This window comes from Panthera tigris, chromosome C1, assembly GCF_018350195.1.
Source record: "Panthera tigris isolate Pti1 chromosome C1, P.tigris_Pti1_mat1.1, whole genome shotgun sequence".
Classification (NCBI taxonomy): domain Eukaryota; kingdom Metazoa; phylum Chordata; class Mammalia; order Carnivora; family Felidae; genus Panthera; species Panthera tigris.
Window position 1 is genome coordinate 83996986 of NC_056667.1, and position 144179 is coordinate 84141164.

The 144179-nt window shown below is 36.4% G+C and overlaps 1 protein-coding gene across 1 annotated transcript; it reads left to right on the forward strand.

Moving 5' to 3' along the window:
- Positions 1-30185: 30185 nt before the first annotated feature.
- Positions 30186-70151, forward strand: PLPPR4 (phospholipid phosphatase related 4). Its single transcript, XM_042997980.1, has 7 exons — positions 30186-31042; positions 53155-53350; positions 60731-60850; positions 62944-63139; positions 64771-64828; positions 65585-65758; positions 68787-70151. Exons 1-7 carry the CDS (start codon positions 30821-30823, stop codon positions 70110-70112), a joined length of 2292 nt encoding a protein of 763 aa, XP_042853914.1. The 5' UTR covers positions 30186-30820; the 3' UTR covers positions 70113-70151.
- The last annotated feature ends 74028 nt before the right edge of the window (positions 70152-144179 follow it).

Genomic DNA, 144179 nt, shown 5'->3' on the forward strand with positions numbered 1-144179 from the left:
ACTGGGACAGAGAGCAGAAATGGGCTAATGCAGGTAGCTCTTCCATCAAAATAGTCAGGGAAGACTTGCCACAAATTGGCTATGCCCGCTCCAGTTGAACCAGTGCTCTTCTGTAAATAAAGAGCAAAGGGCTATAGATTTAGCCCCAATAGAATCTCAAGAACTGAGACAATACTTCAGTTAGGAAACAGGAAAAGCAAAGATTTAAAAATGAAATAAAGGGGAGGTACCTGAATGTTCTGAATTACTCTGAGTGAAGTCCTCTTTACTTTGGCTATTGTTGGAAAGCCTGGCCTCTTTACCTGTTTCCAGTTCCAACAATCTGTATTCCTTTCTGCCTCCAAAATCTTCTCTCTTATCAGAACTCTGAGTAAGCCCTCTCATTTAAGGAAAATGACATTTGAGTATTTGAGTATCTGGACCAAATCAACAGACTTCCTTATTACCAAGGAAGAAGCATTTGAAAAAAAATCTATAGATGAAAGAAAAAGATAAAGATAAACAGAAAAATTGACCTTAGATGTAGCAGATTATGCAAGGTAAAAAAAGAATACATATTATATATAAACATCTTCAGAAAAAAGTGAGGATATAGCATTCACAAAATAAAAAGGGGCATTGATGGTAAATGGGAAATTTGAGAAAAACAATTAACAGCTTAGGGATTAAAAATGTCATTGATGAAATTTAAAAAACTCAATAGAACTGTTAAATTATAAAAAAAAGGACATGGTTGATGGCTAAGTTAGGATTGTGAGTATTAATACAGTTAAGGAACTCTCCCAGAATATTGAGCAAACACGGAAATGTAAAACATGGGGGAAAAAGATTCAGGTCACCTTCTGTGTAATAGGAATTTCATAAAAAGAATAAAAACAAGAGAACGAAAGACATCATCAAACAGCCTGTAGAAGTAAAAGTGCCCAGATTTGAAAGCTTTTTTTTTCAGATGGAAAGAGTTGGGGAGATGAAAAGATATATTATATAAATATAATTGTGAGAAAGGGAGCCAAGATGGCCAAACAGCATGGAAGTTTTTTGTGTGTCTCATGTCCATGAAATACAGCCAGACCAACACTAAACCATCCTACACACCTAGAAAACTGATTGGAGGATTAACACAACAATCTGCGCAACCTGAACCACAAAATTCAGCAGGTACGTGGCACGGAGAGGTGAACTTGGGGAGAGAGAAGCCAGCGGCAGGCAGGGGGCCGCCTTTGCAGGTGGAGAGAGGACGGAGACTACAGCAGGGGAGAATACAGGAAAAGCACCTTTCCCCAAAAGCAGCTGAAGAGAAAGTGGAAAATTGGAAACAGCCGCAGGGACTAAACTACGAAGGGAGAAAGGAGAGGGTTTACATTCCAATAAGACTGTAAACAAGGGGAGCGCAAAGGCTGCAACTCCGCAGCTCCATACCTGGTGGTGCTCTGGTGGAAAGGGCGAATCCCCAGGAACAGAGTGGGGTCCGGGAGGTTCTCAGGCCACACAGGGAAAAGCGGTTCCACTGCCGGAAGGACATTTGGTAGAGACTATCGAAACCACCTGGTCCCAGCAGACCCCAGAAAACAGCCACATTCGCTGGTGCTGGAACAAGGTCCTTAAGGGTGAAGCCTGGTGCCCGATGTGTGTTGTGATTTTCCATAGTCCCTGAAATGCTGCTGCTACACTATCTCGCGAACTTTTTCTGGGGCAGGCTGGCACCTGGCCACAGTCTCGGGGCACCGGCAGCAGCAGGGTCCAGCAAGCGTTCCTGGGTGCGGCTGACATTCGGCCATTGCTGGGTGAGATCCTCCCACAGAGGGGCGGAACAGGTCAAAGCCGCAGTCCTTCCGAAGTAAGGGGCCGGGGAAAACGGCCGCATCTGAGACAAAACTTGGGAGAGAGGTACTGCCCGGGGCTTGGTCACGGACAGTGAAGAAGCAGGGAGTGGACGAAAGCTGAAGACACAGACTGGGTGTGTGATTGCTGATGAGGGAGAACAGAATTCTATTAGAGACCTGGTACCTGAGTGACGCCATTTTCACCACTACCGCGCATGCGCATACGCACCTACGAGCGCTGCAACACTCCACCCCCAGTAGGCTAACAGCGCCATCTAGTGGAGAACAGAGACGTTACACTGAGTCCCGCTCAACTGGGCCAACAGTGCTCTTCAAAAACACAAATCTCACCGCCGGCTTAGTTTATGGACTATAAAGCGCTACATAGACTGACTTCTAGGGGGAAATGAAGTAATTTCAGTCCTAATTCAATCTCTTAGGTCCACCTATTCAATTTTCTTTCTTTCTATTTTTTTTCTCGTTTATACTACTTTTATTTTTCTTGAACACAGAAAGAGAAAAATTCATTTTTATTTTCAATTTTTATTAAAAATATTTTTCTTTAAATTGTTTTACTGTATTTTTTACTTTTGTGTAAATTTTTTCAAATTCTATCTTACTTCCATCATTTTATTTTAGTCTACTTCAGTGTATTCACCTTTTCAAATTTTCAAACGATTTCCTTATTTTCTTTCTTCTTATTCTTTTTTCTCTTTTTCATTTCTTTTTTTTTCTTGAATGCAGAAAGGGGAAAACTTCATTTTTACTTTCGATTTCTATTAAAAATATTTTCCTTTAATTTTTTTACCATATTTTTTGCTTGCATGAAAAATTTTTCAAATTCTATTTTACTTCCATCATTTTATTTTAGTCTACTACAATGTATTCACTTTTTCAAATTTTCAAACGATTTCTTTTTTCTCTTTTTTCTCTATTTCGTTTCTTTTCTTTTTCTTGAACACAGAAAGAGAAAAAATTCATTTTTATTTTTAATTTTTATTAAAAATATTTTTCTTTAATTTTTTCTACTATATTCTTTACTTTTGTGTAATTTTTTCAAATTCTATTTTACTCCCATCATCTCATTTAAGTCTACTTCAGTGTATTCAGTTTTTCAAATTCTCAAACGATTTTCCTTTTTTTCCCCCTTTTTTTTCTCTAATCTGTCAAACCACTTTCAACACCCAGACCAAAACACACCTAGGATCTAGCATCATTTATTAGATTTTGTGTGTGTTTAATTTTTTAATTTTAATATTTTTTTAATTTTAATTTTTTTAATTTTAATTTTTCTACCTCATTGATTCCTTTTCTCCCTTCAAAATGACAAAACAAAGGAATTTGCCCCAAAAGAAAGAGCACGAAGAAATGACAGCCAGGGATTTAACCATCACAGATACAAGCAAGATGTCTGAACCAGAATTTAGAATCACAATAATAAGAATACTAGCTGGAGTTGAAAATAGATTAGAATCCCTTTCTGCAGAGATAAAAGAAGTAAAAAATAGCCAGAATGAAATTAAAAATGCTATAACTGAGCAGTAATCATGGATGGATAGAGTGGCGGCAAGGATGGATGAGGCAGAACAGACAATCAGCGATATAGAGGACAAACTTATAGAGAATAACGAAGCAGAAAAAAAAAGGGGGAGATTAAGGCAAAAGAGCGCGATTTAAGAATTAGAGAAATCAGTGACTCATTAGAAAGGAACAACATCAGAATCCTAGAGGTCCCAGAAGAGGAAGAGACAGAAGTAAGGGTAGAAGGGTTATGTGAGCAAGTCATAGTGGAAAACTTCCTAACCTGGGGAAAGACACAGACATCATAATACAGGAAGCACAGAGGACCCTCATTAGATTAAAAAAAAACCCTGACTATCAACAAGGAGTATCATAGTCAAATTCACAAAACACTCAGGCAAGGAGAGAATCATGAAAGCAGCAAGGGAAAAAAAAGTCCCTAACCTACAAGGGAAGGTTTGCAGCAGACCTATACACAGAAACTTGGTGGGCCAGAAAGGAGTAGCAGGATATATCCACTGTGCTGAATCAGAAAAATATGCAGCCAGGAATTCTTTAGCCAGCAAGGCTGTCATTGTCAAAATAGAAGGAGAGATAAAAAGTTTCCCAGATAAACAAAAATTAAAGGAGTTTGTGACCACTAAACCAGCCCTGCAAGAAATTTTAAGGGGGACTCTCTAAGGGGAGAAAAGATGAAAAGCAGCAAAGATTAGAAAGGACCAGAGAACACCACCAGAAACTCCAACTCTACAAGCATCATAATGGCAATAAATTCATATCTTTCAGTACTCACTCTAAACATCAATGGACTCAATGCTCCAATCAAAAGACATATGGTAACAGAATGGATAAAAACACAAGATCCATATATATGCTGTTTATAAGAGACCCACTTTAGACCTAAATACACCTTCTTATTGAAAATAAGGGGATGGAGAACCATCTATCATGCTAATGGTCAACAAAAGAAAGCCGGAGTAGCCGTACTTATATCAGACAATCTAGACTTTAAAAGAAAGACTGTATCAAGAGATGCAGAAGGGCATTATATCATAATCAAGGGGTCTATAGACCAAGAAGACCTACCAATTGTAAACATTTATGCACCAAATGTAGGAACACTCAAATATATATATCAATTAATCACAAACATAAGGAAACTCATCAATAGTAATATCATAATAGTAGGAGACTTCAACACCCCACTCACAGCAATGGACAGATCATCTAATCAAAAAATCAACAAGGAAACAATGGCTTTGAATGACTTAACAGATGGACTTAACAGATATTCAGAACATTTCATCCTAAAGCAGCGGAATATATATTCTTCTCCGGTGCACATGGAACATTCTCCATAATAGACCATATACTGGGACACAAATCAGCCCTAAGTAAGTACAAAAAGATTGAGATCATACCGTGCATATTTTCAGACCACAACGCTATGAAACTCGAAATCAACCATAAGAAAAACTTTGGAAAGGTAACAAATACTTGGAGACTGAAGAACATTCTACTAAAGGATGAATAGGCTAACCGAGCAGTTAAAGAGGAAATTTAAAAGTATATGGAAGGCAATGAAAATGATAACACCACAACCCAAAACCTCTGGGACACAGCAAAGGCAGTCATAAGAGGAAAGTATATAGCAACCCAGGCCTTCCTAAAGAAGCAAGAAAGATCTCAGATACACAACGTAACCTTACGCCTTAAGGATCTGGAAAAAGAACAGCAAATAAAACCCAAACCAGCAGAATACAGGAAATAATAAAGATTAGAGCAGAAATTAATGCTATCAAAAAAAAAAAAAAAAAAACAAAAAAAAAACAAAAACAGTAGAACAGATCAATGAAACCAGATGCTGGTTCTTTGACAGAATTAACAAAATTGGTAAACCATTAGAGAGTTTGATCAAAAAGAAAAAGGAAAGGACCCAAATAAATAAAATAAAGAATGAAAGAGGAGAGATCACAACCAACATAGCAGAAATAAAAACAATAATAAGAGAATATTATGAGCAATTATATGCCAATAAAATGGGCAATCTGGAAGAAATGGACAAATTCCTAGAAACATATACACTACCAAAACTGAAACAGGAAGAAATAGAAAATTTGAACAGACCCATTACCAGTAAAGAAATCAAATTAGTAATCAAAAATCTGCCAAAAAACAGGAGTCCAGGGCCAGATGGCTATACAGGGGAATTCTACCAAACATTTAAGGAAGAGTTAACACCTATTCTCTTGAAGCTGTTCCAAAAAATAGAAATGGAAGGAAAACTTCCAAACTCTTTCTATGAAGCCCACATATCCTTGATTCCAAAACCAGACAGAGACCCCACTAAAAAGGAGAACTATAGACCAATTTCCCTGAAGAACATGGATGCAAAATTCTCAACAAGATATTAGCCAACCGGATCCAACAATACATTAAAAAAATTATTCACCACGGCCAAGTGGGATTTATACCTGGGATGCAGGGCTGGTTCAATATCTGCAAAACAATTAACATGATTCATCACATCAATAAAAGAAAGGACAAGAACCATATGATCCTCTCAATTGATGCAGAGAAAGCATTTGACAAAATACAGCATCCTTTCTTGATAAAAATCCTCAAGAAACAAGGGGTAGAAGGAGCATACCTCGAGATAATAAAAGCCACATATGAACGACCCAATGCTAATATCATCCTTAATGGGGAAAAACTGAGGGCTTTCCCCAAAGGTCAGGAACAAGACAGGGATGTCCACTCTTGCCACTGTTGTTCAACATAGTATTGGAAGTCTTAGCCTCTGCAATCAGACAACACAAAGAAATAAAAGGCATCCAAATAGGCCAGAGGAGGTCAAACTTTCACTCTTTGCAGATGACATGATACTGTATATGGAAAATCCTAAAGATTCTGCCAAAAAACTTCTAGAATTGATTCATGAATTCAGCAAAGTTGCAGTATATAAAATCAATGCATAGAAATTGGTTGCATTCCTATACACCTACAATGAAGCAGCAGAAAGAGAAAGCAAGGAATCAATCCCATTTACAGTTGCACCAAAAACCATGACATACCTAAGAATAAATCTAACCAAAGAGGTGAAAAATCTATACACTGAAAACTATAGAAAGCTTATGAAAGAAACTGAAGAAGACACCAAAAAATTGAAAAAGATTCCATGCTCCTGGATAGGAAGAACAAATATTGTTAAAATGTCGATACTACCCAAAGCAATGTACACATTCAATGCAATCCCAATCAAAGTAACTTCTTCACAGAGCTAGAACAAATAATCCTAAAATTTGTATGGAACCAGAAAAGACCCCAAATAGTCAAAGCAATCTTGAAAAAGAAAACCAAAGCAGGAGGCATCACAACCCCAGACTTCAAGCTATACTACAAAGCTGTAATCATCAAGACACTATGGTACCAGCACAGGAACAGACACTCAGATCAATGGAACAGACTAGGGAACCCAGAAATGGACCCACAAACGTATGGCCAACTAATCTTTGACAAAGCAGGAAAGAATATCCAATGGAATAAAGACAGTCTCTTCAGCAAGTGGTGCTGGGAAACCTGGACAGAGACAGGCAGAAAAATGAACCTGGACCACTTTCTTACACCATACACAAAAATAAACTCAAAATGGATGAAAGACCTAAATGTAAGATAGGAAGCCATCAAAATCCTCGAGGAGAAAGAAGGCAAAAACCTCTTTGATCTTGGCCACAGCAACTTCTTACTCAACACGTCTCCAGAGGCAAGAGAAACAAAAGCAAAAATGAACTACTGGGACCTCATCAAAATAAAAATCTTCCGCACAGCGAAGGAAACAATCAGCAAAACTAAAAGGTAACTGAAAGAACGGGAGAAGATATTTGCAAATGACATATCAGATAAAGGGTTAGTATCCAAAATCTATAAAGAATTCATCAAACTCAACACCCAAAAAACAAAGAATCCAGTGAAGAAATAGGCAAAAGACATGAATAGACACTTCTCCAAAGAAGACATCCAGATAGCCAACCAACACATGAAAAAATGCTCAATATCACTCATCATCAGGGAAATACAAATCAAAACCACAATGAGATACCACCTCACACCTGTCAGAATGGCTAACATTAACAACTCAAGCAACAACAGATATTGGCGAGGATGCAGAGAAAGAGGATCTCTTTTGCATTGTTGGTGGGTATGCAAGCTGGTGCAGCCACTCTGGAAAACAGCATGGAGATTACTCAAAAAACTAAAAATAGAACTACCCTATGACCCAGCAATTGCACTACCAGGCATTTATCCACAGGATACAGGTGTGTTGTTTCAAAGAGATACATGCACCCCCATGTTTATAGAAGCACTATCAATAATAGCCAAAGTATGGAAAGAGCCCAAATGTCCATCGATGGATGAATGGATAAAGAAGATGAGGTACATATATATAATGGAGCATTACGCGGCAACCAAAAAGAGTGAAATCTTGCCATTCGCAACTATGTGGATGGAACTGGAGGGTATTATGCTAAGCAAAATTAGTCAGAGAAAGACAAAAATCATATGACTTCACTCCTATGAGGACTTTAAGAGACAAAATAGATGAACATAATGGAAGGGAAACAAAAATAATATAAAAACAGGGAGGGGTACAAAACATAAGAGACTCTTAAATATGGAGAACAAACTGAGGGTTACAGGAGGGATTCTGGGAGGGGGGATGGGCTAAATGGGTAAGGGGCACTAAGGAATCTACTCCTGAAATCGTTGTTGCACTATATGCTAACTAATTTGGATGTAAATTTTAAAAGAAATAAAAAATAAAACAAGTTAATATAAAAAAAATACCATGGCACATAACAGGTGCTCAATAAATATTTTTCTGACATAAAAAAAACCATACTGTTGCAAAAATTGAAAATGCTAAGGAAAAAATTACCTATATTAGTCAGCTCAGACAGCCATAACAAAATACCTCAGACTGAGTGGCTTAAACAAAGGACATTTATTTTCTCATAGTTCAGGAATCTAGAAATTCAAGATCAAAGGTCCATCAGTTTTGATTTCTGGCAAAGTCTCTCTTCGTGTCTTGTACACACCATCTTCTCTCTGTGTCCTCACATAGCCTGTTCTCTGAGTGTACAAGAAGGAGAGATCTGTGGTGTCTGTCGCTCTTCTTATAAAGATATCAGTCATATGAGATTAGGGTTCCAACCTTATGACTTACTTTTACCTTAATTATCTCCCTAAAGTTCCTATCTCCCAATATAGTCACACTGAGCTTTAGAGGTTCAACATATGAATATTGGAGGGATGTGACCCTGTTCACAACATCAACAAAAGAACCAGAACTATCATTGGTCATAAGCAACACTGCATGGAGCAGTGATTCCAAAGTTCCAATAAAACACCATTTCCACACTTCCAAAGGAAAATGGTTTTAAAACAATATACATTGAATTATAAATCAAATATTTTAAAAAATTCATTGAAAAAGTTTAGACAGAAGGTTTATCTCAGAACTCTTTTTGGGAAAAAAAATTACTTTGGGATATATTCCAACAAAATAAGAACTATATTTAAGAAAATGCAGGATGTGTGCTATAAGAAACAATGTAATTAACTAAAAATGTGAGGAAAAGAAATTCCAGAAATGGTGCCGAATCCAGCCTAGAAATTAGCTTAAATTAAAAGAGAAAGTCAGAAAACCCTCAGAATGACTTAAAGAAAAAAGTGGATTTGAATAGCAAATTGTACGTTCAATTAAGAATCTGAAAGTATCTTAATGATAGGACAAAGGTGTATTTTTATTTAACATACTAAATAAATCTTGTCAGCTAATAAAATATGAAATTTAAAAAAATTCTGAGAAATATGACAACTGTTAAATAACTATTATTCAAAAACATAAACCAAAATAAAGATTTTGAACAAAATTTTGAATAAATAAATAATAGGGAGTGAGAAAAGATAATTTATATGAAATTGTTCTTCAGAATATTCTCCTTTGATTAGCAAAAATAAAATGGTATAACATAATGTTTTCTTCTTTATAAACACAATCATATTATTGATTCTTCAGTGAATAATTATTTATGTGGTGAGAATATTTAACAGTCTGTTTATTGCATCTCAACTTTTAAAATTAACCAATGAGCAAGTATTAACATTTCAATGTGGCAGAATAAAATATAAAAGTAGTGGCAGAATAAAATTTAAAAGCAAATATAAATATCTGTCTATATAATCTATATCTTAACAAAGAATCCATCTGTATCCTTCTGGAGGAAGGCATCAGGAATTTATTGGAATGGATCAGCTTCAATCCTCATAAACCCACTTCCTAAATACAAAAATTCTGTGTCCTTCTGGGAAAATGGAATGGATTTCAGAAAATCTAATTGGGTGAAAAATTAACAAGGTTAGTTCCAAAGGCATGCTACAATTATTATGAAAATTCACTCACTGTTTTATTCCCCACGTAATATGTTGCTCTGCCATGTTTTCCACCACAGGGAGATGATTGCTCAATCATTCTTATCCCTGATTCTATCCTTGTAGTTTTGAGGTTGTGCCTCCCAATAATTTCCTGTATCTGATTCCTCCTGAGAGTCATTTGCTTTCCAACATGTTGCCTTGATTCTCTTAGGTTATGTCACACTTGGCTTTAGCCATCCTTTCTGATTTATTAATGAATATAATCTCCTCTTTTTTGAAATGTCATCTTTGGGAGCTATTTGATTTGGGTTTATCTTCTTTTCTCTTTCATTACTTATAACTTTGTCACTTCCAAAATTCTAACCTGGTCATTAAAATTTTTAACCCTTTCAGAAAGGAAACTACTTTATTGTTCGTTTTTTCACCCACTTCCATCCTTGCTTTAATTTCCAATTTGTACTTTTTTTCCCCAAAGCAATCTGGTTTCCCCTGGAAAATCTAAGCAAACTTGATTCCTAGAGACACTGCCCAAATTACAGCCTGTTTATATTCCTTTTCAGTCTATCAGGTATTATAATAATTGTATCGACTTCATTCTGTCTCTGAATCTAAAAAATATCTCTTTGGTCCCCCTTTTATGATGTTGTTAAATCCTGTTGTGATAGAACCCAAATTCTACAGACTGAATTGTGTCTCCCCAAAATTTACATATTGAAGCCCTAACTCATAATGTGACTATTTTGGAATAGGAGGTAATTTGGATTTTGTGGGTTTTTTAAAGTTAATTTATTTATTTTGAGAGAGAGAGAGAGAGAGAGAGAACAGGAGAGGGACAGAGAGAGAGAGGAAAAGAGAGAATCCCAAGCAGGCTCCTCACTGTCAGCAAGAGCCCCATGCAGGGCTCAAACTCACAAGCCCTGAGGTCATGACCTGAGCCAAAATCAGGACTCAGCCACTTAACCAACTGAGCCATCCAGGTGACCAAGGAAGTAATTTGGAATAAGGAAGTAATTAGGGTTAAATGAAGTCATAAGGGCAAGTTCCTGATCTTATGGGATTAATGCCTTATAAGAAGAGACATCAGAGAGTTTTCTCTCTCTCTCTCATTCTCTCTCTCTCCCCTTCCCCCTCTCTCTCCACCATGAGAGGGCACAGAAATAGGTAGCCTGTCCATATCTCAAACAGAGGGCTCTCACCAGATTTGAGTCTGCTGGACATTAATCTTGGACTTCTAAACTTCTGAACTATGAGAAAATTAATTTCTTCTGTTTAAACCAGCCACTCTATGTTATTTTGCTATTGCAGCCCAAGCTTACTAAAACATTAAACTTTGGGTCCCTGATATACAAAACAGAAATAGAACATATGAAATTAAAAACCAACCCATAGCCAGCATGAGCCCACTACTGATGAAGTTAAGAGACTCAGAACAAGACCTTAAGGGTTTAGCCCTTCTGCAAAAAGGGTCCCTTCTTGACCCCGAATGAAGTTCAAAACAGGGTAAAAAAGAATAGAATTTGGGTTTGCAATCCAAGTTGCAACTACTTATGCCTGGCCTTCCACATTTAAGTTAGAATCTCATGCAGCAGGGCTCTGAGAGCTATGTGACTCTTATCTGTCTTTATATTATAAAGTTTTGGCCTGAAGTTCTAGATAAGAATCAAATAAAGAGAGCAAATTTGATTCCACCTACCAGTACCAAAAAGATAATTAAAAAGCCCTTCATAATGATATAATTCCTGATGTTCAAACCCATCTCCACTGGCCTTGCCTGCTATGCCCATTGTATCATTTTTGGTACAATAGAATGAATGGACTGTACTTGCTGAGATCCACTGGGCTTTGTCTTGTTAAAGCCAAAAGCTTGTTACAGCCACTGCCTTACAGACTCCGGTCACCACAGTGACTTTAGGAGGCTGGATAACTTCATATGGTATTTGTTCATCCAAAATTGTGAGCACATCAAACTTTCTAAGAACCATGTACTGTGTTTTCAATCTACTAGATAATCAAACCCCTCCTTATTCCTATAATTAATTCTAAAGAAATAATTGCAAAAATAGTGTTTATGATAAAGAACATTTGATAACTCAAATATCTAACAAAGTATAAAGAGTATATATACTAATATGTTAATAATTGTAATATAGTGCACTGTTCTGTGTTTTCCTAGATTTGTTAAATTTTACGTACTAAATACTTATTAATTGAGCATATGTTTTTTGAATAAAGAATATAAGATGCCTAGAAAAGGAACCATTAAAATTTTTGGTGCATTTTTTTTTTTTTTTTTTTTTTTTGCCTCATACCTCTTGTTGCCAAAACTGAATTCAAACACTCTACTTCCAATGGTTTTAACAAACAACTTGAAAAGCTCTTTAGTTGGCCTTGGGAAAACAATGGACCGTCTGTGTCTGGCCAGATGTATGGTTTTACAATTACAATGTCATCTTCTTTTAAAAGAATGGCTACTTAACTCAGATGAAAGGCCATTCACAAGCATGCTTTAAATAAGTGGACACAACTGTTTTGAAGCTGTTTTGGCCATTGATGCTTAATTATATTCTGTCAAATGTTTTAGACTCAGAAATATGTGGACCAAAAAAAAAAAAAAAAAGGAAATAAGGCTTAACTAAATTTTATATTTATTGAGTAACTTATCAATGATTTATCTAAGACCGAGGAATGACCGAGGATGACTAATAGTCTATGCATGTCCTCAAGTAACCTTCGACCTAATGAGAAGTCCCAATATGCATATAAACAATTATACCACAGGTGCTAGAATGGATCATGAAAATAAATACCAAGTGCTACGGGGAAGAGAAGTGAGAGAGTGACAAATTGTAAATGTAGGACAAATTGTGTATGGCTTTTTCTGTCTTTGTTGTGTCATTGCATAATAATGCAGTGGGCAGAGAGCCGTCTTGCTGCACACTTCTGGTCAGGACATAGAATACACTATGAATAGTGTTCCCTGCGGTTATGCAGCATGGAAGCCCTACAAAAGGAAAACATTAGTGCCTTCAGAGGTTTACAAAGACCCGCAGGTGGTGGCTTTGAATACACCACTTCCTAGCCCTATCATTTAGCAGTGCTTTGGGTTGCAAAAACTTAAGTTTATGATTTATGAAACAAAAACATCATTATCTCAGATTCCAAAAACTGAAGACAGACGTTCTCCATTTCTTCTTGAGAAACCTATTATCAGTGCTCTGATTCTTCTTTGTGTACAGATGATCTGCTTTCTCATCCTGAGAGCTAAAGACGCGGAGGGAGAAAACATGCAGGTAATTTAGAGAAGAAGAAAATGCCAGGTAGAGAGGGAATTGGCAAGTGCAAAGTGCTCTGGCTTCCTCTCAGCATACAAACTAACCTGGGCCACTGGGTGTCTTCCTGTAAACTGCCTACTCAAATGTACTTTCTCAATTCACCTTCCCTGGTACCCATATGTAAACGACTCCTCATTCAGCCCTGCCTTTCTTCTAGCATCTCTTTACTTTTTACTCCATCACCTTCAATACATGCTATATTTATTTTCGTATTTGTCCTTATCCCTCCATTAGAATGTAGCTTCTTGAAGGGCAAGGACTTAGTCTTTTTGTTTACAGCTGTATTCCCTATGCCTAGTCTGTTCTTGCTTGTGATAGATGTTCAGTAAATATTTGCTCAATGAATGAAGGAAGGGAGGACTAGTATAAGTGCATGGCTACTATACTGCTGTCATTGTGCAGGAGCTGTCTGATTCTCTCCCATAATAAGGTAATCAAATCCAGGAAAAAACTGCAGTCCTCAGCATACACTTTTATCTAGGCTTTTTCAACTTCCTGTTTCTGCTCACAGTATTTTACTTTGGGGAATTGGTTTCCTAGGACACAGTGCACCATTGCAAATCTCTCCCTGTTGCATTTTGGGAGTTGTAGTCTCCTAAGGAATATAAGACTATGGGGACAGTTATATAAAAAGTAGCAATTTCAAAGAAATGGTATAGCCTCTCAGTTTCCTGGTTTGTAAAAACAAGACAAAACAAAAAAACCCAAAAACTATTGCTTTAGCCAGGAGCCTTGCAATTAAAGAAGAATTTAGTTTCTTTCCATCTTTCAAATGGGAAGAATTACTTGATTTCCTGAGACAAAGCAATACAGTGTAAGTAAAGTACTAATAACTTTTCTCCGTTAATGGTAATTTCACCCTGGTTCTAATGAAAACTTTCTAACATTTCCAATGTTATGTGTTTTCACGATTTCACCATTTATTTTTTGGTTCTCACAGGTATGTTTTCTTAAAAATATGCTAAGCTATGTTATAAGTCATTACCCAGATGCTTTTCTAGCCCTAATGTTAGAAATTATAAAGTAGAGGCTAGTAAACATGTCAGAATGCTAAAGAAAAAAAATCCTGCATCCAGTTCCTAGATTGAATTAGGTAACATTTAATTTTTCTTCCAATTTTATATCCTGTTGGCAGTAAATACATCTGATATTGATTCAAAGAAAGCATATTTTACAAATATAAAAACTTTGTCTTACATTTATTTCTTGCTTAGAGTTCACAAATTGCCTGCACACTTGACAGAAACTGCTAATTGCTTACCCAAATATCAGAATTGTGATTTTGTTGGGAAATGCAATGTGCCCACCTTAAAACTACATTACCCAGCCCCCCACACAGTTAGAGCTTTTGCCCTCCTTTTGGATAGAGAAGCCATGCTGGTTATGGCTGGGCTGTCCCTTGTATAAGAAGAACATGAGGCCTCTGGAGACCTGCTTGCTCTTCTGCCATGTCTGAGCTGTCCTGGACAAATGAAAGCCATTGATTCCTCCTGCAATTCATAGACTGAGAAACGGCAGTTTTATGCCTTCCCTGATACACAAGTTTACCCTTGTGCTTCAGTAACATGAGGGATTGGCAATTTCTGGGTGACTGTATGAGACTGTCGGACTCATTTCTTTAGACCCATCTTATGCACACTTTTACTGCTCCTGGGTTGACTATTGAAATGCTGAAATTTTAATACCCCTCTGAGCTTTGCAGGTAAAGTCTGCTCCCAGATTGCCAACCCATGTGAGTTTTTATTAACCTATAACCTCGTAAGTGTCAGTCTAGGTGCAAGGGGTCAGAGCTCAGCCTCTTCATTGAGATCCACCAATAAATAAGCTCACTTTGCTCCATTTCTAATTTTTTTTCTTTCTCCAAGACCATAGAATCTTTCTCTGGGCTTGGTAGGAGTGCCAAGCAGGATAGAGAAGTCAGGGGAAATGAGACACTTTTTCTTACTCATTCTAAATTTCTTTTCTATACCAAGAACCTCCTTTTTGTTTCACTGCAATATATTATATCTGTTCTCCAAATAAGTTAGGATATAATAGATTAGCTATTCTGAATAAAAGAATGGGTCATGAGATTATATAAACTACTGGAAATGAAAAAATGCACTAGAATATCAAAAGCCTATCTTATTCCACGTGTATTAGTCAGAGTTCTTAGGTGCAAGCAACAGAGACCCTTCCTAGCTAATTTAAGCAGAAAGGAACTTATTTAAAAAGCTGCAAGCAGACTTGAGAAAGAAGAAAGATTTTGTATACAGAATCCCAGGCAAAATCATTCCAACTGAAATAGCTTTTGCTGTAAAATGAATCATTCCAAAATTTAGTGGCAACCATTTGTTTTGCTTACAATTTTGCGGTTTGACAATTTGAATTGGGTTCTCTCGTGGGTCTGTGATCAGATGCCAATGACCTGGGTGGCTCTGTGTCTGTTTGGCTAGGGACTGACTGACTGACACAAGAGGTCTATGTGATTCTCGTCAACCAGTACATTAAGCCAAGCTCATCTACATAGCTGCTCAACATAGTTCCAGAGAATGAGAAGTGTACCATTCTTTCAACCTTACAAAAGACAGATATAATTTTCACCCAACTTGACTCTTGTATCAGATCCCACGATACAATCTAGAATTTAATATGATGAATCTAAACAGTTGGCTTCGATTAGTTAGGATCATTTTAACTTCATGGGGTGATGTGCTGTTCAAATTCATAACTGTAAATGTAATCACTTTTAACCATTAAAAACTATTAATCCATTTGTGTGTAATAATTCTCATGTCCATTTCTCTGTTCATTTGTTTTATATTTTAAATACTCTGAGTGGCATTGAAAATTGATTTGGCACAAACATATAAGTTTTTACTTGAAGTTAATGGGCAAACTCTAAAAATAAATAATTTCTAATTTAATAGAATTCCTTTTACTGTACTATATTATTTAAAATTCACTTGATAAGGACACCTGGGTGGCTCAGTTAGTTAAGCCTCTGACTCTTGATTTCGGCTCAGGTCATGATTTCAAGGTTTGTGAGCTCGAGCCCCGCATCATGTTCTGTGCTGACAGTGCAGAGCCTGCTTGGGATCCACTCTCTACCTCTCTCTCTCTGACCCTCCCCTGTTGTCTCACTCTCCCTCTCTCAAAATAAATAAACTTAAAAAAATTTTTTTAAATAAAAAATAAAATTGTTTTGATAGACAAAGTGCTTCTAATTAAATGAATAAGTTATAGTTTGGTAATTTGCTATGTCTTGATAATCATATTTTGATAAACTCATAAGAAATTGAGAAAACAAATAACTTTAATGTCTAGTTAACAAATCATTTTCAAGATAGGCAAAATTCTTTTCATATAAATTGTAGAATCAAATTGTCAAGTTCCTCTAAGAAATATTTTGGAATTGTTATTGGGACTGCCTTAAGTTTATAAGCAGCTTCAGAGAGAAGTGATAATTTTGTAATATTGAGTGTCCTGCTCCATAAACATTGCATAGCTCTCCATTTATTTAGGACTTTAATTTCTCTCATTAAAGCATTTTAGCTTTTAATGTAGAGATCTTGAAAACCTCTAGCTTAATTCCTATAAAAACTTGATAACTTTTTATTCTATTGTAAATTAATACAGCTGTGTCAGTTTCTTTGGGCAAGTTTTTATATGGTGTTCTCTTTCTTGTCTTTACCTTTTCAAATTTTCAAAATCTTCTGTAAATAGGACATAATTAATTTTTAAATCCGATGTACCAGTCCTCATATTTAAAATAAATAACAGTCAACTTGAAAGCCTTCAATTATGTATAAATAATTATGTAATATATACATTACACATTGTATGTTATGTACTTTTATCTTCCATTTTCATATGTTGTTTTTATTTGTTCTACCTCGTATACTTTTCTTCACCTGATACATTGTTCTTTCCTCTTTTTACCCTCCTTCAATACAATGAAAGAACTTTAGAACATGAGAGACATATTTGATGTTTTCTTGACTTTCATGCTATTTTAATCATGTTTCTTTTTCCATCCTTATACTTTCATAAGGGTCTAATCTGCTGTTAAACCTATCTGTATAATTTTTCAATTATATAACTTTCAGATAGTTCCTCTTCAAATCTGCACACTTAAATCCCTTGAAGAAAATTTAAGTTTGACTTTTATCTCCATAAGCAGAATAAGTGTCTTTACCCAAGGATGTGTCTGAGAAATCCAGTATTTGGAGTTTTTTGGGGTCTATCTATTGCTTCTGATGATTCTGGCTCATGCAAACTTATTATATGTATTGACATTTCAAATTATTTGATGGTCAATTTTATTGGAAAAAAAACATCTTTTAGACAAAGTTTGCCACTTTGTGTGATATCTTCTTCAGAAAGGATTTTATCTCCTTCTTCAATTACCTATGGACACTTGAAATACAGGATCAATGTTTGAGGAATCTCTATGCTGTCTCTGGGGTCCCTAGAGCAATCTTTACATCCTGCTTCCAGAATTCAGCTCTCTGAGGTGTTTGCTCATAACAGGGATAGGTTATTGCCAACTTTTGCAGTTGCTGAGCTCATGCTCAATTTCCCATCTTTGAAAATCTGCCCCAAATCACAGCTTGCCTCCCAGATGTGTTATTGGGTGTTCCCACCCAGTCACCCTAGTCCTCTTCACTGAAGGCTGAGTTGCCTCCTCTCCGTGAGCAAATGCCCCCAGTGTCAACAACTCTAGTTCACCTTTCTGTGGCGTTCACCTTCACTAGTCCAAGATTGGTCATTTTTCACTAATTTCTTGCATACTCAATGCTATTAGGAGGATATTTTCTGTATTTTGTCTAGCTCTTTTGCTTATTCTCAGCAAGTGTTAGTCAAGTCACCTAAGTAACCATTACTGAAACCATCTTTTTTTCACTTATATTATAAATGAATGATGGTAGATATCAAATCACAATGGCATTTAGATTCCACTGGACACATGTTCTAACAGATTTATCTAATACTATCAATATTTACAACATGCCAAAGTTTTATCATTTGTACTAATTTAAACATACCTTAAATTTTAAGATACTAATATAAAATGGACAACGAAAAGCTTTTTTTCATATTATTTTAAGAAGCATGTGAGAAAAAAATCGTGTAGAGTAGTGTCTGTTTTCTAAGTATTTGATTTCACATAACTTCCCTTAGTATAGTGTAAACTTGTTTAGAACAAAACTGTGCTAATTTATCTCTATCCCTTCAGTACCTGGTACAGTACCATATATAGAATAGCCCTTCAATAAGTATTTCTTCAATTGTTACATTTAAATTTTTTCCCAAATTTTAAAATTGAGTTGTGTATGATGTCAATGAGCAGCTGATCAGCAATAGAAAAAAACATTATTTTCATTAAATCTAGTAATTTTCCTTTCTAATCAATACAACAGTTGGTTTCAGTATTCAAATAGCATTAAGACCAAGGTTCCATCTGCTTTTTCTGAAATATTGGTTAATTTACTCTAATTTGCATGCCATTTTAAATAACCTTGAAAGAACTCAGCACAGATTGAACAAATTAAAGATATTTGTATAATGTGGCTTTTGCCATTTTATGACATTTGAAGGTTTAAAATTTCCTCTGAATAGTATTTACAAAGGCAAATGGATGTCTAAAATTTAAATATTACATTAAAATTCTCTCTACAGTATTTTATGGCATATTAAGGAATATTTTTAATTTCTGTCAAATCTTTTGTGAAAAATAAACCATACATTGTTCTGTCTGCATTATTCCTGTGTATATGAAGTCATGTCACAAATTCACTGTGCTCTGTGAATTCACATCCACAGATATGACATTAAAGAGTCAAGACAGATATTTCAGTGGGATAGAGGGTTGTTTAAGAACTCTGCCATGAGAGCGATTGGTGAGAAATGGTATATGCCGGAAAATGTCACTGTTTATTCTGGAGACAGTAAGATGAACCACGTGGGTTCAGAGTAAAGTCAAACTAAAATTTAGAATTAGTGAGAATTAGGATAGATGGGGTAAAGGGAAATTCTGAAAGCTGTTGAATATCAGGGGTCAGCACTGCATTCCATTAAGAACCCAAGAGAATATTTTACATTTTGTGAGCTACATAATCTTGTGTCACAGCTACTCAACTCTGCCACTGCAATATCAAAACAGGCATAGACAACACAGAAAGGCTGTGTGTGGTTGTGTTTCAGTAACACTATTTATATTATTTTTTTAAGTTTATTTATTTACTTATTTAGAGACAGCATGAGTTGGGGAAGGGCAGAGAGACAAGGAGAGAGAATCCCAAGCAGGCTCCACACTGTCAGCACAGAGCCTGATATGGACCTCCAACCCACGAATCAAGTAACACTATTTACAAAACCAGGCTGGATTTGGCCTGTGAGATGGTGGCTCACCAACTCCTGCTGAAGAGGGTTCCAGGACCCCAGAAGCTAACTTGTTGTTTGAAGGAACAATGCTGGAAGACAGAGAACCAAAAGCCTTACCTTTCTCTGTGGCATCCTGGCTCCGTTTGCTGCCAGATCTTGGTCCTCCACAATCCCATGCAAGTTAGCCCCAGGCTGCTGAGATTCTCATGGTGACTTGGAATCCTGCACAGTCTGCAGCATTGCCCACTTGGAGACTAAGCAAGAGTTTTCTCATTTCACAATCCTACACACATCCACTGTTCTCAAAGCACAGCACCATGCCAGGGCCAAGTCCAGAGGGACTTCCAAACTTAGTTACATATCCCTCCAGAACTAGCTGTTCCTTAACAATTCTTGGGTCCTATCATTCTAGATTCGGGTCATGAAACCAGAAATACTTTTCCTTCTGGCGAGTTCCTCTTGAGAGTCTTTATGTCTCCTCCTGCCAGAAGATCTCTTGTTTAGGGACACCATAGGTCACCTTGAGAGTTGCCCTTAATTTTGATTTTTTTTCACCCTTAATTGTTAAATTGGGGTCAGGGTCTGGGTCTTTTCTTCCACAAAGACCCTAGCTTTTCATAAAACTGATTCATCTGTCAACATATCAAAGAAAACAGAAAAGTAGTCCCCTGGCAACAAAAGTATGATACCCTTCTCTAAGGATAGTGAGTCCTATTCAATTTACATTTCCCCATGCCAACCCTTTTCAAAGCAGAGATCTGCTCCAAGGTGACTTCTTTCTTCTCCTATAGAATAAATATTCAGTTTCGCTTTACAAAAGGAAAATTTAGCCCTGTTTAAAAGAAGCTCTTATTCAGGTGTGAGATCATTTTCTTGGGATGCAAGAAGCTTTTCCTGGAAGAGCTAGACTTTCTAAATTGAATGGAAGCTAAGTTATCTAAAATGCAAATTAGACCAATACTGCATATCTCGATTCTTTTAAATTGTCAGTACCCCATACTTTATTCTATCATCATCTCACATGTGCTGGTCCATCACATGATCTGAAGTTCGCGAATCAATATTTGTCAATCCCAGTTAACCCCAGTGAGTCGTGTACAAAGACAAGATGTGCATAGTTGCAAGTAGTGAAGCTCCACAATCACTGTATATGAGGGGTTCATGGACACCTTTGTCATCACTTCTTCCTGAAAATTGTGGGTGGCAGCAAATTATGCAGTGGTAAACAACTTGTGTTGAGGTTTAATTTGTAGTATATTAGGATACATTTCAGGATGATGGCATGGTAGGATTATGGCTGGAAATCAGTTAGACACTGACTAGTAACACCTCATACTTTATTCCCAGAGAAATGCTCTTACAATATCATTAGTATCAATCTTATAGAGTGTGTATTACACAGAAACTTTGGGTTATAAGTGACAGGAACTCAAAGAAAAGCAACAGGCACAAGTGGCTTGGAAAGGAGGTGATTATCAACTCACATAGCTGAATCTCAGAGAAGCTTGTGTTGCGGCTGTCTTTGTGGCCATTGAATTCAAGAACTCAAAACTCTCAGGAATCTGTATCTTTTGTACCTTCTTCTCCCTTCATGTCAACTTTATTCTCTTCTACTACTAGGAGACTTTCTTCATTTGGCAGAAGGAACGGGACCATGGGCAGCTTGGGACTTACACTGTCACAGCCTTGCTACCAAAAAGGGGTGAAAGGGAACATTTCCCTCTGACTCTAGTTAGAAAGCCCCTGGGAGGGTACTCTGATAGGCTCCTATTGGTTTTATGACCATCTCTGGGCAAATATCCACTGGCAGACCATAGGGTATCATACATGATAGGACTCACTTCAGTCATGTGCTCACTCCATAACCAATATGTGGTGAATTCTGTGACAGTAAATGCCTCCATGCCTCAGGACAACATATTGGCTTGTATTTGGAGAAGAGGTCCTACCTCAGAGGAAGGGATGGATGTAAACCAAAGAACCAGATTTTTCCAATGCCTGAGATCTACAAAAGACAAACAATTGATGAAATAATAGTTTACTCAATTACAAATCAGTAACTTATATAATTCAATCTAAAGGGTGAACCAATGAATCTAAGGATTCTAGAGTTTATGAGAACCATCTCCACATTTGCAAAGACCTGTCACTTGTGACTCCATACCTGTGTGAAATCAACTTTGCATTAATTTTGTACACCAGAACAAAGTCCAGAATTAATATACCTATTTTCCAATTACTAATGAACAAATTTTTATCAAAGATGTAATTAACTAAAGGGGTAAAAATTATTTTAAGTATATAATTTTCATGTAGTTTATATATTACTTTGAAATTAAACTGTAATTCTATTTGTTTTAGTTTAAAGTTATGCAACATCTTAATTTTAAGAACTCTATTGCTCTAGCTCTTTTCATAAGTGTTCGAGAGCACACTATAAGGATAAAAGGGGTGTGAGTGGCAGCAAAAGTTAAGAACCACTGCTTTACATCATCTTACATTGGTTCCCATGTCTTTTAATAATTTTTTCTAAAATCTTTTGAACTCCTGTCCTAATTTTTCTTATAATTGTTTATAAAACATAAGTGTGGTGACTGTAGTTAATAATACTGGATGGAATATTTGAAATATTGCATATTTGAAAGTTGCTAAGGAGTAGATTTTAAGATTCTTCATCAAGAAAAAAATTAATTATGTATAGGGATGGATGTTAATTAGAATTATTGCAGTGATTGCTTTGGAACGCATATGAATATCGAATCATTACATTGTATACCTGAAACTAATCTAATGTTATATGTCAATCACACCTCAATAAAAAAAAACATAATGATTATATCATGACATTCAAATTAAGAGGGAACAGAGAAAACTTTTAGTTTTTTATGACAAATAAAATGAAATTCCCAGTCTACAGAGGAGTTGAATAGCCAAGGAAACCAAGATAGATGGAAAGATACATTCAAGAGGCACTTAAGTGCACAGGTGCTCAGAGAAAAAAAAAGACCACTAACATTTGGATTCTAGAAAATTTTTGGAGCTCCTAAAGCCTAGAGACAAGGCTAGAAAACTTCACAGGGAAAGTGAGTCTTCAGTAGAATCTAGGAGAATTTCAGATGCAGTATTTACAAGAGCGCATGGTTGGCTACACACTGGGAAGAAATCAGAGGATGCAGATCTGCTTGATTGGAGCACATTTCTCCGTAGCTCCAGAGGGAGGCTCAAAATTCTCATGTTGGACTAATTATTATAAAAAATGTATGCAATCAAAGGGTAATTACAGAAGGATTGAGAAAACAGGAGTCATTCTGGACTAATTAAAATAGATTCTTATTTGTGTGTCAGACACTTTTCACACTTCTTGTGAAAATTGCCAATGTGCTGAAAGTGTTGAGAGAGAAGAGAAAGGAGAGAGAGTGTGTGCTTATCCCAGCAGGATCATAAATCATAAAAGCCTAAATTAATGAAAGCACTTACTCAGAATCTTTATTGTTCCAGGGTTATACCAATCACTGTAGGGGAGAATAAAAATTATGGAATTCACTTATTCAAAAAGTATTCACTAAAGTCTTGAAATGTACAAAACACTATACCAAGGATTGTATGTTGGGTCTACACAGGGGACAGTGGAGGCTTAGACAGAAAGATTGGTGGAGGCCAGACCAAAGAAGCCCTTAAATGCCAGCCAAGAGACTGGAGAACATTGCAGCGTTTTTAAGCAAATAAGTGACATGATCAAAATTGTACTTTGGGAGAAATAAAATTAAAATCAAAATTAAAGAGTTGATTATAGGGGCTCCTGGGTGGCTTAGCCAGTTAAGCATCCAACTCTTGGTTTCGGTTCAGATCATAATCTCACGGATCGTGGGTTCAAGTCTGGTATTGGGCTCAATGCTGACAGTGCAAAGCCTGCTTGGGATTCACCCTCTCCCTCTGCCTCGGCACCCTCCCTGCTTGTTCTCTATCTCTATCTCTATCTCTCTCTCAAAATAAATAAATAAACATTTTATTAATTTAAAAAAATGAATAGTTGATTATAAAATGAAGATATAAAAAAAGCCAGGGAAATTGACCCAGAAGCTATTATAACATCATAGAAATAATTCTTCATTAAGAATTGAACAAAATAGTGAGAGCAGAAATGTAATGGAGAGGATGGATAGAAGAAATATGACATATGTCATTCCCCCAATTCACTCCTACAGGTGGGAATACAATATTAGATTAAAATATATCAAATAAAATAATCAAGGTCATAATCAAGTGCTACATTGTGCAGTACAAAATAAGGTCCACTGTTGTTCAGACAGAGGTCTAGAAGAGCATGTGAGATGTATGTGTATTCCAGGAGATGGGAACAGCATGTGAGAGGGTTCAGAGGAAGAGTGAACATGGTCCAAGTATGGCTCAAACAAGTTCATCAGAAGAGAGGACACAGTCTGCAGAGGGGGAAATGAGGCCGTTCAACAAAGATAAAGAGTGTCTGGTAGATCATTTATTTAGAGGGGTGTTGTATGGCAAAAAGAGCTTGAGGGGCAGAGCAAACTTTTGCAGGAAACCAGGCATTAATTGATGCCAATGGAAATAGGGAAGACACAAATATGAAAGAACAAAATTTCACTGGAAATTCAAAAGGATTCGGAGACTAAATGTAAGGGATGAAAGGCATGAATAAATCCAAGATGATGGCAAGATTTTTATATTGAGTTGTTGGCTCTATCTTATACTTTAATTAGTTGTTGCTTGTTACTTACCAGTAAGATAGTAGAAAACCTTTTACCCAGTGTGACACTGAAAGAAAAGGAATAGTCAATTTATGTTCATGTATTTCTCAAACTTTTCATACATAAAACAATGTATTAATACAGCACAGTATGGTAAAGTAAAAGAAAATTAAGGGCAGCTACAGAAAACTTAGTGGGAAAAATTAATTATATTTTTATGGTGTGTAATCATGAAGACAAATCAAATTTTAGGGGAATACATTAAATATAAAACTTCCAAATAAAATCTCTTCAATTTTTTTAATGAGAAACTTGAGCTTACTTCCAAAAATATGATTTTTGTAACAAGGAATGGATACATACATTTTCTGATCAAAATTTTTAATTTTGATCTCTCTAACTTTGTGATAGTTACCACTGAAGAAAATCTTTGCACAAGTAGCTGTTACAAATCTAAAATCATTGCTTTATAAGCATTGAAAATATAACAACATTTGAAATTAGATTGGACAAATCCAACAACTCTGCTTTCATTGACCAAAGTAACGTGTAAACTACTTGTGGTCACTTTTTTAAAGCTTATTTATTTATTTTTGAGAGACAGCGTGAACACAAGTGGCAGAGAAAGGGGGAGAGATAGAATCCTAAGCAGGCTCTGTGCTGTCAGCACTGAGTCTGAAGAGGGGCTTGATCTCACGAACCATGAGATCACAACCTGAGCTGAAATCAAGGGTAGGGTGCTTAACTAACGGAGCCACCCAGGCACCCTTCTTGTGATCGCTTGGATATTTTAAATCCAATTAAAATTTTTATATCAAATATGTCAAAACAAAAATGGTGCTCTTATTTCCAAAATGTGTATGTGTGTGTTTAGGGAATTTTCACCCATGAAAGTTACGTTGGGGTGAGAAAGTCTGTGGCTCACATGCTCTGCCACTGACTGTCTGGATGGCACGTCCAGTTGGTTTCCAGTTCTTGGCCATGTTCAGTGCATTGGGGTGGAACATCGATTTCTGATGGCTTGCAGCTCTCTGGGCATGCTGTTATATGATGCTCCACCCTAACCAGAATGCTTACAAACAGAAGCAACGTGCACTGAAGGACTTGCACAGACCCTGCCATACCCCTAAAATATAAGTATTTTGGGGGATAGTTGTAACCCATTCTCAACACATCAGTATGTCAATGCACACCCATAGCAAAGCTCCACAATGCAACTTTTTGTTTGGTTCCTGCTGTCACCACTATGGGATATCTTGGGATTACCACTACTCTCAGAGCAAATGTATATTCCTGTGGAATGGGACTCACTAGAACTGGGTAAGTCACCTTTTATCATGCCCTGGTAGGGAACCACAAGGGACCATGGTGGGCAAAAGTCATTGATAGTAGAAAATGTAAAACCCAATTACAAATTATCTCCTGCCAGAGAATACTGTTAGGTGTTATTTTTTAAGTTCTTAAGTTAATCCTTAAGTTAATAAGTGTCTTGTGATCCCTTTGTATTATTTAGGGGTTTTTGGTTACAGCCACAGACGTGGACTCTGGCTAAATTTATGAAAGAAAGAGAGAGGGGATGAGGGAGAGAGACAGAGGCAAGAATTTATTTTAAAGGATATGGGAAATTTTCAAAGAAACAGAAGAAAGAAGAAAGTCATACTTCTCAAAGGAAAAGAACATGTCACTTCTGAGAATTGAAAGACCAAAAGAAATTGCTGTTCTCTCTGCAGCTGCCATGAATCAACATCAAGAGTTTTCCATCTTGCAATCACTCCCTTCAAAATTCCAATTCTTGGGGAATTTATTCCATTTGTTTTCACTTGGCGCCCCATCCCCACTCCCCTAGTTGACCTGGAGAGGACTGAACACCTAAATTACAGCTTTGACTGCAGGAGTGGACAGTTCTTCATGAAAATTCAAGATACTATCACAAGAAGGAACAATGGGTCTTGGACAAATAAGATGTTTGTTAGATGTTCATTTTACCATTCTGACTCTCTTTTTAGGTGAGGAAACCAAGTCCCTGAGGTAAGATGTTCTCTTCAATCAATGATGAGGCCAGAATTAGAACATCACTTTCCTATCTGTCAGAACTTTCCTCATTTTGCTTATTTTTCTCCTTCATACATTCAGTTCTTTTAACCTTCTCTCTTTTAGAAAAATGAAATAATATCTTACATTGTCTCCTGAAAATGCTATGAAGTGGGCTGGTGTCTGAGAAATACATTACTAAATAAAATATACTTTTTTTCAACCTTAAAGATAAATGTCAGACAAATATCCCAAGGATGAATACTTGCCAAAGAGCTGAAAAAGAGTTTGTATTTGGCTGTGAGCACCCAAAACCAACACATAGGAAAACTACTTCTTTCTTATCTCAGGAGTCTGACAGTTTTAATAATCATGTCAAATGCATTTTCAGGCATATTTTTTTCCAGGTTATTTGTGCCGTGAAGTACTCTGTCTTGTGAAATGTCAGAGCGCTGCATGTTCAATGGGTGCCGTTTTTCATCTGAATGCACTGAAATAGGATTTCCAATGAAAAATATTCAAGTTCTGTGAGGCATGTTAAATTGTTTTTAATGCCGCCATTATCATGAAGACTTACAACTAGCAACATTCAACACACAAGTTCTGCACTTGGCCCAAATACGGACATACATGGTGAATGTGGAATACAGCATTCTTTAGTTCAGGATTGTCCTCTAGTAGCTGGAGGTCCGACCACCTCTAGTAGCCTCAATGCTGGAAGTGGCTCCAAGGTCCACTCTTCCCAAAGCCTTCCTTGGCCACCACACTTAAGAAGTTTCTCCATAGTAATTACAACCACACCCTAAATGTTTCTTCAGTAGTGTACATCACAAGAGGTAATTATATGCTTGTTACCAGAGGCAGAGTGTGTGGCCCTTAAGATCACAGAGCTTGGGGCAATCTCCTGGGTTCAAAAACTCAGCTAATTTCAGTCATTGCCCTTAAATATAATAGCTAACCTCTCTGAGTCTCAGGTCTTATAACCGAAAAATATGACACAATGGTATCCAGTTCTTAAAGATGTTGTAAGCTTTAAATGAGGTAAAAGGTGCAAAGCATTTTTAACAGTGACTTGTCTGTAGTGAGCATCATGTAAGTGCTTTCTATTGTTATGGCGAATTTGTTATCCTGTGTCTTCTCCCTTTTCACGTGCATTAGACTCTGGTTTCTGTGAGGGCAGGAACCGTATTCTATTATTTTATCCAGTGGGTATCCAGCAAGAAAAGTGCCTCTTGCATAGTGGTGGGGAGGGGTCAATCAATATTTGTAGGTTGAATGGATGGACAGATGAATGGATGGACCAGTTTGATAACATCCCAAGTGCTCTCACATATATTGTCACATTTGAGCTCCCAAGTGCTGCTGTCAGGTGGCACCAACACATCTCTCATTTTATGTATTAGGAAACTGAAACTTGGAGTGACTTGCTTGAGAGCAGACTTCAACTATAAATCCTGGACTTGAGCTCAGGTCTCTGACTCCAAATCTCATTTTCTTCTGGTTCGACCTTTTACTACTTAATGTTTTCCATCTCTGAATCCTCTCTACAAGAGTATTCTATAAAAGAATTTGCCTTGTTCATTGCATTGTTTTCAACATCAAAAGTTAAAGTACGTAAAAGACATTTTAAAAAAATACATCACACTCTTACTTCAATGTAAAATTACTATTGTGTTTAGTATTTGAGGGATTGTATGAGGTAGCTGGATTGTTTTGTGAAATGATTTTAGAGGGGAAAGAAAATATTTTAAAAGAAGTGGGATAGAAGAAAAGAGCATCTGGTCAAGGGAGGGATAAAAGATTTACAACAGGAATTGGCTTTGAATTCTGAAGCATTTCCTGATCCTATACCATGTGGTCAGATCAAGCTGGTCTGACCACCTAGAGGAGAAGGAAAGTACCTTCCTAATGTTTCAATAATTTATTGAATTATTGAGGTGTGGTCAGCATGCATCTCTGATATTTTCTCACACGCTTTCAGTTCTTGGCTAATAAAAATAGGGGCTATCGTTTTAGCCTTCTGTTTCACCTCCTCTTTATATAGAAGAGCTGAGTTTCCAGGATGATAAATTAAAAAATCTTCCAACTTATTTTTTACCGCCACCACAAATTGCAAATTCTGTTGAGGTACTAAGAAAGTTGAAAACAGAAAACACACGCGGGAGAATTTTGGTAGTAATGAGAAGTATAGTCACTGATTAATAGCAAGATGACTGGTAAACAGGATCAACTAACAATTATTGAACATTTAGTATGTGGATGAAACCATGTTAGATGGTTTTATATGCATTGTTTATTTCTTTTCACCAAACCCCCACTCACCTCCATCATTTAATTTAATTGGTTCATGCATTCCTTCAACAAATATTTACTGAACAGTTATTTGCCAGGCACAATTCCAGTTACCAGACAGGACATATTAATCTTTTAGAGCTTACACTCTAGTGGGAGATAAAGTCAATAAAAATTGACGAATAAATACTTGCTAAACTATCAGATAGTGGTAAGTCCTATGAAGAAAAACAACATAATGAGTAAGGATAAAGAGTAATGGAGGCCTGAGGTGATTAGTGCTATATAGGTGGAGTGAGTAGTCCTAAGGAGTTTAAATTTGGGCAAAGGTATGAATTAAGTAAGACGTTAAGCCACACAGTGTTGACAGAAGAGCATTCCTGGATGAAGAAACAGGAAGTGCAAAGTCCCTGAGGGAGTACAAAGCTAGACTGGGACTGTCAGACCATTAAGGCATAAAGCAACATCAGTAAGGTCCATGAATCAGGCAGGGCCCCTGGATAGGGCTTTAAGAAAAATGTGAGGAATTTAGATTTTTCTCCTGGGTGTGATGGAGAGTTCTTAGAGGGTTTAGGCAGAAGAATGACACAATTGGATTTACTTTTCAAAAGATCATTCCAGCTCCTGTAAAGGAAACGATTTGTAGGACATAGGGCTAGCAAGAGTAGAAGCTGGTAGAACAGTTAAGAGGCTGTTGTGCCAGTCCAGGAAAAAGATGGTTGTAGTTGTGGAGAGTGAGGGATGGGGCAATTCATCAGCTTCGGAAGATAACACAGCTGTCTTCTGATTACTTCTGCTTTCTGAGTGAAATGAGTTAAGTTGTGAGCTGAGAATGACAAGATTTGAATAAAGAGTAAAAGGTGTGAGTTGTTCCTCGGAGAGTAGAAAGTGAACAGACTATGGAAAAATACTAGGATTGTGGGATATTAGGGCCTGTTTGAAGTTTGTGGTCATCAGTCTAATGTGAGACAAGACCACATGGCTGTGTGTTCTTCTCTACCCACCTTTGGTTGTTCCGGTGAGGGCAGGTAATTGGGTTTAGTTTGGGCTGGGATTCTGCGAGTGAAGTGTGGTGCATAGGGAGGTGGAAATGGAGTTTTGTACAGTGGGGCTCTGGAACCCAAGCCCGACAGAAGAAAATGAAAAAAAGAAAAAGAAAATCAGACTGTCTCCACACTGTCAAAGATCTATTGGAGTGTGCTATAGACTGAATATCTGTGTCCCCTCGAAATTCCTATGCTGAAACCCTACCCCCCCACCCCCAATGTGATGGTATTTGGAGGGGACATTTGAGAAGTAACTGTTCAGATGAGGTCATGAGATAATAGGAATTGGACTGAGAATGTTGGCATTGGTGGTCAGATGCTTCAAATAGAGACTTATAAGATATTGGAAATGACCAGAGGCACATCATCATGGAAGTGAGCTATCTTTCTTATTACATAATACAGTGTTTTTTATTTGCTGTGTGTTTCCCCCCTCTGTATTACTTGACCCTTCTAAGTTGTCAAAATCATCACAAAATTGAGACCAGCCAGGCACACTGCCAACAAGGTGAAGGACTTATTTTAGATTGTTGATGTCTGAAGAGGTGCCTCTGTGATGCTGGCTTTGTTGGGGACGTGTGATGCTGAGGTCAGAACATGTCCTGGCCTCTGGGCTCAATGGGTATGCCCACACATCTGCCCCATCGTTGCAGGGAACCCTCACCATCCCCAGACAGGTGATGGTGTTCATCAGCAGGAAGAGTCGCTGTTGCAGGGAGCCAGGGAATCTCCTAAGCAGAGAGTCCTCAAAAGGGGCCGTGCCGTCCTTCCTTGAGAGCAGCCAGCCTTCAATAAGTTTCCACCACGGCCTACTTTTCAGTATGGGATCCAAGTTTTAATTTCACGCAGGTAGAGGTCTGTGTTGATGCCGTGGGCCAGTGCGCAGGAGCTGGGCTTCTGCTCTCCAGCAATCCTTAACTAAGCGTTCCTCGAGTGGCCCAGGGGGCTTTCCAGGCGGGTGTGGGTGTCTGAGCTCCTCAGCCTCTCTGCTGCAATATCCAGGGGTGCGTCCCCCCTTTTCCGATTCTTGACGTCAAGCTCTGACAGCGCGAAGCCTCGCAAGGGCGGTGGAGAGCAGAGGGAGGGTGGCAGGGAGGGGAAGCCATTGCAGCAACAGCTTGTGGGAGGGAGCTGGACGTCTCTAGGTGGAGAAAACCCGGGAGCGAGGGCCAGAGTAGGGGAGGAAGGAGACCTGCCGGTTTAGGGAGCCTCTTGCTGCAAAGAGGGGCGGGGAGAGGCGGGGGCGCTGCATGCAACGCGCTGGCTCCAGCGGTACCCGCGGGGAATGTGACATCAGCGGCGCCGGGCGCTTGCGGCTGGAGAAGGCAGTTCGCCTCGGCTGCGCGGTGCACACCTCGCCCGGGGGAGGACGCGGACCCCGGCAGGCGGCCGGGATGTCGGCGAAGGAGAGGCCAAAGGGCAAAGTGATCAAGGACAGCGTGACCCTCTTGCCCTGCTTCTATTTCGTGGAGGTGAGTTGGTGCATCGCCTTGGCGTAATGCAGATCTCGCTGGCAGCTCCGGAGCGAATTCGGGTCCTGGACGGTGCTGGAGGCGCGGACACTGTGCCGGGGTGCGCGCCGCTGCCCTAAAATGCCCGACCCTCCCCCTTCCCCTAGGTTTCTCCGGAGCTCCCCCGAGTGTCCCTGTGAGTGTCTGCCAGCCAGGGGTGATTATCACTAGCGGTGTCGCTGCTACGTGGCCTGCAGGGAAGAGATACCTGTGTGAGTGAATGTGGGGCTAGTTCCCTGGCCCTCCTGTAGCGCCTGTGTGCATAGCGTCCGCGGCCCACAGGGGCCATGATGCCGATATTTTGGGATGTGTGTTTTGCGTCTGCAAGTACGTATCTAGAACTCTGTGAGCTTTTGCTAAGAATGCAAATGCACACAGCCATGCTCAGAATGTATGAGGTCTGGGGATGTTTATAGAGCATTAGAATCACTGATTGCTTTATTAAAAAACAAACAAACAAACAAACAAACGTTCCCCTGTTATGATTTCTATGGTGCTCACATCTGCTTCTAAAATTGGGTCTGCATCCCTAGGCATCAACCTATTGGCCCTTTTCCATGGTTAACAAAAATTACACATATACGTGTATATATGTATTATGTATGTACATATGTGTGTATATATCTGTAGTATTTTTAAAATCATCATCTGGTTTTGCATGATTTGTACATGTCCACTTTTTCTGTGCTGAGCAGTATTACAGATAAGCAACTGACATGGAGCTGTAGTGATAATGAACCTCTAACTTACCCAAATGCAGTATTTAAGAAAGAAACAATTTATGGGAGGGTTATAAAGATTGACAGGTACAGTGATTCCATGCACGATGGTCCATTGCATTAGGAAGACATTTTTTAAACAAGAGGTTTATTAAGTCATAGGTAAAAAAAGAGATGCATTGGGTAGGTTTAGGGAAATTAGATGGTTTTAGGCACAAATGTATGTTCTGTAATTGAAGTCTGATTGCATAGAGAATTATAAGACTGTTGCTGAATTAAAAAAATCCTTCATTGGCTGTCTTTTCAGCCAAATATGGAGGTTTAGCACTTCCAAGTACAGACAGTAGACTCTGTATTTGATGATTGTGAGTCTTATCTATATTGAGGGACAGCCACAGCCTTGAAACTTGGGGGAAGGGACACTGTCAGATTGTTTCTTGTACAGAACAGTATATTTGCAAATTTGTCTTGGGTGTCCTAAATTTTAAAAACGGTTTCAGTTATCAGAAAGATGTATGTGACTTGCATAAGTGTCAGAAAAATGATGGGTGACTCCTTCATCCATGATCCATAGGGGGGAAAAAAGATATCTTGTTTATTTAAAGTAATTAGTTGAGTCATTTATTTTTGCCCTTTCTCTTTCACAAGGGATTTTGAGGCCATGGTTTAGACAATTTTGTTGAAATACAACAGAGAGTTTTCTCAAGAAAAACGTGGGCAGCAGAGGATTCCATGATGAAAAGGGAAAATAAATAGAAAATGGGATAACTGACTTTAAGCTAAATCATGTCAGGCCACTTGTCGCATTGCTAATCCACTGTGGTTTAAAGCACTTTCATTCACGTCTGGACCCCTTATGTGTTCTAGGAGAAATCAGTTCATTTCTGGGTTCTACCTCCAGGATGGAGCACACCTGAGGTCAGCTACAAGCTGACTACATACGGATTGCGGCTGTATGGCTTCAAGGAAAATACTTCTTTGAAAGAGGATGCAAACCAGAGAATTAAGAATATGCCTTTAAAGAGTCTGTGTGTGCACTAATGCATTTGAAATGTGTCTATTGGGACAGCTGGCTGGCTCAGTTGGTAGAGATCACTCTTGATCTCAGGGTCCTGAGTTCAGGCCCCACATTAGGTGTGAAGCCTACTAAAAAACAAACAAACAAAAAACCAAAACCTGAAAATGAAGTTTGTCTCTAGGAACAAACATCTCACAATTGTTACTTTTTTTCTATGAATGGAAATAGCCCCCAAATCATTACATTCCCTTTGACCTATTCAGATACCCTCTACAAATTCCTTAGCAAGGCAAGCTATAAAACAATTACTTGAAGACTGCTCATGGAGTTTGACTGAGCATTAATGACATTACATCTTGGGGGTAACAGATTTCAAAGGGAGAGCCACAAAATTGGATTGCACATTATCTCCCTGAAACTTCAATGCATGATGAACCACTAAAGAGCCTCTAGAAAATGGGAGAAGACATTAGTACACCAATTATTTAAGGGGTTGACAGGATGCCCTACCAGGCTTCTTTGGAATGACTCATTTTGAAACCAGTGAGAATGAGCTTTATATCTCCTTTGGAGGATGAATAAATAGCACAAATTAATATGTCAGTAAAATGCTCTAGAATAATGACACTTTGTTTTACAACATAGTTTCCCAGGACCTTAGTAATTAAAATAGAAAAGTGAAACATGAGTGAATCTTCCATCACAGATCAGCCCAAAGCACTTATTTCAAGCCTTTCTCTGTTACTTCAGACAAAAATTTAAGCCACCTCTTTGCCAATTTCCAGAGCTGGTTTGGATTCCAGAGCATTCCTGAAATTGACCTGTCTGAATGGAGAGAGTAACTAACTGAGTGCTATTTACAGTTTGTACAAGGATGATGGCAACCATTTACGAAGCACTTAATAGATACTAAGAATAAAGAAAGCTAAATGCTTTACGTGCACCATCTCATTCAATTTTTAAAGGTTCTCATTAAGAAAGATGCCGTTATTATGTCTGTTTCAGAGAAGAAGAAACAGAAACTCAGGACATTCAACAACTTGCCAGGGTTTAAAAGCAAGGTCAAAGGTAGAGCTGAGTGTTGATTCAAAACACGTGCTCCTAACCACTGCACCACCTGTCTCTCTCAACATGTTGAAAGAATATTCACATAGGTAAAGTTACGGCCTATGGTCTCCCACTAGTAAACATCGGAACATGTAGTTTAAAGTAACGGCATGTTGATAAAGATGACAGTTTTTCCTGATAACAGACCAACTTTCCCAGCTCAGGCTGCCTCTAGGTGCAAAGGGTTGATGGACGGTGTATACTCCCCACACTGACTCACTAATTAGTGGCTAGTGTCCCCACAACAGGGAAAAGGGTGGAGACCCTGGCAGACTATGTGCAGAGTGTCAGAGCATGGAGATTCTATCCCGTGGGTGCTGGCTTGAGGTGTTCAACCTCTAACATCACCACCAAACTCAATGTTAAGCAAACATTAAATTACTGGAGAGCATTAATTTTTTGTACACCTTTGGTTTATACTGCCAACTGTCTGCTGATAAAGGAGTTTATGGTTGACGGTAACTAAATACATGAATATTACATGATGACTTTAAAAACACATGATGATTTCCAGCAGGATACCTCACTTTATGAACAAGTTTGTTTCTTCGGTTTGGCATTGTTCAACTTGAAAGGAACTCTCAAACAAGCACATCCAAAGCCTTATCAGGTTCAACAGAAAAGCAGGTTAAAAGAGAATGTTCCACTGAAGAAAAGGTTTCCTTTACCTTTAAAGTTCCAAAGCACTCTCCAACTGGTGGTTGTATCACTTACGATGACAATTGCAGCCACAGCATACCTAGAATTAGTGAAAGGTCTTTCAGGCTTCATCACCCAGTAGTACATGTGATAAATCTGAGTGTGTGCCTAATGCATTTTCTTTATGTAAGCCATCATAATGGCTGTACCTATGCTCAGACTCACCATTTTGTTCTCATTAGTCATCCTATTTAAAGAAATGGGTTCACATCCATTCAGCATGTAATGGCAACAAATGACAAATACTTCTAAGCCCACAAGGTATATTTCTTAATAAGTAAATGGGAAAGAGATTCTTTTCATTTAAATGTTCTGTTTTATGACATACATTTTTATGATTAATCTAATGTTTATTTTGTGGAGATAGAAGAGCTGTGTTTAACCAACATGCAAAGATATTTTTATAGGGCTACAGATACACATAGTTTCAAATTCTTGTTCTTTGTACACACACACACACACACACACACACCTACACACATAGTCATGTACAAACATAGGTGGAGTGAAAATATCATCTCTCTCCATTAAGCATAAAGTAATAGTATCTGAAGCCTTACATATTCGAATATTTTAAACATTGCAAACTTGAAATTGTATGGATAGTTTTCACTAGTTTGAATGTTGTACTTAACAATGGGTATGTTTCAGGATTTTGTTAATGCAGGCTAATTACTATAGGGCTGGTAACCAGACAATGTGTTCAGGAGTAAAAGCCATTGTTTCTCAGTGGCTGTCCTACCTGGAGAAGTTCCAAAAGCCTTTGTTTGAGCACAGATACCCTGTATCAGTCAGAACACCATGGTCAGTCTGAACACCATGTGCAGATATTCTCGTGCCCTGACAAAACATTAATCTGATTTTTTTTTCCTGCCCACTGGAGAGTGTCCACAGATTCTTAGTTGTAGCAAACCTTAATTCACAAGATTTCTGTTCTAGCTCATGATCTATGTGAAAATTATATAACTCATTTGATCCCCTTGCTGAGAAATATAGCTAGCTTATTTTCTTCTACATAACTTTGGCATCCGTAAGAAGTACAAAATCACATTTGTGCATTGCACATACCAAAATAGTAGCTGTAGGTTTCTCCCTTTTCTAGATGGCATGGAGAGAGAGTCTGCTCAAAAAAGTACTGCAAACATTGCCAACAGAGATGAGCTGACAAATCGTTCCTCCTCTTTTAGAGTCACAACATGCAAAGTCTTTTGATGAGAAACAAGAAGGAAATGGAGAACATAATAGATTCCTAAGTTTTAGAGAGATTAAATGAGGACATTCCCACAAATACCAAGTATTTGGAAATAGGCAGAACCTGCTATTAGGAAAATCTGTGCTATTCCTAAGCACCAACGCCATCCTACTGTGTCTCCATGGCCAAGTCACTCATAATGTTCTTTGCCCTACTTTTCTCTAACAAGAAAAAAAAATATTTGGCTTCTACAGACCTCAAAGGAGATTGAAAATAATGATAATAATAATAGTAATAAAACAGAATAATCAACTTCAAACCTCCTTTATGTGACAGACCCTGTCCATATGATACCTTTAATACTGACAACTACCCTAGGGGTTCCTGGGTGGCTCAGTCGGTTAAGTGTTCGACTTTGGCTCAGGTCATGATCTCATGGTTCCTGGGTTCAGGCCCTGCGTCGGACTGTGTGCTGACAGCTCAGAGCCTAGAGCCTGTTTCTGATTCTGTGTCTCGCTCTCTCTCTGTCCCTCCCCCACTTGTGCTCTCTCTCTCAAAAATAAATAAACATTTAAAAAAATACTGAGAAGTACCCTAGAAGGTAGTATTAATATTGTATTAAGGTAGTACCAAGAAAGTATTATTATCCCTATTTTTAATTTTTTTAAAGTTTATTTATTTGGACAGAGAAAGAAAGAGCGAGTTGGGGAGGGGCAGAAAGAGAGAGAGAGAGGAAGAGAGACAACCCCAAAAAGGCTGTGTTGTTAGCATAGAGCACAGCACGGGTCTCGAACTCATGAACAGTGAGATCATGACCTGAGCCAAAATCAAGAGTCAGACACCTAACCGACTGAGCCACCCAGGCACCCCTGTTATCCCTATTTTTCAAATCAGCAAACTGTAGCTCAGAGAGCTAAATATTTCTGGAGACACACAGCAGTGAAGTGAAGCAGCCAGGATTTGAGTGCTGGTCCATCTCACTCTCACATTGCCATCATACCGCCCTCTCTCACACCTGCTCTCATGAGAAGGCTAAATGTGAAAATGCAATGGGATGGGGATACTGGGCTCTGTGATGCCTGGGCTAGCTTCATGGTGTCTGAAGGCAGGTACTTGGAAGATGTCTGGTTGGGGTTCCCTTTGAGTTGTAGAATAAAGTTGTTCTCTTTATTCATCTGCTACACTTGGCTCCGTTAGTGCTATCTCCTTCTCATAGTAAGTTATTTCATCCAGACATGGAGGTGTAGATGACACAGTATCTGTCCACCTATAAAGGTGCTTCCTTTGGGAAGGCACAGAGGACATCCATGAGTCTCCTGTGGAGACCGTACAAGCAGCTGTGGATGGAGTGACAGGGAGGAGTTGGAACTGAAATAAAGCTTAGAAAAGGAGAGTATGCAGTTCTTTGGAAGAAGGGATCCCTAAAAGAGAACAGAAACAGAGAGAGGCCAGGCCAAGGGGGATTAGGAGAAAATATAGACGGTAGGAGTGAAGTGCACGTGAGGGTAATGGAGATCCAATCTGTGAGCAAATCATGGAGACTCCTTTAGGCATTTGGGTTGTCTAAACTGGCTTGTTAATAAAAAGCATTTAAGGCATAGTTGTTACTATTTATGTTGGGAATGTATTACAAATATTATGCACAGCACAGGCTTTTTTTCAGGCAACCTCTCTTTAAAAAACAAAGTTAAAGCAATGTTGTATTACAGAATTAAGTCTAATAATCATGCACTCCAAGAACATCTGGTTTGATTCCTCTATCACAGAGGAGAAAATTGCAGCTTGAAAAGGTTAACTGAGTTACCTAAAGACACGCTTCGGTTAATGTAAGGTCAGGAATAGAACGTGAGTCTCCTGACTCCTGTTCTAGTGCTCAGTCCTAATTATTACTATTTCTAGAATTCCTCATATTAGAAAATTTCCCCCTGGATTATAAGACTTAAAATACAGGTCATTCTAATTCTGCATGTGAGCAAATTGTGCTAGCTGTTTGAAAGTTGTACCTAAATACCTAGGGCACACATTTCATGATACTGCATTGCAATAATCAATATGTTAAAGCCATTATGGATGATGGATCTTCTGCTTTTTCAAATTGTTAGCCTCTTTGAGAAGCACGTTTATAGCTAGAGGCATCTGGGTGGCTCAGTTGGTTAAACATCCAACTCTTGGTTTTAGCTCAGGTGATGATCTCACAGTCCACAGGATCAAGCCCAGAATTGGGTTCAGTGCTGATGGTGTGGAGCCTGCTTGGGAGTCTCTCTCTTCCTCTTTCTCTCTTTCTGTCCCTCCTCCACTTATGCTGTCTGTCTCTCTCAAAACAAATAAATAAAACTTAAAAGAAAAGAATACGGACATTTAAGAAAAATAAAAGTATGGTTACAGCTATAGATCATAAGATTGGAAGTGATATTTTTCCTTCTCATTGCCTAACTCCCCACTGATAATTTCACAATTACTTGCTTTACATGAGGTCTCTGACAGACAGAAAAGGAAAGAGGATACATTGAAGAGTAAGAATATAATCTATATCATCAATAACAAAGCAACTTTGAATTTTCTATTATAGCGTAATGTAATTTTTCACATATATTGTCTCATTTGATCCTTTAAATCCAATTGAGGAATAGATATTAACTCTGTTCTACAAATTAAGTAACTGAGACGCAAGAAGGTCCAAGAATGTGCCTGAAACCCAAGTAGTCCTATTCTCCTACGCTGGCCACAAGAAAAGAAAAGAAAGTTTGTATTTAAAGTGTGAAATGTCTGGGGTGCCTGGGTGGCTCAGTCGGTTACATGTCTGACTTCAGATCAGGTCACAATATCACGGTTCATGAGTTTGAGTCCTGCCTCGGACTGTGTGCTGACAACTCAGAGCCTGGAGCCTGCTTGAGATTCTGTGTCTCCCTCTCTCTGTCCCTTACCTGCTCATGCTGTCTCTCTCTCTCTCTCTCTCTCTCAAAAATAAACAATAAACATTGGAAAAAATAAAGTGTGAAATGTCTAATTATGAGCATCTTAGCTTTCTATGGTTTCTTCTAGAATTAACTAGCCGAGAAATGTACTTCCAGGTAACTATGCAATGGAATAATCTCCTCATGGTCATGGGTTTTGGAATGTGGAAGCCAAGGATAAAGATGCTAATTCTGACACAGTTAAGATGGAGGTGTTTTTCCTGATCAGTAATTAGATACTGAATCAATTGCCCTATAGGTCCATTACTCTTTCGTTGTTTTTAAATCACAAAGAATTTATGTTAATTAACATAAAGGGGAATAATTGCTTTCTTATTTGCTGTAACAAGATGGCTTCTGTACATTTTTCTAGAACTGACATTAGACCCCTTAGGTATAGAATAAAGCGAAGAAGAAATCTAGGTAATTAAAATCAGTGTATTTTAAGGAAAAGGTAAATGAGGTATCAGTTTATTTAATAGACTATTGTTTGGGAGTGGGAATAACAGAACTATGTGTGAATATGTTGTCTATGATATAATGTCCTCACCAAAAACCTGGGCTGTTCAATTGCCTTAGCAGTAAAACTGCCATTTTATAAAGTCTTAATCATGCTTCAGAAACCAGGTCCACATACACAGAATCCAAAGAGACCGATCTTAGAACAACTACTCTCCAAAAAGGGGAGCTACAATGAAATACCAGGGTGTAATCTGTTTGTACCTTCATGACATTTATTCATTTAATAAATATTTATTGATTGCTTGTTATGTGCCTTTTAGTTAAATTAGGGGAAATAATATGGAACCATTATTGGCATACTTCCTAGGCCATAGTAGAATTTCAATAAATTTTCACTGAATAGATGGAATAAAACAGCATTAATATGAACATAAATTCATCTTTAACTTTCTCTTTCCAGCTAGGGGAGACATTTTTATTTGTAAAGTAAGTGCTGATGAATGTCGCATCAAATATGTTGCCCTGTCTCATGGATTATTGAACAGGGAAGGATTAAATCAGTCTCCAAGGTCTATGAGTCCTCATCTCTTAATTATACTCATTTTGTGATCTAAGGCATACCTATGGATTTTTTAAGATTTGAGACTTCAAGGAGAGGTGATATTTAAACAAAGAATTCATTGTTTTAATTTTCAGAGAAAACACTTTTAGTTACATAAGGTACCCATGCTAGCAAAGATTGGGCCAGTAATTCACTTCCTCCAAGCCTCAGTTTCCACCTTTGTAAAATGGTGAAAATACTGTGGACATGTTAGTTTTTGTGACTGTTTGGTTATGTACAAATTATATAATATGGCTAACAATTTCTAATGGAAATGGAATGCTTAGTAAATGAGCTTTCTCTTTCCCATTTGCCAACACCTATCGACTCATCATCTTATCTAAAGTAAACTTTCTATGTAGCTTCAGACATTACTAGATTCCTTGGAAGGAGTTTATTTTTCTGATTTTTCATACCACATATTTTGGTGTATTTTATAATGTGCATACAGTAATAATTTGTTTCAATGCATAAATACATAAAACATGTGCTTATTGGATTGCACACTCATTTTTATTGATAGAGGCACACACACACACACACACACACACACAACACATACACACACAAAATGGAAAGCATTTGCTTTGATTACCCTTACTTAACCTTGTCAGTGGAAGAAAATCCACATTTATTGAACAACTTCTATATACTAGTTTAACACTCTATTGCAAGTCCTTTCTCTAAGGATGTTGGTCAGTCCACACTCTCTGAGACCCTGCCATTCTTGACTTTTCAGAATTCTATGGTACCATATATGAACTCAGCAGCAGCTATCAGGTGCAAATTATACATCTTCCCATGTTTCAATTAGGCCATCTATGAAATTTAAAAAAAATCATGTCCTACAAGAAAAGATGAATCAAAGGATAATCCAATCTTTGGAAATAAGTGACCTCATTTAGACTATTAGGGTGAAATTCATTGGAATTTTTATTGAGACAGTTGGGTATGCCTTAAAGTATTAATAAGTGTTTTGCCTCCTGTACAATGATCTAGAGACACTTGTATTGTAGCAACTGAGATTTGCATGCTTCAAATATAAAAAGCTTCCAACTGTAAAGATTTGGGGTTCTCAGGAAAACATAGAAAGATAAGTAGTTACCTACTGGGTAATGTATACTAGAGAGACAAACATTTGAAGCTTTTCCACCCTAGGTTCTCATTAGGTGTCTAGCCTTCAGTTGAATTTCATACATGTAGGAAAAAAATTTATTCACTGATGCTAGATTCAATGATGTTTAAGTCTCATGGACAATATTGGTTCTAGTGACACTTTAGATAGTTAAACCAGGAGATAATTAAGATAATGTTTTTCATTTTTTTTAACTCCACCATCTAGAGCAATAGAAATAGCAAGAAGCAGATAATAGGCTCTTAATAAATTTGTGCTGTATTAATGTTACATTGGTCAAGAAGTCTGTCAACTTAATTAATGGAGATAGAGAAATAGAGACTTGTACGGAGCCTCAGCTTTGATCTTAGCCTTGGCCTCAGGCTTCTCTGGCTGATTTGGAAGGCTAATGGTCCTTTAGGTCTAGTTTGAAACAGGGAAGAAATTGCTAAGACTTTATTGCTCAAATATGTGTTCCAACATGTCTAAGAAGGACGCAGGGCAGCACCTCCCAGAAGATGCCCGCTCTGTGGGGCTATAAGACTACAGAGTACTCATTCCAAAACCCCCAGCCCACCTGACTCAACAGGCTGTGTCCCTTTCTCCACCACCACCCTTTCACTTTAAGATTGCAGAGGTCAACACAGCAGAGGAGAGGAAAGATGGGTAATAGGAGATGACCCCAACAAGCACAAATACCTTAGCGAGCTGTGCTGCAGTCTCACATTCTTTTCTGTGTTCTTTCTTCATTTTCCAGGCCACATGAAAAATCATAGTAAGGACAGCAATTTCTAATCTAAGCAGAGGCTGTTAAGCATAACAGAGGGGCAGAGACTGAGTTTGGGCAGTGAGGCAACAGCATGATAGGGCTGCTTAGCTACACATCCCAGATGGCTGGGTTGCCATAATCAGAGGCTGCTCAAATCTTGGCATATGAGTAGGGTTAAACAAATCTCTAATGGATGGCTACTTCTCAAAATGGGTGGGGAGGTTGCTTAAAAATGTCATTAGCCACAACACTGCTTCAAGATCCCTCCAGCTCAGAGACATTTCCATCCTCCTGGGCCACCTTCAAAAGATCTGTGCATGGTTATCAGGTGAAACTCTATAAGTCTGCAAAAGGGCACACAAACCTGTACACACACACACACACACACACACACACAAATGATCTCATTTGCTTTTTGACTTTTGGTGCAAACCACTTACCTTCCTAGGTTTTCGTGTTGGTCAAGCAATCAGCAGTAATTAGATTAATTCATTTCCAAGTTTAGTAATAAAATGTGCCTCTTTGTCAGATGTACTTGTGTCCCATGTTACAGTGTATTTGACTTTCGATGCATCTAAAAAGAAGCACATGATACAATTACATTTAATTTAATCACAGCCTTAGAATGTTGGGAGATAAAACTTATCAGTGTTCTGTCTCACATTAACAAAACACCTCAGTATTTCTTTTATATTCATTGGTGTCTTTCACAGGTACATTAAATAAAATCTTTAGCAGCTTTGGAAAATCTTTAATCTTGAAGGTTGACTCATAATGTGCAACTAAGTATGCATCTAAGTATGTAAGAGACAAGCTTGAAGGAGAGAGAGTCTCATGAGACATTGTTAAGTTCGAATCTAAAAAAATAGATTGGAAATCCCTTTGCTGGATAATTGATACATCAAATAAAACATATCAAGCACATAGTATACACTCAATAAATGTTTGTTAAATAGATCAAATAATTATTACATAATAGAAAATATAAACTTTTATAGTGCTTAAATAAAATGGTTTAATGATAAATTGATACCTCAATTAGTAAGCAACTAAAAATTTTTTTCAAAATACTGATATCTCTAATTCAATAATGTCTATGTATATAACATAAAATTGTATGTCAGTAAAATTGTATGTCAATTTAGATCTCAAAATCAGAATTTTGGTTTTATTATTCCATATCTCAAGTGTGTCATTTTTAGTTACATTTCATTTCCCTGACATTATTGCATGACAATATTTATATATTTTTCTTTTACCCTGTGTTGTTTCATATTAGGAAGTATTTATTGGACCCTAAATGTACTATGTACTTCCTTTGTAAGACTGTTCAGGTGAAAATAGGTATGCTTTTCTATATGAATAAAATAAGTAAGTAATAGTGAAAATGTCATTTAATGTAAGTATATTAAGATTTTAATTTTTCAAGGAGACATCAAAAAATACATGCACAATTCCCAGCAGAAATTGTAAGGTGGCATCCATAGTATATAAAGATAAGATGTACTTTATATTAATGTATTTTTTTTAATTTCTAAACATCTTTGTGAAGGCAAAGGTCAGAGGTGGTAGTTTTAGCAAAAGGCAGTGGGTATAACTCGGTTGCAAACATGAACTAAGGTGCTATGTTTCTTGAGTTTATAATCTACCTAACAGCTGTATAATCTTGCACAAGTCTTGTAATCTGTGCCTCAGTTCTCTCATCTGTATGGTGGGGTCAGTAATAGTGCCTAACAGGTTTTGTGAAGATTGCATGAGTTCAGAAATTTAAACTACTTTAAATGGTACCTGGAAAATATTAGTAGCATTAAATTGCTACTTGTTTCCATATTTCTAAAAGTCAGGTATATGTTCTAAGGGAAAAGAAATTACAACTGTAGAAAGATTTAAAAGCAATTACTTTTAACAATTGAAATACAGGTCTCCAGCCTCAGGTCTTAGTCTAATTTGGTTTGAAAGACAAAATGCTTTCCAAGACAATGCACATACTTCACTGTCTAATTATGTAAGGGGAACAAATCTTCCAAACCTAAGGTTAAAATCGGTGATTACAAAGCTTACTGCCCCAAGCCTAATGCTGAATCAATATTCAGGTAATGAAACAGACATGTATTATTATTTTAAACTTTACTAATTGATCACTGAATGATTGTAATTAGTGCTTTTAGAGCTATAAAGATGTAATTTATATTTGGATGTAAAGACATAAGACAGAGTTTTCCCATTAAACCTAACATATATATGGGGTCTGGTTGCTCTTCCCTATTAACTGTGGTTGCTAGTTGAAGGACTTAGTTTAATTTTCTTGTGCTCTTTAATGTTTAAAAAAATCATTAGAATGCTAGAAATTTGCAGTAGGAGCATGTTCTGTGGTAGAGGTAGGCAAGGATCTTTTAACATGGGGATTTTTCTTTTATTGTATTAGCCACATGACAAGATCTATGTAAACACTAACATCTCTTTCAAACCACCCATACATGTATGTATTTATTCTACATTGAGGCTACTGAATATGTCCTTTGCTATGCTAGGCCCTGGGGATAAAGAAGTGAATAAGAACACTTCTCTGTTCTCAAGGGTCTTATCATTGAATAAAAGAGAAAAGTGAAGGAAAAACTGCTATCCCATAAGATAATCACTGTGAAAGAAGCAGTTAGCAAAAGAGATCCAAAGGAAACATTAAAGACAGGAAAGCATCTGGAGCTTTAAAGGTGCCCAATTCCTGGAATTTTATACTAGAAGTTACTTACAAGGGAAAACAAAAGTGAAGATAAAAGCAGGCAACATCCAAGATACAATTAAAGGTTCTTAAGATACTGCCAAAAAAAAATTAAAATTATATCAGAGAAACTGCACAGGGAAGAACATTTAAGACCCTGGAATATCATATGATTAAGAGCGTGATTTGAAAAGTGCCTCCCACCTTTCACTCTTGATGCCATTTAAACCCCTTGTACACATGGCCACTCTGGCCTCTGTCCTTAAGTGGCATTTCCACTGAAGCCTGGGGCTATTCTTTCCTGAAAAGCACTAGACTAATGCCAGATGGTGACATGTGCCAGGATGGCAGCAGGGTGTAGTGGGGCATGTGCATCTAGGAATTTAACAGATTAGGTTCCCCACTCTGGCTTTGTACTTAGAAGCCAGGCATGCTGTTTAGCTTATCTAGGGCGGGGTCTTTTCTTAAAACTTATCTTAAAATTCTCAAAGAGGTTATGAGTATTAAATTAGATAATTTATGGGGAATTGCCTAAATAAAAACCCAAGAAATGTTCTTGTCTTCTTAGATATGTGTTGCTACTCCATAAATTCTATTTTTAGTAACTGAAAGCGAACTGAGTTCTAGAAAGGATGAGTAGTAGATTTGAGCATAAGAGGCAATTTTCGTGTTTGAGTGGTAAAGAAACTGGTAGAGAAACTGTTTAAGAGGTAAGGGTTAAGAACTGGGTGACTTTTTTTTCAAAAGGCACCTGTTTCCTGCAACACCCTCCTCCCGTTTGCCAATTGCAGCCATTGTACCAATGTTGAGCGGGAAAGCAATTTGTGACGCATTAGCAAAGAAGTTGTATATATAGCATGTTTCCTGGACTTAGGCACCTGGGAAGGAATGTGGGTACTCCCATTACCAGCTTTGTGACCCCTGGACAGTTTATGTAACCTACTCTGTCTCAGTTTTCTCATCTGTAAATTAGGAATACCAATAGATACTTTACAAGGTGTGGACTGAATGGAGCAATCTATAAAAGAACTTAGCACAATATCTGGCACCTACATCCTCAACATATATGCTATGTGATTGTTAATAAATTGGCCATGCTTTGTGTTTATTTAATACTAATGTCCTGATTTCTTTTGATTAAATTCAGCGAACATTTCCTGGACACCTAAAACACTGAAAGCACTGTGTGAATACAGAGATCTCACTTTTAAGTACCTAATCTTAAAATTAGGGCTGGTAATATACAAGCATTGTAATTCAAGGCAGACACACAGGTCCTAAAATGAACTAGATATGGAGTACATAAGTAGAGTCTTCAGTTCTGAATGAAGAGCATGGAGATGTTTATGAGGAAGGTCATCTCGACCTTTATGAGGAAAATTTTTATGGGACACAAATGTGAAATGTAAGATAAAGCAGAGACCAGAACATGTCCTTTGAGATAAAAGTGCAATGGAAACAAAGGTTTTTCGTGGGTTGGGAGAGTGAAGAGTAGGTATGGAGCAAAATTAAACAAGAAAGCAGATTAGGCTATAAGATAAAAGGTCATAAGTGCCATTCTAAAAAAAATTTTGCACTTTATTCTATTATTAGTGGGACACTCTTAAAGGCATGATCAGACATGAACTCTAGAAAATCAGCCTAGAAGCATTGTGCAGGATGAAATGAATCATGCAGGATGAAGTGAATCGTGCAGAGACCAGAGGCAGAAGACATAATACTTTATAGAGGGTAGTGACCATGTAAAAGAAATGGTTGGAATGTTTCTGAAATCATGCCAGGATGTAGAGAATTCTAGAACTAGATGGCAATGTAAACAGACCCTCACTTCACTGAGAACAGAAGAGATCCAGAGAGGTTAAGTGACTTGCCCCAAATCCCAGAAGCTAGTGGAATAAATGAGGAGAGGTTGGCTTCTCCTGGTGGTGAGACTGGCCTTGGTTTCCCTCTGTCACGCTACCCTGTTTGAATTTGTACCTATGCATGCCATTTAAGCCACAGCCATTCTATCTGTGAAAACTAGCTTAGATACCTAGACCTTGAATGGCACTGTAGACTCATTCTTGACCTATTCCTTCCTTTAACAACACTATGTGTTAGTGTGTTTTCTCATAATTCATGTTTTGGAGATTCATTGTAGTTCATCTGAATATGCTACAATTAAGATAGTTTTATAAACTATGAAGTCCTATACTATATTATAGTATATATTATTAGTTATTATTATTGTCAGTATTTGAAGGAGACATTTATCTGTATTACCTACAAGGCAAAAATTACTAAGGAATATCATTATACATATATATATATACATATACATTTGTATACATATACTGTTGGAAGTGAAAAATTCTACTATCACCATGTTGACCTATGACAACCTCCTTTGTGGCACAAGCTTTAGTAAACTTCCTTTGATCTGCTAGTATTTCTTCAGTTTTAACTTGATTTCAATATATTTATAAATGTTTTAATTTTCACATTTTATATGATTTTGAGATACTTTACCAGAATTGGTTCCCAGCCTCCCACTTAAAATTTGTTATTCACACAATAAAATGTTTCTTTTCTTGTGGATTATGTCCTGCATAGGAGTGGTAGGAATATACACAATACATTCTTTGACTTCTTGTGCCATCGTTCATATTAAAACCAAAGTAATTTAGCGCTGAAATTTCTTGTGCAAGTGTTCAAAAGTGAGTGTGATGTTTAAAGCATCCTGTATCAATGACATGCACCTTTCTACCTGCAGCCTTGGTCTAGATTGGCATCTTATTCTTTTCTGACAGCTACATTTTGATAACTAAGAGAGATCTCAACTCTCATATTCCCCAAACAGAACTTTATCTTTCTCCTACTTAAGCTTCTTCCACCTTTCCCTCTTCTAGTAAATGATGCTACTGACCTAATTGCTCAAGCCTTGAATCCTTGAAATCAGCCTTTATTGTTTTTTCTTCAGTGACCAGATCATCAACAAGTCTTGTGTGTCTCCAGAATCACATCCAGATCTGGCAACTTCTGAGTATCTCCACCACTACACCTGAGTAAATGTGCCATCGTTTCTTGCCTGGGTTACTGCAAGTGCCATGCATCCACTAGCATATGGAAGCTTCATGAGTGCAGGGAGTTTTCTGTTTTGTTGACTGCTATTTTCCTTACATTCAGAGCAGTGTCTAGCATGTACTAGGTATTCAATAAGTATTTGCTGAGTTTTGGTGAGCCTTCTAAATTTTCACCCTGCTTCTACTTTTGACCCACCTCAATCCATCCTCAACCCAATAGCCAGAGTGATGTTCGTAAAATAATATTTTAAGTCATATTACACCTTTGCTTAAATTCTCTAAAGCATTTCCAAATGTACTTTGGATAAAGTAAGTATTAACTCTACCCACAGCCTTCAATTCTCTGCAAAGTGTGGCCCCAAATGCACCTCTCTGACTTCTTATATCACTTTTCCCTGTTGACTCTGCTTTTACCTGGTTTTTATACGATTACTTCTTTCTTGCCCCGTCAAGCCTCTGCTTAAATGGCACCTACGTAGGCAGATCTTCTCTGATCTAAAATAGCAATCCAGGCACTGAGTTACCACAGCCTTCTCTTTTATCTTCTTTATAGTATATGTTCTTTCTCATATTGTAATTTTTAAATTCTTACCTGCCTTCCTCAGCTACAATGAAATCTCCATCAGAACAAGGACTTTGGGGGTGCCTGGGTGGCTCTGTCGTTAAGTGTCAGATTTTGGCTCAGGTCATGATCTCGCAATTCGTGAGTTCAAGCCCTGTGTCCAGCTCTGTGCTGACAGCTCAGAGCCTGGAGCCTGCTACAGATTCTGTGTCTCCCTCTCTCTCTGCCCCTCCCTCACTCGCACTCTGTCTCTCTCTCTCTCTCAAAAATAAATAAACATTAAAAAAAAAAAAGAAAAAAAAAACCAAGGACTTTGTTTCATTCCATCCATATTCCAGAACACAGGACAAGGCCTAAGCGCTAGGAGGCTCTCAGTAGCTATTTGTTGAATAAATAAATAAATAAATAAACATATTTAAAATATAAATAAAATAAATAAACATACAATAACATATTGTATGTTAATTGTCCCTTTGTGACTATAATTCCACTAGTTTAAGAGGATCTCTTGAGACTCTGCACTCACAATGGCCATGAAAAAAGGAAAAGAATGGAACTGACCTGTATTACTCTAGGCCAAGAGCAAAGTAAATTTTCTCAAATAAGAAGGAAAGTTGTTGGTTCTTATGATTAACATGCTAAAAGCAAGTAAGTTATCTGACCTAGATAAAATGTCATGATATATTCCATAAAGTGTTTTGCTAAAATTGATAGACTGTCAATTTGTATTTTTTAAATTGACCCGAAAAAATCAATATTATCTAGCAACTGTAATCTTTTGAAACACAGTTCTTTTGTTTGTCTTGTCTTCTAAAACTGTTATAATTTACTCTTAAAAATTGCTTCTATTATTTTTACTGAAAGTTCCTTAGCAGATGGCAATTGTAAGAATGAATCTCTTATTTTTTAAAAACCATTTTGCTAATCGTCAGGTAATTTCCCTTCTCTGTATTGCTGCATAAAAATAGCAAGTTCATGCTTTTTTTTTTCTTTGCTACAAAATAACTAGTGAATAAAATTCCTAATGCCTGCTTATACAGATCTTTTAAAATATCTTTTTAAATCTCATTTTAAATGCAATCAGAAGATGCCTATGCTTTTATATATCAATTCTGCATCTATGCCCAAATTAGTACATACCATCTGCTAAAGTTCTTCCATTCAAAAAGAAGTTTTGTTGATGAGTATTTCAAGAAATGAAGGATACCTCTGAAGACAAGTATTTAAAAGTGAGCATTATAAAAAAAGAAGTAATGATTTTAATTTAATTCATTACATTGTCTGGCAGTAAAATACCATATGAGACAACAATGCATAAAATTACTATTTCCTCAAATACAAATATTTTGTTCAAATCACTCTTTCTTAAAAACAAATTTGAAGTAGAATACAAAGAATAAATAAAATACAAAGAATACAAAATCGAAGTAGAATACAAAGAGAAAGAAACACCCAAAAGAAGAAAAATATGACTATCAATATTTTGAAAACAGATGAGGGTCTTGAAACATGTTTCTATAGAACTGTAAACAATATTAATACATGGGGAGAAAAATGGTGTCACTGGAAAAATTGGTAGTTTCAAGAAGGCTAATGTCTGAAATGACTAAGGTACATAACATTACTGAAGGAAATTATTTTCATTCAAAAAATGAATTTATTATATTCATATATATACATATATAATTGGAACTCACTCTGATATATATTATTAGTGGAAATACAGAGGTGAGTAAGATTAGACACCCACTTTAAGATTTTCATTTGGGGGGCACCTGGGTGGCTTGGTCAGTTAAGCGTCTGACTTCAGCTCAGGTCATGATCTGACAGTTCGTGGGCCCCACGTCAGGCTCTGTGCTGACAGCTCAGAGCCTGGAGCCTGCTTCAGATTCTGTCTCCCTCTCTCTCTGCCCCTCCCCCACGCATGCTCTGTCTCTCTCTGTCTCTCAAAAATAAATAAATGTTAAAAAAATTTAAAAACAAAAAGCTTTTCATTGGGGAAGCAGAGCAAAGGCTCCAATTAACCTATAGCAGATAACTGTAATAAAGATGAACACATACAAATTTCCTAAAAAGAAGTACTAGGGAATTAAGAATGAGGAAATTACTCTCAAAAATATTACCATGTAAGGCATTATGGAAAAGGTGACATTTGATAAGTATAACAACAACAACAACAATAATAATAATACTAACATTTATAAAATATTCTTCATTCCATATATTATTGAAAATTACTTTCAATACTTCATTTAATTGTTACAACTTCCTGTGATGATGGCTACTATCAGTGTACCTATTTCATAGAAAAAAATACTGAGATTTAAGAAAAACATTTCCAAGGTCCTATTGGTAGTAATGAGTGGAAGAATGGATATTAGAACCTCCTAGGTGCCTTGAAAACCATATGACCCCATTGGGTTTGACCACAGTATGTTGAATTCAGAGTGTCCACACTATTTACACACACACGGGTACACACACAGACACACACACACTATAGGAACAGTACTTTCATTTCATGGTTATGTCTTCACTGGTACAGTTAAACAGACTCTAAAGTAATCATCCAAAAAATTCAATGGCAAATAATATCTGTAGTAGAGAAGATTTACTTAATTTTCAGATTGGACATGTTAAGTTTTGTTCACCTTTCTGCAGAAGACATCAAACTCACTTTACTGGGGCATTAGTATATTAAACTGAGAAGATCAAATGTTATTTAGGTAAGTGTCAAAGGTTTCAGACCTGATTCCCATTTACAAAATATCTGTATGAGACCTAAAATTTCATTATCCTAAAACTTTATTACCATTTTTGGGAAAAAAAGCATAGAATACTGGTTAAGAAATAAGACCAGAGCTATGATTCCTGGGCTCAGAATCAACCTTTGCCACTTACCAAAGGAGACTGGACTTCTTCACCTGAAAAACAAAGATAATAATAGCACCCATGTTATATCATAATAAAAAGTCTTAAGTTAAATGAGTTAAAATTAATAAAATTACTTAAGATTTCTAAAACAAAAAAGTGACTGGCACATAGTAAGCACTATATGAAATATTGTTGTTAAAACTAAAATATATTTAAGTGGATTTAAGTGGAAAATCTCAATCACACATATGCACATGAAGCACTGCTTTATTGGTCAAGACTGAAGCTACCATTCATGCATTATGGGAGAGGGGAGTGGTGAGGAGAAATGATCACATATTTGGAGTGATCAAATGATCATGTGTTCTAATGCAAGAAATAGAAGTGATTTGATGTACTTTTTGTTCTCTCTACTGAAAAGCATCAATCTGAAAAACAGGAGGACAATGCCAGATAAATCTCTATACATAATTAGTTGTTCCAATAAACCTAATTCTCACCTCATTACAAAAAGACCCTTGGGAAAAGAAGGCATAATGCTGTTTTCTACACTTATATTTTTAACTGGACAACCAGAAATAATGGATGATCAATAATGTCTTCATCAAAAATCTGCCCTGTTTCGTCAAATAAATATTGTGTCTTCTACAAGTAACAAAGCCTTAAGCTAAACAGTTCTTTTTCAAAAATGTTTATTTATTTTTGAGAGAGAGAGAGAGGCAGGGTGGGGGGCGGTGTGGGAGACAAAGGATCCAAAGCAGGGCTCAAATTCACGAACTGGGAGATGATGACCTGAGCTGAAGTGGATGCTTACCCGACTGAGCCACCCGTGTGCTCTAAACAGTTCTTAATAATAATGTGACATAAACTGAATTTTCAGATTCTGAAAGTCCTAGCATCAATATACATGCAGTATTTTCTCTTAATCTTTGATCCTTGCTGGCCAAGCCCATGTCCTGTTCACCATATTGTAGTTAGCATCGACATAGTACTTGGCATATTGTAGGTTGAGTGAATTAATAGTTGAATCCCTAACACAAAGTCTAGAAAGTAAATTGTGTGTAATTTAGGTTTACCAGACAAGCTAAAGGGTATCCAGTGAAATTAGAATTTCAGGTAAACAACAATTTTTAGTATAAGTATCTTCCAAATATTGCATGGGACATACTTATACTAAAAATCGCTCAATGATTATCTGAAATTATAATCTCACTGGGTGACCTGTAATTTCATTTGCCAAATCTGGTAACTCTAGTCTAGTTATTATAATAAATTAAGATTTATTAATTTATTCAATTAGTCATTCATCAACAAGTATTTATTGCTATATTAAATTATTAAATGATGTACTACAGGCCCACCCCGTGCTAGGAACAATTCTGTGCCCTGACTCAGCAATAAATAAATAATACTGGCAGACTCTCACTTCATGGAGCGTGTATTTCAGCACAAATGGAGGGAGGGATGATGAAAAATACATAAGTGAAGTATTAAATTGACAAGGTAATTTCAGTTAATGATTGGTGCCATGAAGAAAATCAAGCAAGATGATAAGGGTCAAGAGAGAAGGATGGATCAAGGGCTACCTTAGTAAGAAAGTACAGGAAGTCATCATTAAATGATGAGAAGAGGCCAGTTGTACAAAGAGCCAGAGGAAGAGCAAATGTAAAGGACCCTAAGTAGAAATGAATTGGACTGTTTCAGGAAAAGTGTGAAAACCAATTAGACTGTGGTGGGCAGGGGCTTGGGGAGTTGTATAAACATTGTACAAGAAGATGTAAGAAACTGAAGCAAGAGCCAGTTCATGCAGAAATTTATATTCCATGATGTGACATTCAGATGGTATTTGAGTAGAATGGAAAGCACCAGAGTGGTTGAAATAGGGAGTGATATGATCAAAAGTATTTTCAAAAGACCTGTTGGTGTGCTGGGTGGAAAATGGATAGATAGGGTGTGGAGGGGAAGAGTGAGAGTACAAGACCAGAAGGCAGTCCAAGAGCAAAAGTGAGGGACAACACAGGCTCATAGGCTGGTGACAGAGGTAGGTGAATTGGAGATATGTTTTGAAGGAGGAAGCAAGAACACTCATGAAGGCTTTGACTCTGAGACCGGAAAAGAGTGGTGAGAGAAGACAGCCATTTGTTTCCACTTAAAGATGCACTGATCCTATGTATGACCCATACACAATAATAAACTACTCTTCTATATCCTTCTTTCTCAGTTGCCTATATTGGCATCATCGGTGGTTAGCCTGTATTTCCTTGAACTCACAGATGTCTTCAAACCTGTGCACTCTGGATTTAGCTGCTATGATCGGAGTCTTAGCATGCCATATATTGAACCAACCCAAGAGGCAATTCCATTCCTCATGTTGCTTAGCTTGGCTTTCGCCGGACCTGCAATTACGGTAAGAATTGCCCCCAAATTATGTTTGTCAGTCCCCAAAACTAAGAATGGCCACATTTGTGTAAGAAATGTGTTAAAAATAAACAAAAGGTGAACTCTAAATCTTGGAACAGAGAGATCATGTCTTTGAGATATTTTGAAAATATCATGGGACTTTATAGTTGAAAATTACTGGCATTCAAAGTTATAGAAGATTATATGATTGCAAAATTGATGGGTCTCTAATGTTTAATTTTATAAATGATTCTAAAAATGTTAATAACTGTATAATTCCTCTTGAATGGCTAATATGATGTTTCTGATATACTTCCTAATTAATGTGTTCTTTTGGTATCTGAAGTCTGGAAAACTGGAGGGGAAAACCAAATAATTATACAGCCAAGAGACTTTCTTCTCAAAATTCATGTAGATATTGCTTACAGTTCCATGTTTACTGGGTTAGCACTTTCTATTGATTAGGAGCATTGAGCACTAGCAATTGTAAAGTAAAAAGGTCACAACTCACACTTCTGGCATACTGGCTTATGCACACATGCACACACACACATGCATACACAGAGACAAATAAAATACTTTAGATTCAAAACAGGCATTTGCATTTTTAAACATGTAATATAAAATAATGCCCTAACCTACTGGAATTGAATTAAAAACATAGTTATTTTTAGTTTGCTAACTTACACATTATGAATAAATGCACTATTTCTTTTTTAAAAAACCTTTTTTTTTAAAGTTTATTCATTTTTGAGAGAGAGAAAGAGCGTGAGCAGGAGAGGGCAGAGAGAGAGGGAGACACAGAATCCAAAGCAGGATCCAGGCTCTGAGCTATCAACACAGAGTCCGACACAGGGCCCGAACCCATGAGCTGTGAGATCATGTCCTGAGCTGAAGTCAGAGGTTTAACCGACTGAGCCACCCAGGTGCACCAACACACTTTTTCTTAATTCATTAATACATAAGACTAGACAGAGAAAGACAAATATATGATTTCACCCACATGAGGAATGTAAGGTACAAAACAAATGAACATAAGGGAAGGGAAGCAAAATAACATAAAAACAGGGAGGGAGACAAAACAGAAGAGACTCTTAAATATAGAGAACAGAGGGTTGCTGGAAGGGTTTTGGGAGAGGGGGATAGGTTAAATGGGTAAGGAGCATTAAGGAGGACACTTGTTGGGGTGAGCACTGGGTATTATACATAGGGGATGAATCGCTAGAATCTATTCCTGAAATTATTGTTGCACTGTATGCTAACTAACTTGGATGCAAATTTAAAAATTAATTAATTTATAAATAAATAAATAAATAAATAAATAAATAAATAAATAAGACTAGGCAAGCTTTTCCAGAAGGCTTCTTCTGGAAGAAGATTCTGCCCCTAGAATCCTACATAAAGAACAAAAAACAGGTTTCAAGGTTAATAATATTTATTTCTACCAATAGGAACTTTTAATTTGCCTTTATCATGCCCATGAATATCAGAGGAAGTGGTTTTTGAATGACAAGCTGTATTTGAATGGAGTTTTTATAGGATTCCCTAATGAACTGACCTATTCTGGTTCAGCACATCAGCAATTTTAGAAAAAGAATCTATGCATAAACCTTCCAAAGTCTATACTTTTATGTAGCCATGAATTTGCTTTAAAAATTTTCCCCTATATTAAAAATCATAGCATATGTTTACACTCTAAATAAATTATACAAAATATTCTCAGAAGGTAAGGTAGAATCCAAAATTAATACTCCATAGAACTTTTTCATACTCAAAATACTTTGTAAGTTAATGAATTATTTGAACTCTAGTAACGCCAGGGTAATTGGAACTATTCATGATGTGCTTAGAAATAGCTGAGACTCAAACTAATAAAACATATTTAAAGTGCAGTATTACTCAGAATAATAGCATTTTCCTGTCATTTCTCTAACGACTTATTAAAAAATTCATATCATCAGTCATTTGATAAGAGCAAAATGGATATATGCTTTACACTATTACACCAGGAAGCATTTCTCCTAGTTAGGGTATAATCCCCAAGTTTATTATAATAGAATATTTGAAATTAAATTCTGTACAAATGTTCAGGACTCTGCTGAAAAGATTGTGTTGATATTCAGTCATTGAAATGATTTGTTTTTTATATATCCAGAAGCCTTCCTTCCCCAGGGTATTTTATTAAGTTGCTAAGAGAGCAAGTCTAAATGTGGCACTTGCTGCTGGCACCGTTTAGCCCATATTGATCCCTTTGTTGACACTGTTACATGTCCTAAGGACAATGACCTTGGCCTCATCACGGTGTCCCTGCATCTGTGACTCCTTCATTTCCCATAATAAATTCTCTATATGCAATTTAGAGATGCTTTCTGGGGATTCTAAGCCAAAGCTTGCTTTCTTGAGCCCTGAGAAATGACAGGGGAAATCTGTCATGGCTGCCTCCCACCAAAGTTGACCTGGGGAACCCAGTGCCAGTTCCTCCCACAAAGAACCCACTGGATCTGGGGGTCTTCACAGGGCCTCTCTAGTGGCTGCATACCTCTTAATGGAACAAGAGGCAAACTAGGGCAATATTTATACCCTGGGGTCCCTAAATACCCCCATATCACTTGGAGTTCCATGATATTCCAGGGTGTCAGTGATTCTTACACATGGTTTCATAGCTTTGTGTAAACACTCAAAGGTAAAACAAATCTTGACTTTGCTGCCATCAAATATTGTTTTCACATCTTTCTTTTCAAATATCATGCTTCTTCTAGATTTCTTTCCAATTTCATTTTCCCTTCTCTATTTTTAGGGCCTTCTCCCAAAACATTCATTTTCTCAACATTGGTCTTATGTCTATAGTCATCTTGTTCTAGACTCATAATTCTGCCTCTAATCTTCCTACATAGTTAACAATTGTAACCTCCTTCCCCTCTTTTCCTGAAGGTGAAAAATAATAAGTAGACTCTAACCGCCAACTCTCAAGGATGCTGTTCTCCTTTTACCTCTATGGTAGCATAAACCTGTTGCAAATGCGGTGGTGAGCACAGGAGGGGAGGCAAGAGCAATCTTTCATTTGAAAATGGCTTTTGAAGCCCACTTCTGTGAAGAGAAGCACTTCTTGTTTTCACCCATTCACCTGGAGAGAAGATCAAGAAAAACAAAGACCTCATGTCCTTGGTATTCTTCAAAAGAATCTTTATATGAACAAAAGAAGATCGACTGATTTTTTTATACAGGGGCGCCTTGGGTGGCTCAGTCAGTTAAGCGTCTAACTTTTGATTTCAGCTCAGGTCATGATCTCGGGGGTCGTGGGATCAAGACACAAGTCGGGCTGCCCTGATAGCACAGATCCTGCTTGGGATTCTCTTTCTCCCTCTCTCTCTGCCCTCTCCTGCTCTTGCGCACGTACATTCTCTCTCTTTAAAAAAACAACAAACAAACAAAAACAAAAAAAAACAAAAACAAAAAACAAAAAACAAACCCAAAACTCATGTCCACAATATTCTTTTTTTTTAATTTTTTAATCTTTATTTATTTTTGACAGGGAGAGAGAGAGAGAGAGAGAGTGCAAGTGGGGGAGTAACAGAAAGAGAGGGAGACACAGAATCCAAAGCAATCTCCAGGCTCTGAGCTGTCAGCACAGAGCACGACGCAGGGCTCAAACTCACCAATTGCAAGTTCATGACCTGAGCTGAAGTCGGACCTTCAACCGACTGAGCCACTCCAGGCACCCCCACAATATTCTTTAAAAGAATCTTTATATAAACAAAAGAAGATCGACAGATGTTCTTATATAGGCATTCAACTATAAATCTTTTAGTGTTTGCTTTTCAGATTTTTTAAAATGCTTTGAGAGGTTTTAAAAATAACTTGGCTTTGTGATGTTGAATGAGAAACTGTAAAAGTTCCTTTCATGTCTGTGAAATACATTTTATGTCTCTGAAATTGCCCTTAAATTGGAAAATTTCATCCTTAATATTCACTTTTCGTTTACTTTAAAGTGATAATGAAACCAGCATTTTGTTCAGTCCTTTGGAGACTGTGTCCCAGGGAAAACAACAGAGAGTACCATAAATCTTCATGAAATCTATATGAAAAGAAAAGGATGTATATTTTCACTTCCCTGGAAGTAAAATTTTATTACATATTCTTAAAGGATAAGTATATCTAACTTTATAGAAGAATTCTATTGGAATTGGATTATGTTCCTAGAGGGTAACCTTAGCTTTGGGAGACTATACAATCAAAAGGTAGAATATTAAATGTATTAGGGTTTCCAAAAGACATTCACTGCAAATTTAAACACTGAAGATACTATGATAAATATTATATTTTTGTCATTGTGCTTTGTTTTTTTCACAAGGAAGTCTTCTTTGATTGGAGTGCTTCCTCTGGTGGCTATTCTTAGGGCACTGCCCATATGATTAATAAAAAGCAATATATTTCTCACTATGCCTTTTCTGAAGTAGAGTCACTTCAGAATCTTTTCCAAAAACCTGCCCTTGATATTGGACAAGCCAAAAAAATTATCATTTCTTTTTTGGCTTGTGTACAGGCTAAACAGAATATTGTGAAAAGACGCTTGTCACAAATTGTTTTCTATTTACAAATGACAAAAGCAACAAATAATTTTACTGTCAAAGGCTAAACTCTGAAACCATATTTTAGCACAACAGCATGCCATTCAGAAAGAGGAAACAAGCAGGTGCATTTAGAAATAAATCAAGAAGCATCTCCCCTCCCCCTGAGGAGAATTCCATCTTTAAACAGAATTGAGCCACTTTGAAAATTCATGCAATGACATATAGCTCAAGGTTAAATGAATAGAAGTATGAGGAGAAAATTGATGTGTTTCTTAGAGAGGACCAGTGGGTGATGTCAAAATAATGACAAGAAACCTCTATCCATAATCAAGCCAAAGAGTATTAAAGTACTTTCTTGACATACGAGTTTTGAGCATATTACACAACTAAAATAAAACCCCTGAAATCTCAAGGTCATTTGAGATAATGACTATTGTGTTGTGTGATAAGATACATTTCCCTAATAGCACTATACAAATAAATGTGTATATAATTTAGCTTTCATGGGCAAAATGTGAATCATTACATATAATTGAAAATAGGGGAAAATTATTCACAGAATTATTGTTGAGAAAGTGAAGATGAAATCAGTATTTTTTAACCATACAACAATGCACTTCAGGAATGAGTGGTTAATGTTCTTGAAATGATGAATTTGAGATACCCATTATCTTATGCTTTGTGTGTGGAATATCATGTCACATCTATCTGTGCAGAATATAGAACTTATTGTGTTTCTTGTGTCTAACTTACAGTGATAATGTAGGATGACATTTTTCAAGAAGTATAATTAACTCACTGTTCAATTATTTGAGAAAAAAAACCCCTCCTTTTGATGATTTCTGTAAGATTGATTTTAAAGATGTTTATCATGTATGCCACATGATCTTCACACACGTGTGATTATTGGTAGAGTTCCATTAAGAAAATTATTTTTTATACAAATTAAGATTCTTTGTAATTGTACACATACCATAATACCTAAAGAATTAAATATAGCAGATTGAACATTCAAAGCAGAAGGTCGTAGGCTTACTGTCATTAGTTTTAAAAAAAAACTATAGTTTTAAAAACTTCATAAAATAAATGTTACACTAGTAATGAAAACTGAGAAGTTTCCCTTGGGAAATCTGTTTGAGCCCCTTATCATGACCATGACTTTTAAAGTGACACCATCACTTGTATCTAAGAGACTTCTGGTGTCTCATGTAACTCAACTTTCCTCAGCTCCACACATATCTACAAATCAATGTCGCATTTCATAATAATCTCTTAGGCACAATAATCTTAAATATTTGAAAATTTTCTTCATAAATAAAACTCATAACTTCAAGTCTTACTTCTCTCTCTTTTTTTAAAATTTATTTAATGCTTTTATTTATTTTTGAGAGAGACAGAGACAGAATGCAAGTGGGTTAGGGGCAGAGAGAGAGATACACACAGAATCCAAAGCAGGCTCCAGGCTCCGAGCTGTCAGCACAGGGCCGGATGCGGGGCTTGAACTCACGAGCTGTGAGATCATGACCTGAGCTGAAGTCGGATGCTCAACCGACTGAGCCACCCAGGCTCCTCTCAAATCTTACTTCTCTTGTATAGAATAACCAATGACCTGAATGCCCAGGGTAATTAGCCAACAAGAATCCCACAATGAGGGTAACAAATGCAAATCCCACAATGCCAGGCATTGTGCTAGACAGTGAGAATTAAAGGTAAATAAGAAATGTCTCATCCCTCAGAGACTTGTAGTCAGGTAAAAGACAAAAAAATAAACTGTTCAAGTGCATTTTAACCAAGCTTTGCTAAGAGGGAAGGATGAGGTGCTGAGGAAGCCACAAAGAAGGGGACCTAATTCAGTTTAGGATGCTGTGGGGTATTTCAAGGAAAGCTTCTTAAAGGAAATGATGCCTAAATGCATTGGGTACCTTCCCTGATGTCCTATGTCTTGGAATCCTACAGCAAGTATACTTTTCTTTATCTTAACCTAATCCTTCTGATACTATACCATGGCTCACTGTCCATTGTAAACACATTTTGCAATCTTATACCTAGGGAATAACACCCTGCTCACCTAAATTCTCTTGTAATCTGCATTCTCCAATAAAGTAGCTACCAGCCACACCTGGCTATTTTATGTTAAATCTAAATCGATTTAAATTTTAAATACTGAAGGTAGCTAAATTTCAAGGCCCAGTAGCCACATGTGGGTAGTAGCTACCCTACTGGACAGGATGGAAAATATTTCCATCATCACAGACATTTTTATTACACCGCTCGGCTTTAGATAGCACCTTTCTAACCCTGTGCGTACTTTCCAGGGATTGAACCTTCTGCTCAATCCCAAATTGGTTTATTGAAATAATATGCCAGTAAAATTTCCTAATCCTAACTTTGGTACTTATTTTGTTCCTCGTCATCCCCACCAGTCATCTTGTTTTTGTGCTTTTAGCAATGAAATGCCAAGACTCAAAGGGTTAGGGCAGGATCAGTCATCATGCAATTAATCAAGTAGGTATCGTCCCTGGGTGTCATCAAGCAAAAAGGCCAAAGACTGAGTGCTCCAACTGCATGAAAATGCCAGGATGCTACCACAGCCTTGACTGGTACATAGGCACCCAGAAGATCCAACCAGAGCTCTTTACAGTGCCCTGATTGCTTCTTCTCACTGCTCCCTCAACTACTCAAGAGAACTTGCTCACATCTCTAAAGCTTTTAAGAAAACTACATCTTTACCTTGTTGAACTGATGATGTGTTAAGAGATAAGGTAAAATTCATTTGTACCCACTGAGTCCATTCTGAACACTGCCTTGTCTTTACAGATTATGGTAGGGAAGGAATTCTCTACTGTTGCCTGTCCAAAAGAAGAAATGGTGTTGGACTGGAGCCCAACATTAATGCCGGAGGCTGCAACTTCAACTCCTTCCTTAGAAGAGCCGTCAGATTTGTTGGTGAGTGTGGGGAACCACAAAGAAAGGAATTTTTTTTTTCAAATACACAAAGAAAGGAATTTTTTTTTTCAAATAGAAATGTTATATTTAATTACAGATATTAAGTCTTTAAAGCTATAATTTAGATGTATAATTTCAGGTCCATGATGAGTTTTACATTATACGAAAAAACTGTTAAAACACTAAGATTTGGGCTTTGTATCTGTAATGGGTTATTTACAGTTATAGTGCTTGTTCTGAGAGCTAACATGCCATACATTTCAGTATATTTTTGTCTTAGCTGTGGCTGAAGCATAAATTTACCTTAAAATGGTTTCTCTGGATCTGTGTTCGTTTTTTAAAGTGGAGAATAAATGTCAGCAGGCCATTATGAATAGATAACTCTTCAGAAATTAGTTTAGCCACATCAGTGATTCCATTTCAATTCTCCTGGAGTGTTTTCATCCAGAAGTTACTGCACATGGAAATGTCACCATAGAGAGAGCTGAATCATGGCTATTTATCCTTGGTTATATCCTCTAACTTTGCCTCTTATTTTTTATAAGGCCTATAGAAAATCAACATCTGAATCTAACCAGTATCTAAACCTTCATCTCTTCTGATTAGCATGAGACTATCCTAATGTTTGAGTCACAGGCCTTTTTGTTCTCCAATAGGTCAGTAAAAAATTTACCTGTAACCTCTCAGCTCAAAGGAATAGGTCATTTCATTTAATAGCTAGAAGATAATGAAGTACAACCTTCTTCCCCACTAGAAGAAAAGTCCAGTCTAAGTCATGCCCTAGACTTGCTCCACTAAGCAAGGCACTTGGAGATGGTAAGACAAAAAAAGGCCCTTTAGCAGGGTCACAAACTGAGGCAAGGACAGAAATCTTAAGGACACATAGCTGATCTGAGGAAAATAAATTTTTGTAACAAAATTCTGTGGACAAGGGGGCATATGACCTCTGTGAAAAGCCTCATGCCTTTGAGGATGGTCCATCCTTCCCTAGAGAACAGTGCCCAGAGTCAGCAATCTCATCCTCCATGGGTCAGGAGATTCTTATTCTCCTAAGGCAGACATGGATGGGCTTCCCCACTGAAGCGAACTCCTCTCTAAGACCTTGCATAATTCTGGGAATTAGAATGCAGAAATGAAGGTTGTGTCATGAACCCCAGTCGAGAGGGTGGAGAAGGAATTGGGAGAGTAGTTGCTAGATGGGGATAAGCAGAAAAGGAAAGTGGAAAACAAGGTAACATGCCGGCCAGTGACCGTGGTCTGGAGGAGTCTACTGATGAATTGCCCAGCTGCCTCTTGTAATGATTTCTATGAGAAAAATCACGAATAAGAATCCAGGATGTCAATTCAGAGTGAATCCAGGGTGTCAAGACCATGTAGAGGAAGCAGGTGAGTGAGCAGAGCTAGACTCCCAGGCAAGGGACCTGCATCAGAATTTGTGAGTTTATGGTTTGAGACTGGCCACAGGACACAAAAGAAAGATAGGATTTGGGTGAGGAGATACAAGAACATCATTTCTGAATTCCAAACACGCAGGAAGGCTCCCACAGCCCCCGACCCAAGATATGACTGTTTCTGCGACAGGACCCACCTGCCCTCTTCTCTGTTTTAATTAGCATTCCTGATATGACTACAGCTTGTAGGGAGTTGGAACCAGTTCTGTAGGGTTTAGGAACTACTGGAGAGAGCGAGCCCTGAAAGCTCAAACATGTGAAGCAATTTTAAATCATTTTGAATTCTGCTTCATCCCCTGTATTTAATCCTTCTCAAATCACACAGTTGGCCACCTTAATATGTCCTGGGGGTCTTACAAGACACCAATGGCAATGATATTGAGAATAGGTCCTGCTTAACCCAAATGACAAAAATACCTCAAATGACTAACTTGGAGATCCTAATTGCCCTTATTTTAGCAGCAAGTATCCGGTTTAAAGGTTTAGGAATTTTCTATACTGTTTTCTTCAAATTAACTCAGAGAAAATAATCACAACAGATTTGAAGGTTGCCACACTAATGTGTGATAAACATGGTTGATGATGGCGCAATATCAGCATTAGGCGCTAACTTGGTAACAATTTCTTTCCCTCTGCTTGTAGGCGTTCATGTGTTTGGACTGTGCTCTACAGCTCTCATTACAGATATCATACAGCTCTCCACAGGCTATCAGGCGCCATACTTTCTAACCGTGTGCAAGCCAAACTACACCTCCCTGAATGTGTCTTGCAAAGAAAATTCCTACATTGTGGAAGATATTTGCTCAGGATCTGACCTTACAGTGATCAACAGTGGCAGGTTAGAAATTGAGACTTAAAAACTTTCCATGTCAGTGTTTTCATTGTTCATTAATAGTGTGGGGTATCATTTTAGGCCCACATTTTTCAGTCATAATGACTTTGGTTTTATTTATTTATTTTTTTCAATTCAGTGATTTCTTTAGTGGTTATACCATAGAAAACCCATTGGTGGCTCTTTCCAAATCTTCCGTCTGTCTCCAAATTTCAGCCTCACATTGCTGCCACTAATATTCATATCACCAAATTCTACTCACATTTTGTGATCTACCCTTTACTCATTATGGTTTTAGGTTATCACAGTTGGTTTATTTGAGGATATTATAGTTAGTCATGATTTACAGTTAATACGTGGCCTGTATTGACTTATGTGGTAGACTAAATATCTATATTTACATCTCCCTTATATGTTTTAGTTTTTAAACACTATGTGAATTTTCTGTTTGGTAGAGTTTTATACATACATCTTCTTTGAATAAACCCAAAAGATCACTATAGCTCCTAACCTTGCATTTTAGAAAATAAAAGACAGGAAACCTCAAGAAAATACCAATGCATTAAGGTTTTTTTTTTTTCAGTGAATAAAGTAAAAATTAAGCTTTTTGGCAAGAGGTAATGTTTTGGAAGTTCAAAAGAAATAAATTGCAGAAGGACAAAGGGCAATGAACGATTTTGCTCTAAGAATTTCATGTCATTTAGTGAGTTCCTAAGATCAATTTAAGAGTCAAAAATAAGCTAGTAAGTACTCTTGAAGAACACAGCCTGATATTATGTAATTATATACATTCAAGTTCTCATGGCCCATTCAATAATTTTGAAGCTGCTTTTAAGACCTGTGTCTTCTTCTATTCTTTCTCAATCCTTTTTTACATATCTTGTCTGTATTAAATGGTAAACCCTTTTATTGGGTACCAAATAATTAGGAGGATTTTAATATAACTGAATTTTATCGTTAATTTTTTTTATCCATTAAAATCAATCTCTATTTTTTTCTTCACCTGTCCTTTTCAGTGTCTCTCATATCCTGTGTTCCTCCTCTCTCACCTTGCTTCTTAAATTTAACTAGATTCTCAGCAATTCTTGAGATGATAATTATTTTAAAGTGGAAAATGCAGGGAAACATTTTGTTAAGATTGGACTTCTTGTGTTTTCTAGAGTATAAAAAATACACTTAGATTCACTGCTGTGAGAAAATAATTTTGCCTTTTAAAGTTTTATGTAAATTAAACCATATATTTAGGAGCATAGAAAAAGTTTAAAAGCTTTAAAGTCCTAGGTTTTATGGACCTTTACTTTAAACTGACATAATTCTAATACCAAAGAACAAATATAATGTTTTCCAATCCATTTCAACTCTCGACCATCATTCCAGTGTTGTAACAAAGTGATCATCTGCAAAGCTGGCACTTGATATTGAGAAGTGTATTACTACTATTCTTTCATTCTAATGGCGATTAGCAGTGTTTATTTTATCACTCAGATCTTTCTCCAGAAAACGAAACAGAAATTAAAGTTATCACTTATTGCCTTGAGGCTTTTAAGTTGAATGTTTTAACCACCCAGTGTTCTCAAGATGATTGTTAGCAGTGGATCTGAGATAGAAGACATAATTTGACTGTCTTCCTTTGGCAGAAAATCATTCCCTTCTCAACATGCGACCCTCGCTGCCTTTGCTGCTGTGTACGTTTCGGTAAGTCACTGGCTCTTTTTCATCAATCTGTGTCCTAGAGAAAATTAGAGAAATGAGTGCGGTGTCCAAGTGACTAATTAGATTATATAGCCGTGTAATAAAAGAACAGTAAACTTTAGTACAGCAGTCCTGCAACACAATTGCATCGAGAGCAGAAACTGGGTGATACTGGAAACAATATTACAGTAAAAGAACTTTTCTACACAGTCATAATATTTATTCATCCCAGTATTCCTTCAATGTAATATTGTACCTCATGGCAGGGTACCGTGAGCTACATGAATGTTATAAATCTGAAACTGAAAGAATTGTGTTAAGCGCAACACACACACACACACACACACACACGCTTTACTTTCAGCACTTATGTAACAGTTCAAAGTCAGTGTAAATTTGATAAATGATATGCAATGAATCATCATCATATCTGATTAATACAATAATCCATCAGGTCTTATGTGAGGAAAGTAGACTGAAATTATGTGACAAGTAACGTGGAAACTAAACAGTTATCTGGGTAATTTTACGGCTTCAATTTATTTTTCAAAGTTTCATGTAAGTCTGTTTTTTACTAGATGAATTTGCTATGTATTTCCTTTTTTTCAGGTATAGAACATAACCATTACAGGGCAAATGGAACAGTAAAATTGATGTTGAGTGTACCAGTTAGGCTTTGAGTTTAAGTTTTTATCTGATTACAATTTAATAGTAAAATGACCTTTCTAACATACTTAACACATCTCTTTCATTTTTAAGATGTACTTCAATTCCACATTAACGGATTCCTCTAAGCTTCTGAAACCTCTCTTGGTCTTCACATTTATCATCTGTGGGATCATCTGTGGGCTAACACGGATAACTCAGTATAAGAACCACCCAGTTGATGTCTATTGTGGCTTTTTAATAGGAGGAGGAATTGCTCTGTACTTGGTAAATAATTTATTATTCTTACTTGATTAACCACAGTTTAAATGGAAAACTTGCACTGAACATTTTGTACTGTAATAATTTACTTGCAATATAGTTTATATTCATGAGAAAATGTTTGGGTGCCTCTCCATTCTAAGCCAAAACACACATCCTACTTTCAGCAAAATAATTTTTTTAACTTTTCCCATGGACTAGAAACTCTACTTTTAGGATTATTGCATTTTATCCTCATCCACACACACCCCGAAAAGAATCAAGGATTACTTTTGCTAGTATAATTTTATAGATGAGGAAAGTAAATATTAGTGAAAGTAAGGTTCATAACAGTGAAGGTTTAGTAGAAGTTTATATAATTTGCCCAACAACACAAATGTAGCATCTGGATATATAGGCACCAACTAATACTGAATTTTTTAGCAGTATTCTATTTTCAAGCCTGATCTTCTTTCAAAGGAAATATTCTCAGCATAAGGAAACCGAGATTATCCATTTCATGCATTAATTCTTTCACTCATTCATTTTACATTTATTCAGTATATGATCTGTGCTAGGTACTATACTGAGCATCAGAACAGTGAGAATATATAGTCTTAAGAAGTCTTCAGTGTAAAGACTAATAAAAATACAGATGGTTACAATATGTTAAATGATATAATAGGGTGTGAACAAAATGCTTTGGAATAGCAGACTGAAGAAGGAAGTTAGGGAAGCCTTCAGAGACATGATGTGGTTTTTAAGAAATAAGAAATTTTTTTCTTAGGGTAAGAAAAGGAGGAAGGACTTTCAAGCAGAAGAAACTACACAGGCAAAAAGATGGACGCATGAAAAAGCAAGTATAAATGGAAGGTGAGGGAACAGGAAGTATGAGAGATAATGGCCAGTTTCCAGCTTGGAAGACTGGGCAGATGGTGACTTCTGGTCTAGCAGACCAGGTAAACAATGGAGGGAGCAGGTTGGTCGAAGCAGCTCAATTGAAGGATCGACAGGCAGTTGAAGAGTTGGGTCTGGAGCTCAAAAGAGCAATTGATAGTGGAGAGATAGACTTGGAAGTCATGGATATTACTGGAGGAAGCACCATTATAGTTATAGGGGTATATAAAATTGTTAGGTAATAAGAATAAAAGCCAAGAGACACCAACATGCAAGCAGCACAGAGAGGAAGAGGCAATAACCAAGGAAACTGAGAGAGGCTGGTAGAGAAATGAAAATCATCTATAGCAGCAGTTCAATCACGTGATCTTGGTGCACTGTGGAAGGTGTTACAAGAAAATGATTACAAAAAAATAGTAAAAGTGCTGAGGCAAGCAGTGATTAATTTTCATCTTTATAAACTAGCATGGTCAAGATTATTACTTCAAATCTCATGCTTACTCACATGTTTTCTTCCGTGGCAGAGAATATGATCCAGATAAAGATAGTATTCCAGGAATTGGGCATAAGCTTGGGTTTCTCATGCGAATGTTGATTGGTGATGTGTGTTACAGAATAAGAAGACTGAGAACTGCATCCCCGTAGTTCAAGAATTGCCTTCACACGTGTGTGATTTCATGGTGTCCTGGAATTAGCATGGGCTCCATAGTCTGAAGATTTTGGTCTTGAATCTCAAATATCCTTGACATTTGGCCAAGTTACATAGTCTCTAAGAAGCTTGTTTCTTCACCTATGAAATGAGAATAATAACTACTTACTTCATGTTATAACAAGGATGAAGCAACTATATTTATTAAGCACAATGCTGGGCACTGAATGTTGAACAATACGGGCAGAGGTTATTTGCAGTCTAGTGGATGATTTTCCTAAACTTACAACAATTATTACAATTATTAATACAACATTAGGTAGGCCTGCTCATCCTGGGAAATCTGGCAGCGAGAGCATAGATAGATATTATTTAGAAGAAAATTTCAACTGGGATTAAAGTGGTTGGATAGGCAGAAGCTTGACTTTATTTAATTTCTGTTTGCATGCTATGCCCTGAGGTTGCATATTCATCAATTCTAAGCCAATGCTGTTTTAAATTGTTAAGCATTCTATAAAATGTTGATTCCATGGGATTCTTTTGGCTTGATTTGAAATGGTAGACAGTGGCTACCATTCATGGAAATTAATACCCAAATAGGTATCTGTTGCTTGCTCTTATCTCCAAACTAAACATCTTAGAAATTGAAAATCCATCAGGGATTTGGTCTTCTACGTGTAAAAAGTAAAAATTCTGAATCTGAATTTTTACTTTATCCAGATTTGTATCCCCCAAATCTAAAATAACACAAAATTGGTAGGTTAAGTATGAAAGCAAGATTAAATAAAATTTAGCTCAAATTTAGTGTCCTAGCACTAAATTGACCAAATATACACTTCCAAACTTGAGACCGAGTTAAAAAAAAGAATGTGGGTGCCCCAAACTAGTGACAATTTCTGCCCTGTCTTCTGAGAATTCTGCACAATACTGAACACACAGGGCTGTGCTCGATCTGAGTCATAACAACATTTGTATCTGACCTCACTGCAAAACCTGATGACATGTTTTATGAATGATTTGGTGTTTCATATTTTTCACACCTCTCCTGCTTCCCATCATAAGGTGTGATTAAAAAGGAAGGTAAAATAAATCAGTTAAGCTATTCAAGGTGTCACTCAACAAGAGGTTCCTAAATCCAGAAAAATGAAATGCTTTGAAAAGCAGAAGAATGTCTTATTTCTCTCATTGTCTGTCTTTTTGTTTTCTCTCAAAACATACAGAGGATAGATAAGATTCACAAAAACATCCAGTGGGATGGAGAAAGGAGAGGAAATCCAACTAATAAAAAATAACGGGCTCCTTATTTCTGAACAGTTAGTTCAGCGATTTATGATATAACTTACAAACTACTTCCTGAGTAATTGTACTTTTGGTTTTTTGTTATTTGTATTAGTCAGCGGTGTATAGACAGCATATACCTTATTTATATGCGTCAGTGGGTCCTCTAAGACAAACTCTTAGTAACCATGTCTTCTAGTGCATGATGTTCTTGTTTCTTTCCAATACCAGGGCCTGTATGCTGTGGGAAATTTTCTGCCTAGCGAAGAGAGTATGTTTCAGCACAGAGAAGCCCTCAGGTCTCTGACAGACCTCAACCAAGACCCCAGCAGAGTATTATCTGCTAAAAATGGCAGCAGCAGTGATGGAATTGCTCACACAGAAGGCATCCTCAACCGAAATCACAGAGATGCCAGCTCACTGACAAACCTCAAAAGGGCAAACGCTGATGTAGAAATCATCACTCCACGGAGTCCCATGGGGAAGGAGAACATGGTTACCTTTAGCAATACCCTACCCAGAGCCAACACCCCATCCGTAGAAGACCCTGTCAGACGAAATGCCACCATTCATGCCTCTATGGATTCTGCTCGATCAAAGCAGCTTCTCACCCAGTGGAAGAATAAGAATGAAAGCCGCAAGTTGTCCCTGCAAGTTATAGAGACTGAGCCTGGACAGTCACCACCCAGATCCATAGAAATGAGGTCAAGCTCAGAGCCCTCCAGAGTAGGGGTGAATGGAGACCACCATCCTCCCAGCAATCAGTACCTCAAGATCCAGCCTGGCACTGTCCCCGGATGTAACAATAGCATGACTGGAGGACCAAGAGTGTCCATCCAGTCCCGCCCTGGGTCCTCGCAGTTAGTGCACATCCCCGAGGAGACGCAGGAAAACATAAGCACCTCTCCCAAAAGCAGCTCTGCTCGGGCCAAGTGGTTGAAAGCTGCAGAGAAGACCGTGGCCTGTAATAGAAGCAACAGCCAGCCCCGAATAATGCAAGTAATAGCAATGTCCAAGCAGCAGGGTGTCCTGCAAAGCAGCCCCAAGAACACCGAAGGCAGCACTGTCTCCTGCACTGGCTCCATCCGCTACAAAACCTTGACAGACCACGAACCCAGTGGGATCGTAAGAGTTGAGGCTCACCCGGAGAACAACAGGCCCATCATACAGATCCCATCTACCGAAGGCGAAGGTAGTGGCTCCTGGAAATGGAAAGCCCCTGAAAAGGGCAGCCTTCGCCAAACTTACGAGCTCAACGATCTCAACAGGGACTCAGAAAGCTGTGAGTCCCTGAAAGACAGTTTTGGCTCTGGAGATCGCAAGAGAAGCAACATAGATAACAATGAGCATCACCACCATGGAATCACCACTATCCGTGTCACCCCAGTAGAGGGCAGTGAAATTGGTTCAGAGACGCTGTCTGTTTCTTCTTCCCGCGACTCTACCCTGCGGAGAAAGGGCAACATCATCTTAATCCCTGAAAGAAGTAACAGCCCGGAAAACACGAGAAATATCTTCTACAAGGGAACCTCCCCAACACGGGCTTATAAGGATTGAGTGATGGGATTCAATCCCTTGAGCGACACTCCCCCCCCCCCCCCCGCCCCAGAAGACCATGTCTTGATTCTCCCTCTGTGCTCTGTTTTCAGTGGATTGGGAAGCCTTCTCATCAAACTGGGTCATCTTACCATCAGCCCGGAGCTCAATGACTCTTGAGAACTACTACACGCAAAGCTTGTAGATTTCACATCAAGGGGAGGGAAAAGCACAATGCAAGAACCTAATTAATATGATAAGGTGAAGAATCTTAAGACCTATCTTCAAACTCAAAAGGTTTGCAGAAGGCAGTATCAGAAGAAAGTGGTTTCCTTCAGTGTATACTATTTTACTTCCTGAATGTGCCAACTTTAGGGATTTTTCTTTATAATTAGCTGTGGGAATCCAGAACACGGTTCCCTACAGCAGAGGCCATGCAGTATTATATATTCATTTTGCAGAATCTGCGCCTACAGCCCAGTAAGGGTGGTGCTGATTATTATAGTACACATACCATGTAAACTCTCAAATTCTATTTAGCTGTGAAATAGTGGCGTGCAATTCCTTGTCAAAGAAATGCTACTGTATTAAGAAGATGCTGGCTGCTTTGTGTTAGAATAGGACACCCCGCAGCTTCTCTGTAGTGGCTCTGTCACAGTCAAAAAATGAAAAAGTTTTGTGCATTTCCTCAAAATTATGCTTTCTTCAACAACAAAAAATGTGTAGGAATATTTTCAGTGAAAGGGAATAACTAGTACTTTTCTACATAGTTTTTTTTTCTTGCTGCTTACTTTTTATTTAAGTGTAGGTACTACTAATGATTCTGTTTTTTAGTGAGTAAATTTGCATAACTCAAAAAATACATTGTTTTAGAGTTTTTCAAAATTGTTGTGATCATATTTTGCATTTTATGGCTCTTCCTTTATGTATTAATTATTTTTTTGATGTCATAGATATGTTTTTCTATTTTTAAAGCAAGAATAACAGTTGACATTCCTTGAGCAAAATATACTGCTGTGAATTTATAAACAAGAAATCTGAACCAACACTTGACATTGTGGGTTACATTGCCAGCAATGTTGGTTGAGTCTACCCTTGGACATCTCCAACCAGCTGGCTTAGGTTGCTATCTTAATCAGTAATCCAAAAACTCTGTTTTGTTCCAGATTAGTCATTTTTTGTATTCTAATAACCAGTAAATCAGAGCAACAGTAGTTAGGTTTTACCTTCTTCCCTAAGATATTTTTGTCAATTGGACATCAACAGGAAGAATCTGGAAAAAAAAATGCAAATTGATAAATGAAAGTATCTCACAATATAAGTTAAGAATGTATTTCTTCAAAATATCTAAATAGACACAGTTTTTGTGCTTAATATGCAAACAACAATTTTGCTACCTATCCTGAATAAAGCCTTCAGCCTAAATCAAAGGAAACAAATATTATCAATAAGAAGAAGATAAAACCAAAACATTTGGAGGTGTTTTCCAACTTAAAAATTTAAGTGTGGAGAAATATTTGGTTCTTGGAATTTAGTATCAAACTTTTTTTACACCATTTCTTAAGAATTCTAATATACACTTGATGATTGCCAAGGGGATAAAAGGTAACAACAAAGCTGGTTGATCTGATCTGTTTTCAGTGAGAACAGAAGGAAGGGGTTGTTAAGAGATAAAGACTATCACATCATTATCAACTTCTACAGGAAAAGGGCAAAGCTTTCTAGAGTTAACCAACCTCCTAAGAGCATTAGGGATTTAGCTGAAACCAGCAGAATTGAAAACTCTGGCAATAAAATATGATTCAACTATATCCCTTCTGGCAATTTCCTTCTCAGAGAGGGGAGTGGGAGTAAAATGTTGCCTTCCCCACTTCTCACCACCGCCACCATCACGGCACTCCTACTGGCTTTTGCCATTTCATAGAGAGGAAGGTGGACTGGTTTTAGTACTCTGAAGAAAAAATAATAAAGCTGCAGCATTTCAGGTGCAGTATGATATTTCCTAATCTTTCCTATTTCTTAACAAAAGATTTTAAAGTACTTCTCTAGTCATTGAAGGTTTTTTTTTCTTTACATAAATATTGATATATTCTTTTTCTACTCAAAGTGCCAAAGGCTACAGTTTTTAATGACTGAACAAATTGTACCACATTGTTAAGGAAATATAATGATAGTCGCTAGAACTCAGACCTCTGCATGTATATTTGATAATACATCTTTTGTAAAAAAAATTACAAAAATATTTGTTTACATTCCACTGGTACCTTAATTTAAAATAAATGAGACTAACAGGTGGTATCTCTTCTTAGTGTTCTATTTATCTGATTTGCTAATGAGAGCACTTCTTCCTTTGTTAGGCTGTGCTTTACTGATTAAACCAAGTATTGAATAAAGAGAGTAATTATCTTTTTAAAGTAAATAAAATTATGAAAATATATATAATATATATAAAGTATTGTGTTTAATAAAATGTTATGCAATGTTTTCCAAACTGATAAAGTTTGTAAAGTGCTATAATGTATTTTGTTAAGTACAGATTAAAGCTATTGTGTGAGTATATTGTGCTAACATCATAGAAATAAAGATTAGATTTCTTCATCAAAATTGGAACATTTTGATTTTTTACTTCAGACTATGAATGGATAATAACTTGGCTTATAGGAAAACATCTGAAGAAATAAGAATGAATCAGAACTGATTATATTCATAACTGTTTAGAAGAGAGTTGACTAACAAAAGTTGGTCAAACTATGCCATAATTTTCCCTCATCATTTAGAATTTTTATTTTATGCTTATTAAAGGAGCTCTTTTAGATTTACTTAGGCATAGATCTTTTACATATCAATGTTATAAAGTATGAAAACAAAAATACGTCAGGGCCAATTGCTCTGAATCAATTTTTGACTAAGAGTAGTTGATGTGCCTCTTTTCTTCCATATTATTACCCCCCGTGCCAGATTTTCTCTAAAAGAATGCTCTACTATTAATTCCAGGATTGTTTTTCCAAGCTATTAGCATCTGTTTTATGAGTTTTACTGCTGATACTTTATATGTTTCACTAGAAGGTATTAACACAAGTTTTTAGGCCACAATAGGACTCATGCTTTAGTCAAATGATCTTGAAGTGGCCCACTTACTGAAGTGAAGTTACAGTTGTTCAGTAATGCCTACAAGTTCATGCATAAACAAGCAACTACATGATGATTTCCACCTGGCAAACAACCATGGTAAGACACTATTCATTATAGACAACACATTGATTTTAGAGATGATCATATGAATTACAATGTGCATCTTATAATAGTTGAAATGCAATGTTAATATTCTCTAGGTCTTGATTTTTTACCTCTAATATGGGGATGTTCAGCTCTATTATCCCCTCTAAAAGATATCCTAAAGTCTTTTCTAAATTTCTATGGATTATTATTAAGTATTTTATCTAGAGAGCAAAAACTAATGACAAGAGAATAGGAAATAACTTGCTGGTTTAACATGACTAACTAATGAGAATTGTCATCTTTAATCATAAAGCTAAAATAAGCAATACAATGGGGTTGCTAAGAGTCTACATCAACATTTCATAATATGTCAACATTATATAATATGTCAAAATGGGTGATTTGTACCCCTGATCCTAGTACCTTTCTCATCAGGTATCAGGTGAGTGCATTCTGGATTATGTACCTAAGAAGCTATCAATAGGGGGTATATCATTTCTGTCTTTTACAGATACTTACTTGATATCTATGGGTCATTCCATGTTACACTTCAAAGGAAATATAAAAAATACATGCATGGTTCAGATAGTAATTTAATTATAAGGAAATCAAAAGGAATTAAAATGGTTTACTCTAAAAGGAAAATATAACCTGGAAAATGGATATAGTCTATTTCTGACTGTGCATTTCATTTCCTCTGTTTATTGAATGTGTCTCCTGACTTTAATCTGTAGAAAGCTTCTAAAATGTTCTCAGATCAAATGCTCCAGTTGGATGAAAATATAGCTTTCAGTAACAGTATGATATTTCAGATAAGATCCGGTTACAGGAAATCCCCAGTGACCATGCTTTCTAATTGCAAAAGAATATCTAAATAAGTCCCTTGATCTAGAAATGACTTTTATTTCACTGTCCATACAGTTGTTAGTCAATGAAAGCTCTTAATTGTGTGTGATTGTGTACTGTAGTCCATGATAATGAGGGAGAACTGAGTAAAATTCCATTTAACAAATTTGTTGAATGCCATTTTATCTCCTTTACTCCCCCTACCTTAAGATTCTCAGCCATTGACTTTGAGAAAACCCTATCTAAACTTTAATGTTAGCTTTACAAAATAGTACAATTGACAAATGGGAAATGAATTTGAAAAAGACAAAGTATGAGAATTGTATTCCCATAAAATCTCCTTTTTCCCTTAATCACTTCAGGACATTTTGCACCCAGGTACTGCCTTTTAGGAAGAAAGCTAGATATTTATTTTCTGTACTAGGAACTCTTTCTCCCCCCTTCCCTCCATGTTGTGGTTTATACCTTCTAGCTTGAGATGCCCCTCTGAGAAAAGATGCTCCATCTTTGAGTAGTAGGAAAATCTAATTCACTCCACTCTCAGCTCAATCTTTCCCAATCTGCATCTAAAGTTAATAATGGCAGATATTTCCACAGATACTTCTGGAAGTATAAAAAGTCTTTTAAAAAATTAACTCAAAATGGGTCAAAGACTTAAGTGTAAATGTAAAACTGTAAAACTTTTAGCAAAAAATATAGGAGAAAATCTTCAGGACCTAGGACTAGGACCAGGCTACCAGTCCTTGGTTAAGTATGTGGCTTGCAAATATCTCTTTCAGCCTATAGCTTATCTTTTCATCCTCTTAATAGGATCTTTCAAAGACCAAATGTTTCACATTTTAATGAGGTCCAATGTATCCTCTCCCTTTATGGGCCATGTTTTTAGAGTCAAATCTAGGATATATAATAAATCCTCAGAACTCAACAAATAATAATAAAAACAGTAAAAATTAAACAACAGTAAAATAACAACAGTAAATATTAAAGACCAAAAGAGCAAAACAGTAAGATAAAAAAAAAATGAACAAAGATACGAAGAGAGGGGCTCCTGAGTGGCTGTCGGTTAAGCGTCAAACTCTTGATTTAGGCTCAGGTCATGATCTCACAGTTCGTGAATTCGAGCCCCATGTGAGGCTTTGTGCTGACAGCATGCAGCCTGCTTAGGATTCTCTCTCTCCCTCTCTCTTTGCCCCTCCACCACTCTCTCATTCTCTCTCAAAAATAAATAAACTTTAACAAAAAGGATATGAAGAGACATTTTACCACAGTGGATATAGAGATAACAAATAAGTAATGAATAGGTGATCAACATCATTAGTCATTTAGGAAATAGAAATTAAAACTGCAATGAGATATTACTATACACATATAAGAATGACTAAAATAAAAAATGGTAAGAATACCAAATGCTGGCGAGAATGTGGAAGAATTGGATCACTTATCCATTGGTAGTGCAAATGTAAAATGGTATAACCACTCTGGAAACAATTTGTCAATTTCTTTTAAAAAAAAAAAACAAAACTTTTTTGTATACATTTATACGACCCAGGAACGACACTCTTGGGCATTTTCCCACAGAAATGAAAACTTATGTCCACATGCACACACAAAATGGTACCTACATATTCATCTTCATTTTATTACTAATAGCCCAAAACTGGAAACAACTCTGATGTTTTACCATGGGTAAATGGTTAAACAAATCATGGACTACTACTCAGCAATAAAACTAAACGAACTATTGACAGCACACTACTTGAATAAATCTCCAGGGAATTATGCTGAGTGAAAAAGCCACTACCAAAAGCTTCCACACTGTACCATTCCACCTCACAAGACAATACAGATTTGAGTAGCCCATATATGGAGACATGGTTTTGCCATCTGTAACACACAACTTCCATAGTGTCTCCATTTGCCATAATTCCCAGCAGGGGTGGGGTGGGATGGAGGAATTAAAAGATAAGCAGCTTTAAGAAGAAGACATAGAAGTTTCATATGTCATGTGCAATCTACCCAAATGGTGCAAATTAGATCTCCTTGGCGGGAGGAGAAGCGGGGGATGTAGTCTCTAGCTGAGAGGCCCCGGCCCATCTAAAAATTTGTGTCTTCTCTAATTAGATGAAAAAGGATGTGAATGGCTCCTGGGGGCTAAGGATCAGTTCTGCCATACCAGCTTCAAGACCCTTCACAATAGGACCTATGGAGCCTTATATATCACTGCTTCTCCATACAAACCTATCTGCTGCATGAGGCCTGGCTTCCTCATTTGTGTGTGTGTGTGTGGGGAGGGGGGTGGAGGGGTGGGCACCTGAGTGTGAGTGTGTGTGTGTGTGTGGTTGGTTTATTTTTAACTCTCTGGAAAGTCTTTGTGCCCGTTTTAAAATCCCCTTCGTTAGGGCTAGTATCCAAAATCTATAAAGAGCTCACCAAACTCCACACCCAAAAAACAAATAACCCAGTGAAGAAATGGGCAGAAAACATGAATAGACACTTCTCTAAAGAAGACATCCGGATGGTCAACAGGCACATGAAAAGATGCTCAACATTGCTCCTCATCAGGGAAATACAAATCAAAACCACACTCAGCAGCCAGAGTGGCCAAAAGGAACAAATCAGGAGACTATAGATGCTGGAGAGGATGTGGAGAAACGGGAACCCTCTTGCACTGTTGGTGGGAATGCAAACTGGTGCAGCCACTCTGGAAAACAGTGTGGAGGTTCCTCAAAAAATTAAAAATAGAACTACCCTATGACCCAGCAATAGCACTGCTAGGAATTTACCCAAGGGATACAGCAGTGCTGATGCATAGGGGCACTTGTACCCCAATGTTTATAGCAGCACTCTCAACAATAGCCAAATTGTGGAAAGAGCCTAAATGTCCATCAACTGATGAATGGATAAAGAAATTGTGGTTTATATACACAATGGAGTACTATGTGGCAATGAGAAAGAATGAAACATGGCCCTTTGTAGCAACGTGGATGGAACTGGAGAGTGTGATGCTAAGTGAAATAAGCCATACAGAGAAAGACAGATACCATATGTTTTCACTCTTATGTGGATCCTGAGAAACTTAACATAAACCCATGGGGGAGGGGAAGGAAAAAAAAAAAAGAAAAAAAAGAGGTTAGAGTGGGAGAGAAGCCAAAGCATAAGAGACTCTTAAAAACTGAGAACAAACTGAGGGTTGATGGGGGGTGGGAGGGAGGGTAGGGTAGGTGATGGGCATTGAAGAGGGCATCTTTTGGGATGAGCACTGGGTGTTGTATGGAAACTAATTTGACAATAAACTTCATACAATAAATAGATGATAGATAGATAGATAGATAGATAGATAGATAAAATCCCCTTTGTCCTTCAAGGCTAAATGTCAATATTCCTTTATTTTCAATTTTTCCTTTATTCTAATTTACGGCTGGAAGGGACTTGACATATCACTCATCCTTCTAGGTATAATAACTGTGGTTACTATGTTTCACACATGAGAAATGTAGAATGCACGAGAAAGACTTTACTCAAAATCACACAAGTTGTAGATGTAAGGATGCTGAGGGCAGAGAAGAATACCTCCTGCTCATTTTTTATTCCCTAGTCTTTAGCACATCCCCTACCATATAGGTTGGACACTCAGTAAAAATGAATGAATGAATGAATGAATGAATGAAATATTTATACTTATAAATGCTTGTTATGCATGACCAATGCATTCATTAATCATACAGTTTGTATTATTAATCAATTTGACTGATGAGGCATTGAATATTTACTACACATTAAATTGTAAGCTTTTATAAGCAGCTCCTAGCACAACAGGTGCTTGATAAATATAAGGTTCATTAAATGAGTACAGTATGTCCCATTTACTATAAGTGAAAAATTATGAAAATAAGTAAATAACAGAATTCATCATGTGAAGGAAAGTATGAGAGGATTTGGAAGAGAAAGAAATGGTTGTCCATTTGATTGTGCCCTGAAATCTTACAGTTCTCAGAAATTGCCTCCAAGACTCTGAAGCCAAGTATATGTTATTTATATTTTTCTCCTTTTTCTTATTTGAAGCATATTTTTCAGATGTTGACATTGCATAAGCCAGATCTCTTGGAACAAACTGTCTCCTCACAATAGATATGATTTTGCAACAGTTGTTTGTTCAAATGTTTCCCACCTCCACAGAAATCTCAGTGCAGCAAAGTGCCAATAAGGAATACTTACTTCTTCCATCATTTAGAAAGAAAGAAAGAAAGAAAGAAAGAAAGAAAGAAAGAAAGAAAGAAAGAAAGAAAGAAAGAAAGAGAAAGAAAAAGAGAAAGAAAGAAAGAAAGAAAGAAAGAAAGAAAGAAAGAAAGAAAGAGAAAGAAAGAGAGAAAGAAAGAAAAAGAGAAAGAAAGAAAGAAAAAGAAAGCCCACTTTATAGTCAGCATTCTAAATTATTTTTCAAATTCAAAATCAGACATTAGAGTCCAGGGACTTCAGTAATTTCTTTATTTCATGCATATCCACTGGTCTCTTATTCCCACCTAATCTGCCACTTAGGGTATCACAATTATTTCCAGAATTATGGAGTAATGAGTCCTTGGGATCAGGCTCACAAGTGTTCAGATTCTAGCTCCAACTACTGTGTGCCCCAGTTTTCTTGCCTGTATAATAAGCATAATAGTTTAAGGTTGTTATGGAGATGAATAAATAAATATAGGCAAATCATTTGAAACACTGTGTGGCAGTATATATGTATTGGTTCCTATTCTTGGGAAATGTTGTGTGACTTCCTTATCTCTATTCTTCACTCCTCTCTAGAAATCTAGAACTAAATACACAACTGCCTGTTTGATTGATATCTATCCTTAAATATCTATAATTGTCTCAAATTTAACATTTTCAAAATACATTTCCAGGTTTCTATTCCCGGATGTATTTTTCCATCTTAGTAAACCATTGACCCCACTACAGTTGCATCTCTACCTCAATGGCATTATCCATGACCTCTAAGAATGTCTAGTGACCTTAATTAATCCAAATAAAGTCATCTCTAATATTATTGGTACACCAAAATAATTCCTTTATTTATTCAGTTGGCAAAGATTTGTCAATTACATTCAACATGTCTATCTTCCAGAAACAGATTTTAGAAGTGCAGAACACTTGAGTGCAATCCCGGCTGGATCACTCACCAATTCTGTGACCTTGAGCAACATCCCTACCCTTCCTGAAAAGCTGGGCAGGTTGCTAACTTAGATCCTATCTTGAGTTTTCCACCCACCAGCTGCTTCTGAACATGTTGTATTGATATCTGCTTCTTCTAGTCTCACAGTGGCCCACCACTGATTTCTCTGCTTGTCACCATCAAGAGCTATTAGGCATGGTAGCTTAATAGGATGCTGTTCCTTTCACATGGATTTAATGAGGAGGAAGATGAAGAAAAGTCAAAAGTTCTTGTTACTGTCCCTTTCTTTTGTTCTCCATACTACCACATATATGCATCTATATAGATGTATTCAAGTAACCACAGGAGATGATAAACATAGGAGGTGAAAACATTAAAACTTTGTGCTAAAAATTAATTTCCTGCAATTAAACAAAAAAGCTATCAAGCATGAAAAGACATGGAATAAACTTAAATGCATATTACTAAGTGAAAGAAGTCAGTCTGAAAGGTTTCACTGTATAATTCCAATTATATGACATTCTGGAAAAGGCAAAACTATGGAGAGAGTACAAAGATCAGTGGACAACCATTTTATAATATATTTCCATAGATTTTCAGTACTTCTCTTTACTATTGATCATTCATCTTCCAGATCAAGAGAGAAAAATACTAACAAAAATGTAGTAGAGATCTCTCTGCTAAGATCTTAAAGTGTGTCCTTCCAATTAACTTTCCAATCCAAATGCAGTTATTGAAATAAGACATATTAATAAAGGGTGCTTTTATTCTCTTGCCTCTCTATTAATCCTTCCTCCCCTGTCAATTTTTTTTTTGCTTTGCTTATATTAGTCAGTGTATATTACCAAATGTCTTGAATCTTCCAGTCTTAAATTTAAATTTTTACCTGTGTCCAAAACATATACTGTTACTGATGAAATTTTGTTTGAAAGTAGTCAAACTTTTCTCTTTTTTTAAAATGTGTGTTTATTTGAGAGAGAGACAGACAGAGAGAGAGAGAAAGAGAGAGAGAGTGAGAGGGGAAGGGGCAGAGAGAAAGGGAGAGAGAATCCCAAGCAGGTTCAGTGCTGTCAGCTGAGAGCCAGATGTGGGGCTTTATCTCACAAACCCTGTGATCTTGAGACCATGACCTGAGCCAAAATCAAGAGTCAGATGCTTAACTGACTGAGGCACCCAGACGCCCCAAAAGTAGTCAAGCTCCTCTTGATCAATTTTTTAAAAATACATGTGCTTGAGTTAAAGGGCTTTAAATAATTTCATATAAAACAGTGATCATTTCATAAGAAATTAAATGTGGTCCATACTTTAACAATTACATCTTTTAGTAAATACCTCAGGTGATGATTATTCTCACTAACATTTTGGAAACCATTTGGAAACCATTGCAATAGGCCATACTCACCAAGTGGACCGGAACTGTGTTTTACTCACCATTGTATTTCTAGTGCTTACTACAGGGCCTTGGCATTGAAAAAAAATATCTATCTACATGATTTTATTAAATCCTCCCAACTTACTAGATATTACTATTTCAATTTGAAAAATGACAGGCAAAAACTCCAAGAAGTTCAAGGACTTTGTCAAGCTCACTAACTAGCTCTTGACAGACCTGATTTTAATACCCAGGGTTCCTGGATTGCAGCTGTATCTTTGATGGTGAGCCACACAAAAAAATTGGAATTTTCCCCCCTTCATGGAGAATTATCAGGCTCAAAAATGTGTACTCATTCAGCTTGGAGGAGGCATCCAGATTTGGAGGGAGGTGGAACAATGCGTTAAATTCACCAAAATTCCATCATGGGAATTTAGCCTGGAAAACTCTTTATCAGCAGCAAAAAAAATACTGATTTTTTTTTCAATAATACATTTGATCAGAAGCCTTGTTCTAATATGAGTTCACTTTATCTTTTAAGATAAAGGTAAATCAAATTACTAGTTCTGTTTTTTTAAATTATTTTTTAAGAAACACTATAGTTTATTTAGAAACTTTAGATATATCTTAGAGAAAAAAATAAGGGCCTCTCCCAAAACCCATGACCAGCTAGGTCATGACTACTATCTCTAAACTGAGCTTTTAATGTATTCTAAAATTTTTATTAATCAATAGACACCAGGAGCGGGGCAGGAGCCTACATACTCATTTTGTCCCCAAACTAAAAGTTTCCCAGTAAGCAACCATCCTCCTTCAGCTCTGTTAACCCTGCTCTGTCCACTTCACACATGGCTTGCAAGACCTTGGAGCATCATCATTAAGTGGCCTCATTACCAAGTCGGAGAAATTCTTTCAGTTCCTGTGTTCTAGGTTGTTAGGCATATAATGAGTGACATGTGGGTTTATGTACACTGACTATAAGAGAGAACATACACCTGTATGTTAGTCAAAGCTTCCAAGTAGTGGCTATATGAATATTTCATGTTTCTTCCTGGCCAATGCTTCTGTAACCTGTTTTTAAGTGATACAAAGAGAGAGAGAAGAGTACAGGAGAGGTAAGTTTCCACAGGAACAAGTGTCACAACAGAAAAACCTGTTAGAGCTAGAGCTTTGCCTCCAGCTCAACTGAACTCACACCACCAGTGTGTTATGAGCAGCACAATTCCCTAATTTAATTGCAGTCTCCAAAGCCATCTATAAAATCCTTCCATAAGCAATAAGTATTTACAACTTTCCTTTTCATTAGGCATTTTGCTTTATTTTTTACAAACTGGACTTTTGAATGTCTTTAGCCATGAAATGAAATAAACTCACCAAAGTCTGAATCCTGTCCTATGTCCATATTGACAAGTTCTTAGGGAATAAACCCAGAATGCAGCCTTACCAGTAAGAGAACAACCACTAAAAATACTCCCCCATATCATAATATACAACATTGCATTATTATATTTAAAATAAAATATGTAAAATAAGTGTTATAAACATGGACTCTCTGGCCTCTGAAATAGAAATGTTTTAAATCAGAAAATTGGCTATATTTTTTGTTTGGATTGGTATTATTTGAATATAAGAGGAGAAAAGCCAGCTAAAGCACGAATATCCTAGGAGAAAATTAAGGCAATACAAAATAATTACTTTTTCTTAAATACTAGTTGTAGTAAATATAACTGTTAAAACACACTGGCTACTTGACAGAAGGCATTAAGAATAAAAAATAATAATAAAGTAATAAGTAACTTATAAAACTTTTCTAAATTTACAAGATGAATTAATATGAAATAATTCAACTTAGAAGAAAAATTGGTAATTTACAAATTACTTCTCATGATCAATATAAGAAAGCAGTATTATTCTGCACTATATTTTAAGGAATCAAAGGAAAAATTCCATTTTATAAAGTCCATAATTATCATGTAAACTCTAGGACTTCTGTTTATAGCTTTTGAAAAGGGGTTTAAGTATTAAAATAGCAACAACAGATAAGTTCTAGAAATCTATTATCTTTGAATTCTTATTTCTTCTCTCTCCACATACACTTTGTCATAGAACTCTGTGTTCTGTCACTTCTTGTCCTTTACCCATGACCTCACTCTAGCACTTCTTTGGCCCCCAAAGCTCTAGGTGCCCACCCTGCAAGCTTCCAGTGCTCCAATGCAGAATCACTCTTCCTTTTTGTATTTACCTGTCCACATTCCCATTCCTAATGGGCAAGTTTCTCAGAGGTTTGCCAGAAAGGTCTGATTAAATTATTTTGCAATATGATGTAAGTGACTGATGGAAATGTCACTGTGTTGTACTTCCCAGAGTGCTATGCATTCAAAAGGGAAATTGATAATCCCCCAAAATTAATTTGTTGATTCAAATCCTTTGGAAATGAGAAGAAACATTTTCTAATTTAAGTAAACAAATGAATACTCAAAGGAAGAATGAATCTATAATGTTAGAACATCAGCAGTAACACAGCTGTAGACACCAATAGTCTCTTAATTTGCGTAGTTTTTAAAACATTTTTTAAGGTTATTTATTTATTTTGAGAGAGACAGAGACAGTGTGACTGGTGGGGGGGGAGAGAGAAAGGGGAAGAGAGAGAGAATCTCAAGCAGACTCCACACTGTCAGTGCAGAGCCTGATGTGGAGCTGAAACTCACAAAACATGAAATCATGACCTGAGCTGAAGCCAAGAGTCCAATGCTTAACCAACTGAGCCACCCAGGCACCCCTTAATTTGCATAGTTTTGACAACTAACTCCTTCACATACAACTATTAGCTCTGCAATAAAATTTTGGAAACTTAGAAGCTACCTGATTTATTCTTCACCACCCTGTCCCACAATTTTGAATTTGCAGCACCAGTTACCTTTAAAATGGAAATAAGGATGAGGTTAAAAACAAGAGGCTGTTTGAGTCACAAGAGCCTTCAGATTTTCTTCCTCATTTTCCGTTCCCTACCTCGTCAGAAAACTGAAGATATGTCCTTGAAATGATGAGACAGAGATTTATTTGAGAGGGTAAGAGGTCTGTCCCTTGGAAACATACACCAGAATGGGGCAGAAATCCATATTAAAACTTTCAAGTTCAGTGCGAGTGTATCAGTCACATACTGAATTTTGAAAACCCAATCTTTTTGCTCATTGGGATCTCAGAATGATGACAGGTAGGCTACTAATCTCAGGTCAACGGTAGAAAACTTCATTTCAGAGAATTTGACTGGCTCAAGGAGAAAAGAACTAAAGATACTGCTATTAGCCCAACTGGATTAACCAGCCCAGAGATCAATGAATCAGGAAGATATAATAGTCCTAAACGTAAATGCACCTATTAACAGAACTTCAAAATATGTAAAGCCAAAATTAACAGGACTGAAAGGAGAAATTAAATCCACAATCAGAGGTGGTGATTTTAACATTCTTTTCTTTGTAGTTGATAGAACAGGCAGAAAAAAGTATTAAAAACATGGACATTTTGATAAACACTATCAAAACTTGACCTGATATTTATACTTTACACAGAACTGAAGAGTATACATTTTTCTTAAGTGCACTGGGAAACACTCCCTATGCAGATGATATGCTGTGCCATAAAACAAGTCTCAGTAAGTTTAAAAGGATTTGAAATCATATGCTTTAATACCTTAAGTGCATTTAATTAAAAAATCAATAAGATATCCAGAAAATCTCCAAATAGTTGGAATTTAATCAGCTTATTTCTGAATAACTGATGGAGTAAGGAAGAAATCACAAGGGAAATTAGAAAATATTGCTTATTAAATGATAACTAAAACACAACATACCAAAACTATCAGGATATAGCCAAAGTAGTGCTGATGCAGAACTTAGAAGGAAATTTATAGTTTTAAATGTTCATATATATATATATATATATATATATATATATATGGCAAAGCCAATGATCTAAAACAAGGGACTGGGCTAGACACCAGAAATTCAATGGTAACTAAAACACTGTCCATCTCCTGATGGTGAATACGGCCTAGTGCAATGGTTGCCCTATATTAGCATGAAAAATCACCACCAGGAGTATTTACTAAAATGTAGAATCATTAGAATGTAGACCCAATTACAGTTTCCCTTATGAAGCAATCACTGTTTCAATATGTCCTTCACAATGAGGATTTCCATGTCACTAACAAACATATGAAGAAATCCAATTTCATTACATATTAGGAGAGTGTTAATTGGAAACAATGAGAATTCACTACACACCCAACAGAATTACTAAATGAAAAGGACAGAAAATGCCAAATGCTGCAAGGATGTGGAACAACCAGAACTCTCACACACTGTTCGTGAAAATTTAAATCGGTAAAACTACTTCGGACAACCGTTTGGCAGTAATGGCTAAAGCTGAATGTGTATAAACTCCATGACTCATCCAAATTTCTTTCCTTAGTATATACCCAACAAAAATGCTTACATATGTTGACCAAAAGCCATGTACAATCATATTCAGAGCAGCGCTATTTGTAAATAAAAACTAATAAACACTACCTAAATGTCTGTCAAGGTAGAACAGATTTTTAAAGTGGGGACATAGCCACATAATTAGATACTACATAACAAAAAATAGGAAAAATTACAAATATATGCCAAATTTGGATGAATATCTTTAAGGAAACATGGAATAAAAGGAGCAGCATCGATAAAATAGTATATACAGAATGATTCTATTCATATAAATTTCAAAAACAGACAGAACTATTGCATGGGGGTTGAAGTCAGAATCATGTTTAGCTGTGGGGGATGGGGAGTGGGGGTGACTGGTAAGAGACATGAAGCTAACTTTTGGAATGCTGGCAATGTTCTACTCTTTGATTCGTGTGTGCTGCTGACATTTGAAGGTTCACATGGTAAAAACTCACTGGGTTGTAGACATAGAATTTGTTCACAGAAAGTTCCTGTTTGTTTTAATTAAAAGTTCAAATAAAAATAGAAGAAATATTTCCCATGGTTTTTAGTTTGATTCATGAAAGTCATCACCAAAGTATCTTCACTATCAGGATTTCTTATGCCTACAATTGCCAGCCACAGTTCTTTTTCTCCTTACATTTAGTTAAAATGGCTTGGACTCTTCATTCACACTTACTATGTACTCTTTGTGTGTTCAAATGAATGGGATATCATTAACATTTTCAGAGTCAAATAATAAGTTTAATGTTTCATTAAGGGGATAATTTTTGAGGTTAATAATTGACCATGTAATCCCCGTGTATTCCTATGTAATCCTTTTTGAATCAGGCTAGTGAGGCTTACAACTCCCTGAGAGTGGTGGTAGCTACTTGAGTTATGTCCTTTTGGGAATGGAAAGCATTGCTTTCCGAAGCTGAACAAATCTATATTGAATCATAATCCTCCTACTCTGGACCATTGGAGATATCTGGTATAATTTAAAATCTACTTCTTGCACTCTAATCGTTTTCTTTTTCTTTTAATAGACATACAGGAAAACAAGTAAACTTTTTGCAAGTTTTGCAGGTAAACTTTTGAGAAGCCTTTAAACAAATATTCATAGAAATATGAATTATCTTGTGTTCCTTAGTAAGTTATAAATGGTTTTTGTTGTTTAGGAAAATATCCATTTACTCACATTGGTTTATGTTAAGTTAAATTGCAATTTGCCTTGGAATTTAGTGCATAACTGATATGAATTTAGTGAATGAAGGATCTTAAATTTCTGACATTCGTTTTATACAACTTCATTGTAAAGCACTGGATATCCACAGATTTTCGAGAAAAGTTCATTCATTAAAACATTTATCAATGGAATATTTGCTTTCTTTTGTTTTATCTTTGATAAATTAAAACATATTTTTTAAAAAAAAAAAGGTAAAAAGAAAACTAAATTCCATTCCCACCAGCATTAGCTGTAATTCTTACTGTAATCTTATCAGTGAGCCACAATCATGAGTTCAGGAATGACTGCATTAGTGCGCCAAATGTGTCAGCTGAAAATAACTACACAATTAATTGTCAAGGGATTTTATCACTTTGATGGTCATATAATATGATTCCTGGACTCTTCCAAAGGTGTACAAAGTTTGTGCAGTGGTAGTTGTGGAAGACATGGGTCTAGGTCAAGATATCTACCAAATCAAAATGCTTTGGACATTGCATTTGAAATAGGTTTAATATTGTTTGCCTTATTATACAGGCTTCTCAAAGTACATGAGTTTTATATTTATCTAGTTTTCTTAAAATGACTGATTTCTTCACAGCATCTTTTAAAATGAGAGCATGCCTAGCTTCATTACAGCTACACAAATTTAAATAAAGTATAATTGTAGATTGTTTTTCCCTCTGTTACCATCTTTTGAAAAATATCCTATTCTTCATTTTTCCCTAATAATTATGAGATATTTTGTGTTTTATTGCTTTCTATTCATAATACTCACATCTTTACTTACACTTTCATGGTTTCTGAATTGATTGCTGGTTCAGTTTCTATGGTAACTCTGCCAGTTGCCTACCTATAAATAGTCATTTTATAATAGGCTCATGAAAGTTCAATTTTTGAATACCCTTCTGCAATAAGGAGAATTTCTAGAATAATAACATATAAATCAAGATTTAGGAAAACAGACATCTTATACTTGTCAGGGTGTAAAAATAGATGACTAAAATTGAAAGTTCAGTTAAATACATGCTGGCAAGCACAAGGCAAAAGGAGAGATTACTCGAATATTTAAACGGAAAAATGTACAGTTGGGACATACTTTTCATTTCAGGCTCCAGTGAAAATTCATGATACCTTTTAAATAACATTTATTAACCACATACACACTCCCCAGACTGCTTTCCTTTTCTTATACTACTCTTCAACATGATTTTGTAGAAATTATTATTATACCTATGGATATTATTCCTTGGTTTTATTTATATATATAATAGATTTTTATATTTATATATATTTAAGATATATACAGGGTCCATGTGTAAAATAGATCCATGTATATTTGAAATTTAATATATGATATGATGTATATATACATCTCATATATCTTCCAATCTATTTTTTTATCTTTTAATGTTTTTTATGTTATGGTTTCATTTGCCAAACAGGTATTTTAATTTATGTAGTCAAATATGTCAGTTTTCAAACAAAAATTTATAAAACGGGGTGCCTGGCTGGCTCAGTCAAGACAGCATGCAACTCTTGATCTCAGGGCCACGAGTTTGAACCCCACATTAGGCCTAGAGTTTACCTCCCCTCCAAAAAATTTAAAATAGGTCAGTGGTTTCTGTGGATTTTGAGTCTGTGTCTCACTTAGGAAGCCTGTCCTATTACAAGATTATAAAAACATTCCCTTGTATTTCTTTTTTATTCTTAAATAATCTTAAAAGTATATTATGCTATTAATCTATTTGGAAGTTATTTTTGTGTTTATTGTGGGGTGAGTTTCTATTTTTTATAGACTGTCAATTGAATTATAGGTAGTTATCATTTCCTTGATAATTTTAAGTGCCCTATTTATCAAATATTAAATTTCAAATATACATGGATATATTTTACACATGGACCCTGTATTATGGTCCTTCATTTATTTGTTTTATTCCTACACTGATATCTGCTTGTTTTAACATATAGTAGTATATTTCAGGTGTGTGCTAGTATTCTGTTTATTTACCCCTCTGTTTGAACTTTAGAATCAGCCTGAAGTTCCATAAAATCCCCATTACTGTTTCCACTTAGTTTATTATTTAATTCAGGAACAAGGTACATCTATATAACATTTAGTCTTCCCGTTCAGAAACACAGGAAATGTCTACATTTACTCTGCTCGGTTTTATGTTTAACAGTAAAGTCACATTTTATTCCCTGCTCAGAAAAATTGCAGAATTTTATAGTTTTTGTGCTATTGTATGTGGAATATTTTTCCAGTTTTTTTCTGTTTCCTTCTTGTAATTAATGCTGCTAATGCTAGCATATTTATCTAGTATTTAACCCCCTACCTGCACTATTGTATTAGTTCTATTGGCTTTTTGGTTCTTTAATATATATTTAAAGACTTACTAATATATGCTTTCATTTTCTACCCACATATCTTATAAATCTCATAAATACAGTTTTGTACACTTTGGGGAATAATCTAAATATGTACCAAATCTTTGGGAGAGACAATAAATGTATATGAGTCTGTACATTTCTGTCTCAGTTAATGCATTAATACCTAGAGACAGAGTGCAGACTCTAAGTCCACAAAGTAAGTAACATATTAATATTTTTAAACAAAAATGATCAACTCCAACTTTTCCTTCATTTAAGATGTATTATACATTTTCACATGATATAATCTTCATTGAATTATGAGCTCCTTAAATTCTGTAGGTCCACCTTATTCAAAATATCTTTCAGTCACCAGGCCCACCCAGTGAACTCATTCTGTGTTGTTGGATCAATCAATCAATCCTTACCACCCTAATTACTTTTAGTCAACAAAGAAAAGCCTACAGCTTGATTGAAACCTATGAAATTTTCTCTGCTTTGAAAATATTGTAATTTTATACCATATTTGGTCTCATTCCTAAATGCTTTTTATATGTAAAAATGATTGTGCATTCAACAGAAAAAGGGGCTCTTTTCAGTTTAATCAGAATCTGCAGGTATCTTGCACATAAAGGCACAGAAAGATAAAAAAAAAATTATGCTCAAAAATGTCTATTTTTCCAGAAAAGAATATTTGAAATGAAATACTAATATCGTCTGAATACTTGTCAAGTTTTCCTTTTCTTCTAGAATATGATTGTGACTATCATTAGCATTGTACTTTCTGGGTGGTTTTCATAACACAAATCAGTAAGTTGTATTGTCTGTGCCCTTTTAATATAGCAAATGTAAGTTAGATATTCCTGACAGTGTGTTAGGATAGACACATATAAATTACTCCTAAAAGTTCAGATTCACACGAATCACTTCTTTTGAGGTTTCTTCAGAGAATGATTGCAATCACATAAAGAAGATTCAAGAAAGTAACTTCATTTTACTGCATTCAGTACAATGTTCCATTGATGAATGGATTTTGCATTCATTGCAGGGGAGATTGTGTAATGAAATGTATGTCAGACATTTAATGTCTGTCAGACTATTCATTTCCTTCGTATTTAAAAGCATAAGCTGACCTTATCAGATGCCTAATAAGTGAAGTAATTATACCTTGTACTAAACAAAGTATCTTTCATTATAACAAAAATGAGATTTGGTTACATCATAAAGATATTATTTTTGATGGTCAGTAGTTTATGCTTAAATATATATTTCTGGTGCTAAAGAAACTCAGCCATTTATTCAAACAATAATATTTGGAATGCCCACAGCAGTGTTTTTAAAATATATAGTTGTTGGAAGTATGGCAAAGAAAACACAGTATCAATAATCAAATATTAGCAATGCTGTCCATTTCTCGATCTGTTCAGACAAGTGGTAGATAGCTACAGCAGAATATATTCCATTTATTTCCATACACATAGTATTTCATTTGAAAAATTATCAGAAGAGCAATGATTAAAAGAATGGGTTGTGGTTGTTGCTGCAAAGCAGACCTTCATATCTGTGAGGAAATGAGTAGTTCTAGAAACTAGAAATCACAAGACATATCCCTACCGTAAATTAGATTATTTCCCTAGTGCTCTAGTTATGTAAATGTTATCTCTGATGCCATATTTGCAATGTTGTCAACTTCTAGGTAGATCAAAAGGCTCCCATTTACTTTCTCTCCAGTTTGCTTTTTGACTGGCTGCACCCTGCTCCTTGGTCTTTGCATATGCCAGTAAGAGTGGCCTTTTGGTAACTATGCATTGCTAGGACTTCTTTTAAAGATTGACATACTCTTCTCTGTACATGGTCCAGTCTTTTATCTCTCTGAGCATTTTAGAGTACAGAAATATTACCTTCTCAGTGAAAACAACAGCATTTTCACTGGCCCAAAAGTATGTCGTGTACTATAGGAACCCTCTTTAAAGTGAGGTTTTATTTAATATTAAACTATTTGCTTCCCATAAGTCTTAGAAGTCATAGAAAGCTTAGGGCATCTTTCTTGAATAGACTTTATATGCCTTATCCTATTTGTGTCTGTCCTAAGGCCAAACTTCTGTTCCACAATTTGTATTCCACTCATAGTCTTGGTTCTCTTCACCCTCCTCAGGTAGTGTTCCCCTACAGGATAGCTTTCCCATCTTGACCATCAGAGTCCATCCTATTATACAGATGCCTTTGACCTCTTAGATGTCTGAGTAGAAAGTACAGAAGAGAAGTTACAATGTCAGTCTCCATGCTTCACTCTGACACATACAATTTGTCATCATGTTTCTCCCTGCTCTGCATTATTTATTTCCATGACAGTACCGCCTTCTCAATCACCCAGGCTCTTTGTAGTTTGGGTCCCCTGACCACTATTTTCTCTCAAGATGTTCCCAGTTTCTCTAAAAGAGAAGTCTCCTGGCTCTGTATTGGAACCCTGGATTCTGCTTCTGTCAACGTGTGGACCCAACTAGTTTGCTGAGCATATATTCCAGATCCCAATTTCCCTATAGAATAGAACATTGATTAAATAATCTGAACTTTGATGCATTCTAAGTTCTATTTTGAATCTCGTCACATGGCTCATACATCTCTGCTTTTTAAGATTTACTTTCAGACCTATGAATTACTTTTATTTCTGGTATGCTCTCCCACCCTCAATTTCCAAAGTATTTTCCCATTTCTTTTTCTATTTACTTTATATCATCAAGAATTTACTGGGCAGCTCATGTACCTGGAACGTACTTAATACAAAGACATGGGCCCTGGCCCAAGAAGCTATCTTTTCAAAACTTGTCTTTCCTTCAAAGCACTCTGAAGTCCAATTTATGCAGGTTTAAAGAATCGGAATGACAGAAAAGGAAATGGAGAGATGTGAACCAATAATTTTTGTTTTGTTTTTTAGTGTTTATCTTTATTTTTGAGACAGAGAGAGACAAAGCATGATGGGGGAGAGTCAGAAAGAGGGAGACACAGAATCAGACACAGGTTTCAGGCTCTGAGCTGTCAGCACAGAGCCCGATGCAGGGCTCGAACTCATCAACTGCGAGATCATGACCTGAGCTGAAGTCGGACGCTCAACCGACTGAGCCACCCAGGTGCCCCGAATTTTTAGTTTTTTAAGTATGACTATCATGTACTTGAGACTGGTAAACATTCAAGTTCCTAGAAGAGTTTTTGAATATGCTATTCTTAGATTGCATGAAAGAAGCAGAACTTAGATACAAACTTTATCTATAGCTTTAATACCTAAAATGGTATCTGATTTTACTTAAATTTGACCACTGCTAATCTGAGTCAGCATATTGTATAAGCTTCTGAGAGCACAGAGATAAATTATATATAAGGGAAAATTAGAAACTGCTTACATCAGAAAGTTCCAGTAATAATAACTATTTGTAGAAACCATGGGAGAATCTAAAACAATACAAATTACAACACAAAGAAAATATGGAAATCTTACCAGGAAAGAGGTATAAGCAAACAAAATAAAGGAAATCTGTTCCCAACCCTTATCAGATTGGAGGTATGAGACAATCTTAAATTACAGTGTGGCACTATTGATTGTGGCTGCTTGAGAAATTTTCATCTGCACAATGAGAGAATTTAAAATAAAGGATAATTGCATATCCTTCCAAAACTGAAGCACTTTTTAAAAAAAGAGCTTCACGTGTCTCATGATATTTTTATAAGAATTTTAACAGAAAGTTCTCTGTCCTGAGTTTTATATTCATTTTCTACTGAAAAGGAAAACTTTCCTAACAAAGGGCTTGAGGGAGAATGGAGACAAACTTCTCTGACCCCACAATTGTAACCAGGGGTCCCCAAGTTGTAATATAATTACAGGGAAGCCTTTGGTAGGAGTCCACTAAGAAGCAAGGAAAAAGCATTAGCGGATGCTTTGAACTAAGGGAACTTCTGCATAGACTTTATAGACCCTTAAGCATAATGAATGCCTGATATTTGCTTAGCTAGTTTATTATACACTTTCCTAGTTTTCCTAGTGTGTTTTTATGCACAGATTTATCTCATTGATCCTCTCAATAGGTTTGTGGGAAGGGAAATATTCACTACTTTTTTTGTCCATCCACTTTTTTCTTTTAATTTTGTAAAATTCCTGTATAACTAACATACAGTGTTTGTATTAGTTTCAGGTGTACAATATAGTGATTCAAGAATTCTACACATTACTCAGTGCTCATCATTAGTGGATTCTTAATGCACTTCACCTTTTTCACCCATCCCCCCATCCACATCCCCTCTGGTAACCATCAGTTTGTTCTCAAAAATTAAGAGTCTGGTTTTTTGTTTGTCTCTTTTTTTTTTCCTTGTTAATTTGTTCTGTTTCTTAAATTCCACAAATGAGTGAAATCATATATTTATCCTTCTTCCACTGATTTATTTGACTTAGCATTACACCCTCTAAACTTCTATGTCATTATAAATGGCAAGATTTCACTCTTTTTTTATGGATGAGTAATGTACACACAGTGTGTGTGTGTGTGTGTGTGTGTGTACCATCACATCTTCTTTATCCATTCATCAGTCGATGGACATTGGGCTGCTTCCATAATTTGGCTATTGTAAATAATGCTGCAATAAAGATAGGGGTGCATATATCTTTTTGAATTAGTATTGTCATATTCTCTGGGTAAACACCCAGCAGTAGAATTACTGGATTATACGGTATTCTATTTTTAATTTTTTGAAGAACCTCCATACTCTTTTCCACAGTGGCTGCAGTTTGCATTCCAACAGTGCACGAGACTTCCTTTTTTTCCACATCCTCACCAACACTTGTTGTTTCTAGTGTTTACCATTTTAGACATTTTGATAGGTGTGTGCTGATATCTCATTGTGGTTTCGATTTGCGTTTCCCTAATGATGAGTGATGTTGATCATTTTTTCATGTGTCTGTTGGCCATCTGTTTGTCTTCTTTGGAGAAATGTCTGTTCATGCCTTCTGCCCATTTCTTAATTATTTTATTGTATGTTGTTTTGTATAAATTCCTTATATATTTTGGATACTAACCCCTTATCAGATATATCATTTGCAAATATCTTCTCCCAGTCATTAGGTTGTATTTTTTGTTTTGTTGATTATTTCCCTCGCTGTGCAGAAACTTTTTATTTTTATGTAGTCCCAGTAGTTTATTTTTTCTTTGTTTCCCTTGCCTGAGGAGATACATTTAGAAAAATGTTGGTACAGCCAATGTCAGAGAAATTACTCCCTTGCCCTTTTGTAGGATTTTCACAGTCTCAGGTCTCACATTTAAATCTTTAATCCATTTTGAGTTTATTTTTGTGTGTGGTGTAAGAAAGTGGTCCAGTTTCATTCTTTTTGCACATAGCTGTGTAGTTTTCCTAACACCTTTTATTGAGGAGACGGTATTTTCCCCATTGGATATTCTTTCCTGCTTTGTCATAGATTAATTGACCATATAATTGTGGATTTATTTCTGGGCTCTCTATTCTGTCTATTGATCTATGTGTCTATTTTTGTGCCAGTACCATACTGCTTTGATTGCTACAGATTTGTAGTATATCTTGAAATCTGGGATTGTGATACTTCTATTTTTGTTCTTCTTTTTCAAGATTGCTTTGGCTATTCAGGGTCTTTTGTGGTTACAGACAAATTTCAAGTATGTTTGTTCTAGTTCTGTGAAAATGCTATTGCTATTTTGGTAGGGAGTTCATTGAACCTGTGGATTGCTTTTGGTAATTTGGACATTTTAACAATATTTGTTCTTCCAATCCATAAGCCTATTCTCTCATCTTTTCTATTTGTGTCATCTTTAGTTTCTTTCAACAATATCTTATAGTTTTCAGAGTATAGGTCTTTCACCTCCTTGGTTAAGTTTTTTCCTAGTTATTATATTATATTTGGGGCATTTGTAAATGAGACTGTTTTCATAATTTCTCTCACTACTACTTCATTATTAGTGTATAGAAATACAACATACTTCTGTATATTGATTTTGTATCCTACAACCTTACTGAATTCATTTATCATTTCTATTAGTTTTTTGGTGGTGTCTTTAGAGTTTTCTATATGTAGTATAATGTCATCTGCAAATAGTGAATGTTTTACCTCTTCCTTACAAATTTGGGTGCTTTTTATTTATTTTTCTTGTCTAATTGCTGTGGCTAAGACTTCCAATATTATGTTGAAAAAAGTGGTGAGAGTGGTCATTCTTGTCTTTTTCCTGATCTTAGGGGAAAAACTCTTGGTTGTTTACTATTGAGTATGGCATTAGCTGAAGGTTTTTCTTATATGGTCTTTATTATGTTGAGGTACCTTCCCTCTAAACCTACTTTGTTGAGGGTTTTTATCATGAATGGATGTTTTACTTTGTCAAATGCTTTTTCTGCATCTATTGGAATGATCCTATGGTTTTTATTCTTCTCTTGTTGATGCAATGCATCACATTGATTTGTGAATATAGAATCACCCTTGCATCCCAGGAATAAATCCCACTTGCTCATGGTGAATAATTTTTTTTTAACATATTGTTAGATCTCGAGTGCTAATATTTGTTGAGGGTTTTTGCATCTATGTTCACCAGAGATACTGGGCTGTAGTTCTCTTTTTATGTCATGTATTTACCAGGTTTTGGTATCAGAGTAATGCTGGCCTCACAGAATGAATTTGGAAGCTTTCCTTTGTCTTTTATTTTTATTTTTTTGGAATAGTTTGAGAAGAATAGGCATTAACTCTCCTCTTTTTGTTTTTGTTTTTGTTTTTATTTAGAGAGACAGAGACAGGGTGAATGAACAGGTAAAGAAAGAGGCAAAGGCAGAGAGAGAGAGAGAGAGAGAGAGAGACAGAGAAAGAGAATCTCAAGCAGGCTCCACACTAAGTGGAGTCTGATGAGGGGCTCAATCCCACGACCCTGGGATCATAACCTGAGTCAAAACCAAGACTGAGATGCTTAACTGACGGAGTCACCCAGGCACCCTAACTTTTTAAATGTTTGGCGGAATTCACCTGTCAAGGCATCTGGTCCTGGACTTTTGTTTGTTGGAAGTTTATTGATTACTAATTAAATTTCATTGTTGGTAATCAGTCTGTTCAAATTTTCTATTTCTTCCTGCTTCAGTTTTGGTAAGTTATATGTTTCTAATAATTTATACATTTCTTCTAGGTTGTCCAATTTGTTAGCATATAATTTTTCATTATATTTTCTTATAATCCTTTGTATTTCTGTAGTGTCGATTGTTATGTCTCCTCTTTCATTTATGATTTTGTTTATTTGAGTCCTTTCTCCTTTTTTAAATAAGTCTGGCTAAAGGTTTATCAATTTTGTTAATCTTTTCAAAGAACCAGCTCCTGGTTGCTTTGATCTGTTCTATTGTGGTTTTGTTTTGTTTTGTTTTAGTTTCTATGTCATTTATTTCTGTTCTAATCTTGATTATTTCCTTCCTTCTACTAGTTTTGAGTTTTGTTTGTTATTCTTTTTCTGGCTTCTTTAGGTGTAAGTTTAGATTGTTTATTTGAGATGTTTCCTGCTTATTGAGGTAGACCTGTATTACTATAAATTTCCCTCTTAGAATAGCTTTTGCTGCATCCCAAAGACTTTTTTTTAATGAAATTTATTGCCAAATTGGTTTCCATACAACACCCAGTGCTCCTCCCAAAAGGTGCCCTCCTCAATGCCCATCACCCACTTTCCCCTCCCTCCCACCCCCATCAACCCTCAGTTTATTCTCAGTTTTTAAGAGTCTCTTATGGTTTGCCTCCCTCCCTCTCTAACTTTCTTTTTTCCTTCCCCTCCCCCATGGTCTTCTGTTAAGTTTCTCAGGATCCACATAAGAGTGAAAACATACGGTATCTGTCTTTCTCTGTAGGACTTATTTCACTTAGCATCACACTCTCCAGTTCCATCCATATTGCTACAAAAGGCCATATTTCATTCTTTCTCATTGCCACATAGTATTTCATTGTGTATATAAACCACAATTTCTTTATCCATTCATCAGTTGATGGACATTTAGGCTCTTTCCATAGTTTGGCTATTGTTGAAAGTGCTGCTATAAACATTCGGGGTAGAAGTGTCCCTATGCATCAGCACTCCTATATCCCTTGGGTAAATTCCTAGCAGTGCTATTGCTGGGTCATAGGTTAGATCTATTTGTAATTTTTTGAGGAACCTCTGCACTGTTTTCCAGAGTGGCTGCACCAGTTTGCATTCCCACCAACAGTGCAAGAGGGTTCCTGTTTCTCCACATCTTCACCAGCATTTATAGTCTCCTTATTTGTTCATTTTAGCCACTCTGACTGGCATGAAGTAGTATCTCAGTGTGGTTTCGATTTGTATTTCCCTGATGAGGAGTAACATTGAGCATCTTTTCATGTGCCTGTTGGCCATCTGAATGTATTCTTTAGAGAAGTGTCTATTCATGTCTTCTGCCCATTTCTTCACTGGATCATTTGTTTTTCAGGTGTGGAGTCTGGTGAGTTCTTTATAGATTTTGGATACTAGCCCTTTGTCTGATATGTCATTTGCAAATATCTTTTCTCATTCTGTTGGTTGCCTTTTAGTTTTATTGATTGTTTCCTTTGCAGTGCAGAAGCTTTTTATTTTCATGAGGTCCCAATAGTTCATTTTTGCTTTTAATTCCCTTGCATTTGGAGATGTGTCAAGTAAGAAATTGGTCAGATAGGTTTTTTCCTGCTTTCCCCTCTAGGTTTTTCATGGTTTCCTGTCTCACATTCAGGTCCTTTATCCATTTTGAGTTTATTTTTGTGAATGGTGTAAGAAAGTGGTCTAGTTTCATTCTTCTGCATGTTGCTGTCCAGTTCTCCCAGCACCATTTGTTAAAGAGACTGCCTTTTTTCCACTGGATATTCTTTCCTGCTTTGTCAAAGATTAGTTGGCCATACTTTTGTGGGTCCAATTCTGGAGTCTCTATTCTATTCCATTGGTCTATGTGTCTGTTTTTGTGCCAATATCATGCTGTCTTGATGATTACAGCTCTATAGTAGAGGCTAAAGTCTGGGATTGTGATGCCTCCTGCTTTGGTCTTCTTCTTCAATATTACTTTGGCTACTCGGGGTCTTTTGTGGTTCCATACAAATTTTAGGATTGCTTGTTCTAGCTTTGAGAAGAATGCTGGTGCAATTTTGATTGGGATTGCATTGAATGTGTAGATAGCTTTGGGTAGTATTGACATTTTAACAATATTTATTCTTCCAATCCATGAGCATGGAATACTTTTCCATTTCTTTATATCTTCTTCAATTTCCTTCATAAGCTTTCTATAGTTTTTAGCATACAGATCTTTTACATCTTTGGTTAGGTTTATTCCTAGGTATTTTATGCTTCTTGGTGCAATTGTGAATGGGATCAGTTTCTTCATTTGTCTTTCTGTTGCTTCATTATTAGCGTATAAGAATGCAACTGATTTCTGTACATTGATTTTGTATCCTGTGACTTTGCTGAATTCATGTATCAGTTCTAGCAGACTTCTGGTGGAGTCTATCGGATTTTCCATGTATAATATCATGTCATCTGCAAAAAGTGAAAGCTTGACTTCATCTTTGCCAATTTTGATGCCTTTGATTTCCTTTTGTTGTCTGATTGCTGATGCTAGCACTTCCAACACTATGTTAAACAACATCGGTGAGAGTGGACATCCCTGTCATGTTCCTGATCTCAGGGGGAAAGCTTTCAGTTTTTTCCCACTAAGGATGACCAAAGATTTTGTACCATAGTGTCTTCATTTTCACTTGTCTTCATGTAGTTTTTATTTCCTCTAATTTCTTGGTTGAGCCATTCATTGTTTAATAACATGTTATTTAACCTCCATGTATTTGGTTTTCTTTCCAGAATTTTTCCTGTGGTTGATTTCTAGTTTCACAGCACTGTGTTCAGAAAAGATACATGGTATGACTTCAGTCTTTTTAATTGATTAAGATTTGTTTTGTGGCCTAATGCAATCTATTCTGGAGAATGTTCCATGTGCACTTGAAAAAAAATATGCATCCTGTTGTTTTAGGATGGAATATCTGTTAGATCCCTCTAGTCAAAATGTGTCCTTCAAAGCCATTGTTTTCTTGTTGATTTTCTGTTTGAATGATCTATCCATCAAAGTAAGTGGGGTATTAAATTTTCCTACTATTGTATTAATATTGATCACTTCCTTTGTTATTAGCTGCTTTATGTGTTTGGATGCTTCCATGGTGGGTGTGTAAATATTTACATGGTGGGTTGTTCCCTTCATGATTATATAGTGTCCTTCTTTGTGTCTTGTTTTAAAGTCTTTTTTGTCCAATACATGTATTGCTAGCTCAGCTTTCTTTTCACTTCCATTTGCACTATAAATGATTTTCCATCCTTTCACTTTCAATCTGTATATGTCTTTAGGTCTAGAATGAGTCTTTTGTAGGTAGTATACACAGGGGTCTTGCTTTTCATCCATTCCATCACCCTATGTCTTTTGATATGAGCATTTAGTCCATTTATATTCCAAGTAATTATTGATAGGTATGTACATATTGCCATTTCGTTACTTACTTTGTGGTTATTTTTGTATTTCTTCTCTGTTCTTTTCTTCTCTTGCTCTCTTCTCATGGTTTTCTGGCTTTCTTTAGTGATATGCTTGGATTCCCTTCTCTTTATTTTTTGCATATCTCTTACTACTGGTTTTTGATTTTTGGTTACCATTAGGTTTATATATAACATCTTATGCATATTGAAATTTATATTAAGTTGATGGTTGCTTAAGTTTGAACCCATTCTAAAAGCACTTAACTTTCCTGGAAGTAAATAGTTGCCACTTTTTAAGCAGTGGAGAGCAGCAGGTAAATCCAGGGACTTGAACTTCAAAGTCTTGCTTTTTGCTACTTTGCTAGGGGCTAGTTGGAAAACACAGAAAAAAAAATGTGTTCATTTATAGCCCTGTGGACACAAGATTTATTGCATTGTTTCTTAAGTCAAATAGTCATGAGATTAATTTTCTTAGTGTCACAATAATTGAATTGAGTCTATATTTTGAACTCCTCTTTTTTCATAACTAAATTGTCATCTTGTTATTTTAAGCCACAGTGACACTCATTCCTCCTTATCAGAAGGACTTAGCAGTCAGTGGAAACCCCACTGTTGTTCTTTTATCATCTTCTTTTTTCTTGACAGCCAGTAAGAAGACCTGAGCTTTTTTTTTTTTTATTTTTATTTTTTAACAGAAGACCTGAGCTTTAACTCTCAGCTCTACTATTAACTAATTGCCTGATTGAAGACAGAAGATTTTACCTTTACAAGCATTCATTTTCTGATTATTGAAATGAGGGAACTAAACTAAAAGATTTTCAATGACTTTTATGTTTATTATTTTATAATAATATCACTTTAGAGCCTACGTTGCATAAACAAAGGACTTTGTCGATTTTCTTCATTGTTGTATCCTCTGTGGTTAGAACAGCATTTGCTAAAAGATGCTCAATAAATGAATAAATGAATAGTATCTCACTTCAGGTATAGAGAGGACACATTCAGTAAACGGATGGTTTACCACTCAAGGAAGGCCTCAGCACAGAGCAGCATGGCCTAATAAAGAGCCCACCACTTTGAAAGCTCAGAAAATTAAGTTAATTTGTTCATTAAAGGTGACCAGGATTAGTGGAATTGATGCAAAACAAATTTCACAAGTGACTGATTGATAAATTGCAACTATTAACTCATAACTTACCACAAAGCATGTTTACTCAGTGTGCACTAGGATTTATGTTCTTTCTGATGAATGGGTTCTAGGAATGAGTCTAAATCAACTCAACTACCACAAGATTGCAGTGGCAACCCTGCTTAGCTCACATTTAGAATTCTGAATTTACAAGAAACTTTCCAAACTCAAACAATTTTTATATTTAAGAAGCTACCTCCAGTGCTGCTCATTCAATTATCCTGTTAATGCATAATCAGCCAGCCAAAGTTTGTTACTGAAGTCAAACCCTTTTACCCCATACTCCGAAATGCCCATAGAGAAGTATTTCTTTTCTTTGAAAATGTGGATTCCTCCAATGGGTAAGTGAATACCAAAAATACTTGAACTCAAATATTTGAGTGAATATGCTCATAGATGAAAGTCTTTAGACTATACTTATAATTCTGTATCCTATAGATACTTAGAAAATTCCAAACAATGACATTTCATAATCATTTTTCATTTGAAATGAGGGAATGTGGTTACATTAAGCACAATCAACTAGTATGAGCTGTCTCCAAATGGACCATATTATTAAGTGTCTAAAGGTATCAAGTACAGTGATGGTAATATTTCTTATAAATTGGTCACTGAGGTAGGAGTTCATAACAATAAATGTACAGACTTGTAAGATACTTATCCATCTTTTTACATTTCTCTTTATAGCAGTGTTAGGAAGTTATTTAGGCTGTAACTGAAGTTTTAATATGAGTCTGAGCTCCCAGATAAAGAAGATCAAGAGATTTCTCAGGCCAATAATTAGCTAGAAGATGAAAGAGATTATATATCCACTATTTCCTCCTGCACTGGACTCTGTCTAATTCTAATTATTGGATAATATACTTGATTCCCTAATAAGTTTAATATGACAAGTCTGAAAATATTTTCTTAGTTTAATTTCTTGGAAAGGCTTTGATGAGTCATTAATTTCTCCAAATCTATATGAACACTCAGTTAAGAAAAATGTATTTGTAACTAGGACTAAGAAAGTATATCCTTGTCATATTCTACCTTTAATCAGTATTTGAAACAAAATCTGATGATGAATTTTTTCAAGTTTCAATAATATCTAATAGCAATGCTGAGCACTATGGGGTTAAGATGATTTAAATGGCAGTAGTATAAACCCCAATGTTAACAGCAGCATTACCTACAATAACCACATTATGGAAAGAGCCCAAATATCAATCAACTGGTGAATGGATAAAGAAGATGGATAAAGATATAGATAGACATAGATATAGATGATATAGATACAGATATATAGATAGATATAATGGACTATTATTTAACCATAAAAAAGAATGAAATATTGCTATTTGCAATGACATGGATGGAGCTAGAGTGTATCATGCTAAGCTAAGTAAGTAGTCAGACAAAGACAAATACCATATGATTTCACTCATATGTGGAATTTAAGAAATGAAACAAATGATCATAGGGGGGAAAAAGAGAGAGGAAAGCCAAGAAACAGTCTTAAGTATTGAGAACAAATGGTTCTCTGGTAATGGTTACCAGAGGGGAGATGGGTGGGGGAATGGGTTAAACAGGGGATGGGATTAAGGAGTGCATTTATTGTAGTGAGCACTGGCTGTTGTATGTGGGTGTTGAATCACTGAATTGTACAACTAAAGCTAATATTACACTGTGAGTTAACCAACTGGAAGTTAAATAAAAACTTTAAAAAATTAAATAAATGTTAGTAGCATACATCAACATATGCAAATAAAATAGATTTTCACTCTACCCCTAAACACTAAGTCAGTTTAAGGTTTGAACAATATTTTGAAACAATTCGATTTTCAAAAAGTAATTTTTATTACTAGGAAATAAATTCCCCTTAAAAATCTTCCCATTTAAAGAAATATATATAGCAATAGCTAGATGACATCTTACAAAATATGAGCAAGACTAAGCAAGACCAAAGAAAATGAAGTTTATCAATGCCATACGTATCACATTTGGATTTCCAAGTGCTTACAAAGTGCTCTTTCTAGTTAGGCCTTGAACATGATTATGAATCAATAACCTAGGGGTGACTGGGTGGCTCAGTCTGTTAGGCATCCCACTTTGGCTCAGGTCATGATCTCATGGTTTGTGGGTTCGAGCCCCACGTCAGGCTCTGTGCTGACAGCTCAGAGCCTGGAGCCTGCTTCAGATTCTGTGTCTCCCTCTCTCTCTGCCCATCCCCTGCTCATCCTCTGTCTCTCAAAAAAGATAAATAAATGTTAAAAAATTTTTTACAAAGAATAAATAACCTAGACTTTAGCAAAAGACGTTAGCAGCAGAAAGAGTAAGACCCACTTTCCTTTTCCCCAAGCCCCAGCCTACAGGGACCTTTGCTTTTCTCAACCTACTACTCATAATCTAACTCCTACTGTCTATAATGCCTGATGAATTATAATGACCAATGACGTATTCACTTGTAGTCGTTGTTTCTTTGAATAACAATATCAAGCATATCAAATTTATTTCTTTATCACAGTAATTCCAAAAGGATATAGAATATAAAGACCAAACAGTTCTATGATGACTAACAAGAAAGAAAGTTTATAAGAATGCAAGAGGGGAAATGTTATTACTCATTAATTAGTTCACTTAAGCATTTATTCTAATGTGCATTTCAGAAACACTTAGAAGTAAGTTGCTCTTTATCCTGACCTAAATCCAAATGGTTTTATAAAGAGATTACAGTTAATAAAAAATAAAAATAAAATTACTTTTCTCCCAACAATGAGAAATGACTTAATTGCCTAACAGGGTAGTTGTCTCTAGGGTTATTTTGCTTCTGCCCCTACTCTCCTTAGGTTTATCTCCTTTTCTGCCTTTTTTCAGGGCATCTTTTCACAATATTCTTATTAACATAATAGACCTTTTTAGTAAAAGTTTAAAATTATTTTAATTTTGATTACTTCATGCTGTGTATTCTGCTGTGTTGCAGATATTTACCTAAATTTTAAAGCCATCAATAAAATGGGGCCCCTGGGTGGCTCAGTTGGTTGAGTGCCCTACTCTTGATTTCAGCTCAGTCATACTTTCACAGCTCATGCGATCAAGCCCTACATCACATGAGCGCATTCTCTCTCTCCCTCTCTCAAAATAAATAAATATTTTAAAAAATAAAAAATAAAATCATCAATAAAACATTTGAAAACAATGTTTTCTCAGTTACTTAACATGTCTAAATCATGTTTTCTTTAAAGGTATATGACAACAATCAAAAGGAAGAATGGGGGTTTCTTTAAACCCTTAACCAAAAAGGGCTACAGGGGGTTCTAGATCACTGTATCTTTCTGTAAACACAGCTATCTACAAATGCAGAAGTCATGACCTGCTAGCTTCTCCCCTAGGAGGAGTCTCATAAAATGGGTTTACTGTAATCCAAAAATTTTAAGATGAAATGCAGCAAAAGAGAATAAAGAAGCCAATTTCTCTTATCATCAAATACATTACTTTTTTAGTCTGCCAAAGGCAACTCAGATTTTAAAGAAAAAAATTCAATAAATGTCAATTTAACTCCTACTCTATGCCAGGATCCTTTCTGGGAAACATGGTATTTAGTTTGCTAATATTAACATGCAAGTGGCAGGCAGTGTAAAGTCAAAAGGAAGTAGAAACTAAAACCTTATGGTATTGATTCAGGAAGAGATAAATGGATTATTGTAACAATAGATTGCAGAAATAGGCCCACGTATAGATAATTGCACAATAATTGATAGTGGTAATAAAATAACTCAGTGGGGAGGGGATAGTCATGAATAGATTTTTTTTCTCAGTAAATTGAGAGAAAAAATTAAGTTGAACATTTTATACCTTTGCAAAAGTAAATCCACTTGGATTAAAAATATAAAGGTAAAAGTCAAAGCCGCAAACACATTATAAGAAACATAGGAATCCATGTTTATAACTTTGGAATAAAAGATGCTTTTAAAAATAATATGTAAAACACAGAAGCCATAAAGAGAAAGTTCATAATTTTGACTACAATTTAAAATTTTAAATAAAATAAGCCTGTCAAAGAAGGACAAATACCATACGATTTCACTCATATGTGGAATTTAAGAAACACAACAAATGAGCAAGGGAAAGAGAGAGAGAGAGAGAAAGGGAGAGAGGCAAGCCAAGAAGCAGATTATTAACTATAGAGAACAAAATGATGGTTACCAGAGGGGAGGTGGATGGGGGCATGGGTGAAATGGGTGATGGGGATTAAGGAATGTGCATGTGGTGATGAGCACTGGGTGAGCAAAATAAAAAGTTTTAAAAATAAAAATATGGGGCACCTGGGTGGCTCAGTCAGTTAAGCGTCCGACTTCGGTTCACATCGTGATCTCACCGTCCGTGAGTTGGAGCCCAGTATTGGGCTCTGTGCTGACAGCTCAGAGCCTGGAGCCTGCTTCGAATTCTATGTCTCCCTCTCTCTCTCTGCCCCTCGCCCACTCACATTCTGTCTCTCTCTCTCTTAAAAATAAACATTAAAAAATTCTGTAAAAAAATAATAAAATAAAAAGTAAATTAAAATAATTTTTAAAGAATATTTTAAAATTTAAAAGAATCAATAACCTAGACTTTAGCAAAAAACTTTAGCAGCAGGAAGAGTAAGACCCGCTTTTCTTTGCCCAAGCCCCAGCTTACTTTTTCACTTAACTTCATATCCTTCTTTTTCACTTAACTTCATTCATATCATAAACTTTTTAAATCACATGAACTTCATTCATATCATAAACTTTTTAAATTATATGTATAATATTTTATATTTTGTTATTTGTAAACATTAAATGATTGCATAACTCTGAAAAAAATTAAAAATTAGGAAACAAAGCTACAGACTGAGGAAAATGTATTATCAACTTATATAACAAACAGAGAGGGATTAATATCCAGAATAGATAAGCTACAGATGAAAAGAGCATATTTTTCAGTCTTTATAATGGGACAAAGATTATTTCCCACATTAGATACAAAGCTCATACAAATCAATTTAAAAACCATAGTAGTTAGAAAATCATTTTAAAGTTTGATACTATTATATGTTGGGTTTTGGGGGTATTTGATATTGTCATACACTATTGATAGGAATGTAAATTGGCACAGTCCTTTTAGAGAATAATTCATCAGTACCACTAGAAGTTCAAATATGAACACCCTATCACCCAGCAATTGTACTGTTTAATATCTTCCCTAAAGAAATAACTATCTGTGTGTGGAAGAAGGCATATACAATGACATTCTTTGTGACATTGTGACACTGAAAATTGAAAACAGTTTAAATCCCCATCAACAACAACAACAAAAAGATTATGAAAAATCATACAATGCAGCTCCTGAACAGAATAAGATATATTCATATTTAGACAATGTGGAAGGATCTCCAAGGTATAACTATAAGGTAAAAATGCAAATTATAGACCAATATTCACAGTGTAATACCATTTATTTTACAAACTAGTTACCCAAACTATATATTCTTTATGTACACGTATATGTAACAGATATATAGAAAACTAAACTAATTGTGGCAACTGAAACTATTATTTTATTTGAGTATTTTGAAAGTATATGAGAATACATTTATTAAATGTTTCTATAATTACAATATTTACCTTTAAAGAGATTATAATGATTATAAACACAGGAATTTGAAAATGGTATATTAATATGAAGCTGTCAGGGCCATCTTAAAAGTGACACTAAATGAAATAAAACTATTTCTACTCAAAGATGGCTTTTATTGTATCAATAATTAGAATTCTTCTTACTATTGATACTATTTAGATGATATTTCAACTGCTAAGCCCTCTTATTTTCCATTTAAGCTTTATTTTTATAATACTTCTCACACTCTGAAATTAAATTTTCTATGGAAGTCTATACTGGCTCATCACTTTTACCATTAAACTAAAGATCTTCTGCACACACTATATAAAAAGTATATGCTTTTATATACTCTTCAAGGGTTCCACTTCTTAAGGGATCATTTGTATTTTTGTTTTAATGTCAAATGAAATTTTCAAACATTTTCCTTAAATAGTAGCACCAAATGAAATCTCTAGAACATAACCCCTAATTAATCCTATTATTCATTTCTCAACCTAGAACATGAACACCTCTATAATTGTTTCAGCACTTATTCAAAATTCCTGGGATATGATACATAATCAATAATTTGGAATGGATGGATAGATGGATGGATGGATACCTTGATATTTGGATGCTTTGGAAAACTAGTATAGAGATAAATGTATCTGACCTCAGTCTTCCACTCTAAACCTTTCCTTAAATCCTTTACAAGCACTATGAGAACACTCACTTCCAACGAAATAGTTTTATCACTTCATTGGAAGACCAGGGACCAGGGTGCAGAGATGCTTGGTGAGTATACAATGCTCAGCTAGGCTGTTCTGTCCCTTTGTACTCTCTTCATTACAAAATTACATGTTCCCACCCTGAAAAACAGATGCCTATATTGTGATTCTCCCAACTGATTAAAACAAGTAGACTTTGTGTGATGTTTTGCTATGTGCAAAGTAATTTTGCTTTATACATATATTACCTGGACAAAAACCAGGTATAATTGCAAACCATTTCTCTACATAGCCTTACTCTCCCAACTTTGCTTTAATTTCCCCCTATAATATATATCACCTTCTGGCATAGTATATAATTTACTTACATGTTTTGTTTATTGTCTGTCTCTTTGTCTCCTTCCTGCCAACCACCCTTACCCATATACACTAAATATAAGCTTTATGAGAGAAAGGAATTTTGCTTAATTTTTTTTCACTACTAAAACCTCAGTATTTAAAACAGAGCCTGGTACATACTAAGCATTCAATAAAATTTTGTTGAATAAATGAATGAACTTAGTGTTTACAATATTTTGACATTGCTTGAATGGATGAAATTTGATGAGAAAGTTTGGCTTTTTGAATATTAAGAGCACACCTCCAATTTCCCCAGTTTTATTGATCTTACTGCTTTGGTGAATATATTAAGTGGCAGAGCAATAATGATAATAATTCTTCAAGTCCTACACAGACTCGGTTCTCCCAGATTCTAGGATGAACAGCTCGTTAGCACAGATCAGGCTGTTTCACTTCACTTTACCTTTGTCTCCATCAGTTTGGGCTCGTCGCAGATTGAAACTAAGGATAGACATAGGGAGCGACATTATACAGTGAGCAGAGCCACGAATTTTCATTGATGAGTTTTAAAAATCATGGCAAATTTATTTGCAAAGAGAATTTATATGACATGACTTATAGTCAATACTACCACCAAAGATGCTCTGCCCCAACTTGTTTCATGAAATTCTTTTGCAGCAGTGCTGTAGAACCAGAACTATTTATTGGCATTATTCCATAGTAAAATTGATTCACACTCTCTGAGTATGTGATGCCTTTGTAGGAAAAAATTTGGGCCTCCCCTCAGCTTGGACAGGCTCAGAGACAATGTAAAGGAACTAAAGTGAGAAGGAGGCTGGTTTTATCTTTCCCATCTTTTCCTACCCTCATTCTGTTTCTGCTTCTCTCACACCACCAGTTTGCACCCCCACCTTGCCTACCCCCAACAACCCAATCTTGCTTGCATTACATTTATTTCACTGTTGGAGGTGACGTGGGGTAGGAAACATGTTCAAGAAAAAGAGACCCCTTTTAAAAAATACCTCGTGTTACTAAACACCATGGCAGGTGTCCTAATTCTGCCCCACCCCCTAACAAGGGCACATGTGTGGGTTCTTCAGAAAAATATATAGGAGTCTCCACACTGCAGTTTGCTGATATAAAAGATACTCTCCAGCTTAACCTCCCCCAGTTCTCTCTCTACCTCTTGCTTTTTGGATCTTAATCTCAGCAGGCATCTCTGCCATCAGGTCCTCACAAGATAACTACAACCCAACTTTCTTCCACAGAGTCTACATAACCCTCCTCCATCCTTGTAACACTGAGCATTGAAAATGCAGAATTCTCTCACACTTTTCTCTATCCTCCCTGCCATCTCTTCCCTACTCCTCTCGCCTTGTTCTACTAGGTAAGGGGGCCGTAAAACAAACATGCCTCAGAAGATAGCCATCTAGGACTTGAGCTAACTGCCTCCCTTGTTTATGGAGGAGGGAGTGTAGCAGTGCCTAAGGGCTAAGTATTTGTATCAGACTGCTTGAGTTCAAATCCCAGTGTCTCTATTTACTGCTCCTATGACACCAGGCAAGTTTTTAAATTTCTCTGTACCTCAGACACCTCATCTACAAAATGGAGATAAAATAGTTTGAACCACTTAGGGTTATTCTGAAGACTGAATAAGTTAATTCATGTCATACTCTTATAACAGTACCTGATAAAAAGAACCATTTGATATATGTTGTCTATTATCAACTCCAATTTTTATTAGTGGTTGTTTTAACATCTCTTTTTCAGATCGGGGAATATGACTCTCATCCTACACCCCCTTTTGCCACGGAGACATGGAAAAGACTCAGCATTCTCTTTTTTAGGCAGAGGACCACTCTGACTCTCCTACTCATTTTTGAACACCATCCCCTCTCTCCTAAACTGCTGCATTAACATCTTAACCTGATTCCTCACCTCCCTACAACCACAATGATTTCCTTAAAGCAGCAGTCATAACACTTTTTTCCATAAAAGGTCATATAGTAAATATTTTAGGTTTTGTAGGACAAGAGGCAAAATCAAAGATATTATGTAGGCACTCTTATAAGAAAAGACACATTTTGACATAATTTTTACTGACAGAATTCAAACTATAATAATAACTGAACACAATTTTCTTATGATACAGGTACACTATGAAAAGAAAGTAATTATTTTGAGGGAATACGTTTTCTTCATTGGGATTCAAGGTAGTGTTCTCTATCATCAAAACTGATGGCAAATGTTCATTTGTCAAACTGATCTGAAATAGAATTTCAGATGTTCCATCTTTGAAAATGCCTTTTCACAAAAATTAAAACTGAAATGACTACTCAATGAATTTACATATATTGAAGCTTAAAGGTTATTTAAAGGACACATGGATTTTTCTTCTTTTAATATTCAGTCATGTATATTGAATGGACAGACCAGAGAAACCTCATAGTAAAGGGTACGTTTCTGTACCTATTGGTGCCTCAGGCTAGACTCTATGACAGTACTCACAGTGAGACTGATTACCACACCTCCTGCTCACTCAAGATGCAATATAATGCTAAAGAAGAGTTAGATGTTTCCAAGAATTTTTACAAATACATTCTATAAAAATCAAGCCATTAAAGATTTGGAGTAACTTGTCAGATACAACACAAGAACATTAAAGTAAGCTTGATGCACATTTCTTAGTATTAAAAACTCAACAATGCTCTTTTCAAAGTATTTTCAGTTAAGTGTCATAGATACTAGAACCAAAAGGGATTTCAGAAACTATTGAAGTATCAAAAGCAAAATCAATCGATTTTAGAAATCTCCTTTTGGAGCTAGAAAGTTGAGTCAATAATAGGAAAATTTCTTAAACCAAATATATTAGGAATATTTTTGCAACATGAAGGAAAACATGTTAGGATATATTAATAATGTACATTATTATTCAAACTAAATTTTATCATCTTAATACTATTACATATGCCCAGTTGTTTAGTAGAGCAAAGTTCAATTAGAAAACAATCTTCAGTTTCATAGATCCTTATCTAAAAGTGAGAAACTTTAATCTGATTTTTAAAGAAATTTAAAAAAACAATGGAGAAAGTAAAAGTGTATACACAAAGAAATGCACTAAAAGCATATAACAGTAGGAACTGATCTAAAAGGGGAATTGTTTCCCAATATCTCAGTATCATATTAGAGTTTAAAGAAAAAAAGGCCACTTGCAATAAATAAACAATGCTTGCCAAAAATTTAATGTGCTCTAATAAAAAATTGTATAGGAGTACTCATAATTCTCTTTTTAAACACAGGTTGCAAGTAAAAAAAATGTTTTTCTTCTACCTCATGAAACATTACAATCAGTCCTTGAAAGATAATTGTATAAGAACACAGGGTTTTAGGCTCATGCGCAAACTATGTGGTATTTTGCTGTAGTAATTATGATGAAATCATTGAAGCCAAAGAGAAAAGCATAAAATACCTGAGAGGCTCTTAGCAATGTGACAATACCATTCACTTCAGAGTGATTATTTCGCTCATAGACATACAAAATAAGAGTCATTTTCATAAGGACCTTATTGCAATGATAATACAACAGTAGCAGTGTGACATTTTAATCTAAAGACATTAAAGTCATAGAAAATATAAAATTTGTATCACAGTAGTAAAGGCAGGGCTTTCTACACTAAGGGCTCTTCCAAAGTTAAAAGTTATTCCCAAGTGTTATCTTAGATGCTTATTGAAATGTTATCAGAGGATCACAATGGAAGAAGAATGAACTAATGAGAACGATGGCTAAAAGTGCATATCAGAGTAGCTCCCGCTGCTATAAAGCATACTATATGTCACCTACTTACCTGTATTTAGTGGATAATAGCTCATTTCTCCTAAAATAACCCGGTGAAGTAGGTACTATTATTAGCTCCCTCTCCATAATAGAGAAAAGAAAAGAATACAGGAGTGAAGTAACTTGCTCAAGGTTATTCAGAGGCAAGCACTGAGGCCTGTATTTGATTCCAGACCTTCTGCTACAGTGCCTTCCACTAGCCCTGTTAAAGCAGCAGCTGTATATACTAAAATAAAATGAAAGTTTCTGGACAATAATCCATCTTAAAATTCATCGGTTTTCATCTTTGATGTATCAGAAGATCATAATAATGTTGATAGTACCTAACACTTGTATTGTACTTACCACGTGTCATACAGTGTTCTAATCACTATTATAATATATAGTTATAGTTATTTCACATGAGGAAACTGTAGCATTTATCAGCTCCAAGATCTCTTCCTTGGGGAAGACCTTTCCTAAGTCCAGTACACGCACACACAGACACACATACAAATTGTCTTAATGCGCAATACTGTCACAATTGCAATTTTACAATTATGATGTAATGACTTGAGTAATGTCTTTCTCCTCTACTAGACCCTTAGTGGTAGGAGGTTCAAAACTCTGACTTGCTTTGTCACTTGTCTTGGGTTGGGTTCTTTGAGGCAAAGAATTGTATGAAAATAATTTGCTGGGGAAATGATTCCAAGGAGTACCAATAGGGAATGAGAAAGTAAGACGGGGAAGGGAACAAAGCCAAAATAGGGTACATTACTGAACAGTTCACTATTGTGAGCAATTGAGGCTCTCTCTTAGGTCCTCTGAGAGACTCTGTAGAACACCCCTCAGAGTTGTTCTATCTGAGACGTGAGGAAACTATGGCATTTCTCTACCAACTCCATCCACAAGTTGGTTGTTAATTTGAGTCATTTCCAGCCTATTCTGCACACAAGCCAAGCACATTCCTTCAACCAGAAAAAGTACTCGGGCAGATTGCTGACAGATGTTTGCAGCCATCAATGTGTATAGAGTTTGTGCCAGGGAGACATAAATGTCGACTGACAGCTTTTGCTACAGCCCAGCACTTGAAACACTCATGATCCAAATTAAATGTACTCAATCCTCAGTCCACCACAGATATTTAAAATGGATAACTGTCACAATTTCTTTTGGAAAAAAAAAAAAGACAGTAGGAAGATTAATGGTACAAACTACAATTCTTGTTGCACTGTTGTATTTGTTGAGGCTGTAATTTACACTGATTACCTATCTCCTCCACCACCTATTTTAGGTTATAATCAAACTCAGACAGCACTTTGACTAGTCCAGGTCTGCTGCCCCTGTGGCATGATGCCAACCTATCTCAAAACTACGGTGTCTAAACCCCTAAATACAAAATCCTTGTCAAGGCTGTGGTTGCTGGAGTAGCCCATTTGCTATTATCACTGGGCATAAAAGCATCAAGAGACACCATAGTGACTCCCATTATCTGCCAGTGGAGCATCTAATTTCTTTGCCTGATAACTTTTGGTATGTGAGGCCCTAAATAAATAGGCATAAGCCATAGCTTGGGGTTTAGTGGGCCCTTTGTTATGCCCCCTGGTTAGAAGTATCACCCTCAGTCCCTTGGGAACCAGGACCTCTAATCACACAGAGCAGACAGGAAGCACAAATTCTATAAGTGAGTCCAGGAAGGATAGGAAGAAGGACCACATCTCATGCTATAGTGCACAGCAACTCAACAACCCACTCCCAGTACGGAAGGAGCACCAGGATCATGGCTTTGGTGATCGTAGTAATAGACTGCCATTGACAGTAATAGTGGGAAAGTAGCATTAAACTAATGCTGACAGATGCCATGGAGGGAACAAACATGAAATAGGATGGTAAGTACTGGATGTAGCCAGGTTTGCCTTTTTCCTTGATTCTGAATTCATTTTCTATATAATACTTTCTGTGCAGTAACTTTATAATTTCAGATTGCTACAGAAGAGCTGTACAGATCTTAGGAGTGATCTGTGACACATTTTTTAAAAGTTTATTTAACACATTTAATATATGTTGACAGAAATGGTAGATATGGACTATGCTAGGATTAAAAACTGATAACAACAACAATAATAACAGCAACATCTGGTTCTTAACTGCTTGCTCGGTGCCATTCCCGGACTATATTTTTTATATGCATGTCTCAGGCTTCACTGGTTAGTGAAACAAATAGGGTCACATTTATAAGGAAATGCCAATTCATGATGCTAAAAGAATTCTAGATACCTTTCTAAGAGTTCTTTCCACGATGATCACCAGGAACTTTCAGTGGCCCTTCCATGAGCTGTCCAAATGTGACCTACTGTAGAATGCTAAGCCCGGTCATTTTTTTTAAGTTTATTTATTTTTGGGGGTGGGGGCAGAGGGAGAGGAAAAAAGGGAGACAGGGAGAGAGAGAGAATCCCAAACAGGCTCTGCACTGTCAGCACAGAGCCCAGTGGTGGGTTGAAATAACCAACTAACTGTGAGGCCATGACCTGAGCCAAAATCAAGAGTTAGATGCTTAACTGCTTAACCGACTGAGCCACCCAGGTGCCCCACTAAGCTCAGTCATTTAAATAGTTTTCCCCTGCATCCACTTAATGATAAGTTCCAGCTGCTGCTCCCCATTCATCTAACTGTCTTGGAGCTTCTAAGGAGGGCAGGTGAGCAATGCTTGTGGCTCTGTGTTCACTGCTGTCTTTGTCAACCTCTGTACCATTGCCTGCAGCCAAATCTGCAGCCAGAAGCTGATCCTTGCTTAATGGTGAACCCACTACACTCTTGTTCCACATCAGATATCCACATCTTCCTGGCCCCTGCCCTACAGCTTTCCCTGGAACCAAGGTGGAGCTTGTTTGGTATACATGCAGGACACCTCAGAAGGTAGAGATCCGACTGAAACCATCAGATCTCTACCTCATTCATGAGGAACTCCTCCAAAGGTCCCTGTAATAATGCTCTGCTATCTATTCATAATACCTTTGTGTCCCCCTCCCCCCTCACCCATATATATCAATTGGACCTACATAAGCCCAAAGCTAAATTGTAGCAATCAGCAAGTTTTAAGTTCTTTCTCTGCAGTCTGAGTGGTCATATGCAAAGGATAGGATGTAACCAGGCCTCAGACATTTTCAGTACAGTAAATTAGACTGTATAGAATGCAAACATCTAATGGAGGTGGGGTGATGACATAATATCGCCTACGCACATAAAATCTCATGCAAGTCTTAGCTTCAGTTTCTGCTACACACCTCTTTTCTCATGTAATCCTCAAACAACACTCTAGGATAAGTGATATCATCTTTGTTTAGGAATAAGGAAGCCAAGACAACTTAACCTGTTTGAAACAACATACTTAGCAGTGGTAAAAGGTGGATTTGCAGTTTGGAGGGGGGAAAAGAAAGATTCCATCTATCTTGTGTCACTGTCACCAAAATCACTAACTAGGAAAATATTCAGAACTAGAATTGACTACGACTTTTAGCAAATTTGGGATACAGCATAGCTCCACCTTCTTCAGCACTAACCTAATGTCCTTAAAGACACTTTACTACAACTTAATGTATTCTTTTTTTAGTATACCCATAGGCATTTTGAATATACATCAATATACTCTTAAAATTCTTACTTCTCCCTTGGGCCAAAAGATGATAATCTTTTATTCATGCTGAAGACTGTACACATTTATAATGTTCATGCTAGAAGTTGTTGGGGAAAAGCCCAGATAAAAGTAAGTCATCTTTCAAATATTGAAATTAATTCCAATTTCAGCCTTTCAAGACATATGTCCAACAAAAGGCCCAAATGCTTTCATCATCTGCATCTTTAAATAGTATTTTAAGTACTACATGCCAAGCTAACAAAATCCTTGAGTTTAAGACTCTAATCTAGAGCATTTTAAATCAGTGGATCCTTGTAGTAGTATAAACAGACTACTGTTGAGGTTCAGAGGCCCATTAACTCCAACGGCCAAAGATTTCCCATGTGAAAGACAGAAAGAATATGTGATTGTTGCCTACTTCAAAGACCCACATGCAAAGACTGATAAAGCTGTCCTGATTCCCTAAAGGAAACAAAAGTGGTCCATCCTTTTTGTACTTAGAATCTTCAGGGGAGCAAACAAAATGCTCTTTGATGGGCGGTTTGTTTATTTCTTACCAAAAGGAAACTTTCATTTGCAGAATCAAAGTTAATGTATAAATACAACCCTCTAGTCCTTTTCAGTGATGAAGCTTGAAATTTGGGAGATCATTTCCCTTGGCATGTGTAGCATCTGAGCTCAAAGAAAGAGAACTGTGTTCACTTTTTAAAATCAAATTATATGCTTCAGTCTGTTCTTGAGCTGTCCTCTCGCTATCTTGCACTTGGCAAGGATAAACTCAAGATTCAGTTTCTGTTTGTGGCAAAATAGTATTTTATTTCCATAGTTTTTATTTGTGCTTTACTTTCTGCACAAACAAGCACGTGGTTTAATATTCATCTATATGCTGGCCTTACTAATTCCAATCCACTATCTCCTGCCTTGTTTCTCGTGTCCCCGTCTTCCTCTGTCTCAGCCAGACTGTGAGCAAGGAGTCTTTGGCTCTATCTCATGCTCACTGATAATAATCCTGTTTGGTGCTGGGCCTGGGCCCTGAGAACAATCCTTTATATTATTACAGCAGTCCCTTTATTTTCTTATTTTTCTGTACATTTTCAGCAGCATGCTACTTTCTCTTTTCAATAATTGATTGCATTCATGATTTCTGCCACTGGACTGAAATAGATCTCTTTAAGTAAAGAATGGTAGATTTCTGAAAGACTTTAAATTCTTTAAATAAATTTCTGACTGGCATGAACTGCCATTCACTTTTACTTGGTAAGCAGATGTGTCATTCTTTACAGTGACTCAAAGAAAGTGAAAGGTATTGACACAAAGCAAGCTTCTTAAATATCACTAAATTGGTGTCAAACTCAGCAACATTTAAAGTTGGCATCCCAAACGAAATTTAGTGGAAGCTGCTGTTGGTACCGCACAGAACACTAGCCTTCACTATACTCCTCTCTGAATATGAGACCTGGCATGGTTCACCGTGGGTCCCCTAGCATCAGATACAGCCAAAAATAAAGGGAAGAGTGCTAATTATAGACTTTAAATTGTCTGCTCTTTTTGTGACTGAACTTTCTTCAGGAGGATGACTCTAGAGCCATAAAATCTTGGCACCATTGTTTCACAATGAAAAGTGTTTTTGCTTTTCTCTTATATATTGAAGTAATTCATGATCTTAAAATAGATTTAGTGAAAAGGCAACAGCTTTCTCTTATTTTTTCCCATTCATTACTACAAGGTCACAGGAAAATATTGAGACAAACCTGTATTGGTATTTTTACTAATTTGGTTTGCCTTGCGTTATATAGATGAGGACTTTCAAATATATAAATTGATTTTCCTAAATCTTTTTTTTCTTAGTAATTAACTGAGATCATCAAATGTAAGCATACAGTTCAATCTTGCCAAAGGGCTGCTTGGGCCAAAACCTACTTATTCTTTCTGGGCTTCCCTTATTCTTTCTAATTCCAGTTTACCAAGACTAAAATGCAGGAAGATAGTGTCTTTCCCTGGAGGGTTGGCATTTAACTAGATTAGGACTCCAAGGCAAATTAAATGCTTCATGGCCTGAGAGCTTAATTCCACTCTTGTTAATTAACTAGTCAGTGGATTGATTACAGAAGTTTAGTTTTACTGGGAAAAAGAGACCTTGGTTTTTCATATTTTGTAGTATGTGCACTTTAGAAAATGACAAACTACTGAACCCAATCTGAATGCTAACCTCCTAAAATATCCACATTTCTGAATAATGAATGTCAAGGTTAAGACTGATGATACAGGAGTGTCTGGCTGGCTCAGTCAGTTAAGCAACCAACTCTTGGTTTCGGCTCAAGTCATGATCTCATGTTCGTGAGATTGAGCCCCACACTGGACTCTGTGCTGACAGTACAGAGCCTGCATGAGATTCTCTCTCTCTGCCCCTCCACATTCTTTCTCTCTCTCAAAATAAATAAATAAACTTAAAAAAAAAAAAGGTTGATGGGGTGCCTGGGTGGCTCAGTCAGTTAAGCATCTGACTTCGGCTCAGGTCATGATCTGGTGGTTTGTGAGTTTGAGCCCCGCGTCAGGCTCTGTGCTGACAGCTCAGAGCCTGGAGCCTGCTTCCAATTCTGTGTCTCCCCCTCTCTCTGCCCCTTCCATGCTCATACTCCGTCTCTCTCTTTCTCTCAATAATAAATAAACATTTTTTAAAAATTAAAAAAAAAACTGATCCATGTTGGTGTGTTAAGTACGTTGTATGATTTGAGGAACAACACAAGTTCTCTCACTGGTCTGCAAATCCTCTTCCCCAAACCTCTATGATGCCACCTAGTATAGTTTGATTTACATTATGGCCTCTAAATGTCTGACACCTTGAACTGCAGCACAAATATGTTGTTTTCTGAAAAGTAACTTGAAGTACCATGAGAATACATTACCTCTTACCTTAATGAACTACTTGTCAGTGAATTCCCTTAGTGGATGGTAGTGAACGAAAGGGAGGACATCAATACCCAAGCCCTATATTGTGGTAAACCACAAGTTTACTCTCAATATTATATATGGGGTGCTAATCTGTTGGATGTTAAAGAAGAATGATAGAAGGTGAATGATGTCTAAAAAATTCAGGAAGGCAGTTTATGAGTGGTTATGAGACTGGGCTCCCAAAGGAGCTAAAATATATATACATATTGGGGCTAACAACCATATTTAACCTTTTTCCCTAAAGAACCTTTCTTTTTCATCCATTCAACAAATATTTGTTGTGTGCCAACTATGTGTCAGAAAGTACTGTAGGTACTGGAGATTCAGCAGTGACATGATATGATCTCCATGTTAGAAGTGTCACTCTGGTTTCCATGAGGAAATAAGACATCAGGGAAACAAAGTCAAAAGCAGAGGAGTGAGTTAGGAACCTATTACAGCAATCCAGGAAAGAAATGATAATGGCCTGAAGGATGACAGTAGTTGCACAGTTAGAAGCGTAGAACTTGGGATACAATCTGAAGGTAGAGCCAACAGGGTTTGCTGATGGATTGGAAGAGGTGTAGGAGGGGCCTGAGCAAATAGAGGAAGAGGAATGACATTAACAAAAATGAAAAGACAAAGAGAGTTTTTGGAAAGAATCAAGAGCTCTGTTTTTGAGAGGAATATGTGTTATGGAGTGGACAGTTAAACATATGAGTCAGAAATTCAGATAGGAATGGTTGGTAAGTGGATGGTATTCAAAGTTGGGTGTCTACACGTGATCAACTATGGAATGAATTTAGAAATAAGAAAAGTTCTAAGTCATGGGGGCACTCCAAAACTTAGAACTGGTGAAGAGAACAGGAGCTGGAAAAGAAGATTGAAAAAGACTGGTGAGATAGGATGAGAACCACAAGAGTTGAGTGTCCTGCAAGCTGAGTAAACAAAGGATTTCAAGGAGGGAGTGGTCAACTGTGTGGTTTTGTGTTTGTTTTGTTTTGTTCTGTTTTGTTTTTCAGAGAGAGCAAGCATGTGCAAAAGATGGGCAGAGGGAGAAAGAGAACTTCAAGAGGTTCCAAACCCAGCAAGGTGCCCTACATGTGACTTGATCTCACAAACCATGAGATTATGACATGAGCCAAAATTAAGAGTCAGACACTTAACCAACTGAGCCACCCAGGTGCCCCTCAACTGTGTTGAATGAAACAGAAAGTAGAGCAAATGAGAAATTAGACTTGATTTGGTTATATGAAGTCATAAGAGAGGCTGATGGATGACAGCAGCTTCATGCCACCTTCGAAAGCCTATGTGATGGTTTTCTCAGAGAGTGAGACATGAACTAGTGACAGCAGGAAATAGAAGGTTACCAAGAAATTTTCAGTAAAAGAAAACAGAGATCTGAGGCAGAAGCTGGAAAGGGAAGTTTGGCCAAGTGAAGTGTTTGTTGTTTGTTGATATGCATTGAAAAGAGGTTGGGATTCTTTAAGTGGAGAAAAGGAACAATGGGCTGGAAGTAGAGGAACAAGAATAACTATCCTGCTTCTAGTTAGGGCCAGTGTAGGAGCAAAAAGGCACCACGGGAATTCTGTGTGCAGAAACAGTGTCCTCAGGGAACTGACAGGTTGGGGTTGGGAGGGATGGATCTGTGAGCCATAAGATGATGGGCAGACTTATAGAACAAAGACAATAGAAGTCTGAGTCTCTTCTGTTGAGTGTGGTCCACAAGAGTGTAGAAAATGTTGATCTTATATGACATTATATTCCTTACTTTCTCACACTTAGGCTCCCTTTAATGTTTACTTTATTATATTTTATAGTTTAAATACTCGGGTAAAAATAGTAGACACAGAAATATGATATACAGTGTGATACAGCAAGAGCCCCAGATGGCACTAAGAATTTAGAATATATTTGTATTTAGATTGGGAGAAGGAAAGAGTCTGAAGGAGACTGAGTTCTTCACAAGGCATGGATGTGTAGCATTCTAAGAGGTAGAGGCTGAAGGATACTAGGAAGCTACCATTAAGGCAGAAAGAACATCACACATACTTTTTTTTCTCTTAGCCATCTACCTTTTCTAAGAATAGGGGGATCAGGCAAAGGGTTGGAAAGTAGACACTTAATAATCAAGAGAAACCAGAATATAAGAACATAAATTTTAATATTCCCAATGATTTTGACTCATTTTCTTTTACTGCCAATAATTATCCATTTGAATTTTCCATGTTTATTCTATCTTTTAAAACTTTACTATTAAAATATGAAAAAGGAATTATATTTGGACCTGAGACCTTACTGAATTCCTTGTAACAATTTATTTCATATTTCTTTTGCTTTTCAACTCATCTTTTCTACTTGTTTCAATTTCTCACTTCAAATAGAGTGAGTAGAGTCTTATAAAGCTGTGTCACTGGTTTGGATAAAGAAGTATAGTACGTATATGGACAAAGATTTTTAAAAAAAGATTACTCACAAGTAGAGCAGAACTCACAAGTAGCACCTAGAAAAAAAAATCAATGCTACCTTTTCTATTTGGAAACTTCTCAAGAGTTTACGTATGCTTCATTTCTCTGAGTTTTATTATGTATAATTTGATGAAAACTTGACTGTCCATGGGGTGCATGAATATCTCTATAGTCACTTACTATACACATCACTTAAAATTCTCAGATTACATTTTACTTCTGATGTTCCAGTATAATATAACTATTTTTTCTTCCAGTTACTAAGGTGTTCATTGAAATGACATCAAAAATTTATGTGTTTTCTCTTAAAGCAAAGGTTAATGTCGAATGTTAACAAATTGTCTTTTTACTCAGACACACAACGTGTTCCCAGTAGCATTGTAATGCTACTGGGAAACAGCCACACATCAGTACCTCAGGCTCATCTCCTTCCCTGTGTCACCAAATGGAGTTGCAACTTGCATATTTTAGATGAATGACCACTTGCTGCTGAGCCAGATTGATAGCATTTTCTGGTTGAGATAAATATAGAAACCACCTCATGTTTAAAAATTCTGAACAATGTCAGAGCAAGAAGGAAGGTGAGGCCAGATATCAATTTTTCTATTTCTCCAAAATCTTAGGGAACTGATAGCAACAACAAACCCTGCAAAGAGGAAATTGGCACATCAACTCCAACTGCTTAAAGAAAGGAACACCAACTCAGGCTAATGTCTTTGAAAAGTTTAGCCAAAAATATCGGTATGACTCAACAGTATGACTCCTAACCTCACCTCCCCACTCAGAGATAAAAATTATAAACAAAGGAAGAAGACAAATATACCACACCCTAAGAAACTCACTTAAAACACACCTCCAACCAATTTGTAGAAAGTCGGGTGGAAGGGTAAAAAGCCCAAACAAATAACCAACTCCACACTCAAGAGTTTGTCTTGTAGTCATCTACAATGGAATTTTATTAAGTATTCCCTTAATAAGGCAAATATCTATCAGGGGCTGTCATAGTGACCATATGAAGTGGGGGAAAATTCAAGGTAAAGGGCAATTAATTAACAAAGCGAAAGAAAATGTAAGTATGAGAAAACCTTAACAGAAGTTAAATTCTGGTGGGTAAACAGAGGATTATGAGGAATAGAACACTGATATACAAAGATCTCCAGGTCAGGTGTATCTCTGCTCCATCCCACTCCCCAGTGACTCCAGGAATAGAACAAATAACTATCACTTAGTTTTCTCCTATCTGAATTTTAGGGGAACAAAACAGAGTTTAAGGAGAAAAGATAGACAGATGAGAGGTATAGACTTGGTCCTGACATTCTGTTGAAGCTAAGGTTCAGGGCTGCATTTTGCCTTAGGAAAAGGTAGGAAGCTTGAACCTTTCTACCAGAGAAAATGCATATGAGCCCAAAATTGGCATAGAAAATTATAGGGAGCGGGACACACATTGTTTTTATATCAAAGCTGAAGGAATATCTTAATAAGACTATTTGTGTTATAAATGAGTAAGAGAAAAAAATGGCAAAGCCTCAATTTTAAAAATGTCAGCACACAACAAAAGAAAAAATAGAATTAAAGAAACATATGATTTAAAGGATGAATATAGAGCCTCATATGCAAGCAATCATAACCAAAGAAATAGAACTTTCCCTACAAGTGCTTTCTACAATAGAAGAATATAAAAAACAACAGTAATTCAATGAGAGACTTCAAAGATGGGATGAAGAAACAAAAGAATTAGTAAGACTATAGAACTGAGAAAACCAATTAAAAACCAAAATAATACCCACAGAGAAATAAATGCATTGCAATGAGCACACTAAAGCCAACTGAATCCTTAAGAGTACAGAAAATTTATTTAAGAATATGGGGAAAATGCAAGTCAGCCCTGAGAATGGTGGTATAGAAAGAATGGATCCCTCACAAGAAAGAAGCAGTCTTCTTTTTCATAAGAATGTACAGGGCGCCTGGGTGGCTTAGTCAGGCATCCGACTTCAGCTCAGGTCATGATCTCACGGTTCGTGGGTTTGAGCCCCTGCATCGGGTTCTGTGCTGACAGTTCAGAGCCTGGAGCCGGCTTCGGATTCTGGTCTCCATTTCTCTCTGCTCCCACCCCAACCCCGCCTTCTCAGATGAATAAACATTTAAAAAAATTAGAAAGGATGTTAGGAAGGCAAAACATTAGACAACCACTAAGATAAATACAGAGGGTAACCGCATAATGATACAAGTTTAAATTCGCTAAGAGGATATAGCAATTTAAAAGAGAGTAACTCCAAAGTATACAAGAGTGAACTATGAGAAAATATGACAAATTCATGATCATAGTGAAAGTTTTCAAAGTGCTTCTCTCGGTTATCAGATACAACATACTAAAGTATACTATGTACAACATACTATAGTATAGTATAGTATAGTATAATATAGTATAGTGCAGCATAACATAATATAGTACAAAAAATTCAAAAATATGCTATCAACCATATTCTCCAATCACAATGCAATTAATCAGTATCAAAAAAGTAAATGAAAATTCCCATATACTTGGAGAATTTTAAAAATTACTTCTAAATATATCATGGGTGAAAAAATGTTCATAGATATTTAAAAATAGTTTGGGATAAACAGTGATGGAAACATTATATATCAAAACATATTTGATTTTAAAAAGTGGTATTAAAAAGACCTTATTGGGGCACCTGGGCGGCTCAGTCTGTTAAGTGCCTGACTTCAGATCAGGTCATGATCTCGCAGTCCGTGAGTTTGAGCCCCACATCGGGCTCTGTGCTGACAGCTCAGAGCCTGGAGCCTGCTTCAGATTCTGTTTCCCTCTATCTCTGCCCACCTCCCCAGCTCATACCTCTGTGTGTGTGTGTGTAAAAAAAAAAAAAAAGACTTTATCAAAAGGGTTAAGTTAGAAATAAGAAAGGCCAGAAATTCATGAATAGTGATCTAACTAAAGAATGCCTAGAGATGAAGGATGTTACAAACAATAAACATAGATTTATGACCAGTTACAAATATTAACAAAAGCCTCATAAAAAATTACAGAAATGAGGACTATGAGTAGGCAACTTTTACTTTCTTCCTAAAGAAAGAAAAGAAAGATTTTATTTTTCCTGTATACCTTTCTCCTACTAATTTATGTAGGAATTTATATAGGATAAAGTCTTTGCTGGTAATATCATAATTTAGTCTATAGCTTACAAAATACCAAGATGTGATTGTAAGTGCCCCAGAGTAGAAATAAACATTACCCAGAAAGATATGCAGAAACACATGAGATTTGGGGCTTCCCCTTTGAAGAGAAAAAAGTGAGTTTTCATTTGAGCAGAGGATTGTTGAACTACATTAAGCATATTGTTCTTGCTTTTATGTCATTCTTGTTCTTGTTTGAAAGTTTGGATGTGGGAAAAGTTAGAGTGGATGTTGAGTGGCAGAAAGTGTACTTAGTTGACTCATTCAACACCCATTCCAACTCACTTCCATTTTGACTTCCTAGTTCTCTAAACTGTAAAGCCAAAGATTATATTTTTTAGACTCCCATCCATCTGGCTTCAAGTAAGTTATCTGTGCTCTGTATCTATATAAGACTGGGGCTTAGTATTAGCAACAAAAAAGGCAGCAACACATGGAGGAGGAAGTTGGTTCTACCTTAGTGGGGGTGATGTTAATTTTATGTGTCAACTTGGCTAGCCTATAATGTTCAGTGTTTGGCAGTCTAGATGTTGTTGTGAAGATATTTTTTAGATGTGATTAATATTTATAATCAATAGACTTTCAATGAAATGGATTACTATCCATAATGTGGCTAAGCTTCATCCAATCAGTTGAAGGTCTTAACAGCAAAGACCAAGGTTTCTCATGAAAGAAGCAATTCACCATTGAGACTTCAACATAGAGACCCACCTGCTGGCCTGCCCTGCAGATATCAGATAGTTCTGTAACATTAAATCTTACATGAATTCCTAGACTGCTGATCTGACTTATAGATTTCAGAATTGCCTGCTTCCACAATCCCACAATTACATGAGCCAATTCCATAAGTAGATTGAGAGAGACAGAGACAGAGACCGAGAGGCAAGTCACAGCAGATAGGGTGTTTTGCCTAGAACAGTCCAAGATGTGCATGAGTGAGTATTTTTATCCTTACATTTCAGCCACAGTTACACTCTCCAGATTCCTTTGCATAATCATATGTTCTTTGTGGAGCGCCCATCACTTCACATCTCGCCATGTCAGCTGAAGGACTCCATCTCACACTCAACTATAACTTTTTCTAGAATAATTCCTTGAAACCATAGCATTTAAACATTCTCTTCTACGTGTTCACAGAGTACTTTTTTCATGTTTTTATTATGAGATGTATCCTATTATTACAATTATTATTTTACATACCTACCATTCTTCTCTTGCACTACACACTAGCATATAAGCTTGTAAAAGACAGAGAATTTATGCTGTCCATTTGTGTGTGTGTTTTCTAAGCCTAAAGCCTTACTTGGAATATAATAGTTTCCTGATGCTTTGTTGAATTAATGAGTGACTGAGTGATTTAATTTATGTAGCAGCATCAATTTTCATGCATCCCAATTTATCTTAGTCTGGGCGTTCTTACTGACTCCATGGCAACAAAGTGCTTAAGTAACCTCAGAGGCTGTTATTCACTCCCAGTAACACTCACCAGCAGAAAGGGTCACACATAAAAGCTTTCAGAGAATACATAGAGGTAAATAGTTTACTAAATCCGTGTTGCTTATGTTAATCAAATGCTCACAAAAATACATAAAGGAATAGTATTACTTAAAAACACTCAAACATTGGACTCCCATCAGCTTTCCTCTGCTTAGTTGCCAAGATCAAAGTCTTTGGAATCAAGTGAACTTGAACTCAAAACACACCTCTACCATATACTAAGCTGCAGAAATCTTGGAGAACTTACCTAACCTCCCTGAGTTTCACTTTCCTCATCTAGAAAACACACTTATACATACTTACCTCAAAAAAAAACATCACTAGAGTTAGGTGTGTAAAGATAATTAATTACCACAATATCTGGCACAAAATAAGCACTAAATAATTGTTAACTGTTATCTGTTAATTGTTAACTGTTATCTTATAACTGTTTAAGTTATTGTAGTATTTAAATCAAAGAAGAATTATTAGAGGTTAATGCCTGTGAAGAGAGATTTTTAGAGCCCACCGATACATCTTTAAAGCACATATGTATATTATTTTATAGTGGAAACTACACCCATATCTTAATTATGTGTAAAAATAAAATAGTGTAATGGGTAACACAAGGTCAAAGGGTAATGCCTTTATCATATGCTGGCTTCATACTCACTAATTATTTCTTCTCTGAGGACTACTTCATTAATTTTTATAATATTCTTGATTGGTTGATTAATAATCTTATGCTCCATCTTTACTAATAAATCCATTCTACAATATTTCATAATCACTTGCTAAAAAATAGGCATAAAAAGACAATGGTTATGGGGTGCCTGGGTGGCTCAGTTGGTTGAGTGGCCATCTCTTGATTTTGGTTCAGGTCATGATCTCACAGTTCCAGAGAGCAAGCATCACATCTGGCTCCACGCTGACAGCATGGAACTTGCTTGGGATTCTCTTTATCCCTCTCTCTCTGTATCTCCCTGTTTCTCTCTCCCTCTATCTCTCTCTCTCTCAAATAAATAAATAAAATTAAAAAGAATACTATGGTTTTTTTTAATTGTTGCTTCTAATTATTTCTTCTGTTTGAAATTTAAATGTTCTTGCTATTCACATTCATAACTCAAACACATGATAAAAATATGTGCCTGGAGTTATTACCAAGTATCGATAACACCATTTGATTGGAATACATTGCATAAAACTTCAGATGATATCTATATATCATTTCTACTGGTCATATTTTTAAAATTTAAATCCAAGTTATTTAACATAAAGTATAATAATGATTTCAGGAATACAATTTAGTGATTCATCACTTACGTATAACACCCAGTGTTCATCCCAACAAGTGCCCTCCTTAAAGCCCATTGGTTGTTTAGCCCATCCACCCGCCCAACACCCTGCCAGCAACCCTCAGTTTGTTCTTTGTATTTAAGAGTTTCTTTTGGCTCATCTCCCTCTTTGTTTTTATATTATTTTTGCTTCCTTTCCACTATTGTCATCTGTTTTGCTTCTTAAATTCCATATATGAGTGAAATCAGATGATTTTTGTCTTTCTCTGACTTATTTTGCTTAGCATAATACACTCTAGTTTCATCCACATTGTTGCAAATGGCAAGATTTCATTCTTTTTGGTTGCCGAGTAATATTCCGTTGTATATATATACCACATCTTCTTTATTCATTCATCAGTTGATGGACATTTGGGCTCTTTCCATACTTTGGCTATTGTCAATAGTGCTGGTATAAACACTGGGGTGAATGTGCCCCTTCAAATCACCACTGCTGTATCTTTGGGATAAATACCTAGTAGTGCAATTGCAGTAGTGCAATTCCACCAGCAGTGCAAAAGGGTTCTTCTTTCTCCGCATCCTCACCAACATCTGTTGCTGTCTGAGTTGTTAATTTTAGCCATTCTGACAGGTCTGAGGTGGTATCTCATTGTGGTTTTGATTTGTATTTCCCTGATGATGAATGATGTTGAGCATCTTTCCATGTGTCTGTTAGCCATTTGGATGTCTTCTTTGGAAAAGTGTCTATTCGTATCGTTTGCCCATTTCCTCACTGGATTGTCTCATGGGTGTTGAGTTTGATAAGTTCCTTATAGATTTTTGAATACTAACCCTTTATCTCATATGTCATTTGCAAATATCTTCTCCATAAGTTGCCTTTTAGTTTTGCTGATTGTTTCTTTTGCTGTGTAGAAGCTTTTTATTTTGATGAGGTCCCAATAGTTCACTTTTGCTTTTGTTTCCCTTGCCTCCGGAGACACGTCAAGTAAAAAGTTGCTGTGGTCAAGGTCAAAGAGGTTGTTGCCTGTTTTCACCTCTAGGATTTTGGTGGCTTTCTGTCTTACATTTAGGTCTTTCATCCATTTTGAGTTTATTTGTGTGTGTGTGTGGTGTAAGAAAGTGGTCCAGGTTCATTCTTCTGCATGTCGCTGTCCAGGTTTTCTCAACACCATTTGCTGAAGAGAATGTCTTTTTTCCATTGGATAATCTTTCCTGCTTTGTCAAAGATTAGTTGACCATACATTTATTGGTCCATTTCTGGTTTTTCTATTCTGTTCCATGGATCTGTGTCTGTTTTTGTGCCAGTAACATATTGTCTTGATGATTATAGCTTTGTAATACATCTTAAAGCCCAGAATTGTGCTGCCTCTAGCTTTGGTTTTCTTTTTCGACATTACCTTGGCTATTTGGCATCTTTTCTGGTTCCATACAAATTTTGGAATTGGAGGTCCAAAGATAGAGCAGGCAACCAGTAAGAAGGCCATTTTATTTAGTACTCTCTCCTAGGCAAGTAGGTCATGGTAGCTGCTACTAAGGTGGTGGTGGGAGTAGAAGGAGAAAATATTTAAGAAATGTTTAGTAGGCATTTAAGAGATGATAGAGTGGATATGGGGGTAAGAACGCAGAAAGTTCAAGGTGAACTCCCAAGTTGTTGGCCTAAGAGCTGAGTGGAAGACTTTCTTTATAAGATAGAGGAACTGGAAGAGGATCGTTTGGGGAGTTAAACCATTAGCTTTTGGTGTTCAGATTGAGACATAAAAAGAGAGGTCAAGTGGGCCACATGAACATATAAATCTTCATCTCGAAGGAAAGGAATATGTGAGCCATGATTACTTGGAAAAAAGATGCAAAGTTATATATTTGATGTTTTTACATGTATTTTGTAACAAGGCATTTATGACAAGAACATTCATTCATATATCTTATGTCAAATTAATTCAATTATTTTCCAGCCAATTTCACTGATGACCCTTTGGAGATGCATTTGGTTCAGGTCCCATGTCTCTCTCCCCTCAGTCACCTTCACTGCCTTAAGAATGAACTCTCTCCTTAGTGTCCATGTTAACTTTAACTTATAAATAGCTCTAACCCTCTTTGTTTTAAAAAGTTGGCTGAAGAATGGAGGGGTACTAATAAGACATGAAATAATTTCTCTAAATTAGAGATTAGTTATTCAAATTATGGTTAAAGAAGACTTTCAGGTTTAGATGCCAATTATCAAACATTATGTTTCTCTCTCTTCAGGAATGTTGGGGTAACTTACGGCCTAACTCATGGCTATCATCCAATATAACATATTATTATCCAGATATAATTTACATCATTTAAAAAAATTTTTATGTTTATTTATTTTTGAGAGAGAGAGAGAGAGAGAGAGAGCATGAGCAGGGCAGGGGCAGAGTGAGAGGGAGACATAGATTCTGAAGCAGGCTCCAGGGTCTGAGCTGTCAGCACAGAGCCCAATGCAGGGCTCAAACCCACAAACCGCAAGATCACGACCGGAGCCGAAGTCGGATGCTTAACCAACTGAGCCACCCAGGAGCCCCTAATTTACATCATTTTTAAATGATCGGGCTGTATGACATTCTCTGTTACCAGTATTCCTTTGAATATCCATTTTTGCAGGCTTCCAATTGCTTTTCATATATATGTGTATGTGTATATATATATTATATATATATTTGAATGTGTGTATGTGTATATATGTTATGTATATACATATGTAAATATGTATACATTATATAACATATATACATATATAATGCATACACATATGTAACATATATATACATATATACTTATATAATGTATACAAACATCACATTGATAGGATTATGCATTTGTTATTATAATTAGCTGAAATTAACTTTTAAGATTACTAATTTGGAAATACTATCTCCCATTTATATTTAAGTTTTAAACTTCAACCTACCATTTCCTCTATTATCAAAAGGAGCAAAACTTTGGGTAGAAAAAAATATGGAAAATTTTCTCTTAGACTCCTTTAGAGAGGAAAAGGAAAGGCAATTCAGAGAGATCTATAAAATATCATTGAATAATTTTGGTTTGTCTGGAGTTTTCACTAACCATAAGAGCCTCAGAGGAAAGGCAGTTTTAGACCTTTGGGTTATCATGAGAAAAATTGTTTTTTTAAAATCCTAAGTATCATCCATAAAATAGGATGATCTTGCCACAAAGCTCTAGGGTAAAGAGCGATTAAACACACACCATGTTCTCTATTAATCATACATTTTCTTAGGTCTCATCTTGTCCTAATTTTATCACCATAAAGCATTCTTTACACACTTGTAGGCTGACAACCCCTGAGATATTCTATGAATTCAAATAAACACCAAGAATTGTCTAAAAAGAGGGAAAGCTTCCTTTAAAGGCTACTACCTAAACATGTCACTTTAAGGAAATTGCAGGCATTTCCAGTACCCCTTATAAGCTGCTATAGGCAGCAAAAGATACCCTGCCTCTTCAGCCCTCCCCCTTCACCTTCTATTGAGTTCTCACAACTACCAATCATTCATTTAATATTTATTAATTCATTTACTATTTAATTCATTCATTGATATTCCCAGCTAATGTTTTCTTTGTACACATGATGAGATGGCCACACATGAGATTCTGGTACTAAAATAGTGAAAAAGACATGACCCCTCAAGCATCAACTAGAAAGAGAGACAATGAACCAACAATTATAAATACTGTGCATAACACCATCTGAGAGGTATGCACACGCTTCAGCTGGAGCAGAAAGTGGTCCTCTCCCCATGGGGAGCAGGGCATGGCTGAGTATTGAAGGATGAGTTTACTGTGCACCAATTTTAAGCAAGGGGATAAAATGAGGAGATTTTCATTTACAATAGATCAGTCTGTCAGCAGTGTGGAAAATGACAACAGCAGAAAAAGACGGGAGGGAGCTTCGCCAGGAGATAAACAATCCCGTGAAATCACAACTAGCATAACAAGAAAGGAAATACTAATTTTAGCTGGAAACATCTTAACAGAACAGGCTGTTTAATATGTTAATCTAGTCAACTGAAGAAGCAGAATCTGTATCTTAATGTCTTGGTAGATGCTGGCATTCATCTCTCCTTATGAAGTACTACATTGTGGGCACTCATGGCAGGGACATAGGAGAAAAAAGGAAAACAGGCAAACTCAAGTGACAAGGCATTCGTGCCTCACATCTTTTCAACTTCAAGGCCATCTCCTGGATGAATGAGCTTACTCAGCTTGGCAAATGCTCAGCCAGGCAGGCAACACAGAGAGCTCATCAGACTCACACTTAGGAGCTGCCACCCAAATCCAAAACACCTGTGACATTGCAACAAAAGTGAATTCCAAATCAGTCCTTTGTAAAGGAGAAAGTAGCTGTTTGGGATAAATACCTATGTGATTCACATACTGCAGAAAATGAGGCTTTTATTTTTTGTTTATTTTTTGTTTTTTGTGTTCGTTTTGGTTTTTTGGTTGGTTTTTTGTTTGTTTGTTTGTTTGTTTGTTGTTTGTTTTTTTTTGCCAGCTCAAGAAATACTGCTATATTCAGACAGCTGTGGCTACAATAGGGAAATATCAAGGCTTTCAAAGCAGCAAATTTCTACATTCACATCGCAGTAACAGTCCCATAATGGGTGCTAAATAGGACAGAATGATCTATAAAGTTTTCACATGCATATTTCCTTCCTTGTATGAACCTTGATTGAACCCTACTGCAGCATTTCATCTTTCCGGGAACTAGGCAGATGTCAGTAGATTCCATTTCCTCATGTGTAAATTGAGAGTAATCCACATTTTAGGGTTGATATCAGGATTAAATGCAACAATAAATATAAAAGCATACAATAGGAACTCAGTAAATGCTGCTTTTCTTTCTGCTACAGACTTTAAATGACAGAAACAATCTACTATTATGTTCAGAATTGCAATTTTCAGATTTCACGTCTTTTTTTAGCCTCTTACATCTCGTACTTAGATAGCTAAACATTTGCACTGACTGACTTAGCTCCTTCCACACCCCCTCATCTGCACCCTATGACACAAACCTACCCACACCTCTGAATAACTGGTGTTCCCATGGCACATCTCACACTCTGACTGTTCTTCTGCCCTCACCGTTCCATGTGACTGGAAAGCCCCTCCATCAATCTTCACCTAGTAAATCTTACTCATTCTTTGAGGAACTCAAATTTCACCTTTTCAAAAAGTGAGATCTCCCACACATCAGGTAGAATTCATCCTGCTAGCTCTGTGCTCCCACAACACTTAGTCTAAACCACTGGTACTGTACTTAAAACTCATGAAGTTCCAGGGGTGCCAGCGTGGCTCACTCTGGTGTGTACCTGACTCTTGACTTCAGCTCAGGTCATGATCTCATGGTTCGTAAGTTGGAGCCCCACATCTGGCATCTGGCTCTGTGCTGACAGCGCAGAGCCTGCTTGGGATTCTGTCTCCCTCTCTCTCTGCCCCTCCACTGCTTGCTCTCTATCTCTCTCTCTCTCTCAAAATAAATAAAAATAAACTTAAAAAAAAATCATGAAGTTCTGGATGTTTCTTTCTCTATTGCTAGATAGTGAGATGTCAGAGGTGAGGCATCCTGTCTTGTTACATAGCACCAAATCTAGAACATGTCACTTAAATGACTGTCAAATTGCTTTAAAAAAAAAGTCATTTAAAAAAAAAAGTTCATGCATGGGGTGTCTGGCCGGCTCAGTTGATAGAGCGTGCGACTCTTGACCTTAGGGTTGTGAGTTCGAGCCTCATGTTGGATGTAGAGATTACTTAAAAATAAAATCATTTAGGGGCGCCTGGGTGGCTCCGTCAGTTGGGCGTCTGACTTCAGCTCAGGTCATGATCTCACGGTCCGTGAGTTCGAGCCCCGCGTTGGCCTCTGGGCTGACAGCTCAGAGCCTGGAGCCTATTTCAGATTCTGTGTCTCCCTCTCTCTGACCCTCCCCTGCTCATGCTCTGTCTCTCTCTGTCTCAAAAATAAATAAACGTTTAAAAAAAAGGTTTTTTTTTAAATAAATAAAATAAAATCATTTAGAAATAAAAATGTTACATGCTTAGATGAAACGCCATCATGTCACACACTACATTTACTGCTCCTTTTCATAGCTTGGCTTTTCGATTACGGAGAATATTAACAATATACTTTTTTATTTACATAATATTTAATTTTCCTTAAGAAATATTAGAACATAAGTAGTTAAACTTAGATGCATTCTATTAACCATATACTTATTAGTGCCATATAGCATTCTGTCCTTTAGAGATTTTCTATAATAATGTTTGGCTGGATCAGTTATTAAAATATGATAGTATGCACCTATAAACAATATTTTCATTATAGCTGTGGGTTTTCCCCCCACTTTCCAAAAGCTTTACTTCAATTTCTGCAGTACTGTAGGGGATACGATTTCTTTTACAATTACTTATTAATTAGGCAATCATTAATTATAACAGTTGTCAGAATTATTATAAATTTTAGCTGAGTAATCCATATTTATTATGAAAAATAAAATAGAGACAGGCAAAATGAAAAGGTATCCATAATTCCAGATTCTAGATAACAAGTCTAAATATTTGTTATATATCTTTTTAGATACTTTCAATGGAAAAGTAACATAAATATAAATTTTCAAAAATGGGATTATGATGTACATGCCATTCTATAATCAGCTTTTTTCACTTAAGAATATACCGTGAATATATACATTACATGTACAACATACATTGTAGGGATTTACAAACATGTAGTTAGCCAATCCCCTGTTGTTGAAATTTTAGGTTCTTTTCTATTTTTTTCTATCATAAAAATAGTGCTGCAATGAATTTCATTGTACATATATCTAAGCAGTATTTATTATAATTTATTTGAGCTATACCAGCATTTCATTTCCATTGTAATTTTCATAATGACCCTGATTTTTAATATATGAACTGCTATTAATTATAAGAAGCTTGAGCCCCAGGGGTGCCTGGGTGGCTCAGTTGGTTAAGCGTCTGACTTCAGCTCAGGTCATGATCTCACTGCTCATGAGTTTGAGCCCCGCATCAGGCTGTGTGCTGACAGCTCGGAGCCTTGAGCCTGCTTCATGTTCTATGTCTCCCTCTCTCTCTGCCCCTCCCTCACTCATGCTGTCTCTCTCTGTCTCCCAAAAATAAATAAACATTAAAAAAATTTAAAAAAAAAAAGAAGCTTGAGCCCTGGAAATAGCATCACAGGTAAGATTTTTTAAAAATGTTAAGCATTCATATATAGCTCTTAGGCCCCTCCCCCCTTTACTTATAATTAAAAACCATGGCTAGTTATGAATGCTATAATTAACTTCGACAATGCATTTTTAAAACATATAGTTTCAATTGGCTCTTTAGTGTCATATGGGTTATAAAAACTATTCACACAATGGTAACCTAGAAGTTCATTAATTTTTATCATTTAAAATGCACAGGGCTCACTCAGAATGTTTTATGTAATCTTTTTCTGTTTCCATTGACTAATCTTTAATGTTTGTATTATAAATACAAAGTATTAGTAGTTTTAAAATATCTGTATTATTAAAGTTCCTGTCGGGAATATAATCTTGGAATTGTGAATCTGAAATTGGTTAGGTTCTGACTTCTATTCCTTCAATCATTCTTACATGTGATTCTTAACAATGGAAGATTCCTTGGAAACACAATTGTGTTAAAACTGACTTTATTCCCAGACATGAAACTACTAGTTAATGACTAAGCTCATTTTAATACTTTCAAGATGTAATAATGATTTATCTCTAATGCTGCTCCAAGAACCGAGAAATACCTGTGAGGGAAGTATAGCATCTTAAATCAGCAAACAAAATATGGCAGAAAGGAAGTACAAAAGTGGGAAACCTGTCACTTTCACTTATGGAAGGGAAGGAAACAGTTCTCAGAGAAAAGATAAAATTGTAGGCAAAAATGACAATGATTTTAAAAGTCCAAATCATTGTTAATTGTTTCCTCAAAGACAGTAGTTGTCTAATCATTTGCATATTTTAATTTGGTCACATGTTAAATTATCTCAGTATTATATTCTAGGAAACCTTATTTTGGTGACATAATTTTCAGAGAAGTTATATTCAAGATAATCTGAAATATACCTTAAATGGAGATAATTAGAGCAGTGAAAGTAGTCTACAGAGGGTTACTGGGTATTTTTCCAGAATACTGGTGGTATTCTGGTGGTTGCACAAGGTCTCTGATTTGCATTTACCTAACATTACACTTTAGCAAAACTTCCATCTGAAATGTCAAGTTGAGTAGTATGTAAAATCCCAAACTGACACTCATTTGCATAATATGACAGAGATGAGTGCAGTGATAGAATGTATGGAAATTTCTGGGTCCTCCTTTTCATACCTGGGACCAGATGACATAATCTTAAAAAGTAAACAAAACAAGGATGCCTGGGTGGCTTAGTCAGTTAGGCGTCCGACTCTTGATTTCAGCTCAGGTCATGATCTCATGGCTCCTGAGACTGAGCCCTGTGTCAGACTCTGCACTGATAGCATGGAGCCTGCTTGGGATTCTCTCTCCCTGTCTCTGTGCCCCTCACCCACTTGTGCACTCATTCACTCTCTCTCTCAAAATAAACAAACAGGAGAAAAATTAAAAAAAAAAACAAACAGAAAAAGTTGGAATAAAATTCCTGATACTGCTATGGATTTTTATAGTACTGTTGACTTCTTGAGTATCACTGTAAGAATAAATAAAATAATATGTCTAAAGAACCTAATGCAGGGCCTGTTACAATATAGTAATGATGTAGCTCTGTAGTTAATGCTCTTTTCCTACACTACAGGGAATCATAGTTACAAGTAAGTGTATCAGCATATCTAGATATATGTGTTGGGGTTCTTAGTCAATGAATTTTCAATAATGTCTCTATTCTGCAACTGAGTACTGAGCCATTGGAGAAACAGACTTGACAGCCTAACAGATAGAGGTAATGGTGTCAGCTTTATTACTGGTAATGTCGTTTGGAGAATGGCTTAGCTCTGTAAAGGAGACTTCCCTGGCCAGTCTGGCAGCTGAGGATGACGGCCAGAGGCCCCCAGAGGCAGAGCCTACTGACAAAAATTCTCCTTGGCAAAACTTAAGTCAGGCGCCTGGGAGCTCCCTTCTCAGCTAGGTCTCGACCTTGGCCCCATCTTTGCTAGCCTTGCTAGCTGTTTTAGCAAGAATTCTGTTAAGTCGGCTTAGAGAGAATTGCCACCCTCAGTATCTGACCAGATTCCTCATCCTCCACCATCCCCCAGGCGATATCTGATCCCACTGGCCTGCCTTCAATGGGACTCTTAACAGGAGAACTAACAGAAACTAACAGATTTAGCAAGAAACCCCCTACCCTTAATGTCTCCCCTTAGAAATTTTCCATCTACTGACCACTTCAGGTGCTCCTTAGCTATAAATCTTCATTTATTCTTGCTGTATTCAGAGTTGAGCCTGATCTCTGTCCCCTATTTTGATAGTCTGGACACCTATCACAATATTCCTGAATAAAGTCTTCCTTACTGTTTTAATAAGTATCAAAATATGTTCTTTTTTCTTTAACAGTGTCCTGCTCAGTATAGAGTGGCAGAAAAAGGAGATGAGAATAAATCTACTCCACAGTCAGGCAGAACCCAAAAGGAGAGAAAGGAGCAGCCATAATGTGCATGCATGTCTAATTTTTGCTCTGATGCACATTGGGATTCATGAATGTTCTTTCTTCTGTCCCACCGTTAATGTTCAATTAGGACAAACAGTGAACACGAACTTCAAATTGAGGTGTCCAGATGTTCACTAAAGCCTTACCGTTGTGCCCACCATTAGGAAGAGTAAAAAAACACTTGTAAAACATAATCCTTACCATCAAGGAAATCTTTAAGCAATCCATTGCAATTAATTAAACCATACTTAGTTAACCGAAATTAACTTAGTAAGCATCTACTCTGTGCTGAGAACAACACTTTAAGATGATTCAGAAATGTGAGACTTGGTCCTGGGGATGTTCCTCCCACATTCTTCATCTACCTAAGACTTATTTATTCTTCAGGTTTCAGCTCACATGTCACTTCTCTTCAGAGGCCTTCCTTGACACACCGGTCTAAATCAGCCACCTTTATTTTACTCCCTCCTAATAACCCTGTATTTTTTCTTCTTGGAGCTTATTCAGACTGAATTTTTATTTTTATTTACGTGATTTTTGCTTAGCATCTAGACTATAAGTATCCTAGACTATAAGAACTATGAGATCAATGTCTTCTTTACTATTTTCCTAAGTATCATAATACTGAAATATAGTGATCAATAAACACTAACGGAATAAATGATTGATTAACTCTTCTTAGAAGCAGAGGTGTGAATGGGCAACAGGGGGTCTTTTTTGATGCTTATGCCTCAAATAATAACAAGTGGTGACAGTCTTAGGGTAATTTGTAAACTTAAATATTTATGATCCTAAATAACCAAGAGAAGGTTAAATTATTTTGATACAGGTGTTTAATTAAGGAAGTGTGTAACATCTTTTGCAAAGGCTTTAAATGTTAAAGTTTTTAAAAATGTATCTATGAAAATGGCTATTTCAGTTATTTTTTAAGTTAGTTAAGTTAAATAACTTTTTTGTTTAATCAACACAGGATTAATGAGATATTTGGGAAGTGAACGTTTATGTATATGAATCGATCCATATGTCATAAAATGTATATTACGGACATTACAGTCCAATGGGACTAGGAAAGTAAAAAGATCATTTTGGAAGTGATCTACCTAGGAAACTCCTTGGGTAGGATTAGTATAGGTAGAGAGGGCCTACGAAACGGATTCTAGTGAGATAGAAGAGAACAGGCAAAGATTCAAAGATGGGTAAGAATATGTGTATGTGGGAATTATGGAGAATCTGCATGAAATGGAACAAAAGGTCCACATTATAGCAATAGGTTGACTAGATGGGTTGAGGGTATTTGTGAGTATGAGGGTGGGAGGAACAAATGTCAAAAGCCTGATGCTCCAAGAAACAGGACTATGCCTTTCATTGTAATAGGGATCCCAGTAACTTCAAACTAAGTAGGAACTCTCTCACTCCCTGAATTTCCTCTGGTAACAAAGTGACATAGCCTTGGGGGAAGTCTTTCCTGATGCAAAATGCCTAATACCAAGTGCAAATTGGGTGATTATGGTTTTGGTGGAGGTTTTTTCCTCCAATTAATACCAAAATCCTCAGTAAATATGAGCAAGAAGACTGAATGCAGCCACCCTAAGAGTCACCTGGGTTCTAAGGTCTACAGTTGATTCAGATATTTAAAAGGCCAGCACCTTCCTCAGTCTCCAGTATGAGCTCAGCATCCCACACATCAGACTGCTGGCCAGAACAACCCAGACAGGAGATAACCTTTATTTAATCATCACAACAACAAAGGTTTTTACATAGGTTTTAGCCTGGTCTTTTGCTCCTGAGGGTCTGAGGCACATAAACAAAATTCCTTCCCCAACACAATGGAGAGATTGTCTTACATAAAGAAAAAAAGTAAATTGTCCAAAACAATTAATTAAATAATTGTTTGGTGATAATATGGAGCTGTATAAATCAACAGGATTATCAGTGGCTTAGATATATTTGTTATATTTATAAAACACACAAAATGGGAAAATAAGAACTAATACATTCAGTGTTAAGGTGAAGTCAGTAAAGTATTACGCTGAAATGATGGGTTAAATATAAAATTTAATGACATAGATGTTCAGACCTATATGCAGTTTCCAAAAAAGAAATTGATTTCATAAATAATGAATATGCTTCCAAGTAGAATCATATACAAAAAGTATTCAATTAATTGCAATTACAACCTAACACTACTTAGATTTAACATACTGGCACCTCCTTATGTTTTAATAGTGCTGTGCACTTTACAAAGTGCTTTTATTTGATGTTAACAACAAGCCTGTAAAATATATGGCAGCAGGAAACATTTAGTGAGCACGTAACTATGTGGCAGTATTTTATATGCATTAATTCCTTCAACACTCAGACCAAAATTCTATGTGACAGGTGCTACTATTATCTCCACTTTACACAAGAGGAAACAGGTTTCAGGGAGTAACTTGCTGAAGGGGCTTCTTTTATTCCTTTGAGTCTTCCCAGTGCTAAGCACACTCTATACCACAGAGAAAGTGCTAAAAATGATTGTGTGTGAGGGTGTGTGTATGTGTGTGTACTTCAGCTTAAAGAAAGGCTTCTCCAACAGAACATAAGAAAGAAAATTGGAATAAAATGAGTAGCTTATTATATGGTTTTATATTAGAAAATAACTATAATGATTTCTAACCTGAAAATCTATTGTCTTATCATTTTTAAATAAAGAGGAAGCATATTGATTTCAAATTATCTTAAATGTCTCCCTCAAAATTTATTATAACCAAGATTAGGAAAATATTAACTATGTGGACAAAAGTTTTTAAATGTTCCAAATAAGCAAGTAATTTAAAAAGTTTGTACACCTTTTGTCTATAGGGATTAGAAACACCTAGAAATAATTCCCTGTTTCACTGGATAAAAATATATGTAATCAATTATTATCTACTTACTTATACCCTTCTTTATTTTGAACAGATTTAATAAAATTTATAAAATTTGATGCAACCTATGATAAAAATATGTGATGAAATGAAAAAAAGCAGAAAATTGGAGGTAGAAAGGATAATGAAGCACAGGACACAAATTAATAAACACGATACATATTCAGAGATCCTGTACATTTGCTGCAGATGTGAGAAAGTTTTATATCTGAATTTTCTAAAACCCTACAGAGAAACACTGTCAGATTTTTGGTTTGTCATCTCATAAAATAAAGCAAACAGCTTGTTTGGGAGAAATAAACGATATCTGATACTAAGAAGAGAAAAAAATTTCTCCTGCATAATGTTACGAGCGACATTCTCAACAACACTTAAACAAGACCAAAGGTTTCATTGATATAGGCAGATAGTTCCATGTTGATGTGGAGTTTTGCATAAGAAACTCTTGTCCATTGCCACAGTTTTTGCTGAGTTGCTTTAAAGGAAAGATATACTTTAGAGAAGATTCCAGAAAAATTAACTTGCATATTTTCCTATAGTCATTCATATATGTTATTTCTTTTAAAAGCTTTTTATATTGGGCGCCTGGGGTCTCAGTTGGTTAAGCGTCTGACTCTTGATTTTGGCTCAGGTGATGATCTCACAGTTCATGGGTTTGAACCCCGCATCAGGCTCTGCATGTTCAGTGCGGAGCCTGTTTAGGATTCTCTCTTCCTCATCCCCTCTCTGCTCCTACACCCCTCATGCTCTCTATCTCAAAATAACCTTTTTTTTAAAAAAAAAAAAAGCTTCTTATATTTTATTATTATCAAAGGTATATGTTTATATGTGGAGGCAGATGGTTAGAGAATATATTAAGGGTACTTATATCAAAGGTATCTACTTTAATAAATCAACTAGTTTTTGTCCTATTTATTATAAAAATGTAGTCCTCTATACCCTCTCCATCACCTTCTTCCTGATTTCTCACAGACAACCATTTTCATCTTCTCTATTTCTTTTTTTTTTAATTTTTAAAAGTTTTTTAAGTTTATTGTTGACAGAGTGACAGAGCATGAGTGGGGGGAGGGGCAGAGAGAGAGGAAGAGACAGAATCCAAAACAGGCTCCAGGCTCTGAACTTTGAGCACAGAGCCCCATGCGGGGATCAAACCCATGAACTGTGAGATCATGACCTGAGCTGAAGTCAGATGCTTAACTGACTGAGCCACCCAGGTGCCCCTCTGTCTATTTCGTTTGATGCTCAGCTTTGTAGCATAAAACAACAACAAAACTTTTTCAACGTCAAGCATTATCTACTGATTTTGTCTAAAAAAATAAAGATTTAGCTTTTATCTCATACATATATACCCTTCTCTTTCTTCCATCTTCACAATATACTTCTATCATAATTTTATTTATATCAATATTCAGTGTTAACTTAATATAGTTTATAATTATGGAAATAATATTTACAATGGAACTATATTATATAATTGTATTTTCTTTCTTGCACAATTTTTCTTTTCCCCAGAATGCATTTATTTATTCTTTCATTCACAAATAATGACTGAACCCCAGGACGGTTCTTGTTGCTTGGGATGCGTTCATAAACAAAGAAAATGAAAAGTTCCCATCACTGCATATTGTACATTCTACATTCTAGTAGAAAAAAAATTAACCACAAATCTTATATTAACTAATATTATAAGTCATAAAATATGTACTATATTAGAAGTTAATAAATGCTATGCATAAAAGGGAATTAGAAATGAAAGTAGGATATAAAATTTTAAATGCATGTATGAGAATATTCATATACATATTCAAATTACTAATTCTGTCACCTGAGAAGGACTAAAAGCCAAGACAACTCAGATGCAATTAATATACCTGACATCCAGATCTTGGCCTCTAAACACCATTCTCCATTGAAGGGTACCAGGAGTCCTAGGAGAAATGGCTGATTCCAGGGCTAAGGCAAGAAAAACGTAAGATAAGCCAGGAACACCTTATAATGGCAAAAATTCTGAAAGTATTCAAGGAAATAGTGAGGATATGTCAAAAGGACACAAAAGCCAGCTTAAAATGGCTCCCACTGGCCAAATCTGGGACAATGTGAGTATCAAAATAAATAAAAATAGTACTACATGCAGTAGGGGTCCATGTGTCCTCACTGATGGAAAGAAAGATGAGGATAGGGGTCCTTTCTTTCAATAGAAAACCAACTAATAATGTAGACAGAATGATGTAATTAGAAAATTGCCATTTGGCACCCATCATAATAACAGTTGACTCAAGCAAGATTATCAGTGGATGCTAAAACTAGAAGTTAGAGTTTAAGGGAGGTCAAAGGATATTTGCATAGTGCCAAAGTGTCTACGCACAAGATACCTACTAATTACAAAGGGTAAAATAATAACTTTGCAGGACTATAACCTGGCAAACACCACCTTTACCAAATGATCAAAGTTAATATCTTTAATAATGAGACTAATTGATAGCATGTGTCTCCTGATATAAGGCACTGAGAAGAATTCAGCATTAGATCTATGATACTCCCACCAACAGATCATAAACTGAATCTCATCCTGAGGAAACATCAGACAAACCCAAATAGAGAGACATTCCACTAAATAACTGACCCTACTCTTCAAAAATATCAATATCATTAGAGACAAAGACTCAGAAATTTCCAAATTAAAGAAGATTTAAGATATCTGAATACCAAATACAACGCATAACCTTGGATAGATTTTTTGGGCTGCACAGGGCATTCCTTGTTTAAAATCTCAATAAAGGCTGTTTAAAGAGGAATCTGAATAAAATTTGCAGTTTATATAACATATAATTATATTTCATCCATGTTAATTTCCTGATTTTGATCATTACACTGCAGTTATATAGTACTCTTTCTATTTTTAGGAAATACACACTAAAATATTCAGAGACAAAAAGGAATCATCTCTGTAACTTACTCTTAAATGATTCAGGAAAAAAATAAGTAGCAGTTACACCATTGAAAGGACCCATCACACAGTGTATTCACGTAAGACTACTAAAAGAGTAAAGGAAGTGATGCATCAGGAAAAAACAAGCACAGGCCAACATCAGAAAGACTGAGGCTTTCAGTTGTAGCTCTAGGGGTCCTTTCTTGGTCCCACAGAACACACCTCACCTTTGGATTATGAATCACCAAGATTGTCACTGTCTTATCTCAGGAAGGGTTTTGAATCACCACTGACCACAGAGCCAGAAGCAGGTTGCCTGACCAGTCTCAACAGTAGAAACCAAAGAACAAAACTGAAACCAGGTGCAAACCATCAATCTGTACAATTTCTAAAACCAATGCTGATAAACTGCCAAGGTTTCCCCTGATGTTCTGCAGACCCTAACGCACATCTGTATCAAGCACATTTCATTCAGGTTTGGCCTGGAGTCAGCACCATGCCCCTGCTGTCTCAAAGATAATACAGAATTTAAATAGCAACTGAGATTAGACCTAAACTTCCAGTCTAAGCCCCTAACCCTTAGTTAACCTTTCTGAATTAGAAACCACTCATCACTATTCTTTCTGCATTACTCAAAAGTAATAGAACAAAAGAGGAACACCTGGATGGCCCATTCAGTTGAGTGTGTGACTCAATTTCAGCTCAGGTCATGATCCCAGGGTCATGGGATAGAGCCTTGCCTCAGACTCCATGCTAAGCCTAGAGCCTGCTTAGGTTTCTGTCTCTCTCCCTCTGCCCCTCTCCCAACTCACATGCTTTCTCTCTCTAAAATAATAATTTAAAAAAAAATAAATAGAACAAAAAAATAGAAATATACACACCAAAATACTAATCATTTGTATCTTCCATTGAGGGGTAAGTATTGCTTCAAAGAAACATTTCAGTTTACCACATTTCCAACATGGACTTATTCATAACCATGTATGTACAAATTGACAGCTCTTACCTCCTTCCACGGCTAAATATGAACTTTGTGGAAAGTTATCAACAGACTGATTTAATGTAACGGTTAATTGATCCTTAACAAAGTCTCTTCTTTCTCAAGGCAATCAGATTTCATTACAAGAACAGCTTATAGAGTTTTCAAGTTCATCCTCTCAATACATTTGATCAGTACATAATTATTAACCTTACCAATTACCTCAGTGTTACACCAAAATGAAGTTACATTACAACTGTGGTAAAATAACTATAAAAACAAGATCTCAATAAAACACACAGGGACCCTCATGAATACCTGACAAGCTCTAATATTTTGGTATACACCTAAAGATAAACTGGTTGCAAACACAGGCCTAAGTACCTAAACAATCTGGAATAAACTAGTTAAACTTTATAAATATGAGAGCTTTTGCTTAGAGTAATCGCCACACCTCCTTTGTGAGAAAAATCTTTTCTGGCCTTCAGAAACCTCAGTAATCAAATGAATTCAAAGTTAGGGACCGTTAATAGTACACATATCTGGCTATTTCAAATTTAAGCAATCTAATAAAAAAATGTTGCACTGTTGGTAAGCTAAATAGTATTTATCACAATATATTATATAACTTCAATGGATGAATATTTTAATGTAATGAATTACAAGCTAATAACCTTGATTTTAACTACTTTTTATTTTTTTCTGTCTCAATATATTATTAATTGATTGAATATCACTTCCTGAAAGGGAAACTAAATTGCAGAACACAAAAAAATCACAAATTTGAAAATGTTTAAATTTTTACAGATTCTAAAATAACACTTCCACTTAAAGGTAGCTTAAAATATCAGTGAAAATCAACATCACTTTACTACCAAAGAAAAATTTTAACCTATATTCATTTAGGCAACATATTTTTCAGTGATAAAATTCTAGGCTAGGTAATGGGATGATAAAATTAATAAATCATAGTCACCAATCCCTAGGATATTATAGGTTTCTGGGTAAGTCAAATGGGAAAATAAACAAGCAGTTACAATGCAAAGGTCTCTTCATCACCTCAGAAACAAAACAGGTATAAGGAAAACAATTTTTGCCCTCAGAAATCAATACTCAATCAAAGCAGAGATTTGCAAATTCTACTTAAAGAGACTGCAGGCCAGTAAAGGTTAGATTATAATCTTATTTAAGTGCAATAAAATAAGAAAGAATGGGTCAATTAGACAAGGGGTAGTTCAGCCACTTAAATAGAGAAAATGAGATTCATGTACAGAAAAAAAGGCAAATTTGGGAACTCTTGTCCAAATGCCATCCAGAAAAGAGTTTTATCAGACTGGCAGGCTTATCTGCTTTGCCTAAAGTACATCCCTTTATTGTGATCGTCACGTCCAGTTAAGGGAGCCTAATGCCATAAAATATTGAAATTATACAATGTATATAAATCCCCTTGTTCTGATTTCATATTTATCAAGACTCTCTGATAATCTGGCTTTTTCAGTATAGCTTATCTACAGGGAGCAAATGTACTTATCAGACAAATGTGAATGTAAATCGGCTTCCCAGATGTTTCTCATTTTAAAGTCACAAAATGGCCTCTGTTGGGTCTCTTAGTGTGAGTTAACATATTTATGTCCAATTATTCTTATTAACTGAGACATGGCTGAGGCTAGTTTCTGAGCACACAAGGCCAAGAGTCTGGTCTTGGACTCTTGTGAGGTCTCTGGGCAAATAAATAAATAT

What these genes read in the sequence shown, in the direction of transcription:
- PLPPR4 (XM_042997980.1), top strand. Translation starts at nt 30,821, where the DNA reads ATGCAACGCGCTGGCTCCAGCGGTACCCGCGGGGAATGTGACATCAGC. An exon ending in TGCAATTACGGTAAGAATTG is followed by an intron (nt 53,351 to 60,730) that starts CCCCCAAATTAT and finishes CAGATTATGGTA; the next exon opens with GGGAAGGAATTCTCTACTGT. An exon ending in AAGAGCCGTCAGATTTGTTG is followed by an intron (nt 60,851 to 62,943) that starts GTGAGTGTGGGG and finishes CTCTGCTTGTAG; the next exon opens with GCGTTCATGTGTTTGGACTG.